At 38.0% G+C, this 144,179-nt stretch overlaps 8 protein-coding genes and 4 long non-coding RNA genes across 24 annotated transcripts in view; 6 read left to right on the top strand and 6 right to left on the bottom strand.

The window, feature by feature from the left end:
• Positions 1-2,051: 2,051 nt before the first annotated feature.
• LOC311084657 lies at positions 2,052-5,284 on the top strand. The gene is made up of 3 exons (XR_014606568.1): positions 2,052-3,064; positions 3,718-3,814; positions 4,449-5,284. It is a non-coding gene; the product is annotated as an uncharacterized lncRNA (long non-coding RNA).
• Positions 5,285-13,578: 8,294 nt separating this feature from the next.
• Positions 13,579-23,178, top strand: LOC311085594 (uncharacterized protein). Of its 3 annotated transcripts, XR_014606876.1 has the most exons (7): positions 13,579-13,760; positions 15,566-15,901; positions 16,059-16,412; positions 17,423-17,548; positions 17,627-17,655; positions 20,804-20,965; positions 21,116-23,178. XR_014606876.1 is itself a non-coding variant. In XM_084118124.1 (6 exons), exons 1-6 carry the CDS (start codon positions 13,709-13,711, stop codon positions 20,858-20,860), a joined length of 954 nt encoding a protein of 317 aa, XP_083974250.1. In that variant the 5' UTR covers positions 13,579-13,708; the 3' UTR covers positions 20,861-23,178. The 3 variants fall into 3 exon arrangements, 2 of the variants coding, with proteins under 2 accessions (XP_083974250.1, XP_083974249.1); XM_084118124.1 differs by having other exon boundaries at positions 20,804-23,178; XM_084118123.1 differs by lacking the exons at positions 20,804-20,965; positions 21,116-23,178 and having other exon boundaries at positions 17,627-20,782.
• A 2,252-nt stretch (positions 23,179-25,430) lies between these two features.
• Positions 25,431-27,483, top strand: LOC311085383. 3 transcript variants are annotated; one of them, XR_014606797.1, is made up of 5 exons: positions 25,431-25,566; positions 26,216-26,349; positions 26,532-26,594; positions 26,761-26,855; positions 27,226-27,483. It is a non-coding gene; the product is annotated as an uncharacterized lncRNA (long non-coding RNA). The 3 variants fall into 3 exon arrangements; XR_014606798.1 differs by lacking the exon at positions 25,431-25,566 and adding an exon at positions 25,681-25,847; XR_014606799.1 differs by lacking the exon at positions 25,431-25,566 and adding an exon at positions 25,686-25,827.
• Positions 27,484-44,153: 16,670 nt separating this feature from the next.
• Positions 44,154-50,709, top strand: LOC311085412 (uncharacterized protein). Its single transcript, XM_084117920.1, has 6 exons — positions 44,154-44,377; positions 45,305-45,634; positions 45,947-46,261; positions 46,359-47,113; positions 47,287-47,321; positions 48,706-50,709. The coding sequence occupies exons 1-4, from the start codon at positions 44,284-44,286 to the stop codon at positions 46,772-46,774; spliced, it is 1,155 nt and encodes a 384-aa protein (XP_083974046.1). The 5' UTR covers positions 44,154-44,283; the 3' UTR covers positions 46,775-47,113; positions 47,287-47,321; positions 48,706-50,709.
• A 1,011-nt stretch (positions 50,710-51,720) lies between these two features.
• On the bottom strand, positions 51,721-54,120 carry LOC311084740. The gene is made up of 3 exons (XR_014606581.1): positions 54,006-54,120; positions 53,820-53,884; positions 51,721-51,859 (listed from the first exon to the last, which is right to left on the bottom strand). It is a non-coding gene; the product is annotated as an uncharacterized lncRNA (long non-coding RNA).
• Positions 54,121-64,160: 10,040 nt separating this feature from the next.
• LOC311084734 (uncharacterized protein) lies at positions 64,161-69,455 on the top strand. The gene is made up of 5 exons (XM_084116960.1): positions 64,161-64,474; positions 66,568-66,903; positions 68,027-68,371; positions 68,694-68,759; positions 69,329-69,455. The coding sequence occupies exons 1-5, from the start codon at positions 64,432-64,434 to the stop codon at positions 69,433-69,435; spliced, it is 897 nt and encodes a 298-aa protein (XP_083973086.1). The 5' UTR covers positions 64,161-64,431; the 3' UTR covers positions 69,436-69,455.
• Positions 69,456-73,390: 3,935 nt separating this feature from the next.
• Positions 73,391-75,172, bottom strand: LOC311084738. Its single transcript, XR_014606579.1, has 3 exons — positions 74,729-75,172; positions 74,332-74,429; positions 73,391-73,831 (listed from the first exon to the last, which is right to left on the bottom strand). It is a non-coding gene; the product is annotated as an uncharacterized lncRNA (long non-coding RNA).
• Positions 75,173-77,392: 2,220 nt separating this feature from the next.
• On the top strand, positions 77,393-84,555 carry LOC311084730 (junctional adhesion molecule-like). The gene is made up of 7 exons (XM_084116955.1): positions 77,393-77,753; positions 78,453-78,785; positions 79,066-79,377; positions 81,375-81,707; positions 82,008-82,121; positions 82,240-82,265; positions 82,720-84,555. Exons 1-7 carry the CDS (start codon positions 77,711-77,713, stop codon positions 82,822-82,824), a joined length of 1,266 nt encoding a protein of 421 aa, XP_083973081.1. The 5' UTR covers positions 77,393-77,710; the 3' UTR covers positions 82,825-84,555.
• Positions 84,556-86,368: 1,813 nt separating this feature from the next.
• LOC311084736 (SLAM family member 5-like) lies at positions 86,369-93,144 on the bottom strand. Of its 3 annotated transcripts, none has more exons than XM_084116964.1 (7): positions 92,876-93,144; positions 91,476-91,547; positions 90,439-90,732; positions 89,961-90,257; positions 89,740-89,856; positions 89,213-89,280; positions 86,369-88,663 (listed from the first exon to the last, which is right to left on the bottom strand). In XM_084116964.1, the coding sequence occupies exons 3-7, from the start codon at positions 90,728-90,730 to the stop codon at positions 88,610-88,612; spliced, it is 828 nt and encodes a 275-aa protein (XP_083973090.1). In that variant the 5' UTR covers positions 90,731-90,732; positions 91,476-91,547; positions 92,876-93,144; the 3' UTR covers positions 86,369-88,609. The 3 variants fall into 3 exon arrangements, with proteins under 3 accessions (XP_083973090.1, XP_083973088.1, XP_083973089.1); XM_084116962.1 differs by having other exon boundaries at positions 90,439-90,756; XM_084116963.1 differs by having other exon boundaries at positions 86,375-88,663; positions 90,439-90,756; positions 91,476-91,562; positions 92,876-93,107.
• Positions 93,145-93,578: 434 nt separating this feature from the next.
• LOC311084732 (uncharacterized protein) lies at positions 93,579-99,600 on the bottom strand. The gene is made up of 6 exons (XM_084116957.1): positions 99,515-99,600; positions 98,638-98,967; positions 97,415-97,702; positions 96,735-96,887; positions 96,555-96,619; positions 93,579-93,879 (listed from the first exon to the last, which is right to left on the bottom strand). Exons 1-6 carry the CDS (start codon positions 99,561-99,563, stop codon positions 93,832-93,834), a joined length of 933 nt encoding a protein of 310 aa, XP_083973083.1. The 5' UTR covers positions 99,564-99,600; the 3' UTR covers positions 93,579-93,831.
• A 10,069-nt stretch (positions 99,601-109,669) lies between these two features.
• On the bottom strand, positions 109,670-116,644 carry LOC311085529 (uncharacterized protein). Its single transcript, XM_084118029.1, has 6 exons — positions 116,542-116,644; positions 115,291-115,342; positions 112,680-113,060; positions 112,196-112,306; positions 111,310-111,392; positions 109,670-110,766 (listed from the first exon to the last, which is right to left on the bottom strand). The coding sequence occupies exons 2-6, from the start codon at positions 115,340-115,342 to the stop codon at positions 110,719-110,721; spliced, it is 675 nt and encodes a 224-aa protein (XP_083974155.1). The 5' UTR covers positions 116,542-116,644; the 3' UTR covers positions 109,670-110,718.
• Positions 116,645-123,381: 6,737 nt separating this feature from the next.
• The window catches only part of LOC311084750 (SLAM family member 5-like), a 47,726-nt gene continuing 26,928 nt past the window's right edge, over positions 123,382-144,179 (bottom strand). For 4 of the 7 annotated variants that reach the window (XM_084117000.1, XM_084117001.1, XM_084116998.1 and 1 more), the window contains 5 exons: positions 127,058-127,390; positions 125,346-125,630; positions 125,119-125,244; positions 124,939-125,003; positions 123,382-123,675 (listed from right to left, as the gene is read on the bottom strand). In XM_084117000.1, coding sequence (XP_083973126.1) covers positions 123,628-123,675; positions 124,939-125,003; positions 125,119-125,244; positions 125,346-125,630; positions 127,058-127,352 — 819 coding nt within the window. In that variant the 5' untranslated portion in view covers positions 127,353-127,390 and the 3' untranslated portion in view covers positions 123,382-123,627. The remainder of the gene's footprint in view (positions 123,676-124,938; positions 125,004-125,118; positions 125,245-125,345; positions 125,631-127,057; positions 127,391-144,179) is intronic. The other 3 variants (XM_084117002.1, XM_084117003.1, XM_084116999.1) reach the window with 1 other exon arrangement.

The following is a 144,179-nucleotide window of genomic DNA, read 5'->3' on the forward strand; positions in this document are numbered from 1 at the left end:
AGGAGGAGAAGAAGAGAGTCATTAATGTAAGTGAATGTGTCTGATCTACAACAGAAGCCAGAGATCAGGTCAGTAAACACACACATCTATCATCAGTGCTGTGGTACCTGCACATGTGTGACAGAGTGTGTTGATGTCCAGATGTGTGGTCTGGTTGCTGATGGGATTGTTCAGCACACAGCTGTAGGTGTTTTTATCCTGATATTCCACCTCCAGAGGTAGAGAGAGACTGATGCTGAGATCACACACACTGATGCTGGACAATACACTGATGCCTTTGTACCAGGAGAGAGTCGCATCACACACATTCAACACTGATAAACACAGCAATGAACAATTTGATGATGATGAAGAACATTGTGAAGAGTTACTGATGATGACAGGAACAGGCAGACGAGCTGGAAAACAAAACAGAATAAACAGAAATATGAACAAATCAGCATTATTATTTTTACTTTAATGTTTTGAGTGAATTTTTTGTGTAAATTTATAAAACAAACATGTGAATGTTTGGACAAATTATACTCACCATAGACAGAAACACTGAATGTTTTTGATGTCAGTTTCGCTCCACTTATCTCTAGTTGATAAACTCCAGTATGTTCAGTTGTGGTGTTTGTGATGATCAGAGATCCAGTTTGATCGTCCAGCTTCAGTCTGTCTCTGAATCTCCCATCAGGAACATCATAAGTGGAGAAGGTTTGCTTCTTTTTGTTCATTTTAGCTATGAAAGATGTTTCATTTCTAAATTTCCACAGTATGTCTTGATCTTCATGTATTATAACATCAGACTGTAAAGTGACAGAATCTCCTTCCATAACTGACACTGACTGTATTTCATTTTTCTTGGCACCAGACACACCTGAAGAACATAGACATATTAAAGCTCCTTTTTGTTTATAAAGCCTGAAATCAGCTGTAGATTGTATTGTATAAATATTAACTGAATTAGATGTTTACTGTATTTTAACCCTTTCACGCATAGTGGTCACTACAGTGGACAGCTATTAAAAAAGCATTTTCTTGAATTTGCACGGGTTTTTATGGCAAAGTTGCACATCAGCCTCTTCATTGGACCCTTGTGCATCATCCTATAAATTGCAACCAATTGGCAAGCCTTTGTGTTTCGATTTTTCCCCCCTCCAAACCAAGATGGCCAAGGGTCAGTCAGACATGCCAAGTTGCTCCGGAATATCCACCCATTCCTTCTAATCTAGGAGACTCTTGTAGGTAAAAAAAATATTGCAGCATAAAGCAATATCTAATGAGTCAAATCACAGTAAAATTTTCCAAGTTTTGATTTTAGATTGAGAGAAAACTCTGATTAATCACATGTCCACTGTAGTGGACGTCATGCATCAATTGCTACAATTCATAATTATAATGTGAATATTGTTTTTGAAATTTAAACTTTAAAAACGTAATCTGCAGTGACTTTTTTACTGTAAATAAATGTACTTGTATTATTAGAATGTAGTTTTCATTGACATCGAAAAAAGTCATGTGATTACATAATGTATGACACTTGTAATGCATTACTTTACTTGTTAGATCAAAAAGTAATCTGATTGCGTAATGCATGTTACTTTTAATGCCTTTCTTTACTCATAACATCAAAAAGTAATCTGATTATGTAATGTGCATTATTGTAATGCGTTTCCTTACTCATAACATCAAAAAGTAATCTGATTTCGTAATGCATGTTACTTGTAATGCGTTTCTTTACTCGTTACATCAAAAAGTAATCTGATTAGGTAATGCACATTACTTGTAACACATTACTTTACTTGTAACATCAAAAAAGTAATCTGAATGCTTTATGCATGTTATTTGTAGTGCATTACCCCCAACACTGATCATTTCAGATGAGATTGAAAAAAAAAGTATCGCTAGGTTTTCTCAGAGGAGGGCTATGATAGAAATGTGCATGTCCATCTTGAACATAATCAGAATTATCAGCTAATAAGGGTAAATCTCCATACTCTGGTGCACTGGAGGGAGCATCTGAGTGGTTTCCACAGTTGTACCTCGACAGGCTGTAGAAAATTCCAACCCTGTATCACATGAAATACGTTCTGAGGAAACTATTTTGCAAATCGCAATTACGTTACATGCCAACATATAAGCAGTGCTATTACGTTGGTCCTTAACCTAATATAGCCAATCTATTGCAGTGCTATTACGTTTGTCCTGAACAAATACATCCAAAGCAGGTTTCCATAGCAGCTAATGCTGTTCATTTTGTTTAAATTATTTACTCCCTTTTTTCTCATTGGGCTACAAAATATTATCTATGCCAGGGCGAGTCAAATGGCGGCACCCAGATAATTTTTATCTGGCCCTCCAACTGGTTTTTGATGTTTAAAAACCCTCGCAATCTGATATTAAAGTCCCCGCAAAGGTTTAGCGCGTTCAGCGGTGAGTTTAACAACGCACGTGATCATTCAGCGGTGAGTTTAACAACGCAGCGGTGAATTTAACAACACTCAACTGCAGGTAAAACGGCATTCAGAGGTGAGTTTGACCAAAGCATCCCTCAACTGCAGGCAAAACGACATTAAAAGGTGAGTTTAACAACGCTCTCAGACGCTTGCAGTTGCAAGTAATTGGAGTTTTAGCGTTTTCTTGTCATAGTAGGACACTGCTTGAAGCTGGATAACGTATTTTTATCGGAGGTTTGATTAAAAACTGTTGAGTCAGGACAATAAGTTGTTGTGTTTAGAAACTTTAGATTTGTAAGGTGGCCATTTCTTATGACTATAAATAATAGAAGAAATTATAAAAATATAGCTTTCTGCACATTTGGTGCAGAAAGCTATATTTTTATAATTTCTTCTATCATCGAGAAGAAAAGCTGTGTAATCAACATTTATTCACGAGATCATATGTATTTTTATGTTTTTTTTTTTAATGTTATTATTTCGGTCTTGCCAGGGAAGCTGGATTGCTTTGCTGTTTATTGATATTTTTAAAATTATATTTTATCAGTAGGAAATCGCGCTGAAGAAGTCTCGTTCCGAACACATCGCGATATTTGGCATCAGTTCACGTGTGTCAGATGTTGGTAAGTAAATACCTAAATACGCTGTCCTAATAATGTGTGATATAATGTCTTTTCTGTTTGTCGATATTAATCTGCTATTATATCTGCCATCTCCACGGAGACTTTGCGTTTCATTGCTTTCTAATTCAAAACAGGGTGATTAACACTGCCTGTCACGTGCTATAGGCCTAGAGATAATCATATCAGATTAAAAATAGTACAATTAGTTCCAAAGTTGTATTTGTAGTAGAAGCACAGTAAAAACAACACTTACCATGCTTTTACCACAGTAACATTAGTTTTACTGTGATAAGTGTAGTAAAAAGACAGTAATCACAAAACTTGCCATGCTTTTACCACACTATTTGTAGTTTTAATGTGGTACTTATTGTAAATGCACAGTAACCACAACACTTACCATGCTTTTACCACAGTAACCATACTTTTACTGTGATTGATTTAGTAAAGGACAGTAATCACAAAACTTACCATGCTTTTACCTCAGTATTGATATATAAGTGATATTTGTTGTAAATGCATATTAACCACAACACTTGCCATGCTTGTAAGGCTTTATAATGTAACATCCAATATTTGTAAGGTATATCAGTACTTTTTCCTTTAAATAATCCTATATATTATACATAATGATATTTTCTTTTCTCTTTTTTCAGCTGAAAAGACCAAAAGGGCCTTTCGGACTCAGTCAGCCCATTATTGTTGGATGAGAAGTAAACGGATTGACAGCTGCAAAGGCAAATATTCGCAATGGTATGTATGTGTTGGTTTTAACCCTAAATCAAACATTTTATCAAGCATTTGTTGTTTCTTAAAACTTTTCTCACAAAACCCATAGCCTAATCAGTACAAATATAGACTGAAAGTCTTAATAATTCACAAGATTTAACAAGTTGTCAAATTCGTACGGTACTCGTACATATTTGTATACTCGTACACAATCCTGCAGCTTTTACTCCTAGTGCTGTCATTGGCTACTGCCTCAATTCCTGTACATATTTATCGCGATATTTGTAAATCAGTTGCGCCATTTCTTGGAAAGTTGTTGGATGTCACACACACTGTCAGAAAGTTTATATTAATTGCAAATTGGTCCCCGTCTGTTTATGTTCCAGTGATACATGATGTCTCTCCACACCTCATAACCTACCTCTGTTTGCAAGAGTGGAAAAGCTTATCTGACTTGTCACATGACATCAGATACTCGATTATTTTGTCATAATCAGATCAGTTACACTGCTGATAACTGTCCCGTTTGCATGTAAATCATTTTCATGATTATTGCTTGCTATTAAAGACAAACTTTTATTCATAGAAATGCCCACATTTTAGTGAACTTAATACATAAAAATGCTTTTAACATTTAATTATGCATCACTCTTCACAGAAAAATATCCCACAGTTATGGATGAACTCACTACGTCATCAAGTGCTGTGCTGGGCACATTGGGCAACAAGTGTCCTCCAACGTATTCAATCCGTGGCCAAGTTCTTCACATCTTCCCATGGGACACTGACAGTCTTCAGGTCTTCGTGGAACATCTGTCTCCGTGTCTTCCTTGGTCTTCCCTGTCTCCTGCATCCTCCTGGTGGTGTCCACTTCATCACTGTGTTTGGGTGTTGTTGTTTGGGCATGCGTAGGATGTGTCCAGCGAGGTGCACCCTTTGCTCTGTCTCAGTTTCTGAAAGTCTTCATGTGGAGTCCACTCCTCCTCAGGATCTCTTTGATATGCAGAACCAATATTGAAAATAGTGATTTATCTTTTTCCATATTGTTAAAGCATTTTGTTTTCTCTTTTCAGCTTCATAAACTGTACTTGATGTCTGCCTAATGCCTTTTTCAAAAAAGTGTCAGTGCTCATCAGGTGTTTTGCTAAAGGACATATTCATTGCATAGTTACAATAAAAGTGACCAATAATCACAAGGATATAGAATGAAAGTTGAGAATGTACAATGTTGTGCTTATGTTTTTGCCTATTTGTTCTTTAAAGCGAAGAAACAAATGTATGTTCACATAACAAAGTTGAATCTCATCTCTTGGTTTGTAAATATATAACTTCATCATAGCAATTTTTTAACGTTAATGTATGTGTCACTATAATAGATTGCTCCTGTATCTGGAAATTTTTAATTAACTGATTTTTATACTGTTGTGCAGTAGTTTTGGCACTACATTTGTCTTTAAACAGTTTGACATTAAATATTGGAATAAGCTTTCAAAATGGTGTCCATTCATTGTGCTTTTGCTACATTTATTTGAATATAACTGATATACCTTTAATATACTATACATACACTGTACATGTTAGAAGCACTTTAGTACATGTAATTATTTTTAATTAAAATACTGCAAAACTACCCTGCTGTAGGACATTGCTTAGAAAAAAGTTTCCCTTTCAAATGTATTTATGCATCAGTCTAAGCAAATCTGTGTCATTGATCATGTGAACTCGTTTTTGGATGGTAACCACACAAAGGAGTCTTTTGTTTTTAAATATGAGTTTTATAATTTAATTAGAAGGAATGCATGTTTAACAGCCTAAATATAAAATATTTAAGGTATCTATCCCTGCAGCCGGAACCAGAAGAGATCTGTCATCGTTTACCATGGCTGCGTTCAGCCCCGACAAAACGTTGCACAACGTTTTTTAAACAGAAACGGTGGTGCGTTGAACACACTGTTCTGATGACGCAAGAGTTGCAACTATGGCAGCTGAGAAGGCTATTCTTTGTGTTCTCTGTGAAGAATTTTCGGAGCCTGATGAAGTCGGTATAAATATGTGTTTAATACTACAAAATATGCCCGATGTTACAGTAACTGCACTTGCCGCCCAGAACAAAAGAGAACATCCCAATCGAGTGAAGGGATTGCTGAAACTGAAATGGAAGCAAACATCTTACCTAATTCAGACTAAAACACATCTATTTAGCCTCACATACTGACTTTATTTGTAGTTCATACTGTTTTAATACCCTGTATTTTCTTTCTCATTTTTAGGAAAAGCACTTAACTACCATTGTTTATTTCTATACCAATACACTTGCAATGAAGCTAAAATAAACAACTACATCATTTTGTTGATATCCTATATTTTTTACAATAAAACTTTCGACAAACATGTCTTCTAATATCCTCAGTTGTTGCCTATACCGAGCTGCATCGAACACATTTGTAAATTTAATACTTTCCTTGAACCCATTGTGCGAGTTCACTTTAATACCACGTGCTTTATATACACGTTGCTGCTGATTGGACTGCAGTTCTGACACACCCACCAAACAAGAGAAAACGTATCTCAAACCCCGTTGCACACCGGTGCACGCCGTTTCCAGGAAACATGACGTTCAACCCGGAAACCGTAGCAAAACGTTGCGCACCGTTTTGAACTTGAACATGCCCCATAAATGGGCATGTAAGTGTGACGCATCTGTTCAGCTGGGTTTGTATTGGCTGTGACTTTATCGCAGAACTCGCTGTGATTGGACAATCGTTTAACCCATATAAAACGGCGGTTCATGTTACAAAGTATGTTTTGGTGTTATTATTACGTTAGTTATACATTAAGCTAACTATAAAGTGTCTCTATGTTGTGAGAAATTACTCCTCTACCGAGATCCTAACCCTAACCCTAAGCATGTCTGCACATTTCAATGAACTACAATACAATGCTTCCTGTTCACTGATAGAATGACAGAGATATGTGGGTAATGTAGTTTAAAACGTTTAGTAATAAAACAATAAATGTTAAATAAATAATATATTTAATGGACAACTGGATATCTAAATTTGTTTATTGTGCAAACCTTTATGACATATATGAGGGACAGGCTGAAATTTGATATTTTACTGTGAGCATTATAAAAATAACCTTTATGCCAGCTTTCCATATATGTCTGAAAACTGTGGCCAACATTATTTATTAAACATAGTATAAGCAGTTGTCCAGCCAATTTTCTCTTTGATACACTAACCGGACTTTGAGTTACAGCCATTTGAAATGTGCATTTGTTTGCTCTTCTGGGGGCCATTGCTGGGGCCCTGGGGGTGGAAGAACAGTATAATCTACACAGATCTATACACACTGTTACTATTACACAAGGATAATGCACCATTCAGTAAAACAACAAAAAAACAGTGCCAACATTTCCTTTTCACCGCCTCTTGCTGCTTATATTCCTGACATCAGTGATATATAGAGTATACTATATAGAGTATACTAGAATGATCAACATGGATCATCTTCAATTAAGCTTAAAGTATTTATAGCAAGATAGCCCACTGCAGCCTTGTTATTCACATAGCTTCCTTTTATTTCACTGCAAACTGGCATACATGCATGTATGTGCAACTTTTGTTGCATTGTTGTCCCAAATATCATTAACCCTTGTGTGGTGTTCATATTTTTGTTACTCAGCCAGTGTTCGTGGGTCTGGTGGACCCGCTGCATTTTGGGTTTTTTAATTCAACACAATCAAAAATGTTATGTTAAAATACTCAACAGATGTTTACTTCATCCCAATTACAAGCAATATAAACTGCATATATGGTTAATATTTTCTCTTTACCTTTATTAGATCACATTTAAGAATTGCAACCTCGTGTGGGAATGGCAGGAGCAGAAACACAAAACTCACTCTTGCACTCTTTCACCCTTACACACAATCTCTCACACGCACGCTCACACACACACACTCATGCACACACCCACAACACACACACACACACACACACACACACACACACACACACTCACTTGGATATGTGGTGTACGGTCACTCTCCATAGGTATAATGGTTTTTCTAATGTACAAACTGTATAATCTATCCCCCTACACTAACCCTAGCCCTAAACCTACCAATCACAGAAAACTTTTGGCATTTTTTGAATTTCAAAAAACACCATTTAGTATGTTTTAGTATGAGGACACAGATGTCGTCATAAACCATATTTACGTTGTAATACCCATGTCATTATACACATTTGTGTCCTCACAAACCATACACACTAACAGCAGGCCCTGACAGGAGGAGGACAGAGTAAAGGTACACAGGACCTACAATTTCTACACTTTTATTAGCCATCCTGTGTGTAATATAAATGTGTAGGGTATATTATATATATATTGATATATTCCTCACAGAAAATGAGCCAAGGCCAATGAGTCTCAGTTTGAAAAAATAATTAATTGTATCATTTTTCTTTTGATAAAATGAAAAAGGGTCCAACAGACCCGAACACCATACAAGGGTTAACCAGATCTAAATTTTTATGTCCCAAGTAAAAGAATTATGGTCATTAATTATATGTAATTATTTATAAGTTATTAATTATATGTAGTTATTTTTAAAGAAATAAGAAATTAAAATTTCTCAAATAAAAATTTAGATTTACTGTACCAAACACCACTTTCAATACACAATAGTCACCATACTTTATTAAACAACACTTTATTGGAGAACAAAGCATAAAGTTGATAAAGTAGCATAAAGACAAATGAGATTCAAGATAAATAAAAATGTGTCTTCAAAAATACATTAACATCATATGAATCCATTCACAGCTGCTGAAGCCACAAAACGAGTGCCAGATAATTATATTCAGTCACCTACAGAAAACAGATTTGATATTGTGTTGGAAAATAATGATTCATTATCACAGCTAAACTGGTTTCTTGCTCTTCCCTGTATGTCTCTATCGTGTTCTTCTTCCTTGTCTAAATAGTTTGTTCAGTTAAAGAACAGAAGATGTGATCACTGATGTGGTGTAACTTTTTCTCAACCAGAAGAAAGAAGTCTCAATATCCCATTGTCTGACGTTCTCCAGTCCTGGTCTGAAAGTAAAACAAAAAACAGAAACCATTCAAATAAAGTTGTTTAATGGACAGTCGGGTCAGCTTATGTTCTGCGTTATTTAAAGCAGCGATGGTTTACTCTGGCCCTCAGCGTCCACTGTCCTGCACATTTAGCTCCGACCTCAAACCCTCCTGCCTATTGTCTAGAAGTAAACCTGAAGACTTTGGTTAAAATTTTCAGATGTGCTTGATTAGGGTTGGAGGTTAACTCTTAACTAACCTCAAAAAGTAGAATGCAAAGAGCCAGAGTTGCCTGTTCCTTACAGAAATTTACAAAGCAGCAGTCAGTACATTATATAATAACACATTGAAGTATTATATATATATATATATATATATATATATATATATATATATATATAATATTGCAGCACATAATATAAGCTAAGTACTGAACAAAAACAGTTTTACCCATATCAACAGCAACATATTTTAAAAGATTTTTAAGAAAGGCATGGTCTCTTTTGAGCCTTTGCCAGTGATGCTTGATTTCTTTCCAGACAACATACTCTTCTGTCAATTGTTTCAAGAGCTTCACTTGGTCAAAAACCAAGTGATAACCTGTACAATGTAAAATTGTCAACATCAAAATTATGTACAACATATTACAGCCTTGTTTCAATACAATACATACCAATGGACTCGCGCACTTTTCTGTCGTCTTTGGGCACCAGATGTTCCTTCCTCACCCGAAACAAAGGACTTATTCGATTAGCTTGCGTCTTCCTTCTCGGCTGTAAAACAAGAAAGTCTCAACTTACTCTATGTGCAATTACTATTGTTCTTTAAAAACATAAATTAAGACAGTTATATATAAGTTAATTTACCATATGATTCAGGAGAGAACATTTGATGAGTAAATACTGATATATTTAGAAACTTCACCTGGGAAGGGCTGATCACGGCAAGATTCGCTGCGACTCACTAGTAGCTCTTGTGAGGGTTGAGTTTGATATTGGTAGAGCTTTAAAAAAAAAGGACTAAGTAATCCTGCAAAACAGAAAGGAAGGTAATTTTAATACATTACTTGCAAATAGTCAGTTTATAACTGTAGGATATGTTTTCTGTAAAGAGTGTTGCATAATTAAATGTTAAAAGCATTTTTATGTATTAAGTTCACTAAAATGTGGGCATTTCTATGAATAAAAGTATGTCTTTAATAGCAAGCAATAATCATGAAAATGATTTACATGCAAACGGGACAGTTATCAGCAGTGTAACTGATCTGATTATGACAAAATAATCGAGTATCTGATGTCATGTGACAAGTCAGATAAGCTTTTCCACTCTTGCAAACAGAGGTAGGTTATGAGGTGTGGAGAGACATCATGTATCACTGGAACATAAACAGACGGGGACCAATTTGCAATTAATATAAACTTTCTGACAGTGTGTGTGACATCCAACAACTTTCCAAGAAGTGGCGCAACTGATTTACAAATATTGCGATAAATATGTACAGGAATTGAGGCAGTAGCCAATGACAGCACTAGGAGTAAAAGCTGCAGGATTGTGTACGAGTATACAAATATGTACGAGTATGATACGAATTTGACAACTTGTTAAATCTTGTGAATTATTAAGACTTTCAGTCTATATTTGTACTGATTGGGCTATGGGTTTTGTGAGAAAAGTTTTAAGAAACAACAAATGCTTGATAAAATGTTTGATTTAGGGTTAAAACCAACACATACATACCATTGCGAATATTTGCCTTTGCAGCTGTCAATCCGTTTACTTCTCCTCCAACAATAATGGGCTGACTGAGTCCGAAAGGCCCTTTTGGTCTTTTCAGCTGAAAAAAGAGAAAAGAAAATATCATTATGTATAATATATAGGATTATTTAAAGGAAAAAGTACTGATATACCTTACAAATATTGGATGTTACATTATAAAGCCTTACAAGCATGGCAAGTGTTGTGGTTAATATGCATTTACAACAAATATCACTTATATATCAATACTGAGGTAAAAGCATGGTAAGTTTTGTGATTACTGTCCTTTACTAAATCAATCACAGTAAAAAGTATGGTTACTGTGGTAAAAGCATGGTAAGTGTTGTGGTTACTGTGCATTTACAATAAGTACCACATTAAAACTACAAATAGTGTGGTAAAAGCATGGCAAGTTTTGTGATTACTGTCTTTTTACTACACTTATCACAGTAAAACTAATGTTACTGTGGTAAAAGCATGGTAAGTGTTGTTTTTACTGTGCTTCTACTACAAATACAACTTTGGAACTAATTGTACTATTTTTAATCTGATATGATTATCTCTAGGCCTATAGCACGTGACAGGCAGTGTTAATCACCCTGTTTTGAATTAGAAAGCAATGAAACGCAAAGTCTCCGTGGAGATGGCAGATATAATAGCAGATTAATATCGACAAACAGAAAAGACATTATATCACACATTATTAGGACAGCGTATTTAGGTATTTACTTACCAACATCTGACACACGTGAACTGATGCCAAATATCGCGATGTGTTCGGAACGAGACTTCTTCAGCGCGATTTCCTACTGATAAAATATAATTTAAAAAATATCAATAAACAGCAAAGCAATCCAGCTTCCCTGGCAATAAGACCGAAATAATAACATTAAAAAAAATAAAATAATAAATAATAGAAGAAATTATAAAAATATATTTTTATAATTTCTTCTATTATTTATAGTCATAAGAAATGGCCACCTTACAAATCTAAAGTTTCTAAACACAACAACTTATTGTCCTGACTCAACAGTTTTTAATCAAACCTCCGATAAAAATACGTTATCCAGCTTCTTAAAGCAGTGTCCTACTATGACAAGAAAACGCTAAAACTCCAATTACTTGCAACTGCAAGCGTCTGAGAGCGTTGTTAAACTCACCTTTTAATGTCGTTTTGCCTGCAGTTGAGGGTTGCTTTGGTCAAACTCACCTCTGAATGCCGTTTTACCTGCAGTTGAGTGTTGTTAATTTCACCGCTGCGTTGTTAAACTCACCGCTGAATGATCACGTGCGTTGTTAAACTCACCGCTGAATGATCACGTGCGTTGTTAAACTCACCGCTGAACGCGCTAAACCTTTGCGGGGACTTTAATATCAGATTGCGAGGGTTTTTAAACATCAAAAACCAGTTGGAGGGCCAGATAAAAATTATCTGGGTGCTGCCATTTGACTCGCCCTGGCATAGATAATATTTTGTAGCCCAATGAGAAAAAAAGGAGTAAATAATTTAAACAAAATGAACAGCATTAGCTGCTATGGAAACCTGCTTTGGATGTATTATGTTCAGGACAAACGTAATAGCACTGCAATAGATTGGCTATATTAGGTTAAGGACCAACGTAATAGCACTGCTTATATTAGGTTAAGGACCAACGTAATAGCACTGCTTATATGTTGGCATGTAACGTAATTGCGATTTGCAAAATAGTTTCCTCAGAACGTATTTCATGTGATACAGGGTTGGTTCTGGACTGAATGAAAATGTAATTTATCCAAAACATTATAGGTTTTAATATTTTTTTAATTAGATAAAATTTGCAGTTAGATTAATGTGCACAACACTTTCCTTAAAATGTATTTATAGTTATTTTTTGTACATATTAGTACCTATGCCCCCGGTTTCACAAACAATTTTAAAGCCTAGTCCTAGACTAAAATGTAAGAGCTGTTCCAACTGAAATAAACTTGCACTGACTGATCTTAAAATATATCAGTGCCTTTTGATTTGTCTCAAGATTAACACCAGTAATGTTTTTTTTTTTTCTAAGCATGTTTATGAAAATTATTTAAATGTCCTAATTGAACTATGGACTAATCCTGGTTTAGGCTAAACCCGTCTGTGAAACCGGGCCATAATGTCCTGGGGACATAAATGGCACCTATTCGGTGGAATAGCCCATTAACATTTGTTTACAACTATTGTTTTCTAGTCTGACAAGCTAACTATTTTTTTTTATATTAGAATACTCCAACAGGAAAAAAATTAAGCAAACTACCAATATCAACACTAAAGTAACAAACTTGTGCACCAAAAAGTTAGCGAATGTTTGCTAATTGATACTTTGCAGTGCACGTGACGTCAGTTGTACTGGCTGGCGGGCAAGAACGTCATTCTCTAGCAACGAAAACCAGTAAACTACGTAATCAAGGATCTTGCCAGGATGTTGCCAGTTTTAATATACAAAAGTTGGTGTTTTGAGGTGTACATGACATGTCAGATAGTTGTTGTGCGATTGGATGCACTAACCGCGTTTGTTGCCCGCCAGATATCACGTGACTGCAAAGTATCAATAATGGTTAGCGATAGATTGTAAGTGGCAGACCTCAGAATCATGTTGCAAGCAAATTTACACAAACTAATTAAAACGTTAACTTAGACAAAATGAGAATTCACAAAAATCCACTTACATCCATATGCAGGACAGGTGATCTCTCTCCTCATTGCATCGCTTTCTCGCTTTATCACTCATATCTGATGGGAAAAGCGTATTCAAGTATTAGGAATCGACCACTCAAGTTTTAGCAAACCAGGCACAGAGGTTGTAAAACGCCTACCCAGTTGGAAAACGCCCCAAAATTGAGTCAAGCCTTTTGTTGCTCTGCAGAGACCTCATTCTCTCATATTGGGGGTGTCGGCCCGCCCCGCCCCGCCGTCCAGACTGTACTCTGTGGTAGGCTACTACTTTATGTCTGATGCCTTTTTGTCTGAGGCTGTTTCGTCCAGTGGTGTAGTCTAGTTTTTTTGTAGTGAATATACTGTGAGTATACCCCCGCCTCATACTAACCCATCCCAGAGCGATGAAAGTCTTCAATTTGCTCACATTAAGTGTTTTTCTCGTGTCTGACTCTGGTAAGAAATCTTGCATTCTTTGTTATTGTATTATGTACGCACGCACGTGGTTCCAGCGTGCACGCGAGGACTAGTAGTAGTAGTAGTAGTAGTTTATTTATTTGGTCATTATGAACATTTAAAACTTAGGTCACATGTAATTCAAAAATCCTGTACATAATACAATAGAAAAAAAAATGGAAAAAAAAATGTGTACATTAGAAAGATAAATACAAAATGTGTACATTAGGATTTTAAATGCTAAATTCGGTCAGCATTTGTTAAGTACAAGGAAATATTCCGACGAGAAGAGTTTTCTTGATGCATGAAATCAATTTATTGCCTATTACTTTACAACTCTACGTTGCGCGGAGAAAGGGGAATGAGAACAATGGCAGTATGGAGTCTCTTTGTGCGCGCACGCTCTCCGCATCCATGGTTCTTTATCCTGGGGAACCGCAATGAGCCACGCTCACTTCAACAGAGTAGGGGAGAGCGGGGCACAAGTAACGCTTTTTGGCTTTCTCAGTTTGTGTAAATCTACTTATGGTTCAGAGTGTTTATTTTTTCCCACATTAATTTCCCACATGTCTAGTACAATTATGTGGTTTTGTTTTATTAATACAGTAGCCTATATACTTTTTTCTTGATATACCCCGAAGAATGGAAGTGAAATGTGACAACATGCCCCATAGGTGGGGTTCATTGTAACATGTGAGGGGTACATTGTAACATGACCATATGACAGCTTAAAATGTTATCTGATCTAATAAAAAAATATATACAAAACAAACTAAAATATTTTCTAAATAAAATACAATTATTCACTTTTTCATATAAAATAATGGCAATTTTTAATAATTAAATATAAACTCATTTTTGATTTTTGACTATGAACACATGAAAACACAGCTATACAACATAGTTCAAAACAATAAATAATTAGTCATTTCTGAACATTGACTCACAGTCTTTATTCACCTTTTTCTCACGTTTTCTCAATAGAATTAATAGAATATAATAGCATATTTCTAATAGGGGCCCATTGTAACGCAGTGTTACAACATGCCCCCGCCTGCACAACTGGGATTTAAACCCTGTTAGTGTCTTCTGCTAGTTAGCGAAGCATTAAAGAACTATCTCAACTGTTAAATAACATCTTGGAGATTAAAATAATATCAGATTTGTCTAATTTTAAATAAACACAAAAAATAGAGATGAAAAATGTACTTAAGTAAGAAATTTACTTTTGCTATGGTTTAACAAATGTCTATGGATATCTTCCAAAAAACAACAACAACAAAAAAAAAGTAAATACACCAAGTTTCGTCATGCTAGCACGTGTGGAAGTATTTAAAACAAGTGTGTTACAACTAGCCCCGTCTTACATTGTGCCCCGCGCTCCCATATGTCCATATATGGAAACGTGCGTCACACTATATAATGAACCCCTTACTGGCTGAGGGGACGTCTCCATTTGTAGAGCTAAATAAGCTGCAACGACAATTGATTAGGGACATGCAATACAGCCATAACAGCATTGTTTTAAAATATCATTTTTGCCGCCTCTGAAATGGCGCAAAACCATAGATATTACTTGAGAAGTTCAAGTAAAAATGCGCGCTCATTTAACAACGTGTATGGACGGAGAAAGAACATGGACAGTTAAATTAAATCACAGTTTACCCTCTGTATCCTCATGCTAACTGAATAAAAGAAGCAAAGCAAACCTTCTGCTGAAATCCACAACATTAACAGCTAGAGAACCACTGACAAATTATGTTCTTGTTTGCATGTACATTATGAATCTTCTTATTCTTCTTCAGGTGTGTCTGGTTTTGGTAGAGATGAAGTGTCAGTGTCTGTGATGGAGGGAGATTCAGTCACTCTAAACACTAATGTTCAAACAAACCAACAAGAAGATATTAAATGGTATTTTAATGACACTCGTATAGCTCAAATCAGTGGAGATCTCAGTTTCATCTGTACAGATGTTCAGTGTAATGAAGATACTGAGAGATTCAGAGACAGACTGAAGCTGGATCATCAGACTGGATCTCTGACCATCACAGACATCACAAACACACACTCTGGAGAATATGAACTAAAGATTATCAACAACAGCACCATAAGTGAAAACACCTTCAACATTACAGTTCTTGGTGAGTTGCTTAATGGAAACATAAGACAATCTCTGATTGCTTTTATTAAATGAGAATTTGGTGTAATACAACTATTTATAAGTACAGAACATGCATAAATATTGTGTTTCATACTTGCATGTGGTTGTGCATCCAGCCACTGTTGTTTGTGTTTCAGATGTTCCTGTTGCTGAATTTGATGAAGTGAAGATGGTGTCAGTGAAGGAGGGAGAATCTGTTACTTTAGATCCTGGTGTAATAAGAAAACTGGATGAGCTGATGACGTGGTATTTTAATGATATTCTCTTCGCTAAAATCCCTGGAGATCTCAGCGATATCTGTACAGATGTTCAGTGTAATAATGGCACAGAGAGATTCAGAGACAGACTGAAGCTGGATCATCAGACTGGATCTCTGACCATCACAAACACCAGGACATCAGACTCTGGACTTTATAAACTACAGATCAAGAGCAGCATCCGTCATCACCTCAGCATCACCAGTTTAAAAAAAATCATTGTTACTGTCACTGGTTAGTATCACAATGTATAAATTAACCCAGTAATGTTTTCATTGTGGCCAAAATGTGAGCTTTGACTCCATATTAAAATATGCTTAAGATAATCTCAATCACCTTCATTAATAATGATATTTATATTGAAAGGTAAATTTAATAATACAATTTAAATACATTTTTATCTTGAAAGGTAAATTTAATACAGTTTTTCTCAATTTCTCAACCTCATCTTCAAGCAAAACCTCTGACTCCTCTTGCAAAATGAAACCTTCGCCTCAAACCAGTTTTACCTGTGTTCAAAATCAAACACTGCTCTCAAATCATAAAAAAGTGATCAAAATGAAATACACTATCAAGCAGTCAGTAAACAATACACAAAAAAAATAGAAAACACATTGTTCAAAACATATAGTTCTCAGGGAGAAGTAAATTTTTAATCTCAAAACAAATTTCATAGTTTTTCGTCATTGTCTTTTGATGAACGAAAACATGTTCTATCATAGTAGCTCAAAATTGATCAGAAATTACTACTCTGCTTTGCTCTTTGCATTTTTGCACCCTGCATCTTGTACCCCTATTTTTACAGTACAATTTACAATTTGTTATTCATATAATTTGTTATAAAAAATAACTTTGTTCAGCCAATGGGTTTTAGTGTTTTAGCAATTGAGAAAAACGAATACAACTAAATTGTAGATCTGAGAAACAACTAGACATTTAGATTTGTCTGTCAACGCACAATATTCTTTGTTAAAATGAAAAATTATTTTGTCATGTCAAGTGAAAGTATTAAAAACAAAAACTGAAAATATTTTATGATATTTCTTTTTCATTTTAGTTTTGAAGCAGTGTAAAATAGTTTTTTTAGTTTCAGTGAACTATAACAACCATTTATAAGTTAAATGAATATTGATCAGCAATAACTGATGACCAAAGAAGAAAGGTATAAATCAGTAAAACTGATGATATTAGTAAAACTGATTATAATTCTCTCTAGTAATGACTGTCTGTCTTTATTTTTCCAGATTCAGGTCTGTCTTCAGCTGCTGTAGGAGGAATAAGTGTTGCTGTTGTTGTTGTTGTTGTTCTGCTGCTTCTTCTTGTTGCTGCTGGTGTGATTCACTATCAAAAGCGTCAAGCTAATAGGAATGGTGAGTGTTACATACAGCTGATTTTGTTCTAATTAACCAAAGTTATGAGTTTAATTGAGATTGTTATTGATCAAACAGGCATCAGGATGCAGCACAATCCTGTTCAGGTGAGATACTATGAACATCTTTCTTCCTGCAATAAACAGATTCAGATCTGTGAGTTGTCAACATGTTTGTTTGTTTGTTTGATGTGGTTTGATTCAGACAGTGCTGCTCTCATACCATTTTAATTCATTATAAAGAACAGTGGTATGAATACATTTTATGTTATTATAGAATCATAATATTTACAGTATACCGTTATGACACTGGTTTAGGATCATTATGTATAAAATGTAAACTGTAAGTCATTGTCCTTTATTATTTTTTATCAGTATTGAAGCAGATCGATAATGCAGTGCCGACATAATAAAATTCAAATTCACTCTGAAAGAAACCAAATGGTATAAAAATAATGTAATTTTTTTCAGCAGGTAAGTCCATCGATAACAAATAATGTTCAAGATAAATGTGTAATTCAACTGCAATTTAAAAGTTTAGTGTTTCAAATAAGTCACATTATTTGTGTCATCATTTGAGATTTTTATTGAACCATCCCATTTATTCCTGAGTAGTTGATATTTTAAACATGATGCTTCAGACAAATCTTTTAATATGTCAGTGCCATTGTTTTGTCTCAAGATGCACAATGTTAAAGTTTTTTTCTAAGGCAAGATTATAATAGCTACTAAATGTCCTAAATGAACTAAGGCCTAATCCTGGCTTTAATAAATCACTCTAAATTGTTATATAGACAATGCATTTTCTGTAAAGCTGCTTTGAAACAATATGTATTGTGAAATGCACTTTACAAATAAATGTGAATTGAATTAATCTAAGCCCTGTCTGTGAAACATAAACATAGCCATTATGTTAAGAAAGTGTCTTAAGTTCTAGTATGACCCACTAGCAGTCAGCCAGGGGTAGTTTTCAGGTATCAAATTAGGCTAATCTAAATTTTTATGTAACTGATTTAACCTTCTGGGCTTCTTCGTAAATGGGTCACACTTAGCTTCCTCCCGCTTCCTTCCTCCCAAAAACGGACGAAGCCTTAAAATTTAACTTTATTTTTTCATATTTGCACTCTTGAAGTTTTAGAGTGTCACCCCTTTATTGCTGTGCACTTTTTTTCTGCACAGTGGCTGATTTGTAGTTTGTACCACCAAAAGTTTCTCTGAGTTTTCGTATTTTTTCGTATTTCCCATTCATTTCCTATGTCGGCCATTTTTGACCGGGAGGAAGTTAAGTGTGCCTATTTTTTTTACAACCCTTTAACATATCCGAATCATGTCCAGTTACCAAGTGTCATCCCATTCCGATGAAGCAAAAAAATTAAAAAATTAAAAATGTAAAAGTTTTCAGTCATTTTCGGACGAAGAAGCCCAGAGGGTTAAAAAATAAATGTGATGTCTTACTTATAAGACTAGTCTTAGACGTTTGTGCAACCGGCCCAGAGCCGGCGCCAGACAAGTGCTGTTGAGGGGGTGTCTGAAATACAGAGAGGGGTGGGATCACATGAATGCATACTCCCAGCTAGAAAATACATAGGCTATTACATTCCTGAAATTTTATAGAAAAATGATAGGTAGGCCTATAAATAGGTCTTTAGATCAACAGATATGTGGTGTATATAAGGCCTACACAATCACGTTACCACGGCACGACACGACAACACCACCAAAATCAATCTATGCCTGCTTAACCCACATGCTCGGCTTATTGCGACCCATTTAACAGTATATTACCAATAAAACAACCTGAACCACTACAATGACAGTATAACACTGACAACTGCGACTAATTATAAACCATTTTAAATCACAAGCAAAATATTTAATACTACCTTTAGCCTCATAGAGCTGCAGTAGATCTTCTCTTTGATGAATGAAACCTCCTCAGAAGTAACTCTTTCCATTCTCTGAATTTTTTAATTAGGTCATTTTCAAATGCCAGCTGGATCAGATATGCTTTTTGTTTATGCAACATGCTGTGTCTGTGCTCAGAAAATACATCCTTCAGCGCTGAGAAAGAGTTCTCACAGATAGCAGTCAAGGCCCCAAATGTTAGTGCGTGCTTTAAGGCAGTCAGCACCACTGACATGGCTTGGAAAACGCTGCAGTAATTTGAAAGAAATTTGACCAATGTCACTTTCTCATCCTGGCCTGTGCACAGTGTTTGCCAAAACTGACGTGCAACGGTACACTGAGACCACCATTTCAGTGTTTGTTAAATCCAGTAGTAGTTGCACTTTCCCCGTATTCAAAAACATTCTTACTACCAGGGTCCAGTGCATCCGAAGCTGCCATGTAGTTGCTATTACGTTCGCTGAAACGCACGGACATTTCTCCCAAAATGGAGTCAATAATGCTAGAAACAGCCGCTTACACTTCTGTTCAATGTTCACTTCACGCTGACCAACACTTTCACCCACAATGTAGTCTTGCAGAGTCTTACTGGCCTGTGAACCGCATCATCTGCAGCTATACTTTCAGCCCACAGTTTCGCAAACTCTGCATCTGATCATAGACTTTCAATGCAAGAAGTGCCAATGAGCAGAATTGCCATCATTAGATCCGTTTGTCCTATTTGGTGGATCCATTAGGCCTAAAACTTTGTACATCACACAGGCAAGAAATTTGAATGTCGGTTCTGTGATGGCCTTCTAAACACAGAGTCACTCCCGCCAAATTTCCGACTGGGAAAACAAAATGCAGGATCTGCTTGCTCTGAATATTCTAGCCATTCCCTATCATTGTGAAACGATATGATGCAATATTCAACCTTGAAATTATGGAATGTCCATTCTCCAGTCCGTAGCCTTCGTGTGAACTTTCCGCAGTGCAAGAAATTAAACGTAATATTAGGGTGGGGGAGCACGCTAAATCAAACGACCAATCAAAATTTGACTTTGCCTAACAAGACTGTCCTTCATTAAAATATTGCTATTTTAGCTTAATATTCACTCTAGGAAGAAAATGCAATTGGCAAATGTGATTTTTAAATAGCATATTTTATCATTAAAATCCCTTTAACATTCATGGTGATTTGAGGGGGCGTCGCCGGCCCTGAACCGGATCCAGGCCTGAGTTTATTATTTTGAAAAATAAAACCTGACTGTGCATTCAGTAAACATAAGGAAAAAGCACAATGTGTTTGTGTAACTGAATCATCATCATCATCACAATTTACCTTCTGTGAATATGTGTTTTATTACAGGAGGGAGGTTCTGCTATTGAGAATGAGACTGAAGCTGCCAGTGAGACACAACTGTAACATCATTTATTATTGTGACTTTAATTGAAGGGACAAAAGATAGGGAACATGAGAGGAGGATCAGCAGAAACTTTCATTGCTCACAGAGGATTTCGCAATGTGGAAGTAAGCGGTTTTGTTTGAGTACTGTAAACGGTAAAACTACAGTATTTGTGATACAAGCCTGTGTGTTTATGCTTTTGGCCACATGGCCACGCTCACATTTTTGTTTAAGGCCCCGTTTTCACCTATTGATGCTGCCTTTATGTGCTATAGGAAATTTCCTACTTCCCAATGAAGTGATTACGAGCTTGTCACATTCGAGTGCTTGGATTTCGGAACGAACAGGTATCAAGGATTATTCTTGCCTATATTGGAGAAGAAGAAAAAAGAAACAAAAAACATATTTAGCTTCCCATTCACTGACAACCATATAAACATGGAATTTCGGTCAAATACATTTTCGGTTACTGGTGTACCCCTTTTACACATCCACTTCTGTCCTGATTTCTTCGAGGGAAGGGTCTGTGGGCGGGTAAATGTTTGTGTTTGCTCAGATCTTTCGATCTAATCGACAAAATAAGCTCACGCAAACAGAAAAACATACAGAGAGCAGCAGCTAGTGTCTGCTCTGATAGACACAAGACCTCACCAAACACGGTGAGTCAGGAATGGTGAGAGAACATTGTGCTTGGATTTTTCTTTTTCAGCAGACGAAGTTTAAATCCCGCCTGGCTAGCGTTTACACATTAGTTCAGTAGGCGGAGAGTGTCTTTTGTGGCTCTTCGAATGCATTCGACTACATGAGCTTTTACACTACTAAAGCAATCCTGTCGATTTTGCGTTTTGGACTACCTCTGGAATCGTTTGAAAGTGGACAAGCTCAAATGTTTTAGACCCCAGTTACACCTGTATTTAGTCTCGTCCACTTGTGATCGGATTGACAAAAACTTTTCTTACTCCCAGGTGTATACGGCTTAAAATAAGGTGGCTAACTGAGGGTGTGTTTACATGACAAAGATGCACTAAAAGCAGAACAGTTTTCCTTTGTATTGACAATGACATTGTCAAAACAATCCCCATTCACAAGGATCTGTGAAAACGACTAAAACACTGTATTATGCTGTCAGGCCAGTTGTTGGCAATGTCACTTTGTAAAGAAACGCGCCTATACTTAACATATAATATGCGTGGTCATGATGTTACCGTTTTCACTAATTCACTTTTTTGTAGCTTACATTGAGACGATAAAGATATTGTTTTTTCAAAAACTTGCACTTGGAAACCTGTTTTCAAAAGTTGTAATTTTAAGTTGTAAAGTTGTTACAGTGTAAATGAACAGCCAAAACTCTTAAGTTTTCCGTTTTTAGTTAAAAATGGTGTCGTGTAAATGGACCCTGATAGAACTGTTTACATGAATACCTCACCAAGACTGACACATGCTGCAGCACCTGCTCTTCACAGAAATGAGCATGTGCACAAATATGTTTTTACTGTAATTTTGTTGTTTTGGCATGAAAATTTTCACCCGTATTGTAACTGTGAAACACTGGTATTTTTAATTAATGCTCTGATCTGTTTAAAATGTGAATTATTTTGTCCTGTCCATTTACATTCTCATATCTGATAGGACGCATTGTTTACATGAAAATCTTGTAAAGTTGGACACATGCTGCAGCACCTGCTCTTAACAGAAAAGAGAACTTGTTTTTGCTATAATTTTGGCATTTACTGTTTTTACCGTTAAACACTGGTATCTTTATGTAGTGTTTCTACACAAATGTCAGTTTACTTTTTTACATTTTTATATAGTCTTTTATATAATCTAATTTTTTATCTAATTTTTTTATATAATCACCATTGTTGAAATTTGCAAGACTGAATCATAAAGAAATTGTAACAGTTAGTCTTCTTACCTGAACATGTGAATAAAAAACATTCTTTTTTTAAAATGATGTTTAGATGATCTCACTGCCAGGTTATTTCATTTAATGTGTAGCCATTACATGTGAGGTTTTAGATGAAGACCTGCGGGTTGTGTGGGGTGGGTGTAGCTTTAGCACGATGTGTTTTGACGTCACAATCGTGTTGCATTGTGGTATGTTGAGCTGCCTGAACATGAGTTGAAAATCAAGGGGTCGAGGGTCTGTCTATAAACTTGTTCACTTGAGGAAGTGGAGCGCACTTCAGAATGGCTGCTGGGATTCCCCTGGGAGGAAGTGCTTAGGGACAAAGCGAAGTGCACTATGGAAGATCACAGAGACTTAAGGTGGGCTCTTTTGACCACCAAAATCACCCTAATAACTGCATGTGTATGTATATAAAAGATTTTTCTCTGACATTTTGGGGTTCAACTTTGTCCTTCTCTTGAGAGTTAAAGCTGTTTAAATGCTATTTTCCCCCTTGGTAAATATGATCAAAGATGGCTGTAAAAAATAAATCTGCATTGTTAATCCTTTTGATATTATGAAGTAAAATAATTGAAGGTGGGGGGAAAATCACATTATGAATTAAATGTTTTTCTCCAAAACACGTTGGGAACAATTATTTGCCCCCTTTTATTAAATACTTTTTGCATCCTCCTTTTGCCAAGATAACAGCTCTGAGTCTTCTCCTATAATGCCTGATGAGTTTGGAGAACGTCTGACAAGAGATCAGAGACCATTCCTTCATACAGAATCTCTTCAGATCCTTCAGATTCCCAGATCCATGTTGGCACTTCTTTTCTTCAGTTCAGCCCACTCATTTTCTATAGGGTTCAGGTCTTGGGACTGGTTTTGGAGAAAAACATTTATTTCATAATGTGATTTCATAATGTGATATATATATATATATCCAATAGTACATAAATGCCAGTAGGGTCAGACAAGTCTTAAGTGAATCAGAATCATTCATTCAGCTGATTCAAACTGGCCGATTAGTTCATGAACGAAGCATATGACTGTCTTTATAAATAGGTCTTTGAATCATTAACACCCACCCAAAATGTAAAAAAAAACAAAAAAAAACACACATTTGAAATCATGCTGATATCCAGGAAAAAAGCACTCATGTGATATTACTGAACTGTATCATGTTATAAATACAAAAAACTGCACAAGAAGAAATTCAACTGTTTTGCAGTGGTTTCTTAATTCTTTCAGACCTGTAGAGTGAGATGCAAATGGCTTTAAATTTCTTTATATTTCTCATACACAAAATATATGATATTTCATATTTCACATTTACACAGTAAGATCTTAAACTATATATTGTATATAATGTTTGGTTTGAGTTAATCTGTCGAAAGTTGTTTTTGTGTAGAGCAGAAGTAAAACTGTGAGCATCATATGAGTAGGAATGGAAAAAACACCTTCAACCACATCCCAGCTGGCATTCGACTGACCTTAAACGTTTAAATGTGGTTGAAATAATGTCAGTTTATGGAAAAACATTAATTCAACGTCAAAACAATGTTAAACACCAAATGGTTGAAATGGTGTTGTTAACTCACTGTGGATTCAACATAGAAATATAAATAAAATTTGAGTTGTACGTCAAATCAACATTATTTTTACAACCATGACTTTTAAACATTTTGTTGAAATATATCAGTAGAAAAATAACGTTGTTCCAACATCCAAACAATGCTGATCAATTAACTGTTGAAAAAGTGTTGATGCATGAATAATGATACAACGTTGAAAGATCAACTCTGAATTAAACGTTTGTTAAGTAACATTAATTCAACGTCAAAACAACGTTGAACACTAAATGGTTGAAGTGGTGTTGTTAACTCACTACGGATTCAACATAGAAATAAAAATAATTTTTTTAGTTGTACGTCAAATCAACATTATTTTTTTACAACCATGACTTTTAAACATTTTGTTGAAATATATCAATAGAAAAATAACGTTGTTCCAACATCCAAACAATGCTGATCAATTAACTGTTGAAAAAGTGTTGATGCATGAATAATGATACAACGTTGAAAGATCAACTCTGAATTAAACGTTTGTTAAGTAACATTAATTCAACGTCAAAACAACGTTGAACACTAAATGGTTGAAGTGGTGTTGTTAACTCACTACGGATTCAACATAGAAATAAAAAATTTTTTTTTAGTTGTACTTCAAATCAACATTATTTTTTTTACAACCATGACTTTTAAACATTTTGTTGAAATATATCAATAGAAAAATAACGTTGTTCCAACATCCAAACAATGCTGATCAATTAACTGTTGAAAAAGTGTTGATACATGAATAATGATACAACGTTGAAAGATCAACTCTGAATTAAACGTTTGTTGAGTCGTGATAAAAGCGCTTTCTAACGTTACATCTTTTATTTTTATTTTTTTTTATTGCATAACACATTTGTTACAATTTGCCGAAAAAAGAAATTGATCTTGTAATACATCATTTAGATACAATTCATGTTTTCATAAGGAATAAAAAATAAAAATAAATACACATCAGCCAAAAGAGAATTGAGACGCTTTCTACATCTCCTGGCGTACTTTGAGAGCAACTCCAGTCTGATTGATCATTTTGGAATATCGTTCAACACAAGAGCTTGATTGGAGGACGGCGGTTGTCCATCACACAACTGTGATTCTATTGGCTCTGACGGTTCCAGACAACACCCGATTGCTCATGCGCGAAGTGGGTCTGTGTTGTCATCGTCAGGCAGATTCTGACCTGGACGGGTTCGGAATGAATTTGGTGGTAACATCTCAAACGGTAAGCAAAGTTTTTGAAGTCACATTTTATAACTAGAAAATTCCTAAATAAATGTTGTGTGTGCCTGACTCTGTCACATATGGGCGTCGTGACGTCATACTTGGCGTGGCGGCCATGTTGATGGCCTCGCGAATGTAAACATACAGCAAGTCGAACGAGGAGAAACAGAGTAGGGAGAAGAAAAGAAAGAAAAAAGATGCTAGAATCCCGAAAAGGATGTGGAATTTACCGGGATACGTTAAATGGGGAAACCAGGGACCAGTATGTGGACAAATTTTCCTGTAAAATATCCCGTATTTTAATACCTTACTCTCATAACATTAATGTTAGCCCTTCCATCGGACCTGTCAGTCTCTGCACTGTTGTCCTGTTTCTACCCCCTTGCCCTTTCAGCGAAACAGATGTTTTCAAAGCATCGTTTTGCTTACTTGAAGTCAACCTTAGCGTGATATTGGCCTTTTTAAGATAACAGCGTGGTTGTTGTGAGAGCACGATTTCATGCCAATCTGTAAGCAAAGTCACGTTAGACCTAGCTTCACAACTCGCATAGTTAATGCTGCAGTTTTGTAGTACGAATTTTTGCTGTCAGCAGAGGGATAGCAACAGAAAGATGAATGTTGAAATTTTCATTTTTCGGGATATTTTATAGGAAAATACTATACGGGAAGACAGCGGGAAAAGAGCTCTGCTGGAACAAGTTATGAAGTGAAGCCGGCAAACACTAAAGAAGAGCTTGAAGCTTTAGAGAATCACTTGGAGGACAAGAATGAGGGAGTAGAACTGGTAAGTTTTAAATAATTAATCTTGTAAAGTGCTGGCAAAGTTTCATTATGACAATTGGCTTGTTCACTTTGGTGACCACTACAAACTCCTCGTCCTCATCATGTGCCTGCTTTGTGGAGGTCTGACTCTGACCACATTTTCTGGTTATAATTTTAATTTCTTGTTTCTTGTTCTTTTCCGAGTAAACAACTGAAGATGTTGGGAGGCGTTGATGCTGCAGACCATGTGAAGAAGTCAATGGCTGCGTAAGTAACTTTATGTTCCTTTTTTGCATTAGTTTACAGTGATGTTCCCTGTCATATACTGTCATGCACTCCCCCCACACACCCACTTACTCACTCTCTGCTACATTTTCATAATGAACTTGATTGCAATATAATATTCTAATATAAATCTGTTTAACCATGGCAGAACTATGACAAATAAAATGATGGCCATAATGAGCCTCAGAGGAAGAAGTGGGAAGGTTGCCTTCATGAAGACCCGTCTCTACAAGATAATCTGTGGTGAGTTTGCTTTAACATAGTAGTTTTGTAACAGTGTTTTAAATAATTGAATATAGTAAGCAGAATAATAATTCATAAGAAATGAAGAAATCATTTTAGTTGGAGAACTCTACAGAGCATGGTCTAATATTATATACAGTACTCCATTCTGGGCTCTAGACTAACTTCTCTACCGGCAGCACTGGTTACTACCAACTGCCTTTTGTTGCTTGCCCAAGCACATGATTATCAATGACCTTGCACATTGATCAATACTAATTTATATACTTGAAACATTGGCAATTCCACAAAAGTTGATATTTGCAAAATATTTTAATTTGAGAGGTTAACGTTTGCTAATACTGATCTGTTTCCCCCCCCCCCTCATCAGACGCTGTCTTGAGCTCATTTGATACAACTACAACAAAAGCAGACGAATACATGGCCAAATACTTGAAATATGCACCAGAGAGGATAGGTGGCGGTGGCAGAAAGAAGTAACAAGAAGGGAAGATTTAACCAGCCGTGTTCAATGTTGCCCAATGTTTGGGCCGTTTTTCTAAAGGTTAAAGTTCGACACGTGTAAAATGATGTTGTGTGAAATGTTGGCACACTTGCAGCCATGCAATAAAGCATGTTTCTTACGTCAGTGAAATGTCTTTATTAATCTTCTTCCTGGTCTTGCTTTGACCAATTGGCTTCTTCCTAGCTGACTGTTCAACGTTGATTAGATTGACGTTGTAATGACATTGCTATTTCAACGTTGATTAGATTTGCAAAATCTAAACTAAAATCAATATTGATTCAACGTTGGCGAATTCACCTATGTTGAGAAACGTGACATTGGAATGACATTGCTATTTCAACGTTGATTAGATTTGCAAAATCTAAACTAAAATCAATATTGATTCAACGTTGGCGAATTCACCTATGTTGAGAAACGTGACGTTGGAATGACATTGCTATTTCAACGTAGATTAGATTGACGTTGGAATGACGTTTCTATTTCAACGTTGATTATATTGACGTTGGAATGACGTTGCTATTTCAACGTTGATTAGATTGACGTTGGAATGACATTGCTATTTCAACGTTGATTATATTGACGTTGGAATGACATTGCTATTTCAACGTTGATTAGATTGACGTTGGAATGACGTTTCTATTTCAACGTTGATTATATTGACGTTGGAATGACGTTTCTATTTCAACGTTGATTAGATTGACGTTGGAATGATGTTTCTATTTCAACGTTGATTATATTGACGTTGGAATGATGTTTCTATTTCAACGTTGATTATATTGACGTTGGAATGACGTTTCTATTTCAACGTTGATTATATTGACGTTGGAATGACGTTGCTATTTCAACGTTGATTAGATTTGCAAAATCTAAACAAAATCCAACGGTTATCCAACACTGACACCTGACGTTGATTCAACGCTGACTCTACGTTAAAATGCCAGCTGGGATGCTATTTATACAGACACATTACTGATACCTTAAACACACTAACAAACAGACATCAAACACAAACGTCTAGCAGGAGACATATTCTCATGCACAAGCTGATCATCCAGCCAACAGATCAAACAGGTCTGTACAGTATGTACAGTATCTGGTCTTAAAGACTGAAGTTTGATCATCTTCTCATGGTAACAGGCATATACTCTACGTGATCCTCCTCTTCAACTTTCTGTAAAACACATCACACAAGATACAATAATAGCAAAGTTATTATATCAGAAATGTGACATCCTGAAAATATCTATATCTCCCTCATACTGCTAACATAAGGTAGATTGAGATCAGATTCTCAGTGCTTTTGGACATCAAGTGGAGATGCAATAATTGCAAAATTGTTAATCTTAAAAAATAAATAAATTCTTAAAAAATCTAATATTGAAATTAAATAATATTATTCACTGTCAGGGAAAATAAAATGCAAAATTTGTGCCTTTAGGGGTGCAAATGCTTATCACTTGCGCACTACCCTCAGAGTACTTTATCCTTGTACCTTATTTACCTCTAGTGCATATTAATACATTAGAGTAGTAAAATGTACTCTTAAAGTCGGCATGAACAGATGTTTCGATTGTCTATTCTTCCCTATTATGACATATATCCAAGTGAAACAGAACAAATGTTGGGCAGGGCTTGATTTTTGTCCATGGGGAATTGATTGGCTGGTTGTGGTTTGCTATATGCGAGTGACAGGTTGCCCCGCCCTCGTCATCAGATAATAGAAGAGATGTCGCTGCAAGAGGGAGGGGAAGATATTTTGATTCAAGATTGCAAGGCACATGAATTTAAAAAATAATAGTGTGCACAGATAAATCATTTATAATAAACACTGCAATAGTCCATAAAATAATATGAATGTTCAATTTTGATTTCATGGTGACTTTAAGATATAATAAGTATTATTATGGTACTATGAACTGCACAGGGCTAACAGCATGCACAAATATAAACAAGATGCAAGCCAAATAGGAAAACTGACAATTTTGTAAATGCATAAATAACAACAGAAGTGTGACCCTCTTTGAACAGACCTGTGAACCAATTCTTTGGTTGTGAAGTAACATGTGACTTTCTGACTTCAGTGGCTCGCATGAAGAATTTCACATGAGTATTTCTATCAAAGTCCTCCCCTTTGGGCTGTCCCTGTCATCTCACGTCTTCACGAAGGTCGCAGAGGTCCCTTGTTTCCCTGAGAGAACATAGCGTTCGCATCCTCAACTATCTTGTTGACTGGCTCATACTGGCCCAGTGACCAGTGCGAACCTAAACACCTCAGCCAGTTGGGGCTTCGGGTCAACAGGGAAAATGGCAAACTCTCCCCGGTGCAGAGGATCTCTTTTCTCGGTATGGAGTTGGACTCGGTCAACAGACAGCACGCCTCATAGAGGAACGTGCTCGGTCAGTGTTGAAATGCTTGAATTAGTTCAAAGGCAGGACGGTGGCCCCACTAAAACTTTTTCAGAGGCTCCTGGGGCATATGACATCCGCAGCCGCAGTAACGTCGCTTACGTCGCTCGGATTGCTTCATATGAGGCCACTTCAGCACTGGCTTCATGGCTGAGTTCCAAGATGGGCATGGTAGCGTGGGACACTCCGAGTGACAATCACCCTGGCCTCCTGCCAAACCTTCAGCCCCTGTTCGGACCCTGTGTTTCTACAGGCAGGAGTTCCTCTAGAACAAGTATCCAAGCATACTATTGTCTCAACAGATGCCTCCACCACCGGCTGGGGGCCTTGTTCAATGGGCATACAGTTTCAGGTATTTGGACGGGTCCCGAACTACATTGGCACATCAACTACCTCGAGTTGTTAGCAGTACGACTTGCACTGGGTCGCCTCAAATCAGTGCTACAAGTCAAGCACGTACTGGTCCGGACGGACAGCACTCCGGCAACTGCGTACATCAACCGCCAGGGTGGTCTACGCTCCTGTCGCAAGTCGCAACTCACCCTTCCTCTCCTCCTATGGAGTCAGAAGCATCTGAGGTTGCTCCGTGCCATTCACATTCCAGGTCTGCTCAATCATGCCGCCGACAAGCTCTCACGACAGCCTGCGCTTCCAGGAGAACCATCCCCAGGTGGTCCAGCTGACTTGGAGTTGCTTCGAGGTAGACCTGTCTGCCGCCCCGGACACGTCTCATTGCCAGTTGTTTTACTCTCTGACAAAGGGGACCCTTGGCATGGATGCACTGGCATTTACATTTATTCATTTAGCAGACGCTTTTATCCAAAGCGACTTACAAATGAGAACAATAGAAGCAGTTAAACTAACAGTAGGACAACAAAATGCAAGTGCTATGACCCTTCTCAGTATAATCTAACGCAGAACTTTTTTTTTTTTTTTTTATATAGTTATAGAACAGAATAGAATAGAGTAGTAGAGAAAGTGTTAGTATTACAGGATCAAGTGCTGCCGAAAAAGAAGCGTCTTCAGCCGTTTATTAAAAGTGGCTATGGACTCAACCGCTCTGGTTGAGTTAGGCAGATCATTCCACCAGCAGGGAACAGTCATGGTAAAGGTCCGAGAAAGAGATTTTGTGCCTCTTTGAGATGGCACCACAAGACGCCGTTCACTTGCAGAGCGCAAGTTCCTGGATAGCACGTAAGTCTGAAGTAAAGAGTTAAAGTAAAAGGGAGCAGAACCAGTGGTTGTTTTGTAGGCAAATGTCAGTGACTTAAATTTGATGCGAGCGGCAACTGGCAACCAGTGCAATTTTGTGAGGAGAGGAGTGACGTGTGCCCTTTTCGGCTCGTTAAAGACCACTCTAGCTGCGGCGTTCTGGATCAGTTGCAGAGGTTTGACTGTGCAAGCTGGAAGACCGGCCAGGAGAGCGTTACAATAGTCAAGTCTGGATAAAACAAGCGCTTGGACAAGGAGTTGAGTAGCATGTTCTGATAGGAAGGGTCTGATCCTCCTAATGTTGTACAAGGCAAATCTACATGACCGTGCAGTTCTGTGAAGTTCAATTGATCATCAATTACCACACCAAGGTTCCTGGCTGACCTAGATGGAGTTATGGATGACGAGTCTAGCTGAATGGTGAAGTTGTGGTGAAGTGTTGGGTTGGCCGGGACCACGAGTAGCTCTGTCTTTGCAAGGTTTAGTTGAAGGTGGTGGTCCTTCATCCAGCCAGAAATGTCTGTCAGGCAGGCTGAGATGCGAGCAGCTACCGTCGGATCGTCAGGCTGGAATGAGAGGTAGAGTTGTGTGTCATCAGCGTAGCAGTGATAGGAAAAGCCATGTTTCTGAATCACAGATCCTAGTGATGTCATGTAGATGGAGAAGAGAAGCGGTCCCAGCACTGAGCCCTGAGGCACTCCAGTAGCTAGATGTTGTGTCTTAGACACCTCACCCCTCCACGATACCCTAAAGGACCTACCTGAGAGGTAAGACTTGAACCATTGGAGTGCGGTTCCCAAGATGCCCTTCATCTTTAGGATTGACAGGAGGATCTGGTGGTTAACTGTGTCAAAGGCAGTAGACAGATCCAGCAGGATGAGAACTGAGGATTTGGAGGCTGCTCTTGCCAGTCACAGAGCTTCAATTACTGAGAGCAGGGCAGTCTCAGTTGAGTGTTCGCTTTTGAAACCAGATTGATTGTTGTCCAAGAGGTTGTTCTGTGTAAGGAAGGAAGAGATCTGGTTGAAAACAACTCGTTCAAGTGTTCTCGCGACGAATGGAAGGAGAGATACCGGTCTGTAATTCTCCAGATGTGCTGGATTTAGAGTGGGTTTCTTAAGCAGTGGGGTTACATGAGCCTGCTTAAATGCTGTGGGAAAGGTACCAGTGCGAAGAGAGGTGTTTATGATGTGTGTGAGTGTGGGTACAACCGAGGATGAAATGGCTTGAAGTAGGTTAGTGGGAATAGGATCAAGCAGACAGGTGGTAGGGCTATTGGAAAGGAGAAGATTGGAGAAGATTGGAGACGTCTGCCTCTGAGAGCAGAGATAAGGAGGGTAGAGAGTGTGTGTTAGCTGGAAAAGTGTGTGTGTCAGGTTGTGGATTGGTAAATTGGCCGCTGATAGAGGTTGTTTTATTTATAAAGAATGTAGCAAAATCGTCAGCTATTAGTGTTGATGAAGGAGGAGGAGGCGGAGGGTTGAGAAGAGATGAGAAGGTTTTGAAAAGCATGCGAGAGTCTGAAGAATTGTTAATTTTGATGTGATAGTAAGTCATTTTAGCAGTAGAGATATTATCAGAGAAGGAAGAGAGGAGGGACTGATAAAGACCAAGGTCAGTAGGATCTTTTGATTTGTGCCACTTCCTCTCGGCACCCCTGAGTTTCGAACGATGTTCACGGAGAACATCAGATAACCAGGGGGCAGAGAGTGTGGCGCGGGCAGGAGGGTGTGGGGTGGGCAGAAGTTGTCCAAGCAGGATGTTAAAGTGGAGAAAAGATTATCAGTTGCACTGTTAGTATCTAGTGTTGAAAGCTGATCAGGTGGAGGAAGTGTGGATGAGACCAGAGTGGATAGACGAGAGGGTGAGAGTGAGCGTAGGTTTCGCCGAAAGGTGACCTGTGGAGGATTGTGTGTTGTGTTCTGTGGCAGGTTGATGTTGAGAGTTAGGAGGAAGTGATCTGAGGTGTGCAGTGGAGTGACCAGTGTATGGTCAGTGGAGCAGTAGCGTGTGTAGATAAGGTCCAATTTATTACCTGATTTGTGAGTAGCTGCAGTAGATACTCGCTTGAGATCGAATGAGGCGAGCAGAGTGTGGAAATCAGCAGCCTGAGGTTTTTCTAGGTGGATGTTGAAGTCTCCAAGAACTACGAGAGGAGTACCATCCTCAGGGAAGGATGAGAGTAGCACATCAAGCTCTTCCAAGAAACTGCCGAGCTTCCCTGGGGGACGATATACAACTACAAAATGGATTTTAATAGGGCTAGTGATAGTAATTGAATGTGATTCAAATGAGCTGTTGTCACACAGAGGTGGTAAATGATCAAATTTCCAATCGTTTGAGATGAGCAGACCACCCATGAGCAGTACCACCACCCCTACCAGTCAGGCGAGGGGTGTGTGAGAAAGTGAATTTGGCACACAGCTGGCCCCAGGGTTCCTACGCAAATATGCATTTTCCCTAGTGTGCCTTCTGGCACAGACACAATGCAAACTCAGGGAAGACATGTAGCAGGTCTTGCTAGTTGCCCTGTATTGGTCCAACTGGACCTGGTTCCCAGAACTCATGCTCCTCACGACAGCCCCTCCCTTGCGCATCCCTCTGAGGAGAACTGGCCCCCCGACTGACCTTGGGCTCTCCCAAGGTTTTTTTTTTCCTGATGGAGTTTTGGTTCCTTGCCACTTTCGCCTCTGGCTTTCTTAGTTGGGGATACCTAAATTTGAACAATATTATTATATTATTGATACTGACGTGCATTTTTGGTCAACAAAACGTGCCTGGAATTCGGCCTGGCCAACTCTCACGTTATCCAGAGGCCAGGTACCGGATACGTGCCCAAGATTCCCACCACTCCTTTCAATGACCAGGTGGTGGACCTGCAAGTGCTGCCTCTGGTGAAGGCAGACCCGCCCTAATTTTTCTCTGTCCTGTCCTCGCTTTGCACCTGTACGTGAACCAAACACAGAGCTTCAGGACCTCAAAACAACTCTTTGTCTGTTACGGAGGCTAGCAGAAGGGAAAGGCTGTCTCTAAGCAAAGGTTGGCCCACTGGATAGTGGATGTCATCATCTTGTCATCCACCAAGGCGTTGAGAGCTCACTCTACCAGAAGTGTTGCATCCTCTGGGGCATTGGTGAACGGATATACATAGAGCTACATATACATGGGCGACATCCAACATGTTTGCTATGTTCTATAGTCCTTGTGTAGAGCCAGTGTCGCCCCAAGTGGCCTGTGAACACCGGGGACCCGCTCTGTGTCTCACTTGCTGACCCATTCCCCTCCTACGGACCAGATAAGTGCGCTTATCTTGCTTCTCAGTTGAGTTCCCCAGCCTGGTGAACCCTGTTGAGTTCCTCCACCACCACCTTCAGCAGTCAGACGTGGTGGAGCGTCCGACGTCAGGCCTAACACTCATAAGTAACACTTTTATAGTCAGATAAACACAGATAAAGTCACGTTTATCTGTTTTGAAGAAAATTCAACATGCTTTCAACATGCAGGACATTCAACTTTGAAAGTATCACGAAACATACAAGAAGTAACAGAATATGTTTTGAATATGTCACCACATATTTTCATGAGCCTGGATTACTTAATCCTTTTGTGTTGGTATTACATTCATTATTTTTGTAGACAGTGGATGTGGAGTTGGCAGCATTATTTTCATGGCACTTCTTTAGGAGAGTAAGTGTTGAAATGTAAGTGTTATTAGATGTGTTTTTCAGTATAAGGAAAGACTGGTTACCGTTTATTGTTCAGTTATGTTGGAGATTGAAGAGTTTCTGTTATGGTGTTGTGTTTTTGTGGTTACCATTGTTCTGAACAGTAGCACTCTTGGTGTGTGTTGCTGTGTAATGACGTTATCTAATATGCTGCTGTTATATATGATAAGACAAAAACATTGAATGTGACTCACTGCTGAATTTACACTGAGACTAATGATACTTTCATATCAAAAATGTTCTACTTCCCACCTCTGAAGTCATGATTACAAACTCATCGCATTCAAATTTTGACCTGAAGGGCATTCATGTCCAATTTTTAACTAGGAAACTATTTACGATAATTCCAATAGCATGTGAAGGCAGCATAAATACAGAGATTAAATTATCTTACCAACTGTTCTTTTCTTTTGTAGAACCTTGGCTCAGTGTAAGTGATCCCTTCTTCACAAGTCTGAACTGTTTAAACAAGAATAGATGCAAATGATGCAGCATTAAACAATCAATCTTAACTAGGTCTGTTTATTTACAACATATGCATTATTATCAAGACTCTTATCAAGAAATGTAAGCATCAATACAATTAATTAAAAACTATTTAACACTGCAATTTTTTAAATTTAAATTTTATAACTTTTTTAAACAGGCATAAAAAAGTCTTCAGAGTATGCATGCAATATTTATACTTGGAAATTATTTTCATATAATTTACATTAAAGCTCAACAATAAAAAAAAAGTTTATTTGAACACCAGCAACAGACTGCATCTTTACACATGCAAGATGGTTCATAAATCGGATCATCAACAAGATGGTTCATAAATAAATAAAATAATGTAGATTCACAGATTTATTATTTCTGTGTTTGCATTTGAAGTGTGTTTTAATGCAGTTAGACTATGAGTGAGGCCCAGTGACATGACATGAATACATATTTCAATTTCAGTGCCAAACCTAATAACTGCACACATGATTTTGGTTTCTTCTAATAAAAAGGAACTAGATGGCATTAACTATGAAAATTATGAAAATATTTGTTATAAAATCATAATATTAGAGTATTCTTTCATATAACTTTTTTAAAAGCTGTAGGTAAAACACTTGCCTTCTCGATCAGTTTTTCTGTGTTTCTTTCTGATCACGACTATAGCAACAATCATCAGAGATCCAGCAGCAGCAGCAGCAGAGATCAACACTATCAGAGACACTGAGACTGGAGGAGGAGAAGAAGAGAGTCATTAGTGTAAGTGAATGTGTCTGATCTACAACAGAAGGCAGAGATCAGGTCAGTAAATACACACATCTATCATCAGTGCTGTGGTACCTGCACATGTGTGACAGAGTGTGTTGATGTCCAGATGTGTGGTCTGGTTGCTGATGGGATTGTTCAGCACACAGCTGTAGGTGTTTTTATCCTGATATTCCACCTCCAGAGGTAGAGAGAGACTGATGCTGAGATCACACACACTGATGCTGGACAATACACTGATTCCTTTGTACCAGGAGAGAGTCACATCACTCACATTCAACACTGAACACAACAATGTACAATTTGATGATGAAGAACATTGTGAAGAGTTACTGATGATGACAGGAACAGGCAGACGAACTGAAACACACGAGAGTATAAACAGAAATATGAACAAGTCAGCGTTATTATTTTTTACTTTAATGTTTTGAGTGAATTTTTAGTGTAAATTTATAAAACAAACATGTGAATGTTTGGACAAATGATCTCGACTCACCATAGACAGAAACACTGAATGTTTTTGATGTCAGTTTCGCTCCAGTTATCAGTAGTTGATAATCTCCAGCATGTTCAGTTCTGGTGTTTGTGATGGTCAGAGATCCAGTTTGATCGTCCAGCTTCAGTCTGTCTCTGAATCTCCCATCAGGAACATCATATGTGGAGAAGATTTGCTTCTTTGTGTTCATTTTAGCTATGAAATATGTTTTATTTCTAAATTTCCACAGTATGTCTTGATCTTCATGTATTCTAACATCAGACTGTAAAGTGACAGAATCTCCCTCCATCACCGACACTGACTGTATTTCATTTTTCTTGGCACCAGACACACCTGAAGAACATGAACATGGACATATTAAAGCTCCTTTTTGTTTATAAAGCCTGAAATCAGCTGTAGATTTTATTGTATAAATATTAACTGAATTAGATATTTATTGTATTTTAAACTTATCTGCAGTAGAGTAAAATCAAAGTGTAAAGTTACATATTTAAAAAAAATAATAAATACATGGTGATAATTACATCTTAATTTATTCTGATAGATCATTAGACAAAACAGGCTCACTGCATCTGATTCACTTAATTTACTCAGGGTTTCCACACTTTTTATCCAAACTTCCTCTCTGTAGTTGTATATGATATAGTGTCGAATTATTTTGAAAAACATTTCTTAGAAAAAGCTGGAGAGAATTTGCTATTTAATTTTTGATATTGAGATATAACAACAAAAGATGCCTGTGATTTGCAATCGGATCAATGGTTTTGGATTTCTGAGTAAGAAAAATTTACAATCACAACAGAAAGTGCAGAAATTTCAATTCAATATTTTGGTCAAAAACAGAGACCTCAGCTGATGAAAATGATAATTTGACGTCTAGCAGCTTTATTACCCTGATATAGAAAGAAATGAATCCGTAAATAAATTTTAAAATGCTTTTATAACTCACCGATCAGTCTCCACCAACACACACAGAACAAAAAAAACATGTAAAACATTTTATTCAACAGTTCACTGAAAAGTCTGATCTAAAGACTATATCCGGTGAAAACACTCAAGATGTTTATCTGGTTTGTGAATCCTCCCTCTGACAACGTTTGACCCTCCTATTTAACACGCACTTGCACTGAACATGAATATGTTTAAAATATATATATGTGTGTGTGTGTGTGTGTGTGTGTGTGTGTGTGTGTGTATCATTCATGAAGGTGTAAAACATTCTTCATTTGTATCATTTGACATTGATTATTTTTTGCCTTTTTTGAAATACATTTCATGGTAAAATGGAGCATAACTCTATCGATTTAAATATGGTTGTATATATTTATAGTTTTAGTGTATGGAAACACCAAAGCACACAGTTAAAACCATGTGCCATTTCACAGTACTGATGTTCATCTTCTGAGTCAGACTGAAACCTGCTGTGGTCGGTTTTCTACAGAAACATGATCTGTTGGATGGACAAACATCTTGTAGGTGAGAGTGAGCATTCAGAGGTGTTTAGGTGAAGAGTTTCTTCCTGTCCTGCTACGTGCTTTTTGACTTTTTTAATCTACGGAAACAATAAACTATGATCAGACACATTGTTTGACACAGGGAGAAAAACAAATGAAAAACACACTAACTGATCATATTTCACTCATATTTAGTAAATCAAGCATCAGTTCAGGCAGGGCACATCCGTCAAGCCGGCATCAACATCACCAGCTCCTCCTCTCATCTGCAGCCAGGATTTGTGCTTCAAAAATTATTTGAAAAGTCATTTATCTGGATTTAAGTCATTACATTTAAAGAGACCATATTATTCCCTTTTACAAGTCTTGATTTTTATTCTGGGCTCTACTAGAACAGGTTTTCATGCTTGAACATTCAAAAAACACTATTTCCCCCATATTTGTCATTGTTGAAGCTCGAGCTGCGAGCTGGGGAAAATAATGAACTGTGTTACAGTCTGTTAGTAATACTCCGTTTTGTTCCTGTCTCTATGAAGCCCCTCCTTCCGAAAAAGCACAATGTGCTCTGATTGGTTGGCTGGACCAGTGTGTTGTGATTGGTCAAGCGCTTCGAGTGTGTTTGGGAAATGTCCCAACCCTTACCATAACTGCGAGTTTCAACACACTGGCTGCATCCGAAATCGGTTACATCGCTGCATAAGAAATAGGTACTTATTTCGATTACTAATATAATTACTTAACGACTGCTAAAAAAAGTATGTTCTATATAGTATGAATGTGTGTAGTATGACTGTAATCTGGACGTACTACATTCGTCATATTTCAATATCATGTGATCTTTCAGCGTCAGTTGCGTCGCTTCACTGCCATTCATTAATCCCCTCCTGGCCTCATGGGTTATTAAAATGTCCATCAAACACATACTTCAGAATCCTGCTGGAAGAAGTATGTCATCCAGGTACTTTTTGCCTCGATTACAGTAGGGAAATTAGCCAATACTAATGCAAGTCAACCAGGCCCTGCCCCTTTGGGCGGGAATTATTTAAATGAGGAATATTGTGACGTATTCATTCCTATGGGATGAGGAGGGGGAAGGGATAAAAATGGATATAAACTTCAGCTGTGATAAAGTATGCAAACACAACGCGAGCGTCACTACGGTAATAACTGAAGCAGAAAGTGTCCGACTTCACATCTCTGTTTTTAGTTCGACCTGCCTGCATGCGGAAACTTTCAGCGATCGGTTACATCCAGCAGCAGCCGATGTCCAACACACTACTGACAGTGAAGTGAACTGATGCTGGTAGATCACGTGACAGTGACAACGTGGCGGATATAGTACGTCCAAATTTCATTCAATACAACCCATATTTATACTTTATAAAACATACAGTACTTTTTTAACGGTGGCAAAGTAAGTTCAAATTCAAATGTAATATTGTGATCCCAGTCTGCGTTCCCCTGTCTTTATAGGATTTTTAGTTTAGTTGAAGTGTTTTCTCTTCCTTTTTTCTGTATTCTTTTCCTGTTTGCCTTGCTGCCTTGTTTGTTACCACGGTTCCCCTTGTTTGTCTCCATAGTAACCCTGATTAGTTCCTGAATTTTCCCAGGTGAGTCTTATTTTGCCTTGTGCATAAATACCCCAGTGTTTCTCATGGTCTTTGTCTTGTGTTGTCCATTGTGGATATATGCGTTTGTTTTAGTTTCTGTTGTTTTGATTATCATGTTCTGGCCTGGATTTACTTCTGTTGTTATGTTTAAATAAACCGTCAGCTGCATTTGGATTCAACGTCCTATTTTTACTAAACAACTGTTACAGAACACCAGACCAAATATGGATCCAGCAGTGAGACTCGTCTGATTTCGCCAAGAAGCTCGCATATCAAGGACCACATCAGAGAGTTCCTGGACATTGCTAATATCACTGACCTCCCAGGCTTTGATTTGATTGACTTCTTTTGCTATGGATTGCATAAGGCGTTACAATCTACATTTATCTGTGATGGTCCTCGAGGATCACTGAGTGAGTTCCTAGATTATAACTTTTTGGATAAGTGGCTCCCGCTTCACTGTGGGGGAGGTAGAGGAGGAACCTTCCCCTAAACATTGCAACTAGCTCCCAAGTCTGATGATGTCAAGTCCAGTGATTCAGAGTCCGGTGGTCCCAGTGCCGGCCCGAGCCTTTTGGGGGCCCTAAGCAGAATTTGATTTGGGGGCCCCCTCCCACCACGCGGAGTCACCTGTGCTTGACGATTATTGACACAATGTCACGCTATAATGTTACATTATAAATTAATACAATGAGGTTATGTATTAATACAAAATAAATACTTAATAAAAAATAGATACTTAAATAGTTTTATTCCAGCATATTCTAGCATTGCAATCTTGACATCGCAGCCTGTTAGTTATAGCCATAATAAAATCTGATAATAAAACATGGAATTGCTGACTGGCTGACGACACAGCTTAATGCTCATTGGTTTAATGATGTATAATGTGATGTATTGAGGCTTGTTCGACTTCATGCAGCTCTGCGCAGACCGATCGAGTAGCATCTGCCTGCAAAATCGGAGGCTGCATTTTCAGGACCCCACTTTAAGGACCGCATTTCTAGGACCCTAGGTTTTTAGTGACAACGCCACCTACCGAATTAGAGGACCAGCGAAGATGGATGACAATAATCAGAGTGTGAGTATCAAATGCGAATAAATTTTTATTTGTTTAACTTTAAAAACATTTGTGATGCATTTCATTGGAAAGTTAACGTAGCCAACGTGATGGGGATTTGCTAAATAAATAGTCTTTAATGCATAGCCATCATATTAGCTTCTAATGCTGTAAAATGAATTGTTAGCACATTCATTTAACGGAACTGTTGCATGCTAAGCCTGTGTGTTGACTTATTGACAGCACAATAAGCTGTAGCATGTTCGTTCTGAAAGCTTGTTAATTACTCATTGTTTTTCCATTTTAATTCAGTTAAAATAATCGTAATGTTTTCACTGTCACGTGCTCTCAGTCAGTCTGTTTAACGTTACCCACCACAATACATGTTATGATGAGTAGGCTACGTCTCTTCATTTTGTTTTATAAAGTTGGTTGAGACATATGACATTTTAATAGTCAGACATAACAGAGAGGCCATCATAATAACTGACTGTTAAAATACCACGTGTTAGATTGTGTCATTTGTGTACTGTATATGAAGTGTTTTCAAGGACACTGTTCAGGGTAGGCAATAGTATGACAAAAGATAAATAAATAAATTGGTTAAGTACTAGGCTTAGGCCTAATTTATGTCTATTTATTTATATGAAATTTACTTAATGTATTTCAAGAAACATATATCATATGTATATTGTTATTTCTATTCAGATTTCTTGCATCTCTCTCTAGTATTTTTTTTTTCTCAGTTCAGATGGGCTTCATTGACATGAGTGTTTCTAGAACCTTTGTTCCCACAACAAATTTTTTAAAATCTTTGAACCGTATGCAATAATAGTATTATGAACATTAATTGTTATGAAGATTGATATCATTATTTTTGTGTCGTGTGTGCACTCTGTGGTAACTTAGATTTTTTAAATATAAAATTTAAAATTAGAGAGTAGATGTTTCAACTAAATGTTCCTTATTTAATTAACTTCTCTTTCTCTCTCTTAGGAGTCAGTGATTGAAGTTCTGTCTATGTGGTTCACGTCATGAACAAATTTGTTTTTGTGTGTGTTGAAGTTCAGTTGTTATATATTATTTTGTAAAATAAACACAATCTTAAATCCACCCGCAGAGTCATCCTTGTCTTCCCTCTGTACTTGAAAATGTGGTCGATCTGACTGAAAAGGCTAACATGATTCCTTGTTTATTTTACTTGAGTAGTATTTGTGTGTAATAAAACTTTTAAAAAACTGTAAAACTCTAAATGTAGGCCTAGTTAAAACTAGGTGGAAATACTGCTTTGGTGGCACTTTTTTCGGTCCTCCAAAACTAGGGTCCTGGAAATGCGTTCCTGAGACTGCGGTTCACTGAGTCAGTAGGTGGCGCTGTCAACTAGGGTCCTAGAAATGCGGTCCTAGAAGTGGGGTGAAAATGCAGCCTCCGGGACTGCGGACAGATAATATTGGACCGATCGGCGGCTGACTTGAAGCAGTGCATGCCGGTTAGAAATTTTGTCCGACTTGATACAGCGCTGGCGCCACGTGACTGTGACATATGCCATCAAAGTACCGCGAGAGCGATTCGAGAGTAGCGGAGAACTCAGCCAGCGCAGCTTCTCAAGAGCGGCTGCACGAGGGCTGATGACCATAGATATCATATATAAACGCTAGATGTCTTATGGCGCAGTCACTTCCGGCATCACCGTTCGGCCATCTTATGTCAGTGCTCTGTGCATTAAGGTGAGTGATCAGCATGCACACAAATCCTCATATCTCGCTGAAATATTGACGGATTTACAAACGGTTTGGTTTCTTACAAACGTTATTAACGTGGCTATAATTCCGAATGCTTGAACATGTATGTTATAATTTTTCATATGTATGCAGTGTATGTATGTAGTGTCATAACTACATCTCTGACGTTTATAACAAACCAAACCGTTTGAAAATCGGTAGAAAATTGGGCAAGTTATGGTTATTTAAAAGTATTTGCACCATTAAACGAGTGAGCGAGCGCACTGCCGCAAGATGGCCGCCACGTGCGGACGTCGACCTCCATTGGCCAGCAGCGCGCACGAGACATCTAGCCTTTATATATGATATGTATGCTGATGACGACACAGCTGTTCCACGATTGGCCGGATTCACCGCATGACAACGATCACGTGTGTTTCGTGTTTATTCGAACACCTTTAGGCTCACAAATCAGTTTTTATAACAGTAAACACTCTTTTCATGTCGTTGCGATGTTATATTGTATCATGTTTATCAAATTAAAACTGATTAAAAAACGTAGACCACTTCATTGATAGTAGCTGAACTACTATATTCTTGTTCAGACAGATGCTGTATGAAGCAATGCATAGTATTGAAAATGTCTCTGAAACATCTGTGTATTATTTGGCAAATATTGCATTTATTTCACTTCAGCTGTGGTAAAGTATGCAAACACCATGTGAGCGGTCACTACGGGAACCAGAAAGTGAGATACTTCACCTACGTCTCCGCAGCTCCTCCCCGCCTGCACGCGGATACTCTCGCCGATCGGTTACATCCAGCCGCAGCCGATGTCGAACACACCTTTCTGATCTCTTTTAAATGTCTGATTTTAAAACTCTGATATTATGTTATAAATTGTGTGAATATTCCAAAATTTTCTGACAGTGCTTTGTCTGTTCCATATAACTGTTGTCATATTTCTTAATAAAAATATTAATAAAAAAAAGAAAAGAAAAAGCATGCCTGTATTAAAGTAAAAAATAATGGAAAACACGTTTTTCGAATGGAATAAAATAGCAAATGCTTTGGATGTCTTATTCATATTTATTTTCACATAAAAATACAGAATCTAAATCTAGTTATGTCCAGCAAGCAGCAACACAGCGCATGAGCGTGAATACGCGAGTGACGCGACATCAGCCTTTGATGTGTCTGATGATTATCCACTTCTACGAGAGAGATCTGCATGTCCGTCGTTGCTGCACTTTTTCTCTCTTCTCCTCTCCTCTTTTCTTTTTTCTTCACTGCAGGGCGAGGCTCATCTCAAACGAGCCTAACCGGCCATCACTACAAACAGAAGCTGAAACTGTTTTGTAGCCTACAGTTTAAAGAGCGTTGGACGCATCACAGATTACTTTCAGTTTCACTGGTGAAACAGCACTTTTTTACGTCACCGAATCTGCTGTTATTTTATGTAAACTTTGTGAAAATGCAGAATGTCTCAAATATGCGCTCATTGCGCATTTATTTACTTTTGTACGGTAAGACATTTTTAGGTTATTATTTTTCTTGTCTCTTTAGGACAACTATGAACGAAGTTGTTTAATTCATATTCGACGGAATTATTTTATTAGGCCTATATGTATTTTGCTAGACCATTACAAGACATTTATTTGTTACAGTCTCTTTTCTGGTCAACGATAAAAATGAACGTGAACGTGATTTGTGTGTTGTTGTTGTTGTTTGGCTCGTAACTGTTAATTTCTTCTTTAGGTATTGTTGGTGTTGGTACAGATGAGGAGTCAGTGTCTGTGATTGAGGGAGATTCAGTCACTCTAAAAAATCGTATAGAAAAAAAACAACAAGAAGAAATGATATGGTATTTTAATAACATTAGCATTGCTGAAATCACTGGAGATCAGAGTAAGATCTGTACAGATGTTCAGTGTAAAGAGAGATTCAGAGACAGACTGAAGCTGGATCATCAGACTGGATCTCTGACCATCATGAACAACAGAAACACAGACTCTGGACTTTATGATGCATGGATATCCAGCAGAAACCGTGACAGTGGAGAATCCAACTCTGTTATTGTTCGTGGTAAGTCGTTATTTTTAAAGTTCCCCTATAGTCAATAATTTTATCCCTTGAATAGATTGAATGTAACTCTACACCCTTGCTTCCTGGATACGTGGGTTCATGAATATGCTAATTAGCCCTGCCTCCACTCACTCACAACAGCTCAGATCGCTTGATGTCGTTTGACTCTACAGTGAGCACCACTTGCAGAGATCCACTTGCTTTACTTTACTGTATTAAACGTTGCACAATGGCAAGTGGACATACAGGTTTAATTCAGGCATATATGTTTGAACCAGAAACTGATTCATAAGAAGTAGTGGAAGAGAGTATTATACAGACTCCTCTAGTCGATGTGTCAGAATGGTAATGCGATTATTTATTGCTCTCTACAACCTCAGACAAATTATGATTGGCCTTTGGATTGACTACATTGTCAAACAGCTATTAATGTGTGTTACACAAACCATGTTCCTGTTCACCATCTCAGTCTGCCTTCTAACAATCATCAGAAACGCTTTGAACAACTCAGAACGTCAGTGCGAAAGGCATTTAGTTCATCATAACATCATAATGATCATCATAATAGAAAAATAGCACAATTTTCTGTAGTATCATGAATAACATTCATTTATGTAATGTTCATGAATTGTATGATGTTCATTATGTTAAGTAAGATCATTCAGTATACTCATAAATGTTTGTCTGATGAGTGAATGTGTAAATCAATGATGTTCTTCTGCTGTTTGTTTACATGCTACATTTATATACATTTAGGGGTGTGCAATATCAACAAAAAAAAATGGTGTGCTGATACATTGGCTGGTTTAGTCCGGTCATATACTAGCTTTTCATATTCTTCATATTCATATCCTGTTGAGTAAATTTGTTTTACTCATAGGGGCTTTTTTTCTTCTTCTTCTTCTTCTTCTTCTTCTTCTTCTTCAGGTGTGTCTGGTGTTGATAAAGATGAAGTGTCAGTGATGGAGGGAGATTCAGTCACTCTAAAAACTGGTGTTAAAACAAACCAACAAGAAAAGATTAAATGGTATTTTAATGACACTCGTATAGCTCAAATCACTGGAGATCAGAGTCAGATCTGTACAGATGTTCAGTGTAATGAAGGCACAGAGAGATTCAGAGGCAGACTGAAGCTGGACAAATGGACTGGATCTCTGACCATCAAGAACATCAGGACATCAGACGCTGGACTTTATCAACTACAGATCATCAACAGCAGAATCAGCATCATCAAGAGATTTATTGTTACTGTCGCTAGTGAGTATAATAGTATTGACTCATTAAATACATTTTTGATCTCACCGGTTGATCCACTATAAGAAATCAGAGAAGTCATTATGTATAAGATCATCCTTGAGACTGAATATGTTTGTCTGATGAGTGAATGTGTAAATCAATGTTGTTCTTCTGCTGTTTGTCTGCATGTTACATTATGAATCCAGACATATTTCTATTCACAATCTTTATGATCTGGAGGAAACATTTTCACAGCACTTTCCTGTTTGTAATTTTGTTTTGCGTATAATGAACTGTTCATTTCTTTTTCATGTGCATTGGGTGTTGGTACAGATAAAGTGTCAGTGTCAGTGATGGAGGGAGATTCAGTCACTCTAAACACTAATGTTAAAACAAACCAACAGGAGAAGATTATATGGTATTTTAATGACATTCGTATAGCTCGAATCACTGGAGATCTCAGTTATATCTGTACAGATGTTCAGTGTAATAAAGGTACTGAGAGATTCAGAGACAGACTGAAGCTGGATCATCAGACTGGATCTCTGACCATCACAAACATCACAAACACATACTCTGGAGTTTATAAACTCAAGATCTTCAGCAGAAGGACCAGCATCATAAGGAGATTCAGTGTTTCTGTTCATGGTGAGTCGCTATGTTTAAAAACAAGAACTGTACATTTAAATCACAACAATTATTTTCCTCAAAAAGATCCTCCAGCATCTGTTGGTTTGTGTTTCAGATGTTTCTGCTGCTGAACGAGATGAAATGAAGAGAAAGTCTGTGAAGGAGGGAGAATCTGTTACTTTAGATTCTGGTGTAATAAAAAAAACAAATCATTCGATTATGTGGTATTTTAACGACACTCTCATCGCTGAAATCACTGGAGATCAGAGTCAGATCTGTACAGATGTTCAGTGTAAAGAGAGATTCAGAGACAGACTGAAGCTGGATCATCAGACTGGATCTCTGAACATCTCAAACACCACAAACACAGACTCTGGAGAATATAAACTAGAGATCAACAACATCAGATTCAGCATCATAAAGAACTTCAGTGTTACTGTCATTGGTGAGTATCATTACGTCACTCAAATCAACCCAGTTAAAGTTTTTTATTGTGACCTCTTTGAAAAAGGGACTTGGACTCAATATTAAAATATAATTGTGATCATCTCTATCACCTTAACATGCACATCAGGTGATACACAATTAACATGAAAAATACAGACAATTATGAATGCTGTTTCCTGTTCAGCTCACCGTAATGCTGTTCTTCTAAAACCCACCAGAATTGATCAGTTAATTCAATGTGATGCTAATGATGACCAAAGTAGCAGACAAATATAGTGGTAACGTTTTTTGTCTCAGTCACTTAGTTAGTAATAATAAGTCTGTCTTCAGCTGTTGTAGCAGGAATAAATGCTGTTGCTGTTGCTGTTGTTCTTGGTGTTCTGCTGCTTGGTGTTGCTGCTTCTGCTGCTGTGATTTACAAACGTGAGTATTACATACAGTTTATGTAACAAAATGAAAATTATAAGAATGAATTACAAAATGAAAATTATAAGAATGAATTACAAAATTAATAATTATAATTATAATTAAGTTTAACCTTTAGAACATGTAAATATTTTGATTCTTATTCTAATGAACCAAAGTATTGTGTGCAGGCAGAGAGGACGGTGGGATGAATCAAAATCCTCAGGTAAGATACTATGAGCACTGAATCTGCCTGCATAAAAACTGATTCAGATCTGTGAGTTTGCAACATGTTTGAGTGTTTTGTGTAGTTTCACTCAGAAATCATTGCATAGAAACACCAGTAATAACTCACTCTTCAAGACTCCGCTGCTCCCATACTGTTTTGCTATACAATAAAGATGAATACGTGAATACATTTTATGTTATTGTAAAATTACAATAATTTGTATTGCTATCATTATATTATTATAATTCTATTTATTTACCATATAGGCTGTTACAACTCAAGTCTAGGATCAGGGTGTAATATAAATGTTTCTTACAAGTAAACTCCCAAATAAACTAAATTACAAAAAATATAAGAAAACAAAAAGCACAACTTTATTGAGAGAGCAGGTAAAAGCACCAGAACTGTATTATTCATATTCGCCAGTATGATAGCTCAAGCATTTTAGATGTGCAGGCTGTTTAGGAAGATGGTTTCAAAAAAAAGCTATTTTTGCTGTGCAGATGAATGTTTGAGTTCTGAAACTTAGAATATATTTGTCGCACTTGAACCACAAATACATTTTTTTTTTATTAAATTGATTCAAGAAGTTTTGTGGTTGAAATTTTAAAAGGTAACGACTCCTTCCCTCCCGGGTCAATTTGACCCCCTTAGGATTGAATGGAATGCAAGGAATGCTTCAGTACACATAGAAAAACCTAAAAATACTCAAAATTCAAACAAGAAATTCTAAACCTTTATCAGAAAATTATTTTATAATGTCTACATGTGTATCTTAATGCATACTGAAGAGAAACTGACATTAGGACCCAGCAGAACAGCTCATTTGTTTCAAAGAGCTATAAGTGGCTAGTCCTAATATCATGTTATATTATTATTTTTCCACAAAAGATCGGCAAAGAGGCCCAATGAAAGAGATTTTGACCTGAATTAAAAGGGTAATGCATGAATTTAAGCTGAAAGAATACGAGGAATGTGCTTAAATTACTATTTATTTATTATGTATTGATCAAATCTAGTCATTTAAAGGTAAATAAAATAAAAATAACAAAGAATATCCAAAAGAAATTGCATTAAAAAATAGAAAAAAATATTATCAAAATGAAACAAAAAAAGCTGTCTGGACAGACGAAAAAAAACAAAGTATAATTTTAGGGCTCGGGGTCATTTTGACCCACGAGGGAAAGATATGTTACAAAGTGCGAGGGAAGTATGAAGGTTAAGACATGTTTATTTTTTTTGTACAAGAAAACCACCATGCATTACTCAGATATCAGGGGGGAAAACCAGAATTTCAAGTCTTTAGTATTTTTGTTTTTGTGTCAATGAATCATCAGTCCCATTCCTTTCTTTTAATTTCTGTGAATCTGTTTTATTACAGACGTCTAGTGCAGAGGACTCGTCCCCTAATCAGAATAACACTCAAATGACGGATGTGAATTCCCCTGAACTGTCTGTGACTGAGGCTGCCATTGAAACACCACAGTAACGTTTCTGATTCTGATCTACTCTTTAAGCTTTTCTTCTTCTTCTTCTTCTTCTTCTTCTTCTTCTTCTTCTTCTTTTAGGAGAAAACTAAAATGTTCTCCTATTCAAGCTACATCCACTTGACTAAACTCTCCTACTTTTCTAAATGATCAGACTTACGGTTTTCCTAAAAATTACTATCAAAACTTTTAAAAAATCCCATAGACTTACAGTATATTGACTGAACGTTCAATTAAGCCAGATTTCAAACTCAAACTGTCAAAATTCTAATTTAAACTGCCAGAAACCCATTATACCTCAATAAAGCTGCCATTATATGTAATATTTCTAAGCCATAAACTCATTTAAGCTTCCATTCTATATAATATTATCTATACAAAATTCTACATTGTAGAACTAATAAACTAAAATGTAAAACTTTATACCTTCAAACTTGAGTTAAAACTACTTCAAACTTCCCTGCTATGCTTTCTCAAGCCATCATCAAAGTTAGTCTACAAACTTTTTTATTTAGTTAATTATTTAGATTGTTTCAAAAAGAGAACACAAAGAGAAGATGAATGAGAGAAGAGGAACAGCAAACACTCACAACCACACTCAGTAGTGCCACAATACCAAGATTACACTATAAGGTACCATACTGAAATATCACCTCAACACCAGTTTCAACTCAAATTCAAATTCAAACTAATTTGCTATAATTAAGTTTTAAGTCATTTAAGAAATGCATATATATGCTATATAGCATATATAATGCTATAAAGAAAGAAACAAAGAAATGTGTTGGCAGCAATACAATAGAGTGTTTTGGTTTTCAGTATATAGAGGGTTGGGGTTTAGTGAAGCGGCTAAATTGACCAAGGCAGGAACAGTCAGACATTACATTAATAACTGAACATGAATCATTCAAGATGGATATTTTGACCAAGTAATGTCCAGCTCTTCACAGAGCTGCTGTCAGTCAAACACTCAAGTACTGAATTGTGTCTGTACTACTGATACTGGTAATGTTACAATCTTCACTATTGTCAATTGACAACACTAGAGGAACATCCCTGATGAAAACAGCAGCATGCTGTTGTCTCTGATAATCACGTTACTTTAAGCTGTTTTCAGCTGGAATACTTTTATTTATGTTTATGAATAACTTTGTGTTTTTGTTGGTTTGTTTGTAATGGCGTAGCTTTGTGTTTAAAGAAAGTCAGTTAAAGTCTTGCAAGGGTTGATCCATAAAATATCATCATTGTGTCCTTGATCAAACTCTCAATCTCAGGAACTGAACCTGTAACGGAAGACACTGTGGATAACCGTGGCAACAAAATGCCAAATAATTTTTTATTATTATTATATTTTCATTTGCAACATGTTGTTTTGTATGTTCCATGCCTGTTACTGGCTGCTGTGCAATCACGTTTACTGTTATGAAGCATCTGAATAATGTATTAAGCGTTTCACTTGAATACTCTTGTCTGAACAAAATACTTGCAATTGTACAAATCTCTGTTTCTTAAGTTTATCCTGTTTGATTTTCTTGTTCAAAGAGCTCATTGTCTTACAGAACATCATCAGATCTCGCTGAACTCTGAGATCTGGGGTTCCCAAATCAACTGCAGGATTTAGCCGTGTCACATGGTGCACTTTATGTTCTCAGAAAAGTCATGTCAGTGTCATAGAGTACTGTGATAGGCCTCAGAAAAGCACAACCTCAGTAGAAGACAGAACTTGGGTGCCTTGCACTTTTTAGTGGAATATTTTTAGACCTTTTTTTCTGTATTGTTTGTTTAGCTTTGCAATAGCAAAGGGAAATGTGCTTTAAAATGTTAGCCAATAAAAACCCTATTTTATTTTCTGTAACAATGAAATGTGATGAATGACATTAAACGGATCTGTTTCACTCATTACGGCTGAAATCTGTGAGTTTGTTATCAGAAATAACTGAACTAAGCTAATCATTTATAGAGTGAGTGTCTCTGTACATTACTTACTGATGGACGACATGTTCACCATTTTAGGATTCAACTTTTGACATTTACTAAAGCTAGATGTACAACTTCATGTCTAATCAATTGTGATTCTAATCAGTTTTTATTTAGTTTATTTATACTGAAGGAAGATGAAGGCTGTTCTTGGAATCTGAATTCTTAGGTAAGGTTTCTGTCACAGTTTTCGCATTGACTGAGCCTTATGAATTTTACTTGCATAATATTAGTTAGTTTTTTCTGTGAACGCCGCTGTTTCACATTGATCTCAGTGCTGCTGTTTTAGCTGCTTTTGCTCAAAAATCCACCATTTATCAGTTCAATTCATATCATAAGACTGATGACCAAATCACAAACAGAGCATCACATACAGCTGATTATATAAGAGGGAAATATGACATCTAGAACATGCAGCATCTCTTAAATAGCGCATCCTATCGGTTAATAAAGATGTTATTATAGAGATGTGATTTTCTGCTTTGGACACTAGAGAGCGATGATGTGCTTGTGTTACATTTGCTAAAATATCCAGCAGAGCTTTTTTTGTGTGTGATGTAAATACAATGTGCAATGATACATATACTGTATGCAATGCAGTTAATATCTTATTTTTTTTAATAAAATAAAAAATAAAACAATAAGAGTAAATGACAGGCATAGAAGCACAGTGAACGGTGGAATCAATATTTACTAATGAAAGTTATGAAGATTTCTATTATGATAACCCAGACAGAAACATTGTCGGCCCAGATCCGACCCACATCTTGTGCGTGTGGAAACCATGTGTTCCAGATGTGGGCCGGATCTGGGCCAACACCATGTTGCTGAATGGGAAACTAAAATTTGTACATTTTAGTTGAGTTTATGGATGATATGCTATTGAGGAACCACTAAATTATCACAATAACACCCACACACATACTACACACAAAGAGTGAAAACAGGGAATAAATGTGAGCAAAACCAAAAGGTGTGAGACCGGATCCAGTATGAACTCTAATCAGTTCCGGTGGATAAAGATCATCGTTTTTTGGGGATATTTTCATACACAGACTCCGTTTTTGATTTCTGAAAGGAAACAGAAGGAAACTCTGTCAGGAACTTGCTAATGCGACCAGAAATTAATAACAGACCAAGGTTTCTCTCTGAATGACCTTGATTCTCTTATTTAAAAACTTTTAAAACTTCAGATAGATTAGTAACTGAACATTTTTACTCCAAAGGATGACATTGATACAGGTTTTTCAGATACAGGATTTTTTTTACTAAGATGCTAACATAGAGCAGCAGGAGGAAATGACATCAAACATCCCATTCATGACTTTTTAACCAGTTAAATCATCAAACAGGTTTGTAGTCTCTGCTCTGTGAATGATTGTCTTTCCCACTAAAGCAACAGCAGAGACACTTGTTGCAGAACATCTACAAAGAAACCAACGTCTGCTAAAGCTGCATCTCAGCTCAGATAATGATGAACCGCAGAGACGCTGCAGATCGAGGACACACTTCAGCACAACACGAGTAGCAACTGTGTCCTACTTTCTCTCCGAGGGCAACCTAATGGTATAAAAGCCTGTTTTGTATGGGTTATTTTAGAACAATCAAACCAACAGTTTGATTTAATTTATAGTTTAATTTATATAGGCTATGTTTTACAAAGAAAATATTTTTTAAATTAGTATGCTAGCTGGTGTAATGGACAAACGTTTCTAGCCTACATGTAGGCTTTAACTACAAGTCACCTCATTTATAAACTGTACAAAAATATAAACACTTTTAGGCCTATAAGCAGCACATATGTACTGTATATACACTGTTTTTCATTGGTGGTTGTCTTCCATGCTGTTTTCGTGTCAGCACTCCGTAAAGAAACAATCTGCATGTGCTCAAATCTTAATGTGCTCAAAAAGTATAAACATAAAATAAATCAAACATGGGAACAAGTTGGCAATGTGAACTTGCAACAAACATTTGATATTATGTGCAGCTGGGACGGATTTATAATCTTTAATTAATTTACTTAAATTTAAGCCTATATGTAATTTGTTGTCCTATTTTTATCTAAATCAACTCTTTTTTAAATGCTATGAATTGTATGCTATAAATGATATAGGCTAAATGATTAAATAACATTATTAATAATCTTAATAACATTCTAATAATAAAACATTTATAATCTTAATACAAATCTAAATAACATTATCATATTAATAAATTATCTGTCTAATAATGTCCAAAAAATTATGATCGTGAGCTTGACATGTTTAAAAAAAACATGCAGGTTTACTGCGTGTGATCTGTTGTAGCCTACGGGCAAATACAAAAATGCAATCACGCGCAGATGAGCTTCTCTACTTGTGAATTATTATTATTATTATTATTATTACTAATTGCCACACTGCAAAACCCATGGACAAATAGCCTAATCACGTCCTGTATTGATTTACGGGACGCATCATTTTTGATAAGGGACTATCCAGATAATTTACGGAACAAGTTACAACATCGCACCCACGTTTTAAACAGAGTTAGGCCTACAGTGGATACAATATTTCACTTGGCTTGATATGACCAAAGAAAAAAAGAAGTAGGCCTACGTAGAAAGTTTCCAGTCACTCACTGAGTGTGTTTAAATGCATGTTCTTAACCCGACATGCGTGAGGTCATGTAAACCTGTTCACTTTTAAAGTGAATGTGAGTGGTGACTGATGCTGTCAGATATAATAGTTTAGCAGTTGTAATAGGCCTATTACTTTTACTGGAGAAAAAAAAAATGTCTAGGCTTATGTGCTAATGAATTGGTTTGTGCTAAAAAAAAATGACATTGCAAAATAATATTCCTCTAAAATGAAAAAAATATTTACACTGAGGTGCAAACAGTAGGCTTAGTGTAAATAGCATTTTAAAAAACTCTCCTTTTGAAGGTAACAATGACAGTTGAGTCCATAGGCCAAACACTAACCGTCTGATGCTGCAAACTTCAATCGGTAAACTTCAATCACACTAACTGACTGCAACAACTTCTTACCTTTTTCCGTGTTGTTGGTTTACACAATGCTGAATCCGTTCTGTCTTCCTCCTGGGTCTGAACTGCTTTAACAATAATACAGACATGTTGAAACAACAGAGCTTGTAGAAATATGTAACAAATAAATATTGGTGCTTCAGATGCATTATTTGAAGTTATTTGTAGTTAATAATTTACTCTCCTGACCTGTTTTTCTACGTTTCTTGCAGATGCAGAGGATCACGACTATAACAACAATCATCAGAGATCCAGCAGCAGAAGCCGAGATCAACACTATCAGAGACACTGGAGAGTGTGAAGAAGTCTGTGTGTCCGGTGCTGTAATGATAAAGAAAGATTGAGTCACAAGACAGAGATCAGGTCAGTAAACACACACATATATCATCAGTGCTGTGGTACCTGCACATGTGTGACAGAGTGTGTTGATGTCCAGATGTGTGGTCTGGTTGCTGATGGGATTGTTCAGCACACAGCTGTAGGTGTTTTTATCCTGATATTCCACCTCCAGAGGTAGAGAGAGACTGATGCTGAGATCACACACACTGATGCTGGACAATACACTGATTCCTGCGTACCAGGAGAGAGTCGCATCACACACATTCAACACTGATGAACACACCAATGAACAATTTGATGATGATGATGTACAGTTTCTGGTAATGATAGGAGTGGGCAGATGAGCTGGAAAACATGAGAGAATAAACATAAATGTGGTTAAATCTAGTCAAAAATCTTATTTTCAGTGTAGTGGCATGACTGTGAGTGAATGTTTATCATCTCAAACTTTAAAATTATTAAACATGTCAAAATATACAAATAATGGAGAATTCAGAGTTCAGTAAGTTAAACTTAATCAACAGCATTTGTTGCAATCAAAAGCAAATTGTGTTTATTACCACAATTTATTTCCATTTGTCCTGCAGAAAAGCGATAATTTGGGTTACAGACTCTTACAATGGAAGTTCATGGGGATTTCAATAGTACGGCCACAAGACATGAACAACAAGAATGTTAACATGTAACATATAATTATAAAATTTTGTCCCAGAACACCTAAAATTCTAAATCAGCACAAAAAAATATTATTTAAATAGCTTTACATCTTAACTAAAGATTATTTTTGTAATCAACATTATGCTGTCAATTAAGTTTAACTTCTACTGAAGCCAAAATATTCCTTAACAAATAACCAAATTCGAAATAACAAGAATATTTGAAGGACTGAAGAAATGATCTCTATACTCACCATAGACAGAAACACTGAATGTTCTTGATGATCGTTTCGCTCCACTTTTCAGTAGTTGATAAACTCCAGCATGTTCAGTTGTGGTGTTTGTGATGATCAGAGATCCAGTTTGATTGTCCAGCTTCAGTCTGTCTCTGAATTTCCCATCAGGACCATCATATGTGGAGAAGACTCCAGCAGCTTTACTGATTTGAGCTATGAGAGACTTTTCAGCTCCATATTTCCACAGCATGTCTTCATCTTCATGTATTTCAGTAAGATCAGTGTTAAGAGTGACAGAATCTCCCTCCATCACTGACACTGAATCACCAAACACACCTGAGAACATGAAGAGGTTTAAAGCTGAAATCAGTTTCTAATCTTTACAAGAGACTCAAAATAAGTTTGAAAGTTTTTAAAGTTATAGGCTTGTAGAGCAAAATAAACATTTGAAGTTACATGACAAGTCAATTACAGCCGAGTAAAACTTCAAAGTTGATTTCTAAGTATCTCACAATTATATGTGTTAGATTTAATTTAATTTAGATGAACAGCAAATGCAAATCCTCTAACTAATCTGAACCGTATAGCAGCAGCTTTATTTCTCTAAAACTGAAAGAAATTAGGTTAACACTTTATTTTAAGCTGACGTAGTTACGCGTTACTGCATACTTACTATAGTAATAACAGTAAATTATGCATACTTACAAGTAACTAACCCTAAACCAAACCCTAACTGTAACTCTATACATGTAGTTAATTAGTATCACTCAGTTCTTATTTGAGTATGTCCAATGTAACTATGTCAAACTTAAAGTGTAACCGAAATTAGACAGTAAATTTGTAAAACTTACCAATCATACTCCACCAACACAAAAATAACAAAATAAACATGTTGAAGATTTTCTCCAGTGGTTCAGTGAAAACTGATCTAATAAGACTGTCTGCTGATAACACTCAATCTGGTGTAAGTCCTCCCCGCCACTGAGTTTGACCACCCTATAGTTCACACATACACATGCGTGTTATGATGTCTCCAGCTCAGCACTGTTTCCAACTGTTAAGTTATATGTATTTAGTTATACTTAACAGTTGAAAACAATGCTGTGCTGGCCGCTATACCGGTTTTAATTTTGTGTAAGACTTTCAAATACGGCTATACTCCAGTGCATAGCTGAAACAATTGCTGAATCTATTCAATAGCCACGAAGAGCAAAATGTAGAGTGTTTTGAGAGGGTATACCTTTATTAACTCCATACCCTTCTAATGGTTATACCTTTATAACATAACATTAAATAACCCACAACTAACTTTCTTTATGGCAAGTAGAGCCATATGACGCGGACTGAATCATGGAATCCAGTCATACATGGAATTTACTTTATAAAGGCCCCTTCACAAGAACAACGATATAAAAATAACGATACTATATTAGCGTCCACCAGCGGCCAATATCATTGTTTATTCTAAGCACGTGCTTGTCTGTCGCTTTAAATGCTCGAGCTCGTTATAGTAGGCCTAGGATTGAAATGATTGGCTGTCAATGTTTTTATCATTCATCAGCTGGATAAAATCGTTCTGAAAGTGATTCCAACGATATCGTTTCTCTGTGCTGTTATCGTAGCTGTGGTGTGAACTCTGAAAATGAAAAAATATTGAAAATGATTTTTAGACCTATGTCTCACTATATGAGAAAATAGACACATAAACTTAATCTGCAGAGCTACTATAAGAGTCACTTCACGAGCTTCACCATTTCATTTGATAAAACTATCGTCATGTCAGTCGCAAACAGAAACATAGGTCTTCACAACAACCCGTCAAAATAAAAGTTTGGTTTAACTTGAAGAAATTATGACAGTGTACTTCTAGAGTGCACTTCTTCAAGTAACAACAACAACAACAACAACAACAATAATAATAATAATAATAATTTATTAATAAACACATTAACTCAAAGGTCTTCATTACTCCCCGCCAAAATAAAAGTTTAGTCTAACTTGAAGACATTCTGAAAGAAATATATTACTATTGCACAGTACAATGTACTTCTTAAAGTAAAAAAAATAAATAAAACATTATTTTTAAGCAATATTACAAAAGTTTTCATACATGTTTCAATTTAAACAGTAAACTTGCCAAAAAAAAAAAATGTTTTTGATGTTAACATTGATAGTTTCTAAAAGGTAGTTTCTGATTGTGTCAAATATGAAAAAGTAGTAATATATTGGATTATTTAATATTAGTCAGCCTCTAAATCTGATGGATTTTAAAATGGCGTTATAATCATTCCGTTTTTGCGAAGTGGCAAAAATCATTGGCCATCTTACATTGCCAGTCTTACTGAAGTCTGACTCTTGCAGCTCATCTATTGAGTCAAACTGAAACTGCTGTGGTCGGTTTTCTTCAGAAATGTGGTTTGATCTGCTGGATGGACAAACAGCTTTTGCATGAGAATGGCCATTTGTTTGATGTGTGTTTAGTTTGTAGATGAAGGGCTTTTTCCTGTCCTGCTGTTAACCTCACAGTCACACAGTCTTACTTTCCTCCTACACACAATAGCTTTACAGTGAAATAAAATTAATCCATAAAAAATGTATGTTTTTAAAGATTGTGTTGAAGTCATTGGTTATTTGGAGTAATTTTCTTCAGTGTCTGGTGCTGAGGAAATGTTAGATCTGTATTAGCTTATACTGTACATATTAGTGTCAGGTTTCTGTCACTTATCGGTCTAGTTTATTCTTGTTTTTTTTGACAGAGCCCTGACACTCCTGTATAGTCTTGTCATCGTGTGAGCGAGTGGGTTTGAGTGTGCTCCAGCCGTGCGCTCTTCTGTTCATGCGAGTTGTTTTGTGTGCAGAGCGTGGTGTTCAGATCCCGACACTTCGGTCTAGTTTGGTTTCGGTTCTCTGTCGGGATTCGTTATTCATGCTCATGTGGTAGTCTTCTGTTGTGAGCGCACAGGATTAGCATCTGCTCATTGTCCGTGTGCTCTGTTTTGTGTGAGCGTGCAGCTTCGACCCAGATAGCATACATTCCCTTTCGTTGTCACTCCGAGTTACGTCGGATGACGACGAATGGGGTTTCGCTTAGAAAGCCTATCATCTTTGAGTATATAAAACGAGCCAATGGCAATGAAATGCCATGGGTCTGTGGAATTTGCATAGCGTAACTCCGCCCCATCCTGGGGGTATATAAGGAAGTGCGCGAGCAACATGCAGATATGTCTTCACTGAGGAGCCAAGTTGATTCTTCACTCCACAGCCAATACTGAGTTCATCTCTTCACTCTTCGAGACGAGCCTCTCTCCAAGTGTTGGTGTGACAGCGAGTTCCAGCGAGTGCACATTCCCTGCTTATCTGTGCAGTGATTTGCCAGAGTTTGTGTGTTCATCTCCCTGGTCGCTTCATCACTTGCGGAGAAATCTCCTTTCACAAAAGAGCATTGCACGCGGCACGTCTTTTTAAAGATGCCTCGCCCGTGCACTTCTGGGTGCGGTCTATACATTTCTGACTCTGATGGGCACAATCGCTGTCTTGTGTGTCTGGGTGTTGAGCACGCTAAGGCAGCGTTTGTGGATGAGTCATGTTCCCACTGCGGGAACATGCCCATCGCACGGTTGCGGTCGAGACTCAATGACCTTCGTGGTAGAGTCCCCTCACCCGCACCCCGATCTACGAGCTCCACGAGAGCTGATACTTCGGCTGGCGGCCAGGTTACGGTGTGGAACAAAGCGCCGACTATTCCACGCTCCACCTCCCTCTAGCACTGTGCAACCCGTGAGTGTTCCGAATGAGCCTGCAGTACAGTCCTCTGACTTGCCGCAGGTCTCATTCGGCACTCCAGAGGAAGATTTGATGTCGATCGCTGCATCACAAGGTGGGCAGGAGTCCTTGGGAAGTGATGATTCGGCTGTGCTGCCACCCTCGGGTGCTCCAGCATTGCCTGAGTCAGATCCCGAGCTGACGGCCATGCTTTCCCGGGCAGCCGCGGCCATTGGACTAGAGTGGTCCCCGCCACCTGGTCCAGTGCGCTCGCGGCTGGACGATTGGTTTTTGGGTGCGGCCGCTGACCCTCGTCGGCGTCCAACCCCAATGCCTTTCTTCCCGGATGTGCATGAGGAGGTCACGAGGTCCTGGAAGGCACCCCTGTCTTCCCGTGATTGCTCGGCGACCTCCTCCGCCTTGCCTCCTCTCGATCAGGCGGCTGCCAAAGGGTACACTGGGGTTCCCCAGGTTGAACGCTCTGTTGCGATGCAGCTGTGTCCTCAGAGTGCTTCTTCCCGTGGTGACCCTAAGCACCCCTCCAAGGCCTGTAGGTTCTCCTCCACCCTCGTGGCGAAGGCCTACAGAGCTGCGGGGCTGGCGGCCTCCTCACTGCATGCCATGGCGACTCTGCAGGTCTACCAGGCCCAGACGTTACGTGACATGCACGAGGGGAGGACTGACCCAGCACTCTTCGATGAGTTGCGTGCCGCCACCGACCTTGCTCTCCAAGCAACGAAGGTGACCGCACGCTCGCTGGGTCAGGTGATGTCCACCTGTGTGGTCCAGGAACGACACATGTGGAGCGGTCCCGGTTCCTCGACACCCCCATATCCCAGGCTGGCCTCTTCGGGTGTGCAGTTGAGGACTTTGCCCAGCAGTTCTCGACTGCCCAGAAGCAGACTGAGGCTCTAAAACATGTCCTGCCACTCCCGCTGCTTGTCCCATGACGGGCAGCACCCTAATGTGGTTAAAGAAAGAACTCACTCTCCCATCTCTGAGCACACAGAGTTCTCGGATGACAGTGCGCGCCGCTCACGAGCCTCGCCACTCTCGTCCCCCTCTGTCGCCAGACCCCTGCCAGAGCACGCCCCCGTGGGACGCTAGTCCTCCCCTGGCCTCCTCTGGCAGGATGCGGCTAATGACTGTGCCCCCGCACCGGGCCGCTATGCCACCCTCGCCTGGGCCGGTCATTCCGCCTCGCTGCACCACCGAGGGTACGTCTGTGGTCCGCATGACCCCGCTAGTTTAGTTCCTGGGAGCCTGGTTAGAGCTTCCCGGTCTGTCCATCAGGCTCGGCTAAGCGATTCAGTTCGCGCGGTCTCCTCCCCGCTTCAGGGGAGTTCGCTTCACTATGGTCGGTGGCAATGCCCCTGTCATGACAGCGGAGGTCGCCACCCTACTGGCGAAGGGTGCGATCGAGACTGTCCCTCCAGCCGAAATGAAGTCCGTCTTCTACAGCCCCTACTTCATTGTACCGAAGAAATCCGGTGGACTGGGTCAACTGGGAGAAGAGCAAACTCTGCCCCATGCAGAGGATCTCTTTTCTCGGTATGGAGATCGACTCGGTCGCCATGTGCGCGCAGCTTACGAGCGAGCGCGTGCAGTCACTGCTGACTTGCCTTCGTCGGTTCGAGGGCAAGAGTGCGGTTCCACTGAAATATTTTCAGAGGCTCCTGGGGCATATGGCATCCGCAGCCGCAGTCACGCCGCTCGGATTGCTTCATATGAGACCACTTCAGCTGCGGGGGCACCCCCGTGCCGTGTTGGGCATGGCAACACGGCACGCTCCGAGTCCCAGTGACTCCGACCTGCCGTCAGACCTTCACCCCGTGGTCGAACCTCAATTTTCTACGGGCCGGAGTGCCCTTAGAATGAGCTTCCAGGCATGTTGTTGTCTCAACAGATGCCTCCACCACGGGCTGGGGTGCCATGTGCAATGGACATGCTGCCGCGGGCTCCTGGATAGGACCCCAGCGCCTTTGGCATGTCAATTGCCTCGAGTTGCTGGCTGTACGCCTTGCCCGCGTCCGTGCGTTGCTCAGGGTCAACACGTACTAGTCCGATCAAACAATACCGCCACAGTAGCGTACATCAACCATCAAGGTGGTCTACGCTCCCGCCGTATGTCGCAACTCGCCCGCCACCTCCTCATATGGAGTCAGAAGCATCTGAGGTCGCTTCGAGACATTTTTATCCCGGGACACCTGAACCAGGCGGCCGACGAGCTGTCTCGGTTTCGGCTTCTCGCTGGAGAATGGCGACTCCATCCCCAGTCGGTCCAGCTGATTTGGGATCAGTTCGGGGACGCACAGGTAGATCTGTTTGCCTCCCACGACTCATCCCATTGCGACCTGTATTATTCCCTGACCGAGGGCACGCTCGGCACGGATGCACTGGCGCACAGCTGGCCGCGGGGCCTACGCAAGTATGCGTTTCCCCCAGTGAGCCTTCTTGCGCAGACTTTGCGCAAGATCAGGGAGGACGAGGAGCAGGTAATATTGGTTGCCCCGTATTGGCACAACCGCACCTGGTTCCCAGAACTAGTTCTCCTCGCAACAGCACCTCCCTGGCCAATTCCATTGAGGAAGGACCTGCTTTCTCAGGGACGGGGCACCTTATGGCACCCTCGTCCCGATCTTTGGAACCTCCACGTGTGGCTCCTGGACGGGACGAGGTAGGTTTGAGTACCCTACCACCAGCGGTGGTGGCTACCATCACTTCCGCTAGAGCATCATCCACAAGACATGCCTATGCGTTGAAGTGGAACCTCTTCGTCAACTGGTGTTCTTCTAAACATCTAGAACCCACAAAATGCCCGATTAGTGTCGTGCTTTCCTTCCTGCAAGAAGGGTTGGAGCGAAGGCTGTCTCCCTCCACCCTGAAAGTGTACGTTGCCGCCATTGCCGCACATCACGACGCAGTTGATGGTAAGTCCTTGGGAAAGCACGACCTGATCATCAGGTTCCTGAGGGGAGCGAGGAGACTGAATCCTCCTTGTCCTCCCCTCGTACCCTCTTGGGACCTCTCAGTGGTTTTAACTGCCCTGCAGAGTGCTCCCTTTGAGCCTCTGCAATCAGTGGAGCTTAAGTTCCTGTCAATGAAGACAGCGCTCCTGGTTGCATTGGCCTCCATCAAGAGGGTAGGGGACCTGCAGGCATTTTCGGTTGACGAAGCGTGCCTGGAATTCGGACCGGCTAACTCTCACGTGACCCTGAGACCCCGGCCTGGATATGTGCCCAAGGTTCCCACCACTCCCTTTCGGGACCAGGTGGTGAACCTGCAAGCGCTGCCTTTGGAGGAGGCAGACCCAGCCTTGGCACTGCTCTGTCCAGTACGCGCCCTCCGTGCTTACGTCGACAGAACGCAGTGTTTCAGGACCTCAGACCAGCTCTTTGTCTGTCATGGTGGGAAGCTGAAGGGAAAGGCTCTCTCCAAGCAAAGGTTGTCTCACTGGATAGTGGACGCCATTGCTTTGGCTTATCAGCAGCAAGGTCGACCATGCCCCCTTGGTGTGACGGCCCACTCCACCTGGAGTATGGCATCCTCTTGGGCTCTAGCGCATGGCGCCTCGCTAACAGACATCTGCAGAGCTGCAGGCTGGGCGACACCTAACACTTTCGCGAGATTTTACAATCTCCGAGTAGAGCCAGTTTCTTCTCATGTACTCGCTTCAACTAGCCGGTACTAGATTCTGCTCAGGTGTCTTCGCTTGCTCGCCATTCCTCTCCACGGACGGGATACGTGCGATATTCTCCTCAGGTGAGCCTAATAAGCCCTGAGTCTCCTCCAGCACTGACGACTTCAACGCCAGAGTTATGCCACGGGCAGCTTTCGCGCTTGGCTAGGTGCCTCCATGTGCATGGTTCCCCCTCTGGGCGACCCCCACATGTGTATTCCACTGTAAGCCTCTCTGAGCATGTGTCTTTCCCTTGGCAAGCCACCTTGCCACCCCTGGGGTTGAAATATTCCACCTGCGGCTGGACACCCCAGTGATTCTCCATATGCAGCCCTTTGCGGTCATATGTGTATTCTAAGTGTATATGTGCTCTTCGTGCTGGGCATGATTGCATATTTCCACTGAGATATGCTTCCCAGTGTACCTTGGTATTCCTGTGTTAAGTAGGAGTCCTTCGTCCGTGCCAGTCTCACGACAGGGAGCTCAGACTTACGCAGGGCACTGGAAGACAGTCGAGAGGTGGCGTGATTACACTGGGAACCCCATTCGTCGTCATCCGACGTAACTCGGAGTGACAACGAAAGGGAACGTCTCGGTTACGTATGTAACCCTCGTTCCCTGAGTAGGGAACGGAGACGTTACGTCTCCCTGCCACTTCCGCTGTACCGCTGGAACGCCTGAGTTCAGTCTCGGCTCCTCAGCGAAAACATATCTGCATGTTGCTCGCGCACTTCCTTATATACCCCCAGGATGGGGCGGAGTTACGCTATGCAAATTCCGCAGACCCATGGCATTTCATTGCCATTGGCTCATTTTATATACTCGAAGATGATTTCTAAGCAAAACCCCATTCGTCGTCATCCGACGTAACGTCTCCGTTCCCTACTCAGGGAACGAGGGTTACATACGTAACCGAGAAGTTTCCGGGCCTCATCTGGGCTGGCAAACTATGGCACATATGGCTCAGTTCTGGAAGCGGCAAAGTTCATATGAGCCGGTTTTAATGTGAGTTGTGGCTTGCTGTGTGTGATCCAGATGCCGCCCATGTGACCTTTGTCATTGTTTTATGCATGTTTGGCATGAGTTTTTGTTGAATATACGCTGTTTTGACCAGCAGGGGTCCCCACGGTCTGAACGCTTCGAAACAGTGAATCATTTTGCGAAGCAATTGGTTCAATGGATTCAAAGCTTTGAAATGCTTTGTTTCTCCCATCACTAGGGAAAACAGGATTGGGATCAAGACTTGACACAGAGTTTTTTTGTTTTCAGTATTTATTGTTTCACTATAGGGGCATTTTAAGTATATATATATATATATATATATATATATATATATATATATATATATATATATATATATATATATATGCATGTTTGGCATTAGTTTTTGTTGAATATACGCTGTATATACGAATATATATATAACAAGATGAGGACTGCTTTTACAAATGTTGGATAGCCTAAAATATCAAGAAGATAACAGGAGATCTCTGCACTTTATATCTTATGTTTCTTTAATTCTATCTTTTGAATTGTAACATGAATATTTCTTATAGTGATACAATGTAATTTAGGGTAGTATGCCAGAGAATGATATAGGCTAGGTACTAAACACTACTAAATATAATAATGGTTTATAATGTTTTTTTATTTTTTTACAAATGGGGTTTCTACAAAAGTGGGCGTTTCTAAGTTTTGTGTGTTTTCAAACTGGTGAGTGTGTATAAATGAGACATACTTGTTATGGAAATGTCAGTGATGGACAATAATTGCTCTCGGATTTCGTCAGGAGCTGTGGGTCTTTCTTCCTATGACTGACTCATACTTTCGTTTTTGGCGTCAACGAACTCCCATTAGTCTGATTACTTTCGTTTTTGGCGTCCTGAACGGTAGGCTAGGATACTTTTGTTTCCACAGAATCTGTATCAGTGTCAGAGGAGGCGATGGGCTTTCTTATTTTCATCCTATTGTGGTTTTTACTGCTTGGTAAGTATGCATTTGTTTCTGGTGATTCACAATAAAAACGAATGAAGATTGTGGCGGATTTTCGCATATTATTATTTTAGCCCAAAATGATTTTAGCTCTGTTGGGTATAAATCTAGACTGTGGAGACATTGGCGCTCCTGTTTGTATTACAAGTTAAAGTTATAGACCTTTTATTAATTGATTTCTATGTACTGTATATTTATTGTAATGTTGTAACTATTGTCATTTTTTAAACTTGTACTATGGACCTTCCATTTTGAGTCCTGAATAAAGTCATTATTATTATATTATAATAGTTTCTTTTTATCCAAGGCAAAGCAAGTTTTATTAGCTTGGGGAAATGCATTTAGTGAAAGGAAATTTTAAGTCCATGTCCAACTCTAAATTTTAAGGAATTTATATCTTTGATTTCATAGTAACACTTTACAATAAGGTTCATTAACTAACATGAACTACTGAGCAACACATTTGTTACTGTATTTGTTTAATCTTAGTTAATAATAATACAACTGTTAATTGTTTGTTCATGTAATGTTAATCAGTGCATTAACTAATGTTAACAAATACAAATTTTGATTTTAATAATGTTTTAGTAAATGCTGAAATTAATATTAACTAAGATTATGCTGTAGAAGTGCAGTTCATTATTAGTTCATGTTTGTAACATATTAGATATGTTATACATATATGAGGTTATGAGGACATCTAGTGGTCATCTGATATAATGACATCCAGAGTCACATGTGTATGTTTTGGTTAATGAAGTCAGTTTAATAAAGTTATGTGATGGAGCAGGTGCTCGTGTTCGTCAGTCTGTCTAAAGAACAGAACAATGTTAACAAATCTAACTAATGAAATCATATTGTAAAGTGTTACTGATTTCATGATAGCTAACACTTTCATGAATACATACAAAAAATGTACAACATCAACAAAACTAAACATGAATTCCTCATAATTACCTTCTTGATTCTAACTGTTTTGTTTGGTAAAGTAAATAATATTTAGTAATATTATCATAATTTCCCTATTTTTGTTTGATGAGTTATACATTATAATTGTATCAGCGTCTTTTCATTTGGAAGAGAGGCTCTCTGACCTACTGCTGCTCTCCATCGAGCGAGATATTACAACTAATTGTGAGGAAGTCATTAAAATATTTAAAAACACAACAGACGGTAGGCTACTGCTTTAAATACAGGTAATTAATTTAATTAATAAATGTAAAAAAATAAAAATAAATCTGTGCCTTTTTGGTCCATCTGCCTCTGCCCCTGCTGTGCACGCCACTGAATTAAGGTGGCGCGGTCCTCTGTCCTCAGGTCCGAAATCTCTCTCTCTCTCTCTCTCTCAAATCGTGTAACAGATTGTAATAGATGACACAGAACTATTTCAGGGCGTGTTTCATTTTAAAAGAGTTATTAAAAGCGCACTAGGCTGGGAAAGAGAACTCGCGCTGTTTCCCAGGCGACTCTCATTGTGTGCGCTCTCAGAGACGGAGCAAAGCACGTCAAATACACACAAAAATCAATCGGGCTTGGTGAGTATTCAGGTAAACACAGTCGATCGATGCTGGAGGGAAAACACGATCACCCACGGAAAAACAAGATCGAGATGTTGACAGTGACAGACTTGAATGTGTGACAGTAACTATTCTTAAAAATAAAGGTTCTTTGGCATTGATGGTTCCATGAGGTACCTTGAACATCCATGATGGAATCTTTCCATTCCACTAAAGGTTCTTTAGATTTATATATTTTTTAAAGAGCTGATCACTGAAAGGTTATTTGGGGAACCAAAAATGGTTCTTCAATGGCATCACTGCAAAAACACCCTTTTGGAACCTTTATTTTTAAGAGTTTATGTGAAATTAATAATTTGTTTCTTACTGAGGCTTTTATGTTGTATGCTATACTAGTACATTGTTGTGAGCTTATTTGTGATGTAATGGTATAAAGTAATTGACAATGCTGTTTACCAATACAATGTTTATATTGTTTGGAAATTTACAGAAAATGTTACTATGCATGTTGTATGTGTCCTATACTTTCTTAAAGTGATTTAAGTGATTACCTGTTCTTTTCTTCTCCAGGTGTGTTTGGTGTTAAGACAGACAGAGTGTCAGTGTCAGTGATGGAGGGAGATTCAGTCACTCTTCACACTGATGTTGAAACAAACCAACAAGAAAAGATCAAATGGTATTTTAATAACACCCGCATCGCTCAAATTAGTGGAGATCTCAGTAATATCTGTACAGATGTTCAGTGTAATGAAGATACTGAGAGATTCAGAGACAGACTGAAGCTGGATCATCAGACTGGATTTCTGACCATCACAAACATCACAAACACAAACTCTGGAGTTTATCAACTACAGATCATCAGCAGCAACACCGTCATTGGAAAGATATTTAGTGTTACTGTCCATGGTGAGTCATTTAACAAATGTTTTAAAAAACATGCATAATCACAATGTGTTTAGTTACTTTCAGAGCTGTTTATTCTCTTTGCCTGTGTACAGTTGCGTCCCAAACATTTATGGACCACACTTTGACGTTTTGTTCTACAAAGTTAATAACACACACCCATAGCGAAAACGGAAACTTTGAAGCAGTTTGGCTCATTTTTTGAAAACGTACGTTTTTAAAGGGGTCCTTTTATGCCCTTCTATGAAGTCTTGATTTTGTTTTTGGGGTGTACTATAATATCTTTTCATCCTTGATTGTTCAAAATGTGCATTATTTTTCACATATTTTACAGCTTCCCAGTCTGTCTCGTCGTTTTCAATGAAGCCCCTCCTTCCGAAATGCAAAATGTAGGCCTATGTAATTGTGATTGTTTAGCTGGCCCAGTGTGATGTGATTTGGCAGCACTCAGCGCGTATTCGGGAAATGTACCGCCCTTCATAACCGCAAGATCTACTCAGATGTAAATATTAACAATGGCGTCAATTTCAAAACAATTCAAGCCTGATTCAGACCCTCACAATGTTAACGAACAAGAGGATTGTGATGACCGGATTTCATGTACTGACTTTGCAAAAACAGATTTTACAGGAAATTTCAGAGTGGTATGTTGTTTTTTGCTTCTGATTGATTATATATTCGATGGTATACACCATTTAATCATTTGTCAGAAAACCATGGTAATACAAACAGTAATCGATCACAAAATCACTGATAATTTTCCTAAGAACAGTCTTACAAAAGCAAGACCTTACAGAAGCAACAGTAAACACTACACCAGTACTGTAATGTTAGTTAGCAGGCTAGCGAAGGCACAGCTTTGCCTACCATATTTTTCTTTGTTCGTTTTTTCAGATGTATTGAGGGTCATTTGTGGATATAGTAATACACTCATATTCATTCAAATAAGTAATTTCACCATGGTTAATAAAAGTTAAATGTTGCTTATCCACCCCACTAGGGGGACAATCAAAATCACTAGGGGACAAATGCAGCAATCACATGTAAATGAGGGAGTAAAGGAGGTTTCAGAATCCCACAGAAGAATCCTCTGTCCTATTATACCAGATGTTTATTTGTGTTTTAGATGTTCCTGGTGCAGAGACGGATAAGAAAAAGTCTGTGAAGGAGGGAGAATCTGTCACTTTAGATCCTGGTGTAGTGAAAAACCCCAAAGATTTGATGACATGGTATTTCAATGACAGTCGTTTAGCTGAAATCAGTGGAGATCTGAGGAAGATCTGTACAGATGATCAGTGTAAAGAGAGATTCAGAGACAGACTGAAGCTGGATCATCAGACTGGATCTCTGACCATCACAAACATCTGGACCGCAGACTCTGGAGTTTATCATCTTGAGATCTTCAGCAACAGCAGCATCATCCGCCGCCAGCGCAGCATCAGCATTATCAGTGAAAATGGGACTGGCCCTAGTGAGTAAAATTCAGTCAGTTTTTCAATGATTTTGTTTTCATTGTGACCTGTCTGAAAAAGAGAGCTCTGAAAATGAAATAATTAAATCATTCAAATAATTGAGATCATTTGTATCACTGTGACATGCATGTCAAGTGACACACTTGTCACAATTGAAAGCTATTAACATAAACAATGCATAAAAATCAGTCAGTTTTCCCATGAGCACCAGATGAAGCCATTTATCGGTTCCATAAATAGCACACAACTGATGAAGGTGGAAAGGCATAAGAATCAATTATTGTCAATCTCTAGTTAATGACTATATTTTTTTCATTACAGATTGGATTATGTATTTAATAATACCAGGAGTTGTTGGTGTTCTGCTGGTGCTTGCAGGTGTAACTGGTGAGAATTTCTTTCTTTTGTGTGTGTGTTTTGCCTGCCTGGAACTACTTTAGCTGTGCGTTTCCCTGAAAATAATGCACACCTTAGAACGTTTGTCAACCAATCAGATTCAAGCATTCAACGGCCCTGTAGTATAAATCAGTATAATGACTAAGATTGTGCTGCTTTTTTAGATGTGAAGTTGTTTAGGGAAGATGACTGACATTTTAACTGCGTTTATGTTAGTTATCTATGTTTATGTTATGTGTTTATGTTATAGTTATCTGTTATCTAACTGTGTTCAAGTTAGAAGTTTCATGTTTCAAATCACATGCAAAAAAGTCACATGATGCAGTCATATTTTTCATAGAAACAATCAAATCCTTATTGAATAGTTTATGGGTGATTTAATCACAAAGCATCAAACACTGCATTCAAACATGTAGAATTGCTAATAAGATGACAATGTGATTCAGTTTATCTGTTTGAAGATTCATTAAACTGAAGAGTATTATGTGTGTGTGTGTGTAGTTGAAACAACAATGCTCTTCATTTCCTTTACCTTCTGTCAATCTGTTTTCTTCTTCCAGGTGAACAGTGTAGAAAACGGGCCCATAATAATAACATCTTGTATCCCTTAAATAATAAACCAAATGACTTTTGGACAGATGAAGAGTTTTTTTTAATGTATGTGTAATTCTGTCACAACCATTTAGCTTATAACCAGTGTCATGTGTAAAGTGATGTAAGCATTTGCAATGTTTGTGCATCATGGATGGACACTGGCTATTTTGGATCCTCTTCGCTGTGAAGCTTACTAACATTTTACTGGATTTAACTAACCGTGGAAGTTATTCTAGTCCTGTTACGCATGTTGGTGGACATCTATTCAATAGTAGCCTGGCAAGCCAGACCTACATCAAGATATTGGGTCTGGCAACTCACCATTGGCACGGCTCAATCCGAGGGGCGGGATATACGGTTGTCCTTCAAATTCCCTCTGCATGCTGCATGCAACAGGATAGCAATACAACCAACCAGAGCGTTTTCCCGACAGCGGAGCTAGTTGATAGATTCAACTTTTGCCGTATCTGGTGGTATCTGTATATGGCAAAACTACGAACACATCTTCCTTTTTTAAGAATGCGTGCCAAAGACTTAAATGCCATTCTTTGTTCTTTTCTCAAAGAAAAGCTTAACTCCAAGTCCTCCAAGAGTCGCGGCCAAAACTGATTTAAAAGACCACTGTTCACAAGCAGCAGCCATTCTTTGTTTTCAAGTAGCAGGGAATTCACACGGAACTGTCGCAACTCTGTCGTCATTATGTTAAGCCCGCACACCAACTCTATACACGATGTGATTGGCCTGACTAGAGTTTGTTTTTCCCAGCTCACAAGCCAAAGGAGAGTGGCTAGACTACCCTGGCTGCAAAATAAATTTTGCTGCCGCTAGGGTGCGTCTAGATTTCTAGGCCAATGGGCTTTATGCACAGCTGCACTACTTCCTGAACTTCAGCCAGCTCTTTGTTTCCTGTCTGCCATTATTGGACAAACTGATTAATCCAGGTGTGTCTAATTATTGTTACTGAGGTCAGGCACACCTGGATTAATCAGTTTGTCCAATAATGGCAGACAGGAAACAAAGAGCTGGCTGAAGTTCAGGAAGTAGTGCAGCTGTGCATAAAGCCCATTCAATAGTCATTTTCTTTCAGTGTAACTGCACATGAGTCATTACCGTGGACACACACTACTGCCTCACTCCATAGGCTTCCACACAGTGGCCAGAAGTTGTAACTGCAAAAAATATTGGTTTGATTGAAAGATGACAAGATACAAAAATTGATCATGGCTGGAATACCTTGCCAAAATATGATGACTTAACGGAATAATAACATTGTTTAATTTTTAAAGTAGGCTTTTTCATATACATAGTCATGGTATATATTACTTTTATATATACAATCAGTTTTGATTAAAGGGATACTTCACCGATTAGCTTTAAGCATTGTATCAGTAGAAACCTGGTAGTATTTTTGAATGACCGTGCTTCCCTCCCTCATGTCCCCCTGAGACGAGAGATTTCTGTATTGTGTGTCTGGATAAAAAAACTTAGATTACACAGAAGTCGGCATTTTGCGCCATCGGAGGCTTTTTTGGCCAGAGACGAGAGACTACAGCCAGTAGGAGGAGCTAGTTCCGCATGTTTTCAACCCACACATAGGGGGATCTCAACATAAAACGCCGTCTTTTCAGTTCCGAGTCGACTAGTAGCCTAGTTGTAGAATTTCTTCCGATACTGCCCTCTGTAACCGGTGGGCGTGGCTTGGGAGTGTCCTTGTAGGGCAGCGAAGCAAGTGCATTCTGGGAGTTGTTGTCTTTCATCCACATGAGCCAAAAATACATTTCCTGGCTTTTCTCAATCTAGAAGGCAGCAACTTCTAAAATAATTTCACATTTCTACTACATAAATGACCCAATTTAAATACTTCCATCTTTCCAGCGGTAAAATATCCCTTTAACTATGTGTTCACTAAAATGGACATCATGCATCCGCAGCTATATTTCAGCCAACCAATATTTAACATAGGCTCATAAATCAAATTTGATGTGGTGTCCTTGCAGTGATCCGACGGGGTGGCACATCGCCCGCGACGCGTGGAGCTCATATTGTTAAGTCCAAAGTTTGCTTCATTTGTGACATGAATACTGCCGAATACATAAAGCCGAACACATCTTTTCAAAGTATAGTCGGTATATATAAAAAAATATATTACTGTGGCTTCCTTCCTCGACCTTCAAGGACAGCTTTACTGTATTATTTATTGTAAGGTTCCAATAACAGCATTCATTTATGATTTTAATAAATATAATCATATAGTCTGCACTGAATGTTTTTATTGTATGCAGTTTTAAAATGTACTACACTGGTGCGAATATATTATTAGTTTAAAGAGAATGGAAATGGCATGTTAGTAAAGAGAATGGAAATGGCATGTTAGTAAAGAGAATGAAAATGGCATGTAGCAAATTAGCTCAAAGGGGAAAAATATATATATAAAATGATTATATTAGCGACATATATAATTACAGCTAGTTATATTTAATTATAAAGGTATAGATCAGCTTTTTCAGAATTTATTTTCAAGGAAAACACATTTTAATATGTAATTTTGGTGATTAAAGATAGTTTTAAGGGATACAATTATTGACTACAGGGGGAGTTGAAAGATTATTGGCTTTATTGATTATTATACTCCTGGCCAAGAAGGATAACTTTCTCTATGTTGTAAACTCTATGTTATACTAACAGTACAAAAGCATGTAGCAAGATCGAACGTTTAAGTGACTGATCTGTGAACTGCAAACACAGAGACAATCAATAAATGAAACTATACAACTAAACTAAGCAGAGCTTATATATAGAATGAAGAAAAGCAAAGGAAAAGAGAGAGAAGAGCAAAGAATGGACAATGTTAACCACAACCTAATGCGATTCAAAAATCACCTTCTTAAAAGAGGTCAAACTCAGAGACACATCTAAAGATTGATAAAACGGTTATTTGCATTGGCTTTGGTGCTGAACAAGAGTCCTGGATGTGTGTAGAATACAGAAATTCTTCATGAGTTTGTTAGGCGTGAGCTGAAGTGTTTATTGAACTGAAAAATAACTTGAAAGTAAATTTGTAAAGTAAGTCAGTAAGTAAAGTTAAGTCAGGAAGAAGTGTCTATGGTGTTATGTGCTTATGAAATTAACGTCTTAAACTGCTGTTCTTATTACCTTAGTATTTTCACTATATTTTGGAAATTTACATCCACTGCAGAGTTGATAGTTATGGTCTGTTTAATTGAGAGCTGGACGATTCATTTGTTCATCCGTGACTATTTCAAAATTCCCTACAAAATTAACAAATCTCTTTGACCTGTTTCACTTACAGAAGCTTCACTAAGCAATGTTTTCAAAAACAATACCGTTATAAACAAAGAAAACGCAAATTTGTGAAAACAGTGACGTCAGGCGCATGCGTATTACGTGTTCAGTCTGAAGGTGTGAAGTGTTTCTTACAAAGTGATGTTGCCAACTACTGGCCTGATGTGAATAATGCAGGGTTATAGGCGTTTTTGCGGATCCGGTTATTTTGACAACGCTGTCATCTGTACATGGAAAATGCAAAGGAATTTTTTTTTTTTTTTCCCAAAATTCCATTTTTAGTAGCCTACATTGTTGTAAACGCACCATAAGCTAGGACATGTCTGTACTTGTAGCAGGTGGGAAACACATATAGCCTAATAGGAGAGTCTGCTTGTTGATTACAAAGTAATGTATTACAAAGTCAGTCATGTGTCTTATATTGCACCTTCACTTATTGTACATTTATCTTGTCTATGCTATTAAAAGTCTTGTTTTTTTGTAATTGTGTCTTGTTTTTTCTACAAAAAATCTAAACATCCTCAAAAATAAAATTTATAAAATTGCCATGGTGTTGACTCTTTCTTTTCCAGGAATGTACTAAATATTTAAATATACTGCCTTGTTCCTTTATTTGATTTTTAAAACTAATTTTATTAGTTATTCTAATTTAACAAAAGTTTCAAAAGCCAAATACAGAAATGATGCAAGCATGTGTACTTGCATAGACATTGTAATGCATGGAGTCACTATTGCATGCAAGTAAACTGTGAGTTTCACATTAGCAACTGCACAGTTGCCCTTCAACTGCACGCTGTTTTCACACCTCTATCATGCCCTCTCAAAGGCACATCAACCCCATGTTTATTTATAGGCACTCTTATGCACACACTTTTTGTTTAAGCAACTGATCAAACCACACGTATATATTTAAGAGCATCAGACCACAGGTTTCAGACTCTCAAACTGAGCTGGTCCCAGTAGGGATGTTGTGAAGTTTAGTGCTTTTCCATAATTTGCGTTCAGATACGTGGATTCTCAACAACCCCAGAACTTGTCCACAACTTGTAAAGATCAGAGTTCACATACAGAAACCAAATGCTCAGCGCTCACTAGTGAAGGGGACTTATAGACTATACTCTCGTGCAGACAGACGCATAGTCCACGTGATTCTCCTCTGAAGCTGTCTGTAACAAAAAACATTAAACAAAATACAAAAAGAAAATTAATAAATGTTTGAAATGAAAGGAATTCAGATGCATAACAGCAAGTGTGATTTACTAGGCTAAAACAAACACTGTGGCAAATGTTCTTATTATTGGACAAAGGAAAGAACTGCAGCAATGAAATTGTCTCAAATACTATACAGTTTGATTGGACACACAAACTATTGGAATTAACATCCTCTTCCATTTTAAATGTCTATTTATTTAGCTAACTATTCATATGGTTATTTGAGTTGTATTATCTAGGTTTTTTTCCTCTGCTGTCTGCTATCTGAACAGACCTACTACCTATTTTTCTTTTTTGGTCACAACCCACAAGCTGAGAACCACTGATCTACTCAACCCATCAGGGCTTGAATACAAACTCATATTAATCGTAAGTGTGTGTCAGTTCATCATATAAAGCACACACACCTGCACTCATACTCACAATAAGACACAGAAATAGAAAATGAACTTACCAGTTTACGAACATTTCGTTTGTAGAATGTCGGATCAGCGTAAGTGATCTCTTCATCACGAGTCTGCACTGTTGCATCATCATCATCAACAACAACCACTATAACAATAAAAATAGGTAAACAAAACAGTACTGAAATTTAACTAAATCTTTGTATTCAAAAAGTTAAATTGTTCATTTATGTGATTAATGACAGATATAATTGCCAAAACTGTCTCCTAACTTGTCACTAGGTAGTTCCCTAAACAGGTTATGTGTGTATGTAGCGCCATCTATTGTCTTAGAGATATATATATATATATATATATATTGCAAACTAAGTGTAATTCACAGAAATGGTCAAACTCAGTAATACGCTAAATATGTATAATTCTCTCTTATAAGCAGTAAAGACTTGCCTTCTTGATCAGTTTCTCTGTGTTTCCTGCAGATCCAGAAGATCCCGAATCCTGCAACAATCATCAGAGATCCAGCAGAGATCAACACTATCAGAGACACTGAGACTGGAGGATGAGGAGAAGAGAGTCATTATTGTGAGTGAATCTGTATATAAACGCATATATCATCAGTGCTGTGGTACCTGCACATGTGTGACAGAGTGTGTTGATGTCCAGATGTGTGGTCTGGTTGCTGATGGGATTGTTCAGCACACAGCTGTAGGTGTTTTTATCCTGATATTCCACCTCCAGAGGTAGAGAGAGACTGATGCTGAGATCACACACACTGATGCTGGACAATACACTGATTCCTGCGTACCAGGAGAGAGTCACATCACTCACATTCAACACTGATGAACACACCAATGAACAATTTGATGATGATGATGATGATGATGATGATGATGATGAGGATGAGGATGATGAAGAAGAACATTGTGAAGAGTTACTGATGATGACAGGAACAGGCAGACGAGCTGAAAAACATTAGAGAGTAACAAGGAATAAGGATAAATCTAATAAACTGTGTTTGTCATCCCACACTGAAATCATTTTATAAATTAGTTGCAGTAACAAGAAGAATATGAACGTTTTGGACATACAGTATGTAGTCTCTACTCACCATAGACAGAAACACTGAATGTTTTTAATGTCAGTTTCGCTCCACTTATCTCTAGTTGATAAACTCCAGTATGTTCAGTTGTGGTGTTTGTGATGGTCAGAGATCCAGTTTGATTGTCCAGCTTCAGTCTGTCTCTGAATCTCCCATCAGGAACATCATCATATGTGGAGGAAATGTTAGTGTCTCTATTGATTTTAGCTATGAGAGACTTTTCAGCTCCAAAAGACCACAGTAGGTCTTTATCTCCATGTATTTCAGTAACATTAGTTTGTAAAGTGACAAAATCTCCCTCCATCACTGACTGTATTTCATTTGTCTCAGAACAAAACACACCTGTAGAACACAAAAAGGTTTTGTGTCTTTTTTTGTTTAGAAAGTCTGAAATCCAAGGCGAATTCAAGAACAGCAGTAAAGACTTAAAAGATATATGAACAGACAGATAAGTGTGATCTTTATCTTTAAAGTTATCAACTGTAGAGTGCCGAGTTTAATTCTGCTGGACATTTTTAATCATAGTTGTGTATGTGGGACATTGCCGAACGCCTGAATACAAAGTCAATCAGTTTGACTTGATTGATTTGGGAAGAAAAGCAAATGCAAACCCCTAATTTGAACAGTAGAAATAGACAGTGTTCTGAAACAGAAAGAAATTAAGCAATAAAGATTATATTTTTAACTTACCAAGAATCATCCTGCACAAACAAAAGAAAAGAAACACGTGAAGCATTTTCTTCAGTAGTTCAGTGTCTGATGTAATAAGACTATATCCGCTGGAAACAGTCAAACTGGTGTGAATCCTCCCACGACACAGTTTAACCCTTCTAATGCACACACATGCACCGTCTTTACATATAAACGTTCATCTGGCTCTTATTGAGACTTTACATGTACTTATATAGAAAACAATTCTTCTTTTTTATCATTTAACATTGATTCATATTGAAATGTATAGTTGCCTGACTGATATACAAGTATAAGAGTGCAATATTGTGTACATCTTCCTTAAAATTTGAGGTAAAATAAAGGTTATGGACTTTAAAATGGTCCAGAATCATTTAGTTGTAGTGAATGATAAAACAGGTAAAATCATCTCCCATCTCTCATTGCCAGTCTTACTGAGGTGAAACACTAACAGCTCGATGTCTGAGTCAAACTGAAACCTGTGGTCTTATTTCTTCACAAACATGATCACATGAAAACACAATGATCATATGTAACAATTCAAAGGTTTGGAACAGTTTTTCCCCTGTTGTCTGTTTAAATTAATTTATTAGGCTATTACGATTAATGTGATCAGTAAAGGTAAATACTTGTTTCTATTTGGTTAAAAAAAAAAGGCTTTTGAGCTTTAAAAAGTATTTATTTGATTTCTTTATACCTGATTGCACCTTTATTGATTTATATTATCTCACGTGATTATTTAACATTTTTCTTTGATTTTTATATAGTTGTTTTTCTTTTTTGTTGTTGTATTGTATTGTATTTGTACTGTACAATTGTACTATTGTATGCATAATGGCATAAATGTTGTATACTTGCATTTGTACAAAAGTGTATTTCATGTTGCTTGAACAATAATAATACATATAGGCTAACTTTACTTATGCTGATGCTCATAATTTTGTGTTTTTATAGAAGTAAATATTATAGCTGTGTAAAGATAAAATATGATTTAATGTTTATCAAAATAAAACTGATACAAATATAGAACCCACTTTATTCTTATATTAATATAGACTTATCGTGAGTGTTCATTTTTTTCTAAGACTGTATATTTATTTGACAAATATAACGCTGAATCCACTTTCTTTGTGATAAAGCAAGCCAATGGAAGCATCATGACTTTAGAGTATTTATTGAGTAAACAACAAATGAATAAACATATTAGAATAGCTCTGATAATTTTTTTTAAAGGAACAGGAAATGATATAAGAATATAAAGTTTTGTATTTTTCTAATATTGACGCTCCCACACTCCAGGTGGAGGTAATGCACCATAAGCTGGTTTGCCAACCGCTTATAAACATCACTTTGTTTCCTTCTTTCTCTTCCCTTCTGCCATTTGCAAATGTCAGTCAGACGAGGCAAAGCCGAAGAAAACAATTACATTTTCTGTTTTTCTGTTTGTTATACACACGTTTCGGAGCTTCAGCGTCGAATGTCACATCACTGGCGAAACCGACACAAGCTTTGTCGAGTTAATGTTTTCGACGTTGTTTCTTCAAATCTCCACTAGGCGCACGTTACTTTCGCTTTTATGTAAAATGGCATCGACATAAACATTCGACGGAATCTGGACTTCCTCAAAAGGGGGGAAAATAATGCTCGGCATTTTTCTCACACTGTGTGTTTTTCTCCTGCATGGTAAGTCATTTTTTATAAGACAGATGTTATATCTATTATTAGATATGAATATGAGGGTTCAGACTGAGGAGAAGGCCTTTAACAGATGACCCACTCACACGTTATTAATCCTGTTTTAAATGGTGAATATATTTCTGTAAAACTTCAAGTAGTTCTATATTATTTAATGTTTTAACGCAGTTTGATTTAGGAGAGGGAGGAAGATTGAACCTCCCAACTGTAAAACCGGCAGCTAGTGTCGTAGGCCTAGGCTTTAAAATAATCATGGTTTTATTATAGTAAAAGTGTAGTAACCATGTGTTTAGCGGGTGGATTACATTTGTATAACCACAGTTATCAAAACAATGGTTAATGTAACAACACCAACGTTAATTTGTGGTTACCAACCATGGTTTAACTACAATAACCATGGTTTTGGGTTTTTAATTTTCGTGGGTACATAAACTTCGGAGCCTTTACTCTGTTCTATGGAAGTTTAATTTTGAATATGTCTAAAACTTGAACAAGATCATTCGAGACTTGTGAATGTGTAAATCTATGATGGTATTTTACTGTTTGCATGTTAAATTTTGAATACAGATATATTTCTCAGTCTGTATGATCTGTAGAATAACATCTTCACAGCACTCTCCTGTTATATATATATTTTTTCCCCCACTATCCCAGACATTCATGATTATCTGTTCATTTCTTTTCCAGGTGTTTCTGGTGTTGAGACCAACAGAGTTACAGTGAAGGAGGGAAATTCAATCACTCTACACACCAATGTTAAGATAAACCAGAGAGACAGAATTAAATGGTTTTTTCAAAACACTCGTATAGCTCAAATCATTGGAAATATTAGTATCTGTACAGATGTTCAGTGTAAAGATGGTGATGAGAGATTCAGAGACAGACTGAAGCTGGATCATCAGACTGGATCTCTGACTATCAGTGATATCCGACTCGCAGACTCTGGACTTTATGAACTACAGATCACCAGTAGCATCAGCAATACTGACAGCCTTAAGAGCTTCAATGTTACTATCAGTGGTGAGTGTAATCAATCATTCAATGCATTTTCCTCTAATAAATGTTAAAATACAGCTGAATATTTTTAAAACGGTAAAGTAAAAAATAAAAGAAATAACAAAAGTGAGCTTTGACTCAATATTAAAATATTATGGAGATCATCTCTTTTACCTTAACACTTTTCACATGATCAATGCATAAAATTACATGTCTGATGTCAGTGTTATTTCACATGTAGAAAAAAAAAAAAAACTCACTATATTATAAGTGATTTATCATTATCTGTTAATTTTTTCCACAGGAGCTGAAGTGTTTGTGTTTGTGAAGGATGGAGATTCAGTCACTCTTAACACTGGTGTTCAAACAAACCCACAAGACAGAATTAGATGGTATTTTAATGGCACTCAAATCGCTCAAATCAATGGAGATCTGAGTAAGATCTGTACAGATGTTCAGTGTAATGAAGGCACTGAGAGATTTAGAGACAGACTGGAGCTTGATCATCAGACTGGATCTCTGACCATCACAAACATCAGAAACACAGACTCTGGAGTTTATCATCTACAGATCAACAGCCGCAACATTGAAAAGACCTTCAGTCTAGCTGTTCATGGTGAGTCATTTAAACATTTAAAAGCATGTTATATATGTTTATATCACATGTGTTTGAGGTGTTTCTAACAGCAGTGACTCTTAGCAGCATGAAAAACAAAACGTTTCTTAAAATTGTGAATGGATTATGTAAGGGATAATCAATGGTTAGGTGTGTATTACACAATTTTAATGCACAATGTGGAGACAAAGAACCATGTGGATTATCCTATTTATACCATAGTCATTTGCCAGCATGACAACTTCAATCTGTTATTGATGTTTGCAGCTCAATATTTGACTGGAAGGCTAAAAATTATGTTTATTTTTATCAGTTATGGCTCGTTAGATATAGCATTCTGCCAGCTTTCAATTAGACACAGAGATAAAGTACTGTGATAAGATTACATTTATTTGTGTAATTAGGGAGAAGAAAGAGAGAGAGATTGTGTGTGTGTTTCCCCCTCATTGCTGAGTAATATGTAATTAAGCGATTCAGTAACAAAGCTGTTTTATCAAAAGTCACAGGAAACTGTTAGGGAATTTACAGTTAAAGACCCAAGGACCAGATATGATTAATTAAGACCAGGAGTTAGAAGTGCAGTCAATGAAAGACAAGAGTCAGAATTGTAATAAATTGAAGATTTGTTTATTTTATTTATTGTTTACTTAAGATAGTTTGCAGTTTCATCAGCAGAAGTCAGCTTCAGGACTCACACAGGAGTTCGTAGGCCACTCCTTTACAGTTACAAAGATCACAGCAATTATACCCTACACCAAGGTCTAAGCTATGTCATTACTTCAGGTTGAATGATTCTGATTGGCTAAGAAATAGATAAACACATTTTCCACACATGGACTGATAGGCAGTAGCACATCTCCATAGTCTGTACGGCTGCCACCAGAAACCCTGAGTTTGGTATGAGTGTTCCTCCGAGGTCACAAGACTGGGCACCAACATGTCGAACAAGTCAGTCAATCTCCAATAATGCCACTTGTTTCTTAACCTGTCACTAAGGCCCCGTCCACACTACTGCGTTTTCGTTTAAAAATGGAGACCTTTTGCTACGTTTGCACCTCCCGTCCACACTAAAACGACAAAAACGTAGACCCAAAACGGAGAAGTTTAGAAACGCGGCCGACACGTTTTTCGTTTTGAATCTCCGGAGGGCGTTTTAGTGTGGACGGGTCAAAACGGAGGACTTTAGAAACAATGACGAACTGAGAAGAACTTTTAACCTGTTGAAGAACTTTCTCAAACAAAACGAGTCCATATTTCATTTCTGGAATCCAGGCTAAATGAGCAAGCACAGTTACTGTATTCCTGCCATTGGCCTCCCTCAGTCACCTCTCAGATATTTAATACAGACATTAGAGAATACATGAAAAGAACATTTCAGTAATCACACTGGTAACTTCTAAAATTAAGAAAAATCTCATAAGCTTTGAGAAGTCATTCAACTCATTTGATATTTAGAAGGACATTTTTTATTTATTATTATTAATACCTTGATTATAATCACTCATTAGATAGCCTATATGGAAGCAGCAGTGGATTCCAGAATCCACTTCCTTCACAACATTAATAACAAGTTTCTGTGCTCCTGAATGTTTCTGTGTGGATGGATGTTTCGGCTTAATTTTTCTACAGTGGAAGGAAGTAGAAATGCGCTGTCCATGTTTTTTTTGCAGTCTATGGTGTGATTTCAATAAAGCCAGTGCATTAACGGTGATTAAATTGACTGGAACTAGTGTATTCAGACAGACCATGGTATAAATACAGAAAATGAGAAAAGAACACTTGTTATAATCAACGCATGCCTTCACAAACCCGTTTGAGCTTCTGTTTATCGTACTTTGTGCGTATGTGTGTTGATCAATGATTATATTAAAAGCCTAAATTAAATCTGTTCATCATATAAAATAAAATAATTATTTTAATATCCACAGTCCAAAGACAAATGTGTAGTTTGCTGTTTTCAGCAAATAGATCCTCAATCATCTGTTGGTTTGTTTCAGATGTTTCTGCTGCTGAACTAAATGAAGTGAAGACAGTGAAAGAGGAAGAACCTGTCTCTTTAGATCCTGGTGTGATAAACACAAATGATTTGATCACATGGTATTTTAATGACATTCTCATCGCTGAAATCACTGGAGATCCGAGTAAGATCTGTGAAGATGAACAGTGTGATGGGAGATTCAGAGACAGACTGAAGCTGGATCATCAGACTGGATCTCTGACCATCACAAACACCAGAAACACAGACTCTGGAGAATATACACTAGAGATCAACATCATCAGCAGCAGCTTCAGTATTAGGAGGATTAGGAGCTTCAGTGTTACTGTGACTGGTGAGTGTCATTAAGTCTCTCAGTGCATTTTAAATACAGTGCCTTTCATTGTGGACAGTTTTGACCAACATTATGATGAATGTTATAAACCTCCACAATACACAAAATCAGTTTTCCTGTGAGCATCGATGTTTCCAGTTGAGCTCAAAGTACTTTTATGTCATTTTAGTTCCTGTTTCTCAAAAACCCACCATTTATCAGTTAAATCAGTACCTCACAACTGATGAACAAAACAGAAAGGTGTAAATGTTGGTCAAACGCATCAGTGAAATTGATGTGTCTATCATTTTATTGTTACAGCTTCAGGTCCATCTTCAGCTGCTGTTGCAGGAATAGTAGTTCTGGTGCTGCTTGTTGCTGCTGCTGCTGTTGCTGCTACGATTTACTATCGCAAGAGTCAAGCAACAAGAGAAGGTAAGTATAACATACAGCTGATTTAACAAGATGAAATTATGAGTTTGTGTGCGAACGTATGTGAAAATATGTATTTTCATTCTGATTGGAATTGATTTTATCATTGTTGTTCAAACAGGCACCGGGACAGTGCCAAATAATGAGGTAAAAAAAAAAACACTCACACAGCACTTACAGATCTGAACAGTTTTATGTAGTTTAATTAAAAATCAGTACACATAAACTTTTTTACTTTAGAATGCAAATCAGTGGCATAAAAATATATCTTATGTGATAAATAATTATATAAATACACACACACACACACACACACACACACACAGGGGAAGGGGAAGTCACACACCAGATCGTCATAGTCATTCATTTTATATAACGCCCTAATTCTCCTTGAGTAGTTTCATATTATTTTAATCAAAAAGGATCAGGCGTTGACATTTAAATGTTGTACTACTGTAGTACTGTATTATGTCAAATATTCAGGAAAAGGAAACCACCCCAGATTCCTCAAACACAATGAGGAATAATTTTCTTTCTGTTTGTGTGAATCATCAATCCTGTTCATTTATTTTACCTTCTGTGAATCTGTTTTCTCTTACAGGCGAATGGTGAACGATACTCGTCCGTTAGTCAGAATGAGGATCCTGCTGATGGGAGATGCCATAATCATACTGAAACTGCCAATGGAACATCACAGAAACATTAATTATTATTTTGATACATTTATTTAATGGGACACTCGAGTGGATGGGTAATGAGAAGAAGAAGAGGATGAAACTCACTGAAACAGTCATGTAGCCTATGGCAAGTGGGGCGGGGCCAAGGTGTCTCAAGAGTCTCGAGTGTATCATGGGCCCTGTCCCAAATGGCACACTTTTTATGCACTTTCAGTCTTGTGGTTTTACAATGGCTGCCGTGTCCGTTAAGTCCATGAGACTGTAGGGTGTCCCATTTGTCATTTTAGGTTTCAGAAGAGTGTTCGCGAGGGCCCCCTTAGTGGTCGATATGCGCTCTGGATTGATTAGAGGGGGAGCAATGACAATAAAGGACAATGACCAGGCCTGGATTTTACCTTGTGTTTACTTTGTTTGTCCGGCAGGGTTTGTCCGTGAGGGCCTGCCACTTTACTCTCATTTTGTGTTTGCTGTTGAATGTTTGCCGGTTCCCACCTCCTCCTTCCCTGAACTAATAACCTTGTAACACTGTTGCTGAAACCTGGGAGGAAAGAGGGGGACACTGTTGTGCGTACCGAGCGGCAGTGTGTCCAGGAAACAGCCTAGATTTTTTTTCTCTCTCTCGTCTCCGTCTCTCCTCAAGCTCCAAGTCTCCTTTTCTCTCACCTGGTACTGTATATAAAAGGAGTGACGACAGTGAAGGACAAGCAGTCGTCCGTGAGGGGCTGCCACTTTATTTTTGTGTTTGTTTAATTTGATCAAATTGTTAACGTTTGCTGGTTTCTGCCTCCTTTTTCCCTAACCTTTCCTTTTTTTACATAGCCATATTATTTTCAAAAAAAGGCAGTTTAAGCATTAAGTATGAACCAAATTAACATGTTACCAGCAGTAGAATAGAAAGACCTGGTTTCACAGACAGGGCTTAGTTGAAGACAGGATTAGCCCTTAATTAAATTAGAACATTTAAGTAGCTTTTATAAATGTGCCTTGAAACTGGGGGCAAGCAAGTGTTGTAGAGGTTTATTAAAGCTGCTGAAGTGATCCAGACAGGAACAGTGAAACCTTTGTTTTTGTTTGTTTTTTGCCATTTGCCCTGATCTTGTTTGACATTGGTTATTTTGTCCCATCTGTGTACATCCTCTTGTAACGGACTGTTTTAACCTTCCAAGTACCCAGTACCCTTGTACTGTAAGACACAAGCACTCTTCACAAATGCACAGTTGAGAATTTGAAAGCAGTTGTCACTCAAACGACATGCAGGTGCTGAATGGAGTTTGCACTACCGATACTGTAGGTGCCTATCATTTTTGGATTTGACATCTTGCTCTTACTACATATCGTGTACTGTATTGTGGTCTTCAGATTCTAATGCTGTTGCTAGACTTTTCAAGCAATGTTTATTTTTTGTTTTTTTTTGTATAAATCTTTTGTGCTCATTGTAAATAATCTAAATAGGACTTAGTGTCTAATGTATCGTCGTCTGTTTTTGTCATGTTAATATTTTGTCATTTCAAAGCTAAAATACTGTCATTTGCCAAACTCCTCACAAAATCCTGTAACATGAACACTACCATGATGTAAATAAGAACTGGACATTGCTGTTTCCTCTTTTCAATCACAAATGGTTCAGTTTATTTTACAATCACAAATGGTTGTTTATTTTGGTTAGCTATTCAAATATTGTAAATTATCTGTGGATATAAAATGGCCTTATGTGTGGAAAGGCAAAAATTAAATCAATGTATTTTTATGCATTTATACAACTTTGCATCAGTCATCATTAAAAAAGTGCCTTAAAGTTGATCGTATATGCACAAAATTTTCTTATTAAAGCATGAAAATGCATTTGAAAGATATTTTTTCATGTGATTAATGCAATTAAAACAGCTGGATTTTTTTTTAATGGTGAGTTCTTAGTTAGGACACAAGATGGCGTAATACATTATTCATACTACTTGTATTGTAAACATCCACTCACCAGCCACTTTATTAGGTATTTCTTGCTAGTACCGGGTGTTACGGCCAGCTCGTTTCAAGCAGCAACATAAAAGAGGGATCATATACCAGTGTTTAATAAATACAAGTTGTCATATTTTCTTTAAAATATACAAAAATAACCACAAACAAGTCTAGGGTAAAGTCTATATCAAAATCTTAAAGCTATGATATAAGAAACATGTAAGAAAATAAATCAATGAGATGTTACATCCTGGTCTAGAGCCTATCGATCCATCCACAGAGAGCGCTGATCCAAATGAAAACCTATAGCACTTATATACTCGATTCCACTAATTAAGTTAATATACTATAATATAGTGCGTGTTCAGTACTCAATTCTGTGCATGTGCATTTGGATGGATGAAATGCCGAGCACAAATTCCGAGTATGGGATACCATACTTGGCTATACATCATGTCACTTTTTTCACTTTTATAACATGTTATAAAGCAATGTTTTTTTTTTAAGTTCTTTTTTTTTTACTTGCATTTATTTATTTTATTTTATTTTCTTCTCACACATTGTAGATGTACATTCAAATGTTTTTGAATGAAAATGGGACATTTTCTATATAAAGTATTTCTATAATAAAATGCATGCATCTAGCAACAAAATGTAGGTAAAATGGCTAAACATAAAAAATAAACCTACAGCCTTTGTGTGTGTTGTATAACCTGTGTGTTGTAGGGCTGAGCAAATATGGGCAGAACTCTTTACTGCCCTAGTACTTCAGAATCCTTTTAATTAAACGTGGCACAATGGCCTTCATCATCACAGTATGCTAATGCCAATCTAGTGCAGGGGTTTCATCAATATGCTGATAGAGGACTGATGGGACACTCCAGGCACAGGATGGATCTGTCGGGGGAGACAGAGTCGTTTGCACCTCAATGACACGTCTGTACCATTTGCTTCATAGGACATATGCTTCCAACTACATACTGTTTATTTAGTGTGTTCTAATATGTAACTATGCCATGTTTGGTCTCATCTGACAGTCTATAAACGGAAATGAATGGTGGTGAACTTAATAGAGATATTAAAGTATCCTAATGTACAATCTAGGTACGATTGGTTAAACATACATTGAGGAGAATATGTTAATGTTCTTCTTCCCCTCTTGATCACCACACATTTGCCTCATCTATTGGTTTCCTGTCAGTTGGTTTTGGTATTGTTATTCCACTCATGTTTAACAATGCTTTGCTCAGGGTATAAGAAGGAAAGGTAACTGTTGACCTGGGAGAAAGGCTTTAACCCCGCCACTCCTGCACACTGGTGCGTAACCTCACACTATGAGAAAGGCTTTCACGGCCTCTTCTGCACAGCAGTGCATTATTTGTTACAACTAAGTTTCTATCCAGTATGTTGTTCCATTCTTCTGTCTGTATATTTAAACATGTAACTTAATAAATAACTTTGCTTTGCTTGGCTTTGAGAATTTTTCCTTTTATCACTGATTATGTTGAAAACTAAAGTGATTATAACTTTTGTTATCTAAACGTTCAGGTTAAATGTTGTGGCAAAAATTCTCATTAAACAATCATCACTGCGTAAGAGACACTCTGAAATTCAAATGATCATTAAAAGTATTTTATTCTTGCAAGAAGGCCCAGTTGCCACACAGAAGTCAAGAGTACAGTCTGTGAAACAAGTGCGATGACGAGAGGGAGGGCAGAGGAGTCTTTATACTGCTTTCAAGGTCTCCTGCTTACAGGCTCTTATCTAAACAAGGGAAGGTTTCTCTGCTAGTCATCTAATCCTGCTGAGTTTATTCTTACAAACTCACAAGTTCTAAATTGGACGGCCTCTGACCCTAGGGGTCAGAGCCCCTTTTCAATCTGCCTCCTCCTGATGTCTCACCTGTTTCCCAGTGTTTAAACACACACACACATTAGTCATATGTTGGCAGACTACGTACAGTCCAGCAAAGATCATTTCAATGTCTTAATAATGAAAATAATGAAAATCAACACTGTAAATCAATGAAAATCATAATTTTCCATTACATTAAATCCTACGTTTTGCTATCAGTTCTAAGAAAGACCTTTACCTTAATGAATAAGAGGTTAAAGAATAACAACAACTTTAATTCAGACTAATTATATTGGAGTCAGATAAATATTTGAATTATACACGTCATCCTTCACATGCCTTTTTTTTCCGATTATTGGTTCAAAATAGCAGCGTAAGTTTCAAGCCTTACAGTGTCCATGGCATTCCCCATGCTCATCATACAATGGGAGCTACCAGTTAAAGCTAACTACAACCATTGTAAAACCTGTAATATGATTTGTTCTCTAGGCTCCAACACTCTCAGAGGTGACGTCCAACAGGAGGGGTTCGCCCAAGGTGAACAGACCGCTGCCTGTAGGAGACCAGAGATCAGAAGAGCTCTAAGCCTTGCTCGTATGGCAGATCACCAGAAAGTATAAGGGGGGTAATGAAAAGTGCTAGCCTCGCCATCAAAAATGTTCAACTGAGACTCCAGCAACAAACCAAGTATTCAAACACCAGACTCTATCACTTGAGAGCCAAGCGTGCCTGGGTTAACACAAACTACTATCCCTCAGGTGAGAGTAAAGGCTACCTCGAGTTCCCTGGAGAACTGAATGCGTACTCCTTACCCTACCACATAATGCACAAGTCATGTGTCCTCAAGTGTCGTCTCTGAGACTGAGGCACAAACTTCCTAAAATGCTTTGATGAGTGATCATCTTCACTGTACAAAAACAAACGGATCATGAAGACAAAATAAATTGTTGATGTGTACTACAGGCACTCTTTATATACTCTGGTCGCAACGGTGACGTCATTGGCTATCGCTGGTCAATGTTATTGTCGCATTTAGGCATGTGCTTCAGACATCAGTCACGCTGGAGGCATTGCCCAAAGGTATTCCTAGGACGCAGTGCAAGTTCCCATTCAAAACAGAACACTACAATGGCAATAATGGAAATCAGAAAAAAAAAAATCTAATTGATTTGAATTTTCACACTTTTTTTTTGAATGAGCAAAGCCATCTGAAGAGATAAGAATTTTAAAGAATATTTAATACCTACATTTTGATGATTTGTGTTTTTCCTTTGGACAGCAGCACTGCTGTGCACTGTTTTGCCATCATTTTCTACTTTTAGTTATTTTCTTCACACAACTAATGAAAACAAAAGAAATTACAACATCCATCAAACATGGGCATGACCTTTATTTTAAAAAAAGATGTGAGAATCAAGAATAGTTCTTCTTAGAAATAACTTCTGCCTTGCTTCCTATAGCTGGAAATAACTACTGAAACTACTGTAGCAGAGCTTATCTGCACGATCACTGCATGCATGTATATGGTCATGTTGCATTATGCACACAAAGTATAAGATATTTTCATATTTCATAGTAATATCAATGTTTGATTTAAGACCTTTTTTGAACACAAGTCCAGAATTTTGTAGTAAAAAGAAATTCTGTAGAGCAGAATCAAACGGTTTCATGTGAGCAGGAATGGAAAAAGCCCTTCAACCACACTCTTTACTCAAACACACAACTGACACACTCAGAAACTGACATCAAACACAAACCTCCAGCAGCAGACACATTCTCACGCACAAGCTATTTGTCCAACAGATCAAACAATATCGGTTTAGATGTAAATAAATGAATAAAGCAGGGTCTCCACTATTTTACATTTATGTTTTGCACTTTATTACAGAGCCCATAAAGAGACAAGGTGATGAAAGGAAAAATATAGTTTTAAAAACAAATTAAAATTGAAAGTGATCAAACAGCTGTCTAGTACTTGTAAATTATAAAAAGAATTTAATTTGATCATCGGCTCATGTTGAGAGGGGAATAATCCATGTGATCCTCACTTTTTACTTTCTGTAATAAAAAACAAACAAAACAAACACAATGCATAACAAAATTTATGATAATAATAAAAAAGGGGGCAGGTTATTTCTGAAGATTGATTGAGATGTAATGTGATCTGCACTATTATATGAAAAAAAAAAAACCTCCTACGGAAAAGCTAACATAACCCAGCTTGAGGAAACGCCTTTCAATTTGTTTATATTTAGTTAAAAATTGTGGGTGGCTATATTATACCATAATAATAATAATACATAATACAAATAAATTAAATATTTAGCATACTATTTCTAGCTAGTAGTTACCTGACACAATAACTTTTATTTTAATGAAACAAAACTTTATTTGTTCAAAAGGACTTGTTGAAGTCTTGATGTACAAACTGGTAAAATGTTTCTTTTCCTCAATGTAATTACATTTATTTAACAAATTAATTTAAAAATTGGAGATCCTGGAGTGTTTCTCAGTTGCTAAAATGTAGTCAAGTTCAAATGACTAATTGCTTGCTCAAATGTAATCTGTGACGTGTATTTTTATGTGTAACATTATTAATTGTCTTACCGTTTTAAGTGCGTTTCTTTTGAAGAACACTGGATCAGCGTAAGTGATCTCGTCTTCGCGAGTCTCAACTGTTTCAACAATAAAAGATAAAACTCAACTTGATCTGTTTCTTTACAACATATTATTAGGGCTGTCAAAGTTAAAACATTAATGCACACATTTAATTAATTGTCAGGCATTTAATTAATTAAGGCATCAACCATTTAACATTAGGCCTATAACTTTTTTACACACAAAACATTCAGAACAGAGTTTGTGTTTACCATTAAATTTAGAGAAACATTCTTTAATTTATAAATCAAACCCAGGCAGGATGTTTAACAAGAGTAAAGTCATTTTGCATTTTTTGCATGGTAAAATTTATCAAGCCATCATTCATAGAGATTTTAATTTGAGCATTAACAGTTTCTTTACACATGTAATTATGAGAATAATTGTGTAACAATAATTGATTAAATTATAGTAATATCAATCGATAAAAAAATTTAAAATCATTATTTGTTATAATACTTCTTTGTAACACTTGCCTCCTCTGTCAATTTTTCTACATTTCGTGCAGATCCAGAAGATCCCAACGGCAGCAACAATAAACAGAGATCCAGCAGCAGAGATCAACACTATATAAAACAATGGTTGAGCCTCATCTGTAATGGACAAAATGAGCCATTACTGCGAGTGAATATCAGCACTACAGTATATATAACATCAGGTCAGTAAATACACACATATATCATCAGTGCTGTGGTACCTGCACATGTGTGACAGAGTGTGTTGATGTCCAGATGTGTGGTCTGGTTGCTGATGGGATTGTTCAGCACACAGCTGTAGGTGTTTTTATCCTGATATTCCACCTCCAGAGGTAGAGAGAGACTGATGCTGAGATCACACACACTGATGCTGGACAATACACTGATTCCTGCGTACCAGGAGAGAGTCGCATCACACACTTTCAACACTGATGAACACACCAATGAACAATTTGAGGATGATGATGAGGATGATGATGAAGAACAGTCTCTGGTAATGTTAGGAGTGGGCAGATGAGCTGGAGAGAATAAAGAGAAATATGGATGAATCTAAACAACAATCTTATTTTCAGTTCAATGTGTTTAGTGTGATAACTATAGCAGTGATTGTGTCTGTCTTCTCAAACTATGAAATTATCAAACATTTCAATATGTAAATAGCTAACGAAATACAAAGGGCAGGATAATGTCTCGACTCACCATAGACAGAAACACTGAATGTTTTTGATGATTTTTTCGCTCCACTTATCTCCAGTTGATAATCTCCAGCATGTTCAGTTGTGATGTTTGTGATGGTCAGAGATCCAGTTTGATCGTCCAGCTTCAGTCTGTCTCTGAATCTCCCATCAGGACCATCAGATGTGGAGAAGATTTCAGCAGCTCTGTTGATTTCAGCTATGAAAGACTCTTCAGCTCTATATTTCCACAGCATGTCTTCGTCTTCATTTATTTCAGTAAGATTAGTGTTTAGAGTAACAGAATCTCCCTCCATCACTGACAATGAATCACCAAACACACCTGGAGAACATGAAGAGGTTTTGTCACTGATTAAGGCTCTTAAAAAGCCTGAAATCAGTTTTAACCTTTAAATATGAATTGAAGAACAGCAGCAGAGATGCTAAATTGCTCAACAGTCAGACATGTGTGAATCAATATATTTATCTTCAATGTGTTCTAAAATTATCTTCTGTAGCAAAATAAATGTAAAGTTACATGATAAATTAATTGTAACTGAAATGCAAATAAATGACACCACACAAATATATGAATAACTTACCAATGAGACAGCAGCACAAACAGAACAAAACAAGCGTGAGAAACATTTTCAGTTCAGTGAAAACTCAAACTGATTAAAGCAAGCGTAACAGAACTGTTAATCATGTGTGTGAATCCTCCCCTGACAGAGAGTGATCCTCCTATAGAGCACATGCACAACCGCTCTGACGCATGTTATATATGGTTACATACAGTCTTATAATAAGACTATAATAAAACTATGTTTTTAATAGTGGAAAACATAAATTTTTTTATCATTTTGATTATCTTTGAAACTTAACATTGACGATGTTAAATATTTAAAAGTAGAAGAATATTGTGTGAATGTTGTATGAAAATATATGATGAATATGGTACAGTGAAATGGAGTGTTACTCTAATTTTAAAATGGCTGTGTATATTTATTCAGCTCTCATTTTCAGTGTATGGAAAAAGATAAAACCGTGTCTGATCTCACATACCGGTTTACTGATGTACGTCTTCTGAGTCAAACCGAAAGATGCGGTTGGTGTTCTTCAGAGATGCGGTTTGATCTGTTGGTGGACAAACTTGTTTGTGAGAGAGAATGGCTATTTAGAGCATGTGTGAATATAGGTGAAGAGCTTCTTCCTGTCCTGCTGCTATAAAGTCTCTATTCTACTCGACAGAAACAATAGGCCTAAACCATGATGAGAAACTGTGTCTGACACAGACAGAGAAAAGCAATAGCAAAACATTGATCATATTTAACACATACAGTGCGGAATTATTAGGCACATTGATTTTCTGATCATATTTTATTCCCAGGCACATTTTGCCAATTCCAAAACATATTAATCTTAATAACTACTATTCATTTTGTATTTAATCATTTCAAAGTGATATTTTTTTTTTATGAAGGCTGGAAATGAAAAACGCCTTTAATTCAGGTGAATTATTAGGCATGTTTTCTTTTACTGATAAAATAAGCCAAAAAAGAGATTTAACTCAGACTGAAAAATTATTAAATGCCCATGAGAAGGATGCAATACTAGAAATTGCAGTTAAGGCATGAACATTGGACAGTGAAATACTCATTGGGTCAGCAGGGTCAGACAAATACAGGTGGAGAGACTTAATTTAGGCAAATAATCCTAAAAATGTACCCCCTCTTAATAAGAGTCACAAGCTGAAGTGTATAAAATACATGAAGGCTGATTTTTTATAGGCTTTATAGACAGACAGATTGAGAGTGACTCTTGAAGGACCAGCACCACATCCTCTTCTACCACTGTTTGAAGAATTCATCTTCCAGAATCTGACAGTACATTTTGGGAGTTCATTTTTAGTCCATCTAAAAATTAACTAAAAATAAACTCCAAAAAATTACTGTCAAGATTCTGGAAGATGAATTCTAAATTCTAGTCTGTGGTGTAAAAATCGCTTCCCACTATCATAATTAATGTTACCATGTTCTGAACAACACATCCTTTGGTTTTCCATCAAATGTAATCTAACTAGGTGTTTCGATAAAAAAATTTGGATTTTATGTTTAAAAATTACCTCAAGTTAGCATCAGCTAGCTAGTCAGCTAACATCAGCTAACAATTTTTCAAATAGGCTGATTTTCAGCATGGTTCATGAATTAATATTCATATTTATCTACTGTTATTTTGGCTTGTCTTATTTAACTTTATTTTAAGCTTAAACAGCTTGTAATCTGATTTTGCTGTAAATGTATAAAAGCAAATTGCGTTGTCAGAGTTGGGGCATTTTACTTGCACCTGCAATAATTTGTTAAACATGAAAACTCTGTCAGTAGTTCGACTGTGAAAAGTGTGAACAATTAATAAATATATTCCCCTTTGCACTCTGAATATGGACATTGAGAAAAGACTCTTACCTTTTTACATGGACAATCTGAGCAGAGACTCTTATTTTGATACGGGAAGATACTGCATACAGACTACTAGCTGCATTGCAGGCGTTTATACTGTCTATGATTGCAGACGCTGCTCATAAAGAGGATCTGACAGAGAACAGACTCGATTCACGATTTTCCTCTCAGTTTGTTTCATGTTGTAATCTGTCTCCGGAGGTCTGCTGCAACAGGGCTGTCAGAACAGGACATCAGCAAATACTTTAAACATAGCCTATCGGATTTGTCTTATCACATCGCGCAGGCGCAGCATCCAGTTTAAACAGAGTCACTGATTACAATCGATTCGTTTAGTACAATTGAGATAATCTGTCATCTTCACGTGCACTGCAAGTTACACACAATTATCACACTGAATAAAAAGGCATAAATGAGTTAGTTTTCATGTGCATTCATGCTGCTGGTGGTCCTCAAAAAACCACCACATTTATCACGACCAAAGAAAAGTAAAAGTAGTGCTATTCTTAGAGAACTGAGTGATTCTCTGCTTTGGACACTAGAGAGCGATGATGTGATTGTGTTACATTTGACAAAATATCCAGCAGATCATATTGTGTGATACTGCAGTCACTATGTAAGGCAGTTATTCCAGTCAAATTTCCCTAAAAATAATAATTGAGGAACAGTAAATTACAGACAAAGAAACACAGAGACAGGTGCGATTAATATTTAATAATGGACGTTTATTCATTTCCATATGATAAATTAAAAGTAGAACAATTTAGTTGAGTTTCTGGATGTTGTTATATCAGGGAACCACTAAATTAAAATAGAATTTCATACACCACAATACCAAAATATATGATACAAAGAGTGAAGTCAAAACAGATATATCCTGTCCGAGAATAAATGTGGTCAAGAGGTGTGAGTCAGTGTGCAGTACTAACTCTAACATCAGATCCAGTAGATACAGTAGTTGATCATCGTTTTTTGGGGACATTTTCATACACAGGATCCATCTTTGATTTCTGGAAGGAAACACAAACTCAATCAGGAACCTGATGATGCGACAGTTTAAAAGCTAATGATAGAATTTTGCTTTAAATTCCCTCAGAGTGGAAAAGTTAAATTAATTTTTATACAATGTATTTAACTGAATGCCTCTTGATTATTTCACAGCGTAGAGCTGTAGCCTCAACACTGAAGCACAAGAACAGAAGCTAGAGGAAATGACATCATACATGCAAGTAATTTAGGTAGGCCTACATTCAGGGCAGCATTAATGCAAGGGCCCCAGTCCAAAACTGTTAAATCTAAACCAAACAGGCAAAAGTTATCTTCAAAAATTAACAAATGGTGTCAATGAGTTTGAAAAAACAGAACAAATGGACTGTGTGCCAATATGTAGTTCATGCAGTGATATATGTGTGTATATTTTATATGGCAGACCTATAGGTTCGGATGTTTTGTACATGGCATTTATTCCTGCAAAATAAAAGACTAATAACTTGCACTTTGTGATTAAAGCTAGGGTAGGTAATCCTGTTCAGAAACACTTTTTTTTATACTGGGTGAAATGGTCCTTCCATCCTGAGAGTAGTCAATACATTATGTGTTCAGAAAAAGGAATGAAAACAATCAGACCTCTGTAGCAGCTGCAGGACAGTAAAAACTCTGACCAATCACTGCCACTCGGTCCGAGTGTAAAGAACCAATCAGATGCCTTCAGAGCCAGGAGGAGTGTCTTAGCAGTGTCAATCAACTTCGCGTACGCGCTGATCGCCCCTCTCTTGCACAGCGCGTACCGTCATTCAAAATCAAGATTGCCGGTGTGCCGAGCAGCTGTGCTAATGGCGGACAAACAACCAAAACTACCAATTTCTCGAGTGGAACCTGCTCATGCAACAAAGACAGGTAAACGGAAAAAGACCGATGACGATAAACAAGCCCGTCGGAGCCCATTGACTCAGTGTTAAAACTCTAGCCGCATAACATACAGATAAAATGTCACGCACTGTGCAAAGCAACAATTGAAACCTGCTAATTCACTGGCTTGTCATGTTGCTAAAATAATGTACTAGCAAACCTTATTTAGCATTACATATCGCTAGAATAATTATTTACATAGCCTGCAACGTTAGCTTTTATCTTACTAGCTATTTATAACTCATAGAAAGAGTGCAACGTTATAAAGTTACATTACATGTATTGCATAATACGTAATGATTTGAGGACCAAGTTTGTAGTCAAAGTATGGGCAGGCCAGTCAATGTAAAGCATTTCGTCCCTACCAGTGAATGTGCCATAACTGTTTATCCGTCGTCATCGGTGACTCTGCATGTTTACTAGCCTGCGCGTTCACGGCAGGCTCCGCTGTGGGGGGAACTTTACATAACAAAATACATGTTTAACAGCTAGTAGGCCTAACGTTATATGTTATGAATCTTACACGAAATTCATCTTCCATCACAGTGCAACTAATGGAAATGGAAAAACGTGTATCAATGCAACCTGTTTTTAGCTTTGCCTTATATAACTAGCTCGTTAGCGAATCAAAAAATATATATTTTAAACTTTACCAATATCGATATGATAGCTTGATAGTGAGTAGGCTACTAAAATACATCTTATTTGTTTATATTCATAATGATAAAGTTAGATTTTTTTATTGCATGTGATTCTGACATGATGCTACATGCACTGCGCTCCTTCCTCTCCGCTCGTCTCAGGTAAATAATGCGTCTTCCAGCTCAGTGGTCGGAGTCGCGCGTTCATGTGTTTTGGGGGCGTGGCTTTGGAAGGACCCCAGAAGGGAGAGGGTGGACTGAATGGAAATAATGAGCTGTCTTTAAAACAGTCGTTAGAGGTCTACATACACTCGATTTTTATACTTTCTTTTTCAGAATACTTACATTTTAATTATGTATTGATATATACATAAAGTTTAAACAAATTTGAAAAATAAGTTTTTTAGACCATTCTTACCTACCCCAGCTTTAAGAACAATTGAGTAAATGTAAGTAATAGTTCTGGGGGATGAAGGGCCCCTCAAGAGTTAGAGAACTTGCTCAGGCGCCCATGTATATTTCATGTTGGGAACACAATTTTCTGTGGTAAATAAAAGAGCGCAATTAGAGAAGGACAAGCATTCCCCATCATGTCTGAAGGCATGTTGCGCTTAAGTCTCCTCGACCACCACAAACATGGAAGTATATTGTTTTAACCCGAGATGGATGAAATCATGTATGACCATTGTGTTTGTATGTCATACAAAAATGACCAAGGTTAAAAAAAAAAAAAAATCTTCCGCTAACACAAAAGTTGGTGGCAGAATGTTGGGTACTGACAGTTGGGTACAGACACCGTGTCTACACTGAACACGACTAAACAACCGTTGCAAATTCATTTGTCCTTCACGTCAGATGTAGCACATGGCGTGTGGAGAATGACAGAAATAGAATAAGGACTGAGTTTTCTCTGCTAATACATTTCGATTTATGCGAATTAACTTTTTTAGTTGCAAACAGTACACTTAATGTAAATAAAAACATGCATAAAAACACTCTTTTTTTTATTTATCTGCACCCAAGGCAATAATAATTATAATGGATGGACTGTTATTCACAGGTCTGTTCACTGACCGTCTGATGCAGCAAACTTCAATCTGACTAACTCACTGCAACACAGTCATGAAGGATCTTACCTTTTGTCGTGTTGTTGGTTTACACAATGCTGAATCTGCTCTGTCTTCCTCCTGGGTCTGAAGTGCTTTAACAATAATACAGATATGTTAAAAACAACAGAGCTGGCATTCTTGTAGAGAATTTTGTATATATCTGATTCAAATGCATTAATATTCATAGTTAATAATAGAATTCCTGACCTATTTTTCTACATTTCCTGCAGATGCAGAAGATCCCGACTACAGCAACAATTATCAGAGATCCAGCAACAGAGATCAACACTATCAGAGACACTGAGACTGGAGGAACTGAAGGAGACTGTGAAAGAGTCTGTGGGAGCAGTGCTGTAACGGCTGAAGAGAGACGGTCATTAGCGTCTCTCAGAAAATAAAGTACATAATTGTACCTTTAGGGATACAGTGGCTTGTCACTGGGGCTGTACCCTCAAGGGTACAATATTGTACCTTAACCTTTAAAAGAAACTGTACATATATGTACCTTTTAATGCTTTTTGACCCTCAAAAAGGTACAATATTGTACCTTAACCTTTAAAAGAAACGGTACATATATGTACCTTTTAATGCTTTTTGACCCTCAAAAAGGTACATATATGTACCTTGAGGTCCAATAATAAGCCCTATTGTACCTTGGGGGACAGAAATGGACTCCTACTGTACCCCTATTTCTGACAGTGAAGAATGTGTCAGTCTACAACAAAATAGTCCAGGGCTACGTTCCCAAACGCATTGTGAAAGAAGTTGATCACAGAGGACACTGGTGGCAATGGTCTCCACAATCAACTTGGGCTAACAATGCTTTTGGGAAACAAAGCCCAGGTCAGTAAACACACACATATATTATATCATCAGTGCTGTGGTACCTGCACATGTGTGACAGAGTGTGTTGATGTCCAGATGTGTGGTCTGGCTGCTGATGGGATTGTTCAGCACACAGCTGTAGGTGTTTTTATCCTGATATTCCACCTCCAGAGGTAGAGAGAGACTGATGCTGAGATCACACGCACTGATGCTGGACAATACACTGATTCCTTTGTACCAGGAGAGAGTCGCATCACACACATTCAACACTGATGAACACACCAATGAACATGATGATGATGATGATGATGAAGCACAGTCTCTGGTGATGTTAGGAGTGCGCAGTTGAGCTGGGAAATATGAGAGAATAAACAAAACCACAATTTATTTTCAGCCAAAAGCAAAAATTTGGGTTTCAATGAGACTCACAATGACAGTGAACGGGGCAGATCCGCAATCATCAAAATACTGTGCAGTGACAAGATGTGAACAATATGAGTGTTAACATGAGTTTAATGTTAAAACGAAATCACACACTATCCTTTTGTGTGTAAAGTTATATATATATATATATATTTTTTTTTTTTTTTTTGCTTTGACATCACAACACCTTAAACACTAAAATGAATGATTTAAACAGCTTTACAGCTCAAATAATACACAGGATCCAACAAATGAATTAATGTAAGTGTTGTGTAATGTTATTTTATATAAAAAAATAAGCATTACATTTCTGCTTTTAAAATGTCCAAAAACTGACACCAGTAAGTCTTAGTATGTGCCTTATTTTTTCTTTTTTGTAAAGAAAATGGGGGACAAATCATTATTTTTTGTGGTAATCAAACTTATGCCATAAATGCAGCGAATTGAGCTTTTAAGGGTAAGTTCACCCAAAAATGTAAATTCTGTCATCATTTACTCTTGTAACCGGTTTTACTCAACCTGCTCTGAGTGGGATTCGAGCTGCAGTCTCTGGTGTAGGAGTCAGGCGCTCTAACAAGAAAGATAAAGACTACAGCCTCTAGTGCCTCTTTGAGCTTCTGCAAGAACCAATGAGGTTCATTCTCGTGTTACGCAGCACATTTGAGCTTCAGCGAGAACCAATGAGGTTCATTCTCGTGTTTCAAAGATGAACGAAAGTCTTACAGGTTTGGAACGACATGAGGGTGAGTATGATGAGAGAATTTAGATTTTTCAACTTACCCTTTAAGTTTTGCTGAACTCAGAATAGGCTTTAATAAAACAAGAATATGTGAACATTTGGACAAATAATATGTCTACTGACCATAAACAGAAACACTGAATGTTTTTGATGAATGTTCAGCTCCAAATATGTCTAGTGAATAAAGTCCAGTGTCTCTGCTTCTGGTGTTTGTGATGGTCAGAGATCCAGACTGATGATCCAGCTTCAGTCTGTCTCTGAATCTCCCATCAGGACCATCATATGTGGAGAAAATGTGTTTCTCTCTACTTATTTTAGCTATAATAGAGTTTTCAGTTCCAAATTTCCACAGTATATCGTAGTCTTCATGTATTTCAGTAAGATCAGAGTGTAGAAGGACAGAATCTCCCTCCATCACTGACACTGACTTCACTTCATCAGCACCAAACACGTCTGGAGAACAAACAGAAACAGGTTTTATGCAGATTAAGGCTACTAATGGTTTGCAAATGGTTTTAAAGTAAAAATGAATTTTTTTATTTTTTTTGACAAATAAATTTCTATTACATTTGTTGTCATTCAAAATTACTGCAGAAGTATTTAAAAAATAATAATTTTAATGATAGCTGGGCATGAATTTCCATTTATCCATTTTGTATAAAATGTATGTATTTAAAATTACAAAGAAATGCCTGAGTTTTGAAAGCGGCACAATGAAGGATTTCATTTCTGAGCCTCCACTGTTCGAGTTTCTCCATCATAGACATTTGCATAATTCTCCATGACTTTTAACATTTTAATACATTTCCATGACTTTTCCAGGCATTAACATTACAATTGAAAAATTTCCTGACAACCAGAGGCCTGAATCCAAAGTACATCTCAAAATAAAATCTCAGTTTGATTTGGTCTGTGATAGTCTAAAACCATAGCAGTAGTTTGTCACTTTGTTCTGAAACAAATGTGAGATATTAAGCCTTAAAATGCTTTTAAAACTTACCAGTTGGACACCTCCAGCACAGACAGAACAAAACAAGCATGTGAAACATTTTCTTTCACCAGTTCAGTGTCTGATCTAACAAGACTATCTGCTGAAAACACTCAACCATGTGTGTATCCTCCCACAAAACATTGACACACTCTCTCTCTCTCTCTCTCTCTCTCTCTCTCTCTCTCTCTCACACACAACACACACACACACACACACTTTAACTGTTCTTAATAGTGGACAACAATCTTTATCATTCATTTATTAAACAATCATTTAACATTGATAATGTTTGAAAGGTAGTTGTCTGGATGTATTAATTACAAAAAAAGAGTGGAATATTGTGTGAATCTCGTTGAATTACCTGATAAATTTGATCTTACTGATTTTACAATTCAATTGTGTGCAAAACAAAAAAGATTAAATCTATTATTCATCTTGTCATTCTCATTGAGGTTGAGTCAAACTGAAACCTGCAGAGGTCGGTTTTCTTCAGAAACATGGGTAAACATGGACAAACATCTTGTAGGTGAGAGTGGGCTTTTGTTTGATGTGCTGGTAGGTGAAGGGTTTCTTCCTCTCTTGCTTACTTTACATCTAAATAAAACTGCTTTCAATTTTTCAAACACCATTGATAGATATTTGTTCTTGTTTCAAGCATAAACTCGCTTAATTTTGTTCAATTTCTCAGAAAAAAAGTTTTCATATCTTCATTTTTCATCTCAAGTAAATGTATTTTAGAGGATGTTTAGATATTTGCATTGCATTAGAGTATAATCTGTTCATCATAAGGGGCTATGTTCCTCTTTAGCATATCCCATCCAAGCAGACCCTCAAGACACAAACACAGCTTTCATGGTTTCACACCCTGGAGTGGGGGCCCAATACACATTGCCTCATACCCCACATGTGTCAGAAAGTTGTTGATCTCAACACAATACACAAGAAAGAAACTGCTGCACAACATGTCCCATCTGCAAGATGTTTAGACAAGATAACATTGTTTTTCACTTTAAATGAGACATCCAAGCACTTGCGGTCTGTCTCTCGGAAACTTCGCCCCCCATCTCACAACAAGTACAAAAGTTCACCCCTTAGTCAATCAGCTACATTAAGGCATAAAGATTAATAAAAGAAAATCATTATATATATATACATGTCAAAATAAAAGTCACAACAACAAGGCTTCCGTCACTTCAGAGTTCCTACGGGCGGTGCGAATACAACCAGAAAAATTTTCCTGGAAACATTACTCGTGGAACCACCCTGGTGACTAGTTCCTAGAACTAAGTTCCTAGCACTACTAACTAAGTTCCTACCTAGGGGTCTGAAAGACCCTATATGAAGTGATCGAGTCTCTTAAAAAAATTTGGGCTAAACTGCTTAATTCATATACGCTTAAGGCCTGTTCACACCAAGGACGATAACGATAAAGATATGAGAAACGACATCGTTGGGATCCCTATCAGAACGATTTTTTTCGACCTGTCGAATGATAAAACACTGACAGCCAATCAAAATCCACTCGAATTTAAAGGACTCATGCATTTAAAATGCAGACGACATTGTGGAGAAGTTAAGGTGTTGACTAGATGTTGTTTTTATTTCCACTATTGACTTCGTCAGCTAAACTCACTGTTAGATTAGATTGATTACACTAGACTAGCTAGATTCACTGTTTAGATGTGCTTGGAAAGTAGCATGCTGAGGATATCTGCTGGTAAAAGACATATAAATGCAACAAACTGAAATTGATTCATTCGAAACCCAGATATCAGACGGATGTGATGCGGCGCTGCAGGCCATCTTATGGCCCGGACAAAATGTATGTGAGCCTAATGTGGCCCACATGTAAAATGGCAAATATGGCCCAAATATTTTTAAATCACATGTGGGCCTTTTTAGGCAAAGATGCGGCACTCATGGCAATCTGAATGTGAGCCTAAAGTGGCCCATTTGATAAATAATGAATATGGCACAAATATTACAAACCAAATGTGGGCCACCTATGGCAAAATCTGGCACAATCGACAATGACTAATCTAGATGTAAACCAAATATGGCCCACATTTGTTGCAGCAAATGTGGCCCAGTTATCATAAAACATAATTGGGCCAGTTTTGGCAAAGATGTGGGACAGTAATCACTGGTGAATCTGAATGTGAACCTAAAGTGGCCCACAAATGGCATAGCAAATATGGCCCAAATACATTACACCAAATTTGGGCAACATTTGGCAAATGTACAGCACAGTAAGCACTGGCTAACCAGGGTGTGAGCCTAAAGTGGCCCACATATAATGCATTAAATGTGGCCCAGTTATCTTAAAACATATCTGGGCCAGTTTTGGAAAAGATGAGGGACAGTAATCATAGACGAATCTGAATGTGAACCTAAAGTGGCCCACACATGGCATAGCAAATATGGCCCAAATATATTACACCAAATTTGGGCAACATTTGGCAAATGTACGGCAATGTCTGCACTGGCTAACCAGGGTGTAAGCCTTATGGCACAGTAAGGAAGATATTAATTAATAACAGTTAGGGCCACTTTTTACAAATATACGGTACAGTTGACAGCCCTAAATATCATTAGAAAATGTATCCACTTCTGGCTTGGATGCAGCGCACCTTTGAAAGAGATGTATAGCTAAAAATGGCCACATTGATGGCGGCTTTTACAAATGTTGGATAGCCTAGAAAATATCAAGAAGATAACAGGAGATCTCTGCACTTTATATCTTACGTTTCTGAATTCTATCTTTTGAATTGTAACATGAATATGCCTTAAAGTGATACAATGTAATTTAGGGTAGTATGCCAGAGTATGATATAGGCTAGGTTCTAAACACTACATTTATAATGGTCAAAATTAATTATAATAATGGTTTATAATGTGTTTTTTTTGTGTGTTTTTTTTACAAATGGGGTCTCTGTGGAACAAAAGTGGACGTTTCTAAGTTTGTGGGTGTTTTCAAACTGGTAAGTGTGTATAAATGAGACATACTTGGAATGGAAATGTCAGTGATGGACTAGAATTGCTCTCGGATTTCATCATGTGGGTCCTTCTCCCTATATATGACTGACTCCCATTAGTCTGATTACTTTCGTTTTTGGCATCAGCGAACGGTACTACCAGGCTCTCAGTGTCAGAGGAGGCGATGAGCTTTCTTATTTTCATCCTATTGTGGTTTTTACAGCTTGGTAAGTATGCATTTGTTTCTGTTGATTCACAATAAAAGGTATACTGCTAAGGACAGCTTTTGGTTTCAATTCAGATTTCGTTAGGCTGTAAATGCGCAGTGCGCTGTAATCGACGCAAATAATTTTGCATGTCATTCTTCATGATTTGTGAATTCAGGCACTGGCGTGCACAAGGGGGAATTCTGAGTCTGACAATGCCATTTGTTTTTATCCAAGGCAAAGCAAGTGTTATTAGCTTGGGGAAATACATCTAGTGAAAGAAAATTTCAAGTCCATGTCCAACTCTAAATTGTATGGAATTTATATCTTTGATTTCACAGTAACACTTTACAATAAGGTGCATTTGTTAATTATTCATATTAACTTACATGAACTAATGAGCAACACATTTGATACTGTATTTGTTCATCTTAGTTAATAATACAACTGTTAACTGTTTGTTCAAGTACTGTTAGTCAGTGCATTAACTAATGTTAACAAATACAAATTTTGATTTTAATAATGTTTTAGTAAATGCTGATATTAATATTAACTAAGATTATGCTGTAGAAGTGCAGTTCATTATTAGTTCATGTTAACAAATTTAACTAATGAAATCATATTGTAAAGTGTTACTGATTTCATGATAGCTAACACTTCCATGACTACATACATAAAATTTACAACATCAACAAAACTAAACATAAATTCCTCATAAATACCTTCTTGATTCTAACTGTTTTGTTTGGTAAAGTAAATAATATTTAGTAATATCATAATTTCCCTATTTTTGTTTGATGTGTTATGCATTCTAATTGTATCAACGTGTTTTCATTGGTAATGAAGAGAGGCTCTCTGACCTACTGCTGCTCTCCATCGAGCGAGATATTCCAGTTAATTGTAAGGAAGTCATTAAAATATTTAAAAACACAACAGACAGACGGTAGGCTACTGCTTTAAATACAGGTAATTAATTTAATAAATAAATGTAAAAAATAAAATTGGTGCCCTTTTTGGTCCTTCCACCTCTGCCCCTGAGGAGGTCTGTGCAAGCCACTGCTGACAGTTATTCAACGAGGGGCTGACTGGAGCTAAACTACACTATTTCAGTTTTACTAGGTTAATTGCTAGCACGAGTTAAGCGCACTTGTGTCCCGTACACCACACAACTATGAGAGTCTCTGCGAATAGAGCATCAGTTAATCTTCCTAGCAGGAAACAGTACTGTCTTCTTACTTCTTTTATTGTGAACACAGAGTAAGAACTGCAGAGGCAAAACCCCATCTTACACATCTTTTTCTATGACGGTGAGAATTTCCCCCCCAATTTTTACATAACAAAGCAGTAAATTAACCAAGAAAACCCAAACTAACTTGAACATAAACACACATAACTTTACTAACACAAAAACCCAACCATCTTGCTTTAATAACGCATAAACCAACTCCCAACAAACAATTATTAACAATATTTTTTTTAAAAAATTGTATGATATGCTGTTTGTCGATGACCTGTTCAAAATGGATATTAATTGTGAGACTATGAAAATTAGTTGCATGAATTCACAAATATATTGAGAAAAAGGTTGAAATGTGAAGAAGGATGTGTGTTGTATGATGTTCCGTTAAGATCATGCATGATACATGCATGTTTGTCTGATGAGTGAATGTGTGAATTGAATCAGTGATGTCCAAAAAGGAATTGTTCATTTCTTCTTCAGGTGTATCTGGTGTTGATACAGATGAAGAGTCAGTGTCAGTGATGGAGGGATATTCAGTCACTCTAAACACTAATGTTAAAACAAACCAACAAGAAAAGATAATATGGTATTTTCATAAAACTCGCTTAGCTCAAATCACTGGAGATCAGAGTAAGATCTGTACAGATGATCAGTGTAAAGAGAGATTCAGAGACAGACTGAAGCTGGATCATCAGACTGGATCTCTGACCATCACAAACACCAGAAACACAGACTCTGGACTTTACAAACTACAGATCATCAACAGCAGCAGCTTCAGCAGTCCAATTATATTTAATGTTACCGTCACTGGTGAGGAATTTACTGCATGTTTAAAAGAAGAGTATAGCTATGTTTATATCACATCATTAATGTGTGTGTTTCTGTGTACCTGCATATTAATTCACATACAGTATATATATAATTTCATGAAAAATTATTTAAGTGGAATTTGTAGATTTTACTTCAAAATAAATTTTGATTTAAAACTGAATAATTGCCATCGATGCACTGTTAGTGTTAACAGTTTTGATTTATAAAATATAGTGTGTTCTGGTAAAGAATTTCTCATCATACAATCTCAGATTAGCTTCTCTTAAATTAGTAGTGATGTAAAATAAATATTACAATATGTTCATAAGCACAAAACATGGATTTTTCCCCCCAGATTTAAGTTCAAGAAAGGTCTTAATGTAATCTTTCATTTCCACAGTTCTCTCAGTTTATTTTATTTTATTTTATTTTATTTTATTTTATTTTTTTTATTATTTTTTTTTACAATATGGGCCTCCAAACGGCGGTTAAATTGTTTCAGATGTTCCTGCTACAGAACAAGTTGAAATGAAGAACCAGTCAGTTATGGAAGGAGAATCTGTCACTTTAGATCCTGGCGTAATGAAAAAAAAAAAAAGAACAGATTCAGTTATCAACATGTACAAAAATGCATAAAAATAGTGCTACTGTTTTCTGTTGAGCTCGCAGTGCTGTGATGCTGCTGTTCTTCACAATCCCACCAGATGGAGCCATTTATCAGTTAAATCATAGAGTTAAATTAATATAGTCAAAGTAGAAAAGACGTGTAAATTTGACTCAACGATATTGATAAATATCGGATGTATTATCATTTACTCTCTAGTCATAATGACTGCCTATTTTTTTCTGTTTCAGATTCAGTTCTGTCTTCAGGAGCTGTAGCTGGATTATGTATTGGTGTTGTTCTACTGGTGGCTGCAGCTGTAACTGCTGGTGTGATTTACTATTGCAACCAACCATCAGGGTGAGCATTATCCTTGCAAGATTGATGAGACTTGTTAAAAGATTTGAAAATGCATTTTTATTCTAACTAACAAAGTAATGTGTGTTTAATTGAGTTTGTTGTTGTTTAAACAGACATCGAGATGCAGGAACAGCACTATCAGGTGAGATTATGTGCAGTAAATCTGTATGCCTGCGAAAAAAAACAAAACAGAAATTACTACAGATTCAGACCTGTGAGATCTGTATGTGGTGTGTCTAACTTCTGTTTGTTATGTGGGTTCAGAAATAATGGCTATTTAATAATAATAACAATTATAAGTGAGTTATATTAATATTTGTAATATAATTATTATTGTTATAAGTAATTATAATTATATATTGATAAAATAAAATAAAATAAAATTCTGAATCAAAACTATAAGGAAACACCAGTACTTTGTTTAGGCTTGGTTTGTAGGGAATTCCAAACCTGCGCACATATATTCAAACGCACATAACTATAGAACCAATTCTTAATGCGCATGTGAACGCCATCAGCGTTTCTCACAGGTTCGCGTTTAAAGTCTATGTAGAGAGAATGGTGTCGTCTTAGCGGCCCCTAATTTACGAACAAATGATCGTTGCGACGGAAGCGAATCAATCAAAACTAACTTTAGCTGGAAAATAACTTTATTAAAGAACCGCTATAAAGCCAAAACAATCTCTGTTACCTTAAATTATCTGTTTATCTCTGTAAAGCTGCTTTGAAACGGTATATATTGTTAAAAGTGCTATATAGCCTAAATGAAGATGACTTGACACCATTTTTTTCTGTTTTCTTAAATTACATGGAAATGTAGGCCTATGTAAAATTACTAAAATAATGGCGATAATAGTTTCCATTTCACCACCAGTTGGCGCAAAGGGACAGTTGGCACCATTGTTCACACTGCAAAAAAAAAAAAAAAAAAAAAAAAAAAAACTTTAAAAAAAAAAAGTTTTCATTAAACGTTTCACAGAAAACCTGTTATTTCACAGGTATTTCCTGAATTATAATGATCCTCACAGTAAAAGATTTCTGTGGCAGCAACAGAATATTAAAGACTTACAGATCTCTCAAGATCTCAGCATCTTAACTTATTACAATCCAGTTTGTGGATTTATTCATTTTTTATAAAGTTCTTTTAGCGAATTAAAAGAGGATTAGATGTTGATAAAATAATAAAAGTTTTAAGTTCGTGTTTGCATTAGTTGGGCTCTTGATTGTTGACTTTTTAAACTGACTTTTTTATTAAGCACATTTGTTATGGCAAAAAAGGCAAATCTGATCAGATGAATTATAATAAAAAATAATAATAATTCATTACATTTATATAGCCTAGCATTTTTCTCTGCATTCAAAGTGTTTTACATAGAATGGGAAATCTCCTCAAGAAGGTTTTCACTCCTCAATCTCAAGTCTAAATATTTTATGCATTATGACTTTATAAAATCTTTCAAAATATCAAAGCACTGCAGGATTTATTGTAGGGCAATAATGTGAAATTAATAACTCATATTATTAAATCATTTAATTAATGATTTGATTCTGGGTAGTATCAGTGCATGATGATTATATCATCAATAAGTAATCACTCACCTGATCAGATTTTCTCTTGCATTTTTTTTGTGGCCATAACACATGTGCTTTAGACACAGTTAGAAAAAAAAAAAAAAAAACTTCTGATAAAAAAAGTCAAGGGTCAAGAGCCTAACTAAAAACACTACACTGATCACCATAATGAACTTTTATTATTTTTAATAAAAGATTAACATCTAATCCTCTGTTGTCAACAAGAACTTTTGTATGAAATAAATAGTCAAACTTGTTTGTAATAAGTGAAGATGGTGAGATCTTGAGAGATCTGTTAGTGTTTAATGTTCTTTAGGGATTTAAAGAGTTTCTGTTGTCTGAGTTTTGAGAGGTTGCCATTGTGCTGAAGAGCAGAGCCTGTGTTTCAGTCCAGGAGACCAAGAAACATTGATGTTATGATGCATGTTGCTTTATTTAAAGGCCAATAATGGTGTAATCACTAACACAATGTTGTCTAGATTTACATTAGCTCATGCATGTGTGCTATTGCTAGCTAATTCACAGGTCTGTTCACTGACCGTCTGATGCTGCAAGCTTCAATCAGACTAACTGACTGCAACACAGTCATAAATGATCTTACCTTCGTTGTTGGTTTACACAATGCTGAATCTGCTCTGTCTTCCTCCTGGGTCTGAACTGCTTTAACAATAATACAGATATGTTAAAAACAACAGAGCTGGCATTCTTGTGGAGAATTTTGCATATATGATTCAAATGCATTAATAGTTATAGTTAATTTAATTCCTGACCTGTTTTTCTACATTTCCTGCAGATGCAGAAGATCCCGACTACAGCAACAATCATCAGAGATCCAGCAACAGAGATCAACATTATCAGAGACACTGAGACTGGAGGAACTGAAGGAGACTGTGAAAGAGTCTGTGGGAGCAGTGCTGTAACGGCTAAAGAGAGACGGTCATTAAAGAATGTGTCAGTGTACAACAAAAGAGACCAGGGCTGCGTTTCCAAACGCATTGTGAAAGAAGTTAATCACAGAGGACACTGGTGGCAATGGTCTCCACAATCAGCTTGGGCTGACAAAGCTTTTGGGAAACAGACCAGGTCAGTAAATACACACATATATCATCAGAGCTGTGGTACCTGCACATGTGTGACAGAGTGTGTTGATGTCCAGATGTGTGGTCTGGTTGCTGATGGGATTGTTCAGCACACAGCTGTAGGTGTTTTTATCCTGATATTCCACCTCCAGAGGTAGAGAGAGATTTAGATCGTCCAGCTTCAGTCTGTCTCTGAATCTCCCATCAGGAACATCATATGTGAAGATCCCATATTTTCTACAGCATGTCTTCGTCTTCATGTATTTTATCATCAGAAGTGTGTAAAGTGTAACAGCAGCAGAGACTTCTAACTAAATGAAAAGTCTCACTACGAACAAACAGACGTGAGTGAATCAATCAAAACCTCACAAAAACACACACTAAAGCTGCTTTGAAAGGCATTTGTTATTGTTAAAAGCGCTATATAAATGAAGGTGACATGACTTGACACAGACACACACACACACAAACAAACAAACACATGCACACTCTCACGCACAAACGATTAACATTATTTAAAAAAATCCTTGCTGGTACTCAAGTTCCCAGCATGCACTGCGGCAGGAATGAATGATGTAGTTACTGTGAGTGAATCTCACTGTTGTGATTTACTGTTACTCATTATGAGCAGCTCCTCGTCTTTCCAAAGTCTATTGAAACTGAGTTATTCCAACTTTAGTTTAATAATTGGTTTAATGGATTTAAAATTATGCATTCAAATTGCACACAATTACTTGCCTGACTGTGTTAAATATGTAAAAATAGAAGAATATTGTCTGAATAGTGGATGAATTACTTATCATGGTAAAATAAAGACTAACTCTATTGATATTAAAATTGTTATTTATTCAGTTTTTTTATATATATATATATATATATATATATATATATATATATATATCTCATCTCACAGTTTTAGTGAGGTTTGGAGTCAAACTAAAACTTGTTGCGGTCGGTTTTCTTCAGAAATGTGGTTTGATCTGTTGTTGGACAAACATCTTGGTCAGAGATCCATCATGCTTTTAATCACACAAACATGTTGAGCAACCGAGGGAGAAAAGCAATAAATACACAATGATCATATAACACTGCCATTCAATAGTTTAGCTTGTTAAAGTTATTAGTTTTTGGTTTTAGAAATTGATACTTTTATATTATGCAAGTAGAAAAACACATAACAGCTCCACTTATATGCATTTTTATTTTATTTTTTTGCTGTTGTTTATGATCTAACTAAAGACATTTTCTAGAGGTTTATTTAGTAGAATCTCACGTTGTTGAATGACTTACCACATCGATGTGTCCAGCATGAAAAACCAAAGACGTTGATATTATTATAATAATACCAGGATAGTCAAACTGTAAATGTATGTAAATCAATATGTTTTTAATTAAAGTAATGGAATTAATTTTCCGGTGGTGATCTTCATCAGGGGTTTAAGGTTTAGTGAAAATGTGCAATGGTCTCTTGGTTGTATGAATGCAGTGTATGAATCAGGATGTGGTTTATAAAGTTTTTGAAGATCGTCCATGAGACTCGTGTATGTTTGTCTGAGAGTGGAAGTGTGAATCAATGATGTTCTTCTGCTGTTTGTTTGTGTTACATTTACCCAGCAATACAAACCCAGCGAGTAATCAACTAATTTTAAAAGCATTTATTTAATAGGCCTATAGTAAACTTACATGATACTAGACGATGCTCTAATATGCATACGGCTAGGCTTACTATATTATCATCCATTGTGTATATCTCACCATTTTCATTTGCTGGACGATAAACAGGTGAAAAAGATCCACAGACTTGCATTAAAGGAGGGACCTGAGCTATAGAGAGACAGAAGATCACAGAGACTCGAGGTCGGCTCGTTTGGCCGATAAACAAACACAGAAAGAACCCTAGTATTATTGTTCCAGATGTGAAGTCTTATTTTGAACACTAGATGGCGCTCTGTACAGGAGGAAGCACACACAACCCCTGCTGTTAGATTCAACTAAACCATTTTAGATTTAACTACACCATTATGTGGAGAAAATGCCTACTTCTAAATCCATTACTATATATGTATAGTATTATAGCAGTGTCATTTTGGAGGCTCTTATATTGACCTTTTTTTTTTTTTTTGCTACTGGCTGGAAGGTTTGAAATATCGTGATCAGTCACGTGACATTTGCATGATGCCATTACAACAGTGAATCATACATTATATTTGTTTCCCTAAATTGACTGAATTTATTCATTGGTTCCATTCTTGAATTGACAAAAACAGGATATTATAGGCTATATATAAAAAATAAACAAAAAGGTGTTAAGAAGCTGCATCCTAAAAGACATCTGGTCCTTTATATTGAAATATTAAATCATCTTCTCACGCTGACACAGACACATACTCCACGTGACTCTCCTCTTCAGCTTTCTGTAAAACACATCACAACAAATATAATATTTTTTTTTAATAAAAACAAAAAAACTAATCATTTAGCATGAACTGCAAAGGCCTATCTGTGTTAAATCATAACAACACAAGCTGAATTTTGTAAATACCAAAATAATAGATTAATATTGTATTGATATTAGCCTGAACTGAAGAGTTTCATGCATGAATTTGTGTCTGAATACAGTTTGAGTTTCTTCCTCCCTTTAAAAGTTAATGAGTTTATTTTTTGTCCTTTCTTTTACAAAATAATACGGTTAGTTGTATTTTATACATTTTTTTTTCCTGCTGCCTGACACTTATATAATATTCTATTAATTTCTTATATTAAAATATCTTGCAATCATTTTGTGTTAATTAATTGTTTTAAAATGTATTATTTGTGTTAACAGTAAAATAGCTTCTTTTGGAAATATCTGATGCGTGATGATGATTATAGAAACACAATCACACACTGATCTCCATCTGACTCACTGCTGAATGATACAAACACACACAACAGAAACTAATGATAAATGATCTTACCGATGTGTGTGTGTTTCTTTCATAGAACGATGATGGATGAAGTGTCATAACAACAGAAGTTTTCTCATCTTCACAAATCTGAACTGTTTGAACAACATATGTGTGATTGTTAGGCTATCAAAGTTATTGCACACAATTAATTAAATATTTAATACTGAAATTTTTTCTTTTAAAAATGGCAATATGGAATTTGACATTATTACTTTTCACACACAAAACATCACTATTACCAGAGTAAAAGTAAATCCAGAATCAGTGTTTGTGTGTGAGACGAGTAAAGAGCTGCTCAGATCAATGCGACAACCAATAACCAACATTATTTAAGAACTAAATTACATTACCTAGGCTACATAAAAACGTATTTTTGCTTAGATTTGATTAGCGACCTATAAATACTGCAGAAAATGAAATAATATCATGTTTCCTTGTTTAAAAAAATTGTAAATCCTAAATAATAAAAAAAAAACAGATTTTGGTAACACTTCGCAAAAAGGTCCCATTAGTTAACATAAGTAAATGCAATTAAAAAACTAATTTTAACTAGCATCGAGGAATAGCCCACATTTGTTTATAAATCTTTGTTGATGTTAGGACCATTAAATAATATTAAAATATTCAACATTTGATTTTAATTATGTATTGGTAAAATTAATATTAAGATAAATAAATGCATTAGAAGTGTTTTCAGTGTTAGTTCATGTTAAATGTTAACAAATGGAACCTTAAAGTGTTACCCAGATTTTCAATTAAACCTTAGTTTTTTGGAGTGTATATAAGCAAACACAGAGACATTGTGAATGGTGCTATGTGCCTGCATATAGAAACATTTACATTTTTTATAGGTAATGTGAGATTAAAGACATGCTTGTTGGCTTCACTGACTCACATCTTTTGCGGATGGCTTTGTATGTGAGCTGATACAGAATGACTCCCAACATCAAGAAAAGTAATATGCCAGTTACTGCTTTATAGGCAGCCAACTCACTTCCTAGAGTATCTGAGAAAATGTGGGAAGAAAATAAAATGATGCGTTATTCAAAATGCACAGCATATAGCGTTAACAATTATTTTGTCGATGAAACCTGAAAAGAAAAGAAAAAAACATTCCAACATACAGAGTTATAGAATAGTAAAACTCTTCTCTGGAAAAGAAAAAGAACACACACACATTCACTGCAAAAAAAAGTTCCTTAATTTTTTTTTTTTTAAAGTCATTTCAACATAAATTACATTAAACTGACTTAAATTAATTTTTTTTGGAAAATGTACCTTTTTTTTAAGTTTCAAATGTCTTAACTTATTTTGATAAGTTAAGGCAATGTAAAAACACGTTGTCATAACTTATTGATCATATCATTTTTACAGTGTACCTTCGCAAGTGATTTGCACACCTGTGCAGTCTTCATTGATTAACGTCATGTTGCTTGTGAGCATATGACCATAAGCCTTCTTTGTGGGCTTAAAGCCCTTGAAGTCTCCACATCTCATGTCCTTACAGAGTTCCCTCGACCAGCTGTCTGATATGTGGCTGCTAAAGCACAAAGGGGCTGGACTCTGATTAGGTAAATACAGATACAGCCGACCCTCGCACGGACTCTTCTTCTGAGTTACCCTCAGCCGGGCCAGAACATACTGAGTGATATGGATGGGTTTCGGACATGGGGCCTCAGTGGGTATTGTAGTATCGAGGGTTGAGACATGTGGGGTTGTGGAGGTTATGTCTGGGGTTTCAAACTGTGATGTTCCTTCTCCTTTAAAGGGAAAACACACAATTACTTTCATGACAATGTTGGAATATGTTGAAAATGTTGCAATACCAGAATTGTTCTTCTCCACATAAAATGTGTAGTTTGGAAAATAAATACAATTCCAATTATTTTAAACATTTTAAGTGTTAAATGCAAATGAAAGAAACGTTAGTTAATTAAAATACTTATATACAGTCAAACCAAAATTTATTCAGACACCTTCAACATTTCTCACATTATCACAGTTTATTCACTATAGTTTAGAAAATGGTAATAAAATATGACAAGAACTCAGAGTTATCAAATCAGTTAATATTTCACTGGTTAGGCTGTCTCACAAATGAATTAGGTTGAATAGCTGTCAGCTGTTAAATTTAACTATACAATTAGATAATACCAATTTAGGTCAACCAATTACCAAGCAATGCTTCATTTTGTTCAGCCTGTGGTGTAAAAAGGTTGCATTACCAATTAAAGAAAAAACACTTAATCAAAACATGGTCAGGTCAAAGTGTCTGAATTATTTTTGGTCCCATCTTTTTTTTTTTAAATAAATTTTACTGGTAGTCCACTGTATGAAGATAATTTGGATATAATATGTCACAATTTACTTTATTTTGCTATCCTCACTTACATAAATGAACTATAGTGTCCTGCACCCGCTGGTAAAAGTTATATCTGGTGTCTGAAATAATTTTTCTCAAAGGCATTCACACACTTTGCACATTTGACTGCATGATTGCGTGATCCCTTTTGCACTATGTAAACATGGCTATTCAGAATCAGGTACTTAACGGATCTACAATTTGGATTACCAAAAATCACCAAAATTATATATATAGCAATATATATATTGTTGATTTTTATTTATTTATGTTATTGTATAAAAACATAAAATGTTAGCATAAAATGACTGGTAAAACTTAAAATGAATAATATAAATGACTAATTTTGATTTTAAAATGCATTGACATTAAAACGTTTTAACGTCAATACATTTTAAAAATTATATATATATATATATATATATATATATATATATATATATATATATATATATATATATATATATATATATTTTTTTATTTTTTTTTTTTTATTTATTTTTTTTTTTAGGAAATCTAATGTACAATGTCTGTGTTTATTCACAAACATATTTTGACTACATACAATTTAAAGAAAAGAATGTAATTTAAAAAAAGATTATGAATTTCACTGATTCATAATTTAGTGTCCTTGTTGATAAAAAAAAACATTTATTTTTGATTGAAAACAAAAATATATCAAAAGCTCATTTATTTGTGCTGCCGTTAAATATGATAAATGGTTTACAATATCTTTAAGCACAACATCTGTTCTTTTGAAATGTTTTTCCGACGGTTTTGTTTATGTCTTCTTATGTTCCTAAACTAAATGGTCAACTATTGTAGATATGATTTATTTAGCAGACGATAGGCTGAAAAATGTAATTTGGTGGGATTTACCTCTTTTACAGGCAAAGTAATTGCTCCATGATTTTGGGCATTTTTATGGCAAAGCCAATTTTTACATTTCTTTTTTAATGCAAAAAGTGGATAACTTCTAAAAAAAAAAAAAACATTAACACTGGACATGCACATGACAAGTAGTAACATGGTCTACTATGCAATAATTAAGATTGAAGTATGCAGTGCAGAAAAAAAAAAAAAAAAAAACATTTTTCAGGAATAATAAAGAAACGTGTAAAGAGTTTTTGCGAGGATGACCCATATACCAAATTCACCCTATTAGTGAAATCACCATATTAGATAACTTGCAAAAAATTTTAAAATATTCATGTTGGCATCAATTTCCAGTAAATATGGAATTAAGAGTAAGAATTTGAAAGAATAATAAAAAACACTACAAGAAATGATGTCTTTTATCAGGACACTATTGACACTTGCACTAATTTTGTAATGCATTCTTGCAGGCCCTAATGTTTTTCATTATAAACGTTCTTCTATATGCACAATGTTGTGACTGAAAGCATCTGACTATTCTAGTAATTGCAATACTAAGTGTCCCTTGGTCCGTTTTGTCTTGCTGATATATTAAATCCATATATTAAAATATTAAACAGACAGATAAAACTCTAACTGTACATCAGCATCTCCAACTAACAGCAGATATTTTCTGCAGAGCATGATCATGTAACATGCATCATTTAAGAACACTACAATGAAGTATATTTAGGAATAATCAATTTACTTACGAACACCGAGGAGCAGGAGCGCCGCAAGAGTCATCAGCAGAGAGTTTTCCATCTGGCAGAAGGTTGTGTCAAACATTTAGAGCTTCATTTAACTTCATTTGACTAAACAAAGTAAAGTAACTAGACAAAATAAACTCTATGCACTCAAACTTATAACAGGCCCAGAGGTCAAATGAATGACCTGTGGTACACAAGAAACCAGTGCTTTTTGTTAGACTGAATTGAGCCTCGGCCCAATTATGTTTAATTTTTCCCATTCTTTTTAGGGGTCCGGTTCAGACAAAGCAAAATAATAAACAACCATGACTATATTTAAATGTTTAGCCTGAGTTTTTATCAGTAGCCTACGGCAAAGATTTCAAATCGTACCGTGACTTAAGCCACAATAAACAAGAACATATCATTCACTACAATGACACTGTCATGGCAATTTGTTGACATGTGTGTCGTAGAAAATTTTAAACTAACCATGTTTCTAACATCTAACCTTATTTAACATCTAACATTTGAACAGGATGTACTGTACGAAACCAATGGAAAACTTGTTACTGAGTGTGTGCGTGTGTGTGTATAAATAACATAGTTTGGGAAATGAAACTAGACAGACTGTTAGAATCTTGGGATTAACAAATGAAGTAATCATTAAAACAGAGTTTGCTTTACCTAGTAACAGAGGGGTTTGCATATGAAGAACCAATCAAATAGTGGGAAATTATGTAATGCAGCATGACATTTATGCCATACCTCTACTACAAAAACTGTTCTATTCTTGTGCACTGGGGGATTTCTCAATGGAATTTGTCTGAGATCCTCCGGTCTTGATTCTTCTTGGGAGAGTTTCTCTAAGAACTGTTCGAAGACTCTCCCTGCCGTTAATAAAGCATTTAGAGGACATGCTGATGTATGTCTGTTATTACTGCTGCGCAGCAGGTCAGTTTAGGGCAGCAAAGAAGTTAGAGTAAGAGACTCAGCCAGTTGTCAACGGAAGACGCAAAGAGCTAGAGTATAAAAGTTATTAAGTGTCGATTTGTAGATGCTCAGTGTTGATCAGTAGACGCGATAGATTTATATTTATTAAGTGTCGATTTGCAAACGCTAGATAGTCAGGTTTTAGGAAAAATTCACTACAGACACAAACCGGACTCACTTTTAAATTAGATTGTTTATGATGTTATTTTAGATATGTTACAGTACTATTGTTTTTAATTGACAACTGTCTTTATATATTAACAATATATTATTAGATCTTACCTTGCCTGTGACTGACAAGAACAAATGTGTGCAGCAAGTGACAAGAAATATTAAGTGAAAGGAAATAAGCAGAGATGTGGAACTACTTCATTCCCTACCCTCCTCTCTCTCTCTCTCTCTCTCTCTCTCTCTCTCTCTCTCTCTCTCTCTCTCCAAATAAAGGGGGGGGGGGGGGGGGGGGGGGGGGGGGGTTGTTGGGATGTAAAAAAAATAATCTTGCATCACAATAAGTGTATTGTGATTGTCAAAACATTTTAGTAACTAAAGTGAATTTTATTAGGTTTAGTGACAACATGTTACAATGTTTATATTGTACAATTTCTGGTAAGCTACATGTTTTATTATTGCTTAAAACAAATTTCAGGATTTCAATTCAGTTCAATTCCTGTGATTTGATTTAATATTGACTCATTTGGATAAACATTAGGTACACAAGATAGGCATTAATTTTTCTCAAGAAAAAAACTCACCTAATGCTGTAAACATACAGAGAGCCCTATCAGCTGGTAGTATTATTTAAGGTTAAAAATAATTCAAATTAAATATAATGCGTTTTTTATTATAATAACATCTTTATTTAATGATATAAGTAAAAATATAATAAATATGTAATATAGTACACATATTTAGCTAAATACTCTCTAAAGCTCTTTTTTTTTTTCTAGCCAACTAACAGCCTATTATGGTCATCAAATGGCTTTCCTGACGTAATTGTGATCTCCAGCTGTTTTATTGACCCTATCCGCGGTTGAAAAACACTGATTGATCGATATTATGTATGATGAATATTCATTTCGGTAAGTTGTAGACAACTGTTTCTTAGTTTTAAGATTGTTCATTCGTGTTTATTTACTATTAGCTAGTAGAGATGATCGGTTCATGTGCCGCTAGGGATCTGTCACGTCACATTTACAAGCGCCAAAACGGTATTTATATTGTTTGAATTTCGTAACAAAATTGACAGAATCTGAAAGCTGAGATTTTTTTTATATCATAAGTAAGCTGCTCTGTCTAGTCTGTCGGTCTCCGTGTCCTCTTTGCTTCGCGTGAGAAAATGGATGTGTGGCGTGAGAGCGTGTGAAAAGTGTCAATTGCCTGAGTCTCACGGTGAATGCGTGAGAGTTGGCAGCCCTGCTGTTTGATTGCACAATACACTGCTTCCTCACTTCAAAGCGGCACACAAAAAAAAAAATGAAGAAAAGTATGAAAAAGGGGTCAGGTATGGGTAAGTGGGAGGAGAAAAGGCAATAATATTGTCTAACGTGATATTAAATGTTAAAAAAATTAAAATTAAAATTTCTAACACATTAAAAAAAAAGTTTTACAAATGCTGAACATTTTTCATCTAAAAATGACATGGTTGGTGGAGTATAATAAAATAAAATTAAAAAAATCTGCATTCAAAACTTTTACTTTTACAACTATAATAACAACGAAAAGTCAGAAATTCCAATCAACGCAGAAATCAGATCAACTTCAGAGTTTAATATTCAGACAGGAAAAAAGGACAATAAAAATAAAAATACACTTTTAACATAGGCTACAGTCATTACAACCAATGCAATAGAATATCTTTCCTCTAATGCTGCAAATCAATGTGCTAATAAAAGTTTCATCTCATAATTTTCGTATCACCCCTCTCCCTCACTCTAGGTACTGGGGAGGGAACCTAAATGTGGGGGGTTTTGCTACAAACCTCTTAATTTCATGAATTAGATAAAGCCACCCGAGGCTTGATTGAGGATGCCTCTGGTTTTGAATTGCTTTAAAGTACAAAAATAACGAGTGACCCCGCACACCTATTCTAAAGTGGACAGTTCGAAGGCCCCGTTGTCAATTTGAGGGTGATGATGAGGATGATGATGATGAACAGTCTCTGGTGATGTTAGGAGTGGGCAGATGAGCTGGAAAACATGAGAGAATAAAGAGAAATATGGATGAATATAAACAACAATCTTATTTTCAGTTTAATGTATTTAGTGTGATGACTAGCAGGGAGTGTGTCTGTCTTCTCAAACTATGAAATTATCAAACTTTTCAATATGTAAAAAATAGCTAACAAAATACAAAGGGCAGGATAATGTCTCTACTCACCATAGACAGAAACACTGAATGTTTTTGATGATCGTTTCGCTCCCCTTATCTCTAGTTGATAAACTCCAGCATGTTCAGTTGTGGTGTTTGTGATGGTCAGAGATCCAGTTTGATCGTCCAGCTTCAGTCTGTCTCTGAATCTCCCATCAGGAACATCATATGTGGAGAAGATTCCAGCAGCTTTACTGATTTCAGCTATCAGAGAGTTTTCAGCTCCAAATTTCCACAGTATATCAACATTGTCTTGTATTTCAGTAAGATCAGTGTTTAGAGTAACAGAATCTCCCTCCATCACTGACACTGACTCACCAAACACACCTGGAGAACATGAAGAGGTTTTGTCACTGATTAAGGCTCTTACAAAGCCTGAAATTAGTTTGTAACCTTTAAATATGAATTGAAGAACAGCAGCAGAGATGCTAAACAAAATGGAAGGTGACACATCAACAGTCAGACTATCAATCAATATAATTGAAATCTTCAATGTTTTAAAATGATCTTCTGTAGCAAAATAAATAAAAGTTACATGATAAATTAATTGTAACTGAAATGCAAATAAATGACACCACACAAATATAATAATATCTTACCAATGAGACGGCAGAAGCACAAACAGAACAAAACAAGCGTGAGAAACATTTTCAGTTCAGTGAAAACTCAAACTGATTAAAGCAAGCGTAACAGAACTGTTAATCTTGTGTGTGAATCCTCCCCTGACAGAGAGTGATCCTCCTATAGCACAACCGCTCTGACGCATGTTATATATGGTTACATACAGTCTTATAATAAGACTAGATGTAAAAACTATGTTTTTAATAGTGGAAAACATAATTGTTTTTTATCATTTTGATAATCTTTAAAAATGTAACATTGATGATGTTAAATATTTAAAAGTAGAAGTATATTGTGTGAATATTGTATGAAAATATATGATGAACATTGTACAGTGAAATGGAGCGTAACTTCTAATTTTAAAATGGCTGTGTATATTTATTCAGCTCTCATTTTCAGTGTATGGAAAAAGTTAAAAGCGTGTCTGACCTCACATATGTTTACTGATGTTCATCGTCTGAGTCAAACTGAAAGATGCGGCTGGTGTTCTTCAGAGATGCGGTTTGATCTGTTGGTGGACCTACTTGTTTGTGAGAGAGAATGTCTATTTAGAGCATGTGTGAATATGGGTGAAGAGCTTCTTCCTATTCTGCTGCTATAAAGTCTCTATTCTACTGTACAGAAACAATAGGCCTAAACCATCATGAGAAACTGTGTCTGACACAGACAGAGAAAAGCAATAGCAAAACATTGATCATATTTAACACATACAGTGCATGCAGAATTATTAGGCATGTTGATTTTCTGATCATATTTTATTCCCAGGCACATTTTGGCAATTCCAAAACATATTAATCTTAACTACTATTAATTTTGTATTTAATCATTTATAAGCGATATATACTTGTTCATGATGGCTGGAAATGAAAAACGCCTTTAATTCAGGTGTGCAGAATTATAAGGCACGTTTTCTTTTACAGATAAAATAAACCAAAAAAGAGATTTAACTAAGACTGAAAAGTCAAAAATTTATTAAATGCCCATGAGAAGGATGCAATACTAGAGATTGCAGTTAAGGCATGACCATTGGACAGTGAAATGCTCATTGGGTCAGCAGGTTCAGACAAACACAGGTGGAGAAGAAAAGACACATGTAAACTGCAAAAGAATTAAGAATGAAGGTGAAGAATTAAGTGTGAAACCATCAGGAACCCTTTAGTCTCCAGTGCCACCATTTTCCAGAACTGTAACCTATCTGGAGTCTCCAGAAGAGCAAGGTGTCAGGATCTCAGAGACTTGGGTTAGGTAAAGAATCATAAAAATGTACCCCCTCTTAATAAGAATCACAAGCTGAAGTGTAATAAAATACATGAAGACTGTTTTTTTTTATAGGCTTTATAGACAGACAGATTGAGAGTGACTCTTGAAGGACCAGCACCACATCCTCTTCTACCACTGTTTGGAGAATTCATCTTCCAGAATCTGAGAGTAAGTTTTGGGAGTTCATTTTTAGTCCATCTCTGCAAAACGGAATTCAGGGTATGGACTAAAAATAAACTAAAAATAAACTTTTAAAGCTTGTTGTTTAGCAGAACATCACAGTTATATATGATATGAGAATATAACGGGAAATACAGTATATTTAAATTTAAGGAAAATAAAAATAATATTTTCAGAATGACAATTTCTTTTTTAAACCTAAAAAAGCACCGCTTCCCACTATCATAATTAATGTTACCATGTTCTGAACAACACATCCTTTGGTTTTCCATCAAATGTAATCTAACTAGGTGTTTCGATAAAAATATTTGGATTTTATATTTAAAAAGTACCTCAAGTTAGCATCAGCTAGCTAGTTAGCTAACCAGCTAGCATCAGCTAACACTTTTTCAAATAGGCTGATTTTCAGCATGGTTCATGAATTAATATTAATATTTATCTACTGTTATTTTGGCTTGTCTTTTTTATTTTAAGCTTAAACTGCTTGTAATCTGATTTTGCTGTAACTGTATAAAAGCAAATTGCTTTGTCAGAGTGGGGGCATACTCGCTGTTTATCCAGCACCGGCTGTGGAATCAACAATGGTCTGGTCTGCTCTGTCGAGTACGCTCCATATTTTCTCCCTAGGGGGGTCCGGGGGTATTCCCCCCCTGGATTTTTTTTTGAAAAATAAACCATTAAATGGCATTTTCTGGACAGTTTTGTGCAAAGAAATGGAGAAATTGAGTCTTACATGATGTGAAAAACTGCAAGGTTAAGAGCATACTTTGCATTGTACTATCAACAGGTATTAGAACATTTAGCATTTACATTACTGTTAATCAGCAGTGGTGGAATGTAACGAAGTACAAATAGCCTACTTCATTACTTTACTGAAGTAGGCTATATTTTTCACGTAGTTGTATCTTTACCTATCTGTAGGCTACTTTACTTAAGTAGAATCAATAGTGCATAGGCCTACTTTTGACTTTTACTTCGTTACATTTTGCACCAATTATTATACTTTCTACTCCACTACATTTCTACAACGTTTCGTTACATTTTCTGATCAGTTTTTCCCCTGCCAAAACAGGGATTGAAAAAAATCTCCTGTTTTTGGTGCTGATGGTGGTGACGCTTTCATGTAACATAGCCTAAGGGTGGCGCTGCCAATAAAGCACCTAAAAGCTGTCACAAAGAACCGGCAAAAGTAATGATTATGAATATGTAAAATATAGCAAGGAGACATTTTAATTGTTTATCAATAAACAAGTGTTTTCTGTGTCACTGCCCTGCATAGATGAAGTTGACATGCTGACTCGCAATCTTCGCAGTAGTGAACGCGCCAGAGAGAAATGTACATTTCATAAGGATTACACAAGCAGCAGTATGTTTTCTGTCGTTTTGAATTGTTCGGTTTAAAAGAAGACATTTCAAGCTTTCTATAGATACTTCTCAGGTCTGTGAGGCAAGTAGGCTACCTTATACGCTGAGTTTCGGTTCATTTATGAGACAAGCTCCAGTTCATGCGCCGGCGCCTCCGTGTCGTGATTATCTATTGTCTGCTATATTCTTCTTAATTATTAAATCCTAGCAATTGGTTGATGAAACATTGATTAAAATTAAGATATCATTAATACAAAACGAAATTGACTTTAAAGAAAGACTTTGTGCTTTCTGTTTGAGGTCTCTGTGAGAGTTTTAAACAGTCTTTTAGTGCCGCTTTCAGAGCGCTCACGTCCGTAACATTGTTTTTTCCTCATAAATGCGAACATGAAAAATAAAATAAAATGAATATTATGTTCTGTTCTATTATGTTCTGTGGAGAGCCGACCCTTCTTCATCCGGTGGGTAGTACTTTGGTTTGCAGTGTAATTCACAGAATTACAAAAAAAAATATTTTTTGTGTCACGTCCATGGAATGTGTAGCCTATTTCCCTCATATTAAATATAAAACGCATGTGTAGACTGATATTTTTCTAATGTCTGGACTCCTTTATTAAAGGAGTATGGATATATAAACAGTTTCAATATTGGTATTAAATTACTTTTTCTGAGAATTTATTTCAAAATTTATTGAAATGTGTCCCCCCGACGTATAATGGCTCCTACGCGTATGCATGTTGTAATCTGTCTCTAGAGGCGGGGTCTGCTGCAACACGAGGGCTGTCAGAACAGGACATCAGCAAAGACTTTAAACATCAGTTTACTGTCGGATTTTACAGGTGCAGCAGTGTAAACAGAGTCACTGATTACAATGGGTTCGTTTAATACAATTTAGATAATCTGTCATCTTCACGTGCACTGCAAGTAACACACAATTATCACACTGAATAAAAGGGCATAAATGAGTTAGTTTTCCTGTGCATTCATGCTGCTGGTAGTCCTCAACAACCCACCACATTTATCACGACCAAAGAAGAAAGGTGTATACCAGTCAAATATATCAGTAAACCCCATTATCCTCTCTATGAGAACAGCAGCATCTATTTATAGCGAGTAAAAGTAGTGCCATTCTTAGAGATGTGATTCTCTGCTTTGGACACTAGAGAGCGATGATGCGATTGTGTTACATTTGACAAAATATCCAGCAGATCTTAATATTGTGTTATACTGTCTGCAGTTACTATGTAATGCAGTTATTATCCAGTCAAATTTCCCTAAAAATAATAACTCAGGAACAGTAAATTACAGACAAAGAAGTACAGAGACAGGTGCGATTAATATGTTTATTCATTTCCATATGATAAATTAAAAGTAGAACAATTTAGTTGAGTTTCTGGATGCTGTTATATCAGGGAACCACTAAATTAAAATAAAATTTCATACACCACAATACCAAAATATATGATACAAAGAGTCAAAACAGATATATCCTGTCTGAGAATAAATGTGGTCAAGAGGTGTGAGTCAGTGTGCACTACTAACTCTAACATCAGATCCAGTACATACAGTATTTGATCATCGTTTCTTGGGGATATTTTCATACACAGCATCCGTCTTTGATTTCTGTAAGGAAACACAAACTCAATCAGGAACCTGATGATGCGACAGTTTAAAAGCTAATGATAGAATTTTGCTTCAAATTCACTCAGAGTGGAAATTAATTGCAGACCAATTCCACTGTTTAAAAGATTTTCTTTTTCTTTTATAATGTATTTAACTGAATGCCTCCTGATTACTTCACAATGTAGAACTGTAGCATCAACACTGAAGCACAAGAACAGAAGCTAGAGGAAATGACATCATACATGCAAGTCATTTAGGTAAGCGTATATTCAGGGCAGCATTAATGCAACGGCCCCGGGCTGAGGATGGGCTCAGCAGTCCAAAACTGTTAAATCTAAAACAAACAGGCAAAAGTTATCTTCAAAAATGAACAAATGGTGTCAATGAGTTTGAAAAAACAGAACAAACGGACTGTGTGCCAATATGTAGTTCATGCAGTGATATATGTGTGTATCTTTTATATGACAGACCTATAGGTTCGAATGATGGCATTTATTCCAGCAAAAAATAAAAATAAAAGGCTGACACCTTGCACTTTGTGATTTAGAAAAAATGAGTGAATGTAAGTAATAGTTCTGGGGGATAAAGGGCCCTCAAAAGGTAAAGCCCAGGGGCCCCTTAAAATGCTGGGTCAAATGCCAACTTTCCCTGTTTTTCAGGCCCCTATGTATATTTTCATGTTGGGAAAAATTTTTTCTGTGGTAAATAAAAGAGCACAATTACATAAGGACAAGCATAAGTCTCCTCGACCACGGCAAACTTCGAAGTATATTGTTTTAACCCGTGATGGATGAAATCATGTATGACCATAGCGTTTGTATGTCATACCAAAATGTATGACCAAGGTTAAAAAAAAAAACCCCACAAAAGTTGGTGGCAGAATGTTGGGTACTGACAGCTGGGTACAGACACCGTGTCTACACTGAACACGACTAAACAACCATTGAAAATGTATTTGTCCTTCACGTCAGAAGTAGCGCAGGCGTGTGGAGTATGACAGAAATAGAATCAGGACTGAGTAAAAAGCAATACTTTTCTGTGCTAAAACATTTCGATTTATGCTAATGAACTTTTTTTAGTTGCAAAAAGTACATACACAATGTAAATAAAAACATGCTTGAAAACACTTTTTTTTTTTAAATCTGCACCCAAGGCAATAATTATAATGGATGAACTGTTGTTCACAGGTCTGTTCACTGACCTTCTGATGCAGCAAACTTCAATCTGACTAACTGACTGCAACACAGTCATGAAGGATCTTACCTTTTGTCGTGTTGTTGGTTTACACAATGCTGAATCTGTTCTGTCTTCCTCCTGGATCTGAACTGCTTTAACAATAATACAGATGAGTTAAAAACAACAGAGCTGGCGTTCTTGTAGAGAATTTTGTATATATCTGATTCAAATGCATTAATATTTATAGTTAATAATTGAATTCCTGACCTGTTTTTCTACATTTCCTGCAGATGCAGAAGATCCCGACTACAGCAACAATCATCAGAGATCCAGCAGAGATCAACACTATCAGAGACACTGAGACTGGTTCTGAAGTAGACTGACTGTCCCATTCTGAAATGATAAAGAAAGAAGTGAATGCATCAGTCTGATCTACAACAGAAGACAGAGATCAGGTCAGTAAACACACACATCTATCATCAGAGCTGTGGTACCTGCACATGTGTGACAGAGTGTGTTGATGTCCAGATGTGTGGTCTGGTTGCTGATGGGATTGTTCAGCACACAGCTGTAGGTGTTTTTATCCTGATATTCCACCTCCAGAGGTAGAGAGAGACTGATGCTGAGATCACACACACTGATGCTGGACAATACACTGATTCCTGCGTACCAGGAGAGAGTCGCATCACACACATTCAACACCGAACACACCAATGAACAATTTGATGAAGATGATGATGAAGAACAGTCTCTGGTGATGTTAGGAGTGCACAGTTGAGCTGGAAAATATGAGAGAATGAACAAAACCACAATTTATTTTCAGTAGAAAAGCAAAAATCTGGGTTACAGTGAGACTCACAATGACAGTGAACATGGGGCAGATCCGCAATCATCAAATACTCACTGTGCAGTGACCAGATGTGAACAATATGAGTGTTAACATGAGTTTAATGTGAAAAAAAAAAAATCACACACTATCCTTTTGTGTGTAAAGTTATATTTAACTCTTTGCTTTGACATCACAACACCTTAAACACTAAAATGATTGATTTAAACAACTTTACAGCTCAAATAATACACAGGTTTCAACAGATGAATTAATGTAAGTGTTTTTATAAAAACTAATGTAAGTGGAGTGTAATGTTATTTTATAAAATAAATAAAATAAATAAGCATTACATTTCTGCTTTTAAAATGTCCAAATACTGACCCCAGCGCCTCTTAGTAAGTGCCTTATTTTTTCTTTTTTGTAAAGAAAATGGGGGACAAATCATTATTTTTTGTGGTAATCAAACTTATGCCATAAATGCAGCGAATTGAGCTTTTAAGGGTAAGTTCACCCAGAAATGTAAATTCTGTCATCATTTACTCTTGTAACCGGTTCTACTCAACCTGCTCTGAGTGGGATTCGAGCTGCAGTCTCTGGTGTAGGAGTCGGGCGCTCTAACAAGAAAGATAAAGATCATGGGAGTGAGGTTTACACACAGATCTTCCTGGACTACGACTCACCCTCATTTCATTCATCTTTGGAACACAAATGAAGATATTTTTAATGAAATCTAAGATTTCTGTACCTCCACTGTCAGTCAACATAACTACCACTTTGACGCTTCAATAAGTTCATAAAGAGGCTGTAAAACTAATCCATATGAATCGAGAGGTTTAGTCCACATCATCTGAAGAGACTCGATCGCTTTATATGATGAACAGATTTGATTTAAGCTTTTATTCACATAAACATTCATCAACGCACACATCAATTATGGTAAGTGGAAACTCAAGCATGTTCAATTGACATGCAAGAACCAATGAGGTTCATTTTCGTGTTACGCAGCATGTTTGAGCTTCAAAATATCTATGAAAAAATATCTTAATTTGTGTTCTAAAGATTAACTATTATTATTTTTTTTCAATGTTGCAGGGCAATGTTGCTTGGGCACTTTCCCATTGAAGGGGAACACATTTCTATCTGGAGACTTAAGACCGGTCATGGGCCCTGTGTCTCACCTGGTTGCCCGTTGATGGCAACATTGCTCAAAAAGTTGCCCAGTGTATCATCACCATTACAGCTTTGACAGATGACAGAATTTCATTTTTGGGTGAACTCATTTGTAGGATGAATCTCTTTAACTTTTGCTGAACTCAGAATATTCCTTTCACAAAACAAGAATATGTGAACATTTGGACAAATAAACTCTCTACTCACCATAGACAGAAACACTGAATATTTTTGATGAATGTTCAGCTCCAAATATATCAAGTGTATATTCTCCAGAGTCCGAGGTTCTGGTGTTTGTGATGGTCAGAGATCCAGTTTGATTGTCCAGCTTCAGTCTGTCTCTGAATCTCCCATCAGGAACATCATCATATGTGGAGAAGATGTGTTTCTCTCTATTGATTTTAGCTATGAGAGAGTTTTCAGCTCCAAATTTCCACAGTATATCATCGTCTTCATTTATTTCAGTGACAACAGAGTGTAGAAGCACCGAATCTCCCTCCATCACTGACACTGACTTCACTTCATCAGCACCAAACACGTCTGGAGAACAAACAGAAACAGGTTTTATGCAGATTAAGGCTTAAGACTAATGGTTTGTGAAGGATGAAATCAGTTGCGGTTTGAAAATAAATATCAATTATGCTTTGACAAATTAATTTTTACTATATTTTTTGTCATTCATGATTCAGAAGTATTTAGTTAAATAATTTGAATGATAGCTGGGCATGAATTTCCATTTGTCCATTTTGTATGAAACTAATACTGTATATAAAATCACAAAAAAGCGGCACAATGGATCATTTCATTTCTGAGCCTCCACTGTTCGAGTTTGTTCATTATAGACATTTCCATTATCCATTATTATAACATTTTAACATATTCCTATGTCTTTTCCAGGCATAAAAATTACAATTTAAAAAATTCCTGACAACCAGAGACCTGAATGTATATCTCAAAATAAAGTTTAGTTTGATTTGATTTGCGATAACAAGTGTAAATAGTCTAATCTAAACCATAGCAGTAGTTTGTCACTTTGTTCTGAAACAAATGTGAGATATTAAGCCTTAAAATGCTTTTAAAACTTACCAGTTGGACACCTCCAGCACAAACAGAACAAAACAAATATATGAAACATTTTCTTCAGCCGTTCAAAGTCTGATCTAACAAGACTATCTGCTGAAAACACTCAACATATGTGAATCCTCCCACAACAGAGACCATCTCTCCCCCCTCTCTTTCTCTCCCCCCCCCCCCCCTTCTCTCTCTCGCTCTCTCTCTCTCTAGTTTAACAACAATCTTCATCTTTATCATTCAACAAAGATAATGTTGAAAGTTTTTTTGACTGTATTTATTACGTAAAAATAGAAGAATGGAATATTGTGTGAATCTCATTACATTCATCCTTACATGATAAAGTAGATCTTACTGGTTTTATAATTCAATTGAATATCCATATTTAAAACTCTAGCAGCTCATCTATTGAGTCAGACTGAAACCGCAGCGGTCGGGTTTTCTTCAGAAATGGGGTTTGATCTACTGGATGGACAAACAGCTTTTGCAGAAAGGGGCCATTTGTTTGATGTGTGTTTAGTTTGTAGATGATGAGCTTCTTCCTGTTTTGGTTTTTATGAACCTCACAGTCTGACTCTACCTCTAAATACAACTATTTCCAATAAAATAGAAATAATCCAATAAATCCATCAAATCTGATGCATGTAAAACAGCTCAAGAAGATTCACAGTTCAGAGGTCAAACTGGATTCTTTGCCGCATCAAAAATCATACTACAATAGAATCAGCTCTTGGATTCTCCTCTTCTTCTCTACCTAAACTCCTCCTTAATGGTTTATACAATGCTAGCTTTAATGCCAGGTTAAAAAAAGGTCATTAGGCCAGACTCATGTTCTTTTCAAATTACACTACAAATATTACAGCAGTATTACTGACTATTAGTGTCAGTATTAGTGGAGTAGTCTGTCTTATTCTCATTGTTTGTGTCTGTGAAAGCCTAATAATATATAAATTCATCTAGATAATTATATATAATGTTTTTTTTTGTTTGTTTTTTTTTTTTTTTTTTGATGCAGGTGTATCTGAACAACATTGAGTTTGAGTATAAATCCTAATCAGGTGTCTAGTTGATTGCAGTATAAATAGAAACTGAGGGGTACGTTTACTCGTCAATGATGTGCTAAAAGCGGAAACGTTTTGTTTATTTGTACAGATCAAAGCAATCCCCATTCATACGGATCTGTGAAAATGACTAATAATGATGTATTAGCCATAGTCACTTTTTAAAGAAAGACCACGTGCCTACACACATACGCATTATTTTACTACTGTGCACTTGAGCCAAACGCTCTTCTATATAAATTACATAATCTAAAAAAATGTGTCCGATTTTCATTCTAAGAACGTTCATCTTGATAATACTGTATTATTACTTTGTCTTCCGGGTAAATTTTATTTTCATAAAGCCAGAAACATTCACTGTAATCCCAATTTCAGAATGCTTTAAAGGTCCCGTTCTATGTGATCCCATGTTTCAAACTTTAGTTAGTGTGTTATGTTGTTGTTAGAGTATAAATAATATCTGTAAAACTATAAAGCTCAAAGTTCAATGCCAAGCGAGATATTTTATTTAACAGAAGTCGCCTACAAAAAACGGCTGGATTGGACTACACCCCTCTACATCCTTCTTTAGTGATGTCACTAGAACCGTAACCTCCGCCCACAGGAATACAGGCGTATTGATGGCGAAATGTCAACAGACGTGGTTGATGTTTATCTATAATCGGATACCGCAAAAGTTTAATTCGAAGTTGTTAGTTTGCTCTGTCCATTTCACCACGGACTGTTTTTCTAACCTGGGATAATATCAAGCAGGTGTGGAGAAGTGAGTGACTCGTTGCCACGTCACCCTTATTACATATATGGCCAATAGGGTTCTGCCCCTTGGTGTATATAGACTCTTTGGATGCTCCCTGGGATACGTCATTGAAAGCCCGCCCCTTTGTCATTCATTCCAAGAGACCGCGGAGGTATGTGTGTCAGCCGTGCAGCCGGTTGTTTTGATGTTAGTATTAAGTGATGTTTCATTGTGCCTTCATCTGTATTTGTTTAGTGTGACACTCGGCCATCGAGGCTGTGCGCGTTCTCGTGGCGACACCTACATCGTGGTAAGTTCTAATATTAGTTTTTAACTTTTTGTGTAGTTCGTTTGTTTAAGCGACCTGCAATGCGTTTTAGTGTGGCGTGCCTTCGGTCTCCCATTGGTGTGACGTCTCCTCATAGCTGCGTCGGGAGTATCAGCTGTTTATTGACTCGCTAACATCAGATGACTGTCATATGATTTCCGTGTGCCTGTGATTGTGTGTGTGCGCGCGCCGAAATTGAATCAGGGTGAGTACATTTACGATCGTTTCTTTTAATCTGCAACTGTTTTTAATTAGATAGTTAATGAATATTTGTGTTTAGGAGTTCTCTTTTGCCCGTGTTAAAGCCAGGCTGAGCAGCTACTTTAACAACTTGCTGTCAGCAATCCATGCTTCATTGAGCCACGTTTGCTGCTTTGTGGAAGCCGAATATTACTGCTGGACTCCACTTTATCTATTGCTCAGGCAATTTATTTGTTCTTTCGGGTTCAAGTGGGCCAGAAGGATTACTTTATTTGGTCTCATAATTTTGTGTTTTTTTTGTTTGTTGTATGAATGTGGCTGGTTTTGTTACCAGTCCTTAGCCGCATGATCCTCACTGTTATAACTTTTATTTATTACATGGAGTGATAATTAGCCTACCAAACTGGTCCCATCATCTGTGTAGGTTGGACTGATTGTGTGATTTTTTGTGTTGTGACCGTTTGAATGGTTTATATTTATTTTCTTTGTCTTTATTATAGATTACCATTTATCTCATAACTTGATTTTTGTTTTCATTATTTGTCTCATTGTGATTTGGTTTATCTCTAATCATTTCTATATTTATTTCTTTTCTGTATTCTGCAGGAGCTGGGTTTTCCTGGAGGCAGGCTGGTGGTTTTAGCTGCAGGCCTTCACCCTAAGTAGGGGTTATAAGTGTGGTGAGATTTTTAATCACTATTTTGTAGTGGAGTGATTCTTCAAAGTGTGTTTGATTGCCATATGCAGCTATAGCTAGCCTGCTTCTCTGTGGTCTCAGCCCCTGCAGTGATCATATTCTTTTTTTTGTTTTGGTTGTCTTTTTGATTACGAAATGACACAATTGATTGTGTTATTTGTTTAATTGCTTTCTTTAATAAAAATTGCCTGTTTCAATGTGAACTCACGTCTCTTGCCTCTCCTGAGTAAACGGACTTGTGTCCTATTTATTAGATTATTTCCCCGGTAATTCGGGGTGGCGTAGTCACTACTAGACGGCCACGTATTGCTACAAGTGGCGCAGTCGGCAGGGTCGCACAGAATATCTGGCAGAGACGTGAGTTGTATATTTTGCTCTATTAATTTAATTTGTTTTTTTGTGTTTGGTGTTTTTTTTTTTCTTTTCCTTCAGGGAACAAAGCAGCAGATGTGCGCTCAGACGATTGCAGTTTTTGGCTTGACCTCCATTTGTTGTGGGTGCTGAGTTCTGCTAAATTAAGTAGGTACGTGCTATTAGAATGGAGGGAGAATTACAAGAACTAAGAGAGCTTGTAGCTCAGCTTAGAGCTGACAATGAGAAATTGCGACAGGAGAGGGCCTCTGAATTGCAGGGTGTCAATGTGGCGGGACCTAGCACCTCTGCCACAGTTACTGCCCCTATACTTCCAGCGGCGACTGGTAATATTCCAGTTACTGATAGGCTGGTATTTGTACCTAGAGATAGAAGGTGTCCAAAATTTAGTGGGAGGGCTGGTGTAAATATTGATGAATGGGTTGAGGAAGCTAAAGCTTGTATGAGAACCCGTCATTTATCCCCTGCGGATCAGGCCTTCTTTCTCTTTGACCACTTGGAGGGGGAGGCGCGAGAAGAGATCCGATATCGGTCAGAGACAGAGCGAGCGGACCCTGAGAAAATTATTAAGGCATTGCGTGAATTGTATGGATGTTCATTGTCGTATGTAGCCTTGCAGGAAGCTTTCTTCTCGAGGAGACAACAGGAGGGGGAAACACTCTTGGAGTTTTCCCTCGCCTTGATGAGTCTACTGGAGAAGGTTAAGCAACAGTCGCCAAACGTAATGGCAAATGCTGAAATGTTGTTACGTGATCAGTTCGTTGAATATGTCAATAACAGTATGTTGAGACGTGAGCTTAAACAGCTGGTGCGCCGACAGCCCAATTCTACTTTATTAGAGGTGAGGAGTGAAGCCCTCCGATGGGAGCAGGAAGGGATGCCGGGGGGTGTGAGGGCCCGAAGTTTATCCGTTCCAGTGGCACATGGAATTCAGTATGGCGTTCACGGAGATTCATGGGTGGGTGCTCGTAGTTCACCCCAGACGTCCGAGTTGGGTGAGTTAAGGGAAATGCTGAAAGCACAGCAAGAGCAGTTAAATCGCCTCACTCAAAGTTTCGCTCGACTGTCAGGCCCAGAGATGCGTAATCGAGTCCCTCGTAGTGGACCTATAATCTGTAGAAGGTGTCAAAAACCAGGCCATTTTGCCCGAGAGTGTAATGAGGAGCGGGTTCTTCAACGCGCTCCTCATTCCACCGTACCTATTGCTGGAGATAGGCAGTTATCTACTTCCGTGCAGTCGGAAAACTAGTGCCCATCGAGCTGCGGAGTCACAGCTCGATTGGGGACATTACCGGCTCAGTTTTACCGACGGGTTCTGTTTCGGCGTCTAGTTTAATGTCGTCCTGTCCTCATCTTGTTGTTTCTATAGGTGGAGTATCGGTGCCGTGCTTGGTTGACACCGGCTCAATGGTCTCCACCATTACAGAAAGCTGTTTTCAGCGACAATTTGCAACATGGGGGCAGGAGCGACTTAAGTCATGTCAGTGGTTACAGCTTCGCGCCGCTAACGGTTTTGCCATTCCTTATATTGGTTACATAGAGCTGGATATTGAGCTCTGTGGCCAAGTCGTTTCCAATTGTGGGGTTCTTGTTGTTAAAGATCCTCCTGGTGGCTTGTGTGATCGGATTCCAGGGGTCCTTGGAATGAATGTTTTAAAACGATGCTACCAGGATCTCTTTAGTCAACATGGCCCCGCTCTCTTTAACTTGCCTGATGTGTTTAAAGCTCCGCAACTTGTATCTCAAGCATTACAATATTGTAGTGTTAATGTATCTGGCACAAACCATATAGGTAAGGTCCGTGTACGGGGCCGTAGGCCTTGCCGTATCCCAGGGGGCATGCTTAAATTTGTTCCGGCAACTTGCTCTGATGAATTCTCTGCGGGAACCGTACTCTTTGAGCCTCCTGAATCCGGTTTGCCCGCTGGGTTATTGGCTTCTCCTGCAGTAGTTCGGGTGAGCCAAGGGACAGCTTATATACCTGTTGTTAATGTTGGTGTGACTGATGTAGTGCTCTATCCACGGTCAATTATGGGCACGTTGAGCAGTGTTTATGTGATCAGTTTACCCACAGGTGTTACAGAGGTCCAGCCGGTTGTTGCTCTTGTGGGGTCGCAAAGTGCAGAAGTAGCACCTACTGTGCAGGAGCAGGTGGAGGCCATGGACTTGTCGATTTTGTCAGAGGGAGAGCAGAGTCAGGTGAAGTCTTTACTCCGTAGATTTCAGGCAGTGTTCTCTACTCAGGAGACGGATTTAGGTTGTACAAATTTAATTTCACATGATATCCCCTTGGTGGATGAGACTCCAATTCGGCAGCGTTTCCGGCGCATACCCCCATCGGAGTACGAGGTAGTAAAGGCCCACATAAATCAGTTGCTTGAGGCTGATATAATTCGAGAGAGCTGTAGTCCATATGCTTCACCAATCGTACTGGTTAAAAAGAAAGATGGTGGACTGCGCATGTGTGTTGACTACCGTCAACTTAACGCCAGGACTAGGAAAGACGCGTTCCCTTTGCCCCGAATAGACGAGTCCCTTGATTCTCTGAGTGGTGCAAAATGTTTTTCGACCCTCGATTTGGCCAGTGGGTATAATCAGGTTCCAGTCACAGAGAAAGACCGGTTTAAGACAGCTTTTTGTACACCCTTTGGACTCTTTGAGTGGAACCGTATGCCATTTGGCTTGTGTAATGCCCCTGGCACCTTTCAGAGGTTAATGGAGCGTCTGTTCGGGGACCAACAGTGTCAATCCTTGCTCTTATACTTGGATGATGTGGTAGTATTTTCCACCTCTATAGCACAACATCTGGAGCGGTTGGAGGTGGTGTTGAGTAGGTTAGAACGTGAAGGACTGAAGGTCAAGCTGGGTAAGTGTGCGTTTTTCCAAAGAGAGGTGAAGTATTTGGGCCACGTTATATCAGCTGAAGGGGTATCAACAGACCCTGCGAAGATTGATGCGGTAGCTGATTGGCGAATTCCATCTAATGTGGCAGAGCTGCGCTCGTTTCTGGGTTTCGCCAGTTACTATCGGCGTTTTGTGGAGGGGTTCGCCAAATTGGCAGCCCCCCTACATAAGCTTGTTGCAGTGTGTACTGGTTTGGGATCCAGAAAGCGAGGGGATCAGGGGTTTGCTGGTGCTTGGACTGAACAGTGTCAGCTAAGCTTTGAAGGGTTAAAGAACAGGTTGTCTACTTCCCCCGTGCTGGCATATGCAGACTTCTCCCGGCCCTTTATCTTGGAGGTGGATGCAAGCCATAGTGGGCTTGGTGCCGTCCTCTCCTAAGAGCAGGGGGGTAAGGTACGCCCTATTGCTTATGCCAGCCGCGGCCTGAGGCCCACTGAGCGCAACATGACTAACTATAGTTCCATGAAGTTGGAATTTGTGGCGCTCAAGTGGGCAATGACCGAGAAGTTTAGGGAGTACCTATTGGGTCAGAAGTGCATTGTCTATACTGACAACAATCCCCTTAGCCACCTGACATCTGCTAAACTGGGAGCTACCGAACAACGTTGGGCGGCCCAGTTGGCCGCCTTTGACTTTGAGGTTCGGTATCGTTCTGGCAGGAGCAACCGAAATGCTGACGCTCTTTCTAGACAGAATTTGGGTGGTCAGGAGATTCGGGAGAGTTTCTTACCGGGGACCATAATTCCAGCTGTGGTAAGGCAGGTGGCAGAGGCCGAACCGGTAGTACAGGTGAATCAAGCAGTAATTACAGCATTGCCCAGTTTTTCTCTTGAGGATTTGAGTTTGTTACAAGAGGCGGATCCGGATATTCAGAAGGTTTTGGCATTTTGGGAACAGGGTTCTTTTCCCAGCTCTGCGGTACGCCAGCAGCTCCCAAAGTCTGTTCTAACATTGCTTCAGCAGTGGGACCGTCTTTTAAAAAAGGATGGGGTCCTTTATCGACGTGTGTCACGCCCTGATGGGGGTGAGGAGGTGCTACAGTTGATTTTGCCGGCAGCTTTAAAGCATGAGGTTTTGACTGAGTTGCATCAACATCATGGACACCAGGGTGTTGAACGCACTACTGAATTAGTGCGTCAGCGGTGTTACTGGCCAGGGATGTCGGCAGAAGTGGCACAGTGGTGTCGGGAGTGCGAACGATGCCAACTGGCTAAAGACGTCCAGCCAACTGCCCGGGGTTTTATGGGTCATGTTTTGGCGTCTAGGCCAAATGAAATCCTAGCTATCGATTTTACCCTGCTTGAGCCCTCCAGTTCTGGACATGAGAATGTGTTGGTGTTAACGGACGTGTTCAGTAAATTTACTCTGGCTGTCCCCACTAGAGATCAGCGAGCTGAGACAGTAGTACAGGCTTTGGTGACCGAGTGGTTTTTCAGGTTTGGGGTTCCAGGTCGTATTCACTCCGACCAGGGCCGGAATTTCGAGTCTGCCCTTATGAAACAACTCTGTAGGTTCTATGGGATCGAAAAATCTCGAACTACACCTTATCATCCGGCAGGCAACGGCCAGTGTGAACGGTTCAATCGAACCCTTCATAACCTTCTTCGCACTCTGCCGACCTCCCGTAAACGGGACTGGGCATCTTGCCTTCCGCAGATCTTGTTCTGTTACAACACCACCCCTCACCAGAGTACAGGTGAGTCTCCATATCTCCTGATGTTTGGTCAGGAGCCTAGACTCCCTGTGGATTTCCTGTTGGGTAGGGTCCAGGAATCTGGAGGGGGTGGGGTTCATGAGTGGATGGTAGAGCATCAAGCTAGGATGCACGTGGCATTTGAAGGGGCACGAGGGCGTTTGAAGGCTGCTGCTGAGCGACGTAGGAGACTGCATGACCAACACGCTCGCGATGCACCACTGAGGGAGGGTCAGCTGATTTATCTCCGGGATCACAGCGTGAGAGGCCGTCATAAAATTCAGGACCTGTGGAGCTCAGTGGTGTATCAGATTGTGAGAGCTCCTATAGATGGAGGGTCTGTATATGCTGTGGCACCTACGGACGACCTGAGTAAGATCCGGTACGTTCATCGTTCGTCAATGAGGACTCGTATCCAACGAGAATCTCCAAGAGTTGTACCTTCTAACAGCCCTTTAGTAGGGACGCCGTCGTCATTGGGGGATGTAGAGGAAGTAGACCTTTGGGTGGCCGTTTCTGACAATTGGCAGGCTGGGTCAGGCCAAACCGTAGCATTACAACCAGCAGCCGTATCTAGGTGCCAGCCATCGGCATCACCGCCGCCGGAAATGGTGGGGCCACCTCCAATAGTGTCTGCTCCCTCTGTAACTGGTGAGTTGGCACCTGATGTTGATTCGAGCCGGGCAGGGGTGTCTATTCCCCAGCCAGTTCAAAGAGAGGGAGATAGTGTTGGAGCAGTACGACGGACGAGACGAGCTACTGCTGGTCAACACCCTAATCTTTACCATCTTCCTCGATCAGTGGAGAGTGTGAGGGATGTCCCGTGTGTTCCAGGGTCTATATCCAGCATAACTTCTAGGTTGTTTAGGCCTTGGGACTAATACGTAGTGATTTGTAGTCTATCGTCGGGGCGACGACACAAAAGGGTGGGTAAAATGTGGAGAAGTGAGTGACTCGTTGCCACGTCACCCTTATTACATATATGGCCAATAGGGTTCTGCCCCTTGGTGTATATAGACTCTTTGGATGCTCCCTGGGATACGTCATTGAAAGCCCGCCCCTTTGTCATTCATTCCAAGAGACCGCGGAGGTATGTGTGTCAGCCGTGCAGCCGGTTGTTTTGATGTTAGTATTAAGTGATGTTTCATTGTGCCTTCATCTGTATTTGTTTAGTGTGACACTCGGCCATCGAGGCTGTGCGCGTTCTCGTGGCGACACCTACATCGTGGTAAGTTCTAATATTAGTTTTTAACTTTTTGTGTAGTTCGTTTGTTTAAGCGACCTGCAATGCGTTTTAGTGTGGCGTGCCTTCGGTCTCCCATTGGTGTGACGTCTCCTCATAGCTGCGTCGGGAGTATCAGCTGTTTATTGACTCGCTAACATCAGATGACTGTCATATGATTTCCGTGTGCCTGTGATTGTGTGTGTGCGCGCGCCGAAATTGAATCAGGGTGAGTACATTTACGATCGTTTCTTTTAATCTGCAACTGTTTTTAATTAGATAGTTAATGAATATTTGTGTTTAGGAGTTCTCTTTTGCCCGTGTTAAAGCCAGGCTGAGCAGCTACTTTAACAACTTGCTGTCAGCAATCCATGCTTCATTGAGCCACGTTTGCTGCTTTGTGGAAGCCGAATATTACTGCTGGACTCCACTTTATCTATTGCTCAGGCAATTTATTTGTTCTTTCGGGTTCAAGTGGGCCAGAAGGATTACTTTATTTGGTCTCATAATTTTGTGTTTTTTTTGTTTGTTGTATGAATGTGGCTGGTTTTGTTACCAGTCCTTAGCCGCATGATCCTCACTGTTATAACTTTTATTTATTACATGGAGTGATAATTAGCCTACCAAACTGGTCCCATCATCTGTGTAGGTTGGACTGATTGTGTGATTTTTTGTGTTGTGACCGTTTGAATGGTTTATATTTATTTTCTTTGTCTTTATTATAGATTACCATTTATCTCATAACTTGATTTTTGTTTTCATTATTTGTCTCATTGTGATTTGGTTTATCTCTAATCATTTCTATATTTATTTCTTTTCTGTATTCTGCAGGAGCTGGGTTTTCCTGGAGGCAGGCTGGTGGTTTTAGCTGCAGGCCTTCACCCTAAGTAGGGGTTATAAGTGTGGTGAGATTTTTAATCACTATTTTGTAGTGGAGTGATTCTTCAAAGTGTGTTTGATTGCCATATGCAGCTATAGCTAGCCTGCTTCTCTGTGGTCTCAGCCCCTGCAGTGATCATATTCTTTTTTTTGTTTTGGTTGTCTTTTTGATTACGAAATGACACAATTGATTGTGTTATTTGTTTAATTGCTTTCTTTAATAAAAATTGCCTGTTTCAATGTGAACTCACGTCTCTTGCCTCTCCTGAGTAAACGGACTTGTGTCCTATTTATTAGATTATTTCCCCGGTAATTCGGGGTGGCGTAGTCACTACTAGACGGCCACGTATTGCTACAAGTGGCGCAGTCGGCAGGGTCGCACAGAATATCTGGCAGAGACGTGAGTTGTATATTTTGCTCTATTAATTTAATTTGTTTTTTTGTGTTTGGTGTTTTTTTTTTTCTTTTCCTTCAGGGAACAAAGCAGCAGATGTGCGCTCAGACGATTGCAGTTTTTGGCTTGACCTCCATTTGTTGTGGGTGCTGAGTTCTGCTAAATTAAGTAGGTACGTGCTATTAGAATGGAGGGAGAATTACAAGAACTAAGAGAGCTTGTAGCTCAGCTTAGAGCTGACAATGAGAAATTGCGACAGGAGAGGGCCTCTGAATTGCAGGGTGTCAATGTGGCGGGACCTAGCACCTCTGCCACAGTTACTGCCCCTATACTTCCAGCGGCGACTGGTAATATTCCAGTTACTGATAGGCTGGTATTTGTACCTAGAGATAGAAGGTGTCCAAAATTTAGTGGGAGGGCTGGTGTAAATATTGATGAATGGGTTGAGGAAGCTAAAGCTTGTATGAGAACCCGTCATTTATCCCCTGCGGATCAGGCCTTCTTTCTCTTTGACCACTTGGAGGGGGAGGCGCGAGAAGAGATCCGATATCGGTCAGAGACAGAGCGAGCGGACCCTGAGAAAATTATTAAGGCATTGCGTGAATTGTATGGATGTTCATTGTCGTATGTAGCCTTGCAGGAAGCTTTCTTCTCGAGGAGACAACAGGAGGGGGAAACACTCTTGGAGTTTTCCCTCGCCTTGATGAGTCTACTGGAGAAGGTTAAGCAACAGTCGCCAAACGTAATGGCAAATGCTGAAATGTTGTTACGTGATCAGTTCGTTGAATATGTCAATAACAGTATGTTGAGACGTGAGCTTAAACAGCTGGTGCGCCGACAGCCCAATTCTACTTTATTAGAGGTGAGGAGTGAAGCCCTCCGATGGGAGCAGGAAGGGATGCCGGGGGGTGTGAGGGCCCGAAGTTTATCCGTTCCAGTGGCACATGGAATTCAGTATGGCGTTCACGGAGATTCATGGGTGGGTGCTCGTAGTTCACCCCAGACGTCCGAGTTGGGTGAGTTAAGGGAAATGCTGAAAGCACAGCAAGAGCAGTTAAATCGCCTCACTCAAAGTTTCGCTCGACTGTCAGGCCCAGAGATGCGTAATCGAGTCCCTCGTAGTGGACCTATAATCTGTAGAAGGTGTCAAAAACCAGGCCATTTTGCCCGAGAGTGTAATGAGGAGCGGGTTCTTCAACGCGCTCCTCATTCCACCGTACCTATTGCTGGAGATAGGCAGTTATCTACTTCCGTGCAGTCGGAAAACTAGTGCCCATCGAGCTGCGGAGTCACAGCTCGATTGGGGACATTACCGGCTCAGTTTTACCGACGGGTTCTGTTTCGGCGTCTAGTTTAATGTCGTCCTGTCCTCATCTTGTTGTTTCTATAGGTGGAGTATCGGTGCCGTGCTTGGTTGACACCGGCTCAATGGTCTCCACCATTACAGAAAGCTGTTTTCAGCGACAATTTGCAACATGGGGGCAGGAGCGACTTAAGTCATGTCAGTGGTTACAGCTTCGCGCCGCTAACGGTTTTGCCATTCCTTATATTGGTTACATAGAGCTGGATATTGAGCTCTGTGGCCAAGTCGTTTCCAATTGTGGGGTTCTTGTTGTTAAAGATCCTCCTGGTGGCTTGTGTGATCGGATTCCAGGGGTCCTTGGAATGAATGTTTTAAAACGATGCTACCAGGATCTCTTTAGTCAACATGGCCCCGCTCTCTTTAACTTGCCTGATGTGTTTAAAGCTCCGCAACTTGTATCTCAAGCATTACAATATTGTAGTGTTAATGTATCTGGCACAAACCATATAGGTAAGGTCCGTGTACGGGGCCGTAGGCCTTGCCGTATCCCAGGGGGCATGCTTAAATTTGTTCCGGCAACTTGCTCTGATGAATTCTCTGCGGGAACCGTACTCTTTGAGCCTCCTGAATCCGGTTTGCCCGCTGGGTTATTGGCTTCTCCTGCAGTAGTTCGGGTGAGCCAAGGGACAGCTTATATACCTGTTGTTAATGTTGGTGTGACTGATGTAGTGCTCTATCCACGGTCAATTATGGGCACGTTGAGCAGTGTTTATGTGATCAGTTTACCCACAGGTGTTACAGAGGTCCAGCCGGTTGTTGCTCTTGTGGGGTCGCAAAGTGCAGAAGTAGCACCTACTGTGCAGGAGCAGGTGGAGGCCATGGACTTGTCGATTTTGTCAGAGGGAGAGCAGAGTCAGGTGAAGTCTTTACTCCGTAGATTTCAGGCAGTGTTCTCTACTCAGGAGACGGATTTAGGTTGTACAAATTTAATTTCACATGATATCCCCTTGGTGGATGAGACTCCAATTCGGCAGCGTTTCCGGCGCATACCCCCATCGGAGTACGAGGTAGTAAAGGCCCACATAAATCAGTTGCTTGAGGCTGATATAATTCGAGAGAGCTGTAGTCCATATGCTTCACCAATCGTACTGGTTAAAAAGAAAGATGGTGGACTGCGCATGTGTGTTGACTACCGTCAACTTAACGCCAGGACTAGGAAAGACGCGTTCCCTTTGCCCCGAATAGACGAGTCCCTTGATTCTCTGAGTGGTGCAAAATGTTTTTCGACCCTCGATTTGGCCAGTGGGTATAATCAGGTTCCAGTCACAGAGAAAGACCGGTTTAAGACAGCTTTTTGTACACCCTTTGGACTCTTTGAGTGGAACCGTATGCCATTTGGCTTGTGTAATGCCCCTGGCACCTTTCAGAGGTTAATGGAGCGTCTGTTCGGGGACCAACAGTGTCAATCCTTGCTCTTATACTTGGATGATGTGGTAGTATTTTCCACCTCTATAGCACAACATCTGGAGCGGTTGGAGGTGGTGTTGAGTAGGTTAGAACGTGAAGGACTGAAGGTCAAGCTGGGTAAGTGTGCGTTTTTCCAAAGAGAGGTGAAGTATTTGGGCCACGTTATATCAGCTGAAGGGGTATCAACAGACCCTGCGAAGATTGATGCGGTAGCTGATTGGCGAATTCCATCTAATGTGGCAGAGCTGCGCTCGTTTCTGGGTTTCGCCAGTTACTATCGGCGTTTTGTGGAGGGGTTCGCCAAATTGGCAGCCCCCCTACATAAGCTTGTTGCAGTGTGTACTGGTTTGGGATCCAGAAAGCGAGGGGATCAGGGGTTTGCTGGTGCTTGGACTGAACAGTGTCAGCTAAGCTTTGAAGGGTTAAAGAACAGGTTGTCTACTTCCCCCGTGCTGGCATATGCAGACTTCTCCCGGCCCTTTATCTTGGAGGTGGATGCAAGCCATAGTGGGCTTGGTGCCGTCCTCTCCTAAGAGCAGGGGGGTAAGGTACGCCCTATTGCTTATGCCAGCCGCGGCCTGAGGCCCACTGAGCGCAACATGACTAACTATAGTTCCATGAAGTTGGAATTTGTGGCGCTCAAGTGGGCAATGACCGAGAAGTTTAGGGAGTACCTATTGGGTCAGAAGTGCATTGTCTATACTGACAACAATCCCCTTAGCCACCTGACATCTGCTAAACTGGGAGCTACCGAACAACGTTGGGCGGCCCAGTTGGCCGCCTTTGACTTTGAGGTTCGGTATCGTTCTGGCAGGAGCAACCGAAATGCTGACGCTCTTTCTAGACAGAATTTGGGTGGTCAGGAGATTCGGGAGAGTTTCTTACCGGGGACCATAATTCCAGCTGTGGTAAGGCAGGTGGCAGAGGCCGAACCGGTAGTACAGGTGAATCAAGCAGTAATTACAGCATTGCCCAGTTTTTCTCTTGAGGATTTGAGTTTGTTACAAGAGGCGGATCCGGATATTCAGAAGGTTTTGGCATTTTGGGAACAGGGTTCTTTTCCCAGCTCTGCGGTACGCCAGCAGCTCCCAAAGTCTGTTCTAACATTGCTTCAGCAGTGGGACCGTCTTTTAAAAAAGGATGGGGTCCTTTATCGACGTGTGTCACGCCCTGATGGGGGTGAGGAGGTGCTACAGTTGATTTTGCCGGCAGCTTTAAAGCATGAGGTTTTGACTGAGTTGCATCAACATCATGGACACCAGGGTGTTGAACGCACTACTGAATTAGTGCGTCAGCGGTGTTACTGGCCAGGGATGTCGGCAGAAGTGGCACAGTGGTGTCGGGAGTGCGAACGATGCCAACTGGCTAAAGACGTCCAGCCAACTGCCCGGGGTTTTATGGGTCATGTTTTGGCGTCTAGGCCAAATGAAATCCTAGCTATCGATTTTACCCTGCTTGAGCCCTCCAGTTCTGGACATGAGAATGTGTTGGTGTTAACGGACGTGTTCAGTAAATTTACTCTGGCTGTCCCCACTAGAGATCAGCGAGCTGAGACAGTAGTACAGGCTTTGGTGACCGAGTGGTTTTTCAGGTTTGGGGTTCCAGGTCGTATTCACTCCGACCAGGGCCGGAATTTCGAGTCTGCCCTTATGAAACAACTCTGTAGGTTCTATGGGATCGAAAAATCTCGAACTACACCTTATCATCCGGCAGGCAACGGCCAGTGTGAACGGTTCAATCGAACCCTTCATAACCTTCTTCGCACTCTGCCGACCTCCCGTAAACGGGACTGGGCATCTTGCCTTCCGCAGATCTTGTTCTGTTACAACACCACCCCTCACCAGAGTACAGGTGAGTCTCCATATCTCCTGATGTTTGGTCAGGAGCCTAGACTCCCTGTGGATTTCCTGTTGGGTAGGGTCCAGGAATCTGGAGGGGGTGGGGTTCATGAGTGGATGGTAGAGCATCAAGCTAGGATGCACGTGGCATTTGAAGGGGCACGAGGGCGTTTGAAGGCTGCTGCTGAGCGACGTAGGAGACTGCATGACCAACACGCTCGCGATGCACCACTGAGGGAGGGTCAGCTGATTTATCTCCGGGATCACAGCGTGAGAGGCCGTCATAAAATTCAGGACCTGTGGAGCTCAGTGGTGTATCAGATTGTGAGAGCTCCTATAGATGGAGGGTCTGTATATGCTGTGGCACCTACGGACGACCTGAGTAAGATCCGGTACGTTCATCGTTCGTCAATGAGGACTCGTATCCAACGAGAATCTCCAAGAGTTGTACCTTCTAACAGCCCTTTAGTAGGGACGCCGTCGTCATTGGGGGATGTAGAGGAAGTAGACCTTTGGGTGGCCGTTTCTGACAATTGGCAGGCTGGGTCAGGCCAAACCGTAGCATTACAACCAGCAGCCGTATCTAGGTGCCAGCCATCGGCATCACCGCCGCCGGAAATGGTGGGGCCACCTCCAATAGTGTCTGCTCCCTCTGTAACTGGTGAGTTGGCACCTGATGTTGATTCGAGCCGGGCAGGGGTGTCTATTCCCCAGCCAGTTCAAAGAGAGGGAGATAGTGTTGGAGCAGTACGACGGACGAGACGAGCTACTGCTGGTCAACACCCTAATCTTTACCATCTTCCTCGATCAGTGGAGAGTGTGAGGGATGTCCCGTGTGTTCCAGGGTCTATATCCAGCATAACTTCTAGGTTGTTTAGGCCTTGGGACTAATACGTAGTGATTTGTAGTCTATCGTCGGGGCGACGACACAAAAGGGTGGGTAAAATGTGGAGAAGTGAGTGACTCGTTGCCACGTCACCCTTATTACATATATGGCCAATAGGGTTCTGCCCCTTGGTGTATATAGACTCTTTGGATGCTCCCTGGGATACGTCATTGAAAGCCCGCCCCTTTGTCATTCATTCCAAGAGACCGCGGAGGTATGTGTGTCAGCCGTGCAGCCGGTTGTTTTGATGTTAGTATTAAGTGATGTTTCATTGTGC

The sequence above is a fragment of the Abramis brama genome, assembly GCF_963993115.1.
Source record: "Abramis brama genome assembly, chromosome: 6".
NCBI lineage: Eukaryota > Metazoa > Chordata > Actinopteri > Cypriniformes > Leuciscidae > Abramis > Abramis brama.

What these genes read in the sequence shown, in the direction of transcription:
- LOC311084730 (XM_084116955.1), top strand. Translation starts at nt 77,711, where the DNA reads ATGCTCGGCATTTTTCTCACACTGTGTGTTTTTCTCCTGCATG. An exon ending in CTTCAATGTTACTATCAGTG is followed by an intron (nt 78,786 to 79,065) that starts GTGAGTGTAATC and finishes TTTTTTCCACAG; the next exon opens with GAGCTGAAGTGTTTGTGTTT. An exon ending in CTTCAGTCTAGCTGTTCATG is followed by an intron (nt 79,378 to 81,374) that starts GTGAGTCATTTA and finishes GGTTTGTTTCAG; the next exon opens with ATGTTTCTGCTGCTGAACTA.
- LOC311084734 (XM_084116960.1), top strand. Translation starts at nt 64,432, where the DNA reads ATGGGCTTTCTTATTTTCATCCTATTGTGGTTTTTACTGCTTG. An exon ending in ATTTAGTGTTACTGTCCATG is followed by an intron (nt 66,904 to 68,026) that starts GTGAGTCATTTA and finishes TTTGTGTTTTAG; the next exon opens with ATGTTCCTGGTGCAGAGACG. An exon ending in GGTGCTTGCAGGTGTAACTG is followed by an intron (nt 68,760 to 69,328) that starts GTGAGAATTTCT and finishes TTCTTCTTCCAG; the next exon opens with GTGAACAGTGTAGAAAACGG.
- LOC311085594 (XM_084118123.1), top strand. Translation starts at nt 13,709, where the DNA reads ATGAAAGTCTTCAATTTGCTCACATTAAGTGTTTTTCTCGTGTCTGAC. An exon ending in CTTCAACATTACAGTTCTTG is followed by an intron (nt 15,902 to 16,058) that starts GTGAGTTGCTTA and finishes TTTGTGTTTCAG; the next exon opens with ATGTTCCTGTTGCTGAATTT. An exon ending in GCGTCAAGCTAATAGGAATG is followed by an intron (nt 17,549 to 17,626) that starts GTGAGTGTTACA and finishes TTGATCAAACAG; the next exon opens with GCATCAGGATGCAGCACAAT.
- LOC311085412 (XM_084117920.1), top strand. Translation starts at nt 44,284, where the DNA reads ATGAACAACAGAAACACAGACTCTGGACTTTATGATGCATGGATATCC. An exon ending in ATTTATTGTTACTGTCGCTA is followed by an intron (nt 45,635 to 45,946) that starts GTGAGTATAATA and finishes GTGTTGGTACAG; the next exon opens with ATAAAGTGTCAGTGTCAGTG. An exon ending in ATTCAGTGTTTCTGTTCATG is followed by an intron (nt 46,262 to 46,358) that starts GTGAGTCGCTAT and finishes TTTGTGTTTCAG; the next exon opens with ATGTTTCTGCTGCTGAACGA.
- LOC311084732 (XM_084116957.1), bottom strand. Translation starts at nt 99,563, where the DNA reads ATGTTTCACATGCTTGTTTTGTTCTGTCTGTGCTGGAGGTGTCCAACT. An exon ending in ACTCTGTCACACATGTGCAG is followed by an intron (nt 96,888 to 97,414) that starts GTACCACAGCAC and finishes GTCTCTCTTCAG; the next exon opens with CCGTTACAGCACTGCTCCCA. An exon ending in AACCAACAACACGACAAAAG is followed by an intron (nt 93,880 to 96,554) that starts GTAAGATCCTTC and finishes GTTTCCTTCCAG; the next exon opens with AAATCAAAGATGGATCCTGT.
- LOC311084736 (XM_084116964.1), bottom strand. Translation starts at nt 90,730, where the DNA reads ATGGAGGGAGATTCTGTTACTCTAAACACTAATCTTACTGAAATAAAT. An exon ending in ATTCAGTGTTTCTGTCTATG is followed by an intron (nt 90,258 to 90,438) that starts GTGAGTCGAGAC and finishes TATTCTCTCCAG; the next exon opens with CTCATCTGCCCACTCCTAAC. An exon ending in AAAGAAACGCACTTAAAACG is followed by an intron (nt 88,664 to 89,212) that starts GTAAGACAATTA and finishes TTTTTATTACAG; the next exon opens with AAAGTAAAAAGTGAGGATCA.
- LOC311085529 (XM_084118029.1), bottom strand. Translation starts at nt 115,342, where the DNA reads ATGGAAAACTCTCTGCTGATGACTCTTGCGGCGCTCCTGCTCCTCGGT. An exon ending in CAAAGCCATCCGCAAAAGAT is followed by an intron (nt 111,393 to 112,195) that starts GTGAGTCAGTGA and finishes TTGTTCAAACAG; the next exon opens with TTCAGATTTGTGAAGATGAG. An exon ending in AAAGAAACACACACACATCG is followed by an intron (nt 110,767 to 111,309) that starts GTAAGATCATTT and finishes TGTGTTTTACAG; the next exon opens with AAAGCTGAAGAGGAGAGTCA.